The sequence below is a fragment of the Bubalus kerabau genome, chromosome X (assembly GCF_029407905.1).
Source record: "Bubalus kerabau isolate K-KA32 ecotype Philippines breed swamp buffalo chromosome X, PCC_UOA_SB_1v2, whole genome shotgun sequence".
NCBI lineage: Eukaryota > Metazoa > Chordata > Mammalia > Artiodactyla > Bovidae > Bubalus > Bubalus kerabau.
The window spans coordinates 10,525,557-10,669,735 of NC_073647.1; positions in this window are offsets into that span (position 1 = coordinate 10,525,557).

The window sequence follows — 144,179 nt, forward strand, 5'->3', positions numbered from 1 at the left end:
GATTTTGATACCTATACACTATAGTTTTTTATGGCTTCCCTGGAGGCTCAGTGGTACAGAATCTGCCTGCAATGCAGGAGATACAGGAGACATGGGTTCAATCCCTGGGTTGGGAAGATCCCCTTGGAGAAGGGCATGGCAGCCCTCTCTGTTATTTTTGCCTGGAGAATCCCATGAACAGAGGAGCCTGGCGGGCTGTAGTCTATGCAGTGGCAAAGAGTCAGACATGATTGAGGGACTAAGCATACTAGTTTTCTATACTTTTCTATTGAAACATAGTTTTTCTTCTACAATCATGCCCCCCCCACTTTTTTTTTTTTTTTACCAAAGGTAATCAGACTATTTTTTTTGCAAAATAGGTCCAATATCATCAAACTTGGCCTGATTATTTAAACAACTACAGCAAGAATACTAATTGACCATGTGGGTCATTTGTAAATCCACTTTGCTAGGACGTTTAATAAGAAATATCTGACTGAGCTTTTAAAAATCTCTCATTTCTAGAATGTTAAGCCAAGGACTTATCATCAAACTTCACCTGCACCACCTGTGGATTTGCGTGATTTCTTCCCTTCTCAAGGTCCCCCATATATCCTCAGGTTCCTGGGACCATTAGGAATTGTTCTTCCACAGCACACTGTAAAGCTGTGAAGTTTGTAAGACAGGTAACAGCCCCCCCCTTTTTTTTCCTTCTCAAATGACTTTATTGGCTATGTGAAATAAACCTTAGTTCCTTAAAGCAATATGGTTATATCTGACTCAATGCACATTCTCAAATTTGACATTCCAGTCAAAGTCTTAATAAAATGGAAAACATTTCCAACTGTGTTTCTGTTGTAAGGAGAGCAGCTTCTTATTAAATTTATGCAAATAATGACATTTCTATTGAAATAAGAGTATTCAATATGAGTGTGCATTATAAAGGGATCAGGTGGGAAGAAATAATTCAGTTCTATTTACACAGTTACAATTTACCAAATATCTATAAGGTATAGATAGCTTAAGAAAGGGATTCTTTACATTTAGAAATCAAACTGCTAATAATGTTTTAAACAAGAGGTCATAAAATTACAATTATCCTCACTGATTCTTTGAATCCAACTTAATTTTTGTTTTGCTTGATCCTGGGTTAGCTGTTTCTGAATCAATTTCTCCATTAGGGTACTGGAAGTTCTTTACTAGTTCAGTGAGATGATGTTAATGCTATCCAAATCCTATGCTTGTCAAAGCTCTTCCCATTTTTCTTTTTGAGGATGAGTCCTTTTGTCTGTAGCAATAATTTCCAGGAAAGCATCAGAATAAAACAATAACTGTGAATAACAAAAGAGTTTAAAATGGCCATGGATGAAGATCTGGTGAGGATAAATTATAATGTAATTAACAAGGAAATTTGGCTATTTCTGTGATATACAACATTTAAGATAATATTTGAAACTATGATTACATGAATAGTAAGGACAAATTTATACAAATTTTCTACAATTCCTGGAGCACATGGTTAATATACTTATAATCATATATAACCTAAAGAAAGTTTAGCATCATTTCTTATTTGAAAACATTCCTGTACATTTAACATATAAAATAAGCTTCAAATAGTTTAATAACTCTCTTTTTATAAGGAGAGAGAACAAATTCTTTTGCGATTATCCAGGGACATCTGGAAAATCACAAAGTTAGTTCAAGATCAAAATGACTTCATTTAGAATTTGGTTTTAGGATGTTATCTAAAATGTCACAAGGTTTAAAGCCCTTGATTAAACATAACCACATGTTACTGTGAAAAAATATTAAGTTATCCATTTAATCAAAGTGACGATTAAGCAAATACAAAGTTATAGTTGTAAGAGGAACTGTAGTTTTTTTGTTTTTAAACAGAGAAGATTTAGTTTCTTAAGTAATTAAAGATCTGATAAAGACAACATGAAACATAGAAAATTATTTTGGTAAGAACCAAATCTTTGTTTCCTAAGTGAGTTACTTAACAAATAAACATTTCATACAGTAATTAAAGAAAAGTGTTAAAAAACAAAGAGAAGACAACATTCTATCCATTGGCCTAAGTAGTCAGAAAAATGTCAGTTTGAATGAAGCTCTGCAACTAACTGTGTTGTTGTTGCTGCTGCTGCTGCTGTTGCTGTTGTTCACTCACCAAGTCATGTCTGACTCTCTGGGATCGCATGAACTGCAGCAAGCCCAGGCTTCCCTGTCCTGCATTATCTCGCTGAGTTTGCTCAAATCTCATGCCCATTAAGTCAGTGATGCCATCCAACCATCTCATCCTCTGTCATCCCTTTCTCATCCTGCCCTCAATCTTTGCCAGCATCAGGGTATTTTCCAGTGAATTGGCTCTTTGCATGAGGTAGCCAAGTATTGTAGCTGAGCATCAGTCCTTCCAATGAATATTCAGAATAAATTTCCTTTAGGATTGACTGGTTTGATCTCCTTGCAGTCAAATGGACTCTCAAGAGTCTTCTCCAGTACCACAGTTTGAAAGCAACAATTCTTTGGAGCTCATTCTTCTTTATTCCAACTCTCATATCCGTACATGACCACTGGAAAAACCATAGCTTTGATAGATGGACCTTTGTTGGCAAAGTGATGTCTCTGCTTTTTAATACACTGACTAGGTTTGTCCTACCTTTTCTTCCAAGGAGCAAGTGTCTTTTAATTTCATGGCTGCAGTCACCATCTACAGGTGATTTTTGTTGCCTAAGGAAATAAAATCTGTCACTTTCTACTTTTTCCCCATCTATTTGCCATGAAGTGATGGGATCTGATGCCATGATCTTCATTTTTTGAATGTTGAGCCTTAAGCCAGCTTTTTCAGTTTCCTCTTTCACTTTCATCAACAGGTTCTTTAGTTCCTTTTGTTTTCTGTCATTAAAATGGTATCATCTGCATATCTGATATTGTTGATATTTCTCCCAGCAATCTTGATTCCAGCTTGTGCTTCATCCAGTCATCCAGCCCAGAATTTCACATGATGTAATCTGTATATAAGTTAAATAAGCAGGGTGACAATATACAGCCTTGATGTACTCCTCTCCCAATTTGGAACCAGTCCATTTTTTCATATTCAGTACTAACTGTTGCTTCTTGTCCTGTATACACGTTTCTCAGGAGGCAGGTAAGATGGTCGACTATTCCCATCTCTTTTAAGAATTTTCTATGGTTTGTTGCGATCCACACAGTCAAAGTCTTTAGCATAGTCAATGAAGCAGCAGTAGATGTTTTTCTAGAATTCCTTACTTTTTCTATGATCCAGCAGATGTTGGCAATTTGATCTCTGGTTCCTCTGCCTTTTCTAACTGCAGCTTGTACATCTGGAAGTTCTCAATTTACGTAATGCTCAAGCCTAACTTGAAGTGTTTTGAGGATAATCTTGCTAGCATGTGAAATGAGTGCAATTCTATGGCAATGAACATTCTTTGGCATAGCCTTCCTTTGGGATTGGAATTAAAACTAATCTTTTCCAATCCTGTGGCCACTGCTGAGTTCTCCAGCCTGTTATATTGAGTGTAGCACTTTCACAGCATAATCTTTTAGGATTTGAAATAGTTCAGCTGGAATTCCATCACATCCACTAGCTTTGTTTGTAGTGATGCTTCCTAAGGGCCACTTGACTCCACACTCCAGAATGTCTGGCTCTAGGTGAGTGATCACACCATCATGATTATCTGGGTCGTGAAGATCTTTTTTGTAGAGTTCTTCTGTGTATTCTTGCCACCGCTTCTTAATCTCTTTTGCTTCCATTAGGTCCTTGCTGTTACTGTCCTTTATTGTGACCATCTTTGCATGAAATATTCCCTTGGAATCTCTAATTTTCTTGACGAGATCTCTAGTCTTTCCCCTTCTATTGTTTTTCTCTATTTCTTTGCCTTGTTCATTTAAGAAGGCTTTTTATATCTCCTTGATATTCTTTGGAACTCTGCCTTTAGTTGGATATATCTTTCCCTTTCTCCTTTCCTTTTTTCTTCTCTTCTTTTCTAAGCTATTTGTAAGGCCTCCTCAGACAACCACTTTGCCTTCTTGCATTTCTTTTTCTTTGGGGTGGTTTTGGTCACCACCTCTTGTACTGTGTTAGGAACCTCCATCCATACTTCTTCAGGCATTCTGTTTACCAGATGTAATCCCTTGAATCTATTCATCACCTCCACTGTATAATCATAAGGGATTTTATTTAGGTCATACCCGAATGATTTAATGGCTTTCACTACTTTCTTTAATTTCAGCCTGAATTTTGCAATAAGGAGCTGATGGTCTGAGCCACATTAGCTCCTGGTCTTGTTTTTGCTGACTGTATAGAGATTCTCTATCTTTGGCTGCCAAGAACATAATCAATCTGATTTCAGTTGACCATCTGGTGAGGTCCATGTGTAGAGTTTTCTCTGTGTTGTTGGGAAATGGTGTTTGCTATGACCAGTTCCTTCTTTTGGCAAAACTCTTGCTTCCTTTTGTACTCCAAGGCAAAATTTGCCTGTTACTCCAGGTTTCTCTTACTTCCTAGTTTTGCATTCCAGTCACCTATGATGAAAAGGACATCTTTTTTTGGTGTTAGTTCTAGAAGGTCTTGTAGGTTACTTGTAGTTACTGTGTAACTTGGGGTAAATCACTAATTCATTGTGTCAAACTCAATATTTTTAAAAGGGACATGATGATTCTTGTCTTGTAGGGTCACTCTAGTGATTAAATGTGATTATGTATGTAGTGCTGCTGATAAGTGCTTCAACATTATAAGCAATAAATGATGATTATTCCTATTGTTGTTATTTGTCCTAGACTTGTAAAGCCTACATTTGCAAACATGTCTATTGTTTTTGAACAATTTCTCCCCTATCATATAATATAGGATTTACATATAATTTGCCAATTAACAGAATTAATCCCATAATCAATGTCCTCACCATGTAACTTTTGGTTGAGCATTTCTTTAATATATTGAGGACATTTAAAATGCAGCCATGGTCTCTAATTCACAAATAACAGTTAACAAATGAAGGTCTCCATGACTCTAGCATTTACCTCCAGGATTTGCCTCTTTCCAGCAATATTGTAGCTAATAGTTCCAGGGGAACACAAAGGATTTACTTCTGTGAATTTGAGTTACTGTGAAAAAAACATTAATTGCAAGTGAATGTGGTCCCACCAAAATGAGGAGGAAAAGTTATACTTCATCTTTATTTTGTTAATTGAAGTATAATGGATTTACAATGTTGTATTAATACTTTTTTTTCTGTACTGAGGTATAGCTGATTAACAAACAGTGTTGTGATAGTTTCAGGCTTACAGCGAAGGGACTCAGTCATACTTATACATGTATCCATTGTTCCCCAAATGCCCCTCCCATCCAGCCTGCCACATAACATTGAGCAGAGTTCCCTGTTCTATACAGTAGATCCTTGTTGGTTATGCATTTTAAATGTAGCAGTGTACATGTCCATCCAAAACTCCCTGACTATCCCTTCCCCCAACCCTTCCCTCTGGCAACTATAATTAACGCTTCCTCTTTTAGATAATAGTCCTTTCTATGCTTCAGCCATAGATACTGAAGTAATTTTCAGTAATTTTCACTTTGAAGAAGGAAAGTTATGGAGCATATCCATGCTTTCACTGTCAGCAGATGACCAGAGCACGTTCTGTGATTCCTGAGGCTGGCAGTTGACAGTTTCCTACCCTGTCAGAGAGTAACTATGCAGTGATGAATATTAAGCCATCAAAGGCATTAGTTAGTTTCTGTTTATGAAACTCAATAGCTGCCAAGATTCCTCTGTTAATGCCTCTGAGTCATTTTCATCTTTCCTATCATCTGACCACACCTGAGCTTTTAAGCCCACTTGGCACAAAATGAATGTTACCTACTCGACAAAGTTTTACTCTGGCTTTGTTTCTAGGGCCCTTTAGGCTGTGAAGTACTCTTTAAAGCCTGGATCTGTTTGCCACAGATGTAGACACTTGACTTGTTTACAAAAAACGAATCTGTGTAAGCTTGCCAAGGAGCACATGAACTTGTTTCTGAATGTATGAGCAGTGTCATCTTTGTCCTTGAGTAGAACACCTGCTGTGAGGCCATCACCAATTAGCTCTTCTCTTTCTCTCCATCTCTCTCCAGGAGGCTTACTTTTCAGTTCCTTGTGTTCTGAAGTTTCACAGGAATATTTTCTATGGAGAATAAGAATACTCTGTGGCCTTTCTAAAATGTCTGTGGCTCCTTGGTCACATAGGGTATGTGCTTTTCTCTGGCACACTCAATTCGAACAAAATGATGTGGTTTTTAAAAGAAGTTTGACTCAAGTTTGTACAAGTCACTTGTTAAAATAGTAAAACAATGTGACTAATTAGATTAGTTTTATCATTGAACATTGAAATACATCATCCCCATCTTTAATCTACTGAAGGAAAGAATTGATTACAAAGTGGTGGTAGACTAGTTTGTTTCATGAGGCCTAATATGGAGATTGTAGACTAGCCATAGTATAATCAAACATAGCAGCTGGTTACATATGTTCATCCATACTGTGCTAGTCTATACAAAGTTTTAATTTGTTATTTACTTGTTGAGTTGTTAAGTCGTGTCTGATTCTTTTGCAACCCCATGGGCTATATAGACTGCCAGTTCCTCTATCCATGGGATTTCCCAGGCAGGAATACTGAACTGGGTTGCCAGTTTGTTCTCCAGGGGATCTTCCTGACCCAGGGATCAAACCCATGTCTCCTGCATTGGCAGGTGGGTTCTTTATCACCAAACCACCTGGGAAACCCATATTTACTTATACACATTTAAAAACAGGAAATTTCATGTAACAGTCCACAAAAAAATTTTTTTAAACAAAAAAACTATAAGATCTGGTACATTGGGCCTGCATTGGTGCATAACAATATTTGGCTGGAACTGAGTAATAGCCTTTAAGATGCATGCACTCTTCACTCTTTCGTCATCTACATGACTTTTTGCTGTCTTACCAACTCTAAAGCTTGGTAGTGATTGCCATTTATAATATTAAATATGGCCTTTAAGTATGCAACTCTTGGTGTGTCTTGAGGTGCCCTTTTGTGTATCCTGTATCTGAATTTCAAACAATGAATTGATAGATATGTGGGACTTTGAATGAAGAAAATATATGGCATTTGTGTAGCTTTATGTATTGGCACTGTAAGAAATTAGTACAAACCTAATAATTTTAAACAACACACACTTATTCTCTTATAGTTTGGAGGTCAGATATTGTAAACAAAATGAATCTTGTAAGTAAAAACAAAGGTATGGATAAGAGATATTCATTCTCCGAACCAAGCTCATAACCTTTAAGGCTTTGAAGGGAGAATCTATTTCCTTGCTTCTTGCATCATCTATAGGATGATGGTTCCTTGGCTTATGGTACATCAGTCATGTCACTCCAGTCTCTAGATTCTGTTGTCACATCTTCCATTCTGACTTTATAAAGACCCTTCTGATTACATTGAGACCATCGGCATAATCTAGGATAACCTCCCCATGTCAAGATACTTAATTACATCTATAAAGTTGTTGTTTTTTTTTTTTAACCTTTCAACTGAAAGTAAGCCCTTAATGAAGAAATAGTACAGAATTCAGGAAGAGATAGGCAGCTCTCTGTAGACATATAACCAAAAATTGTTATTGTGTTCAGAGAATTTACAACTTGGAATTTATTCAAAATAATAAATTTCTTAGACTCTTCACCTTATCAATCATGAGAAAATTATAAGCTTTGTCAATAATATGGGTACACGCATGTCTGTTTAGTAGTTTTCATTCAGTAAGATATTTTCAGGTCAATCTTAGACTCTCCCATCTGTAAATGCAGCAATGGTGTCTTAAAGATGGTGTCTTAAAATATCTTTAAAATGATACTGAAAAACAAGCCAATGGTTCCTGTGGATCAGAAATTGAAAATAAATACATAGTTGTAAGCTAAGGATAAAAGCATGGTCTAATGAGCTTTGCAATTGAAAGCAAGTAGAAGTGGCCCAGAGATCAATTACCATGGAGGACAAAAATATTGCTGGTAGGGCTACAGAAATGTTCATTAAGTGAAACTAGGAGCCTGAAGTGATATTCTCCCTATGATGAAAAGAACCCCACCCTCCAAATCCTGTTACTGTTTTTCTGGACAGTAGCTTCTATAAAGTTTAACAACTGGAGTGGTGGGTGTAAGTAGGAAAAGTCACAGAAAAAAAGGACCTTAACTAGCCAACTACAAGCTTAGTGACTGTGTTTTACCCAGGATTCCACAGAAAACATTGTGAGGCAGAGTGCTATTTTTTTTTAACTAGGGAGTGCAATCGTAGGAGGAAAAATAAAAGAAAAAGAAGACTAGAAGGTAGAAAAAAATAAAATTAACTACAGGCATAATTGGCGATATTGAAGGTTGGGTTCCATACCACTGCAAGAAAGAAAATATTACAGTACGGTGAGTCACTTGAATGTTTTTGCTTCCCAGTGCATGTGAAAGTTACGTTTACACTACATTGTAGTCTATCAAATGTGTAATAGCATTATTTCTAAAAAACAGTGTACATACATTAATTTTAAAAAATATTTTATTGCTAAAGACTGTAACCATTATCTGACCCTTCAGCAAGTTATAGTAGTAACATTAAAGATCACTGATAACAGATTACCATAAAAATACAATAATAATGAAAAAGTTTGTAATATTGTGAGATTTCTGAAATGTGATGCAGAGACACCACAGAGTGAGCAGATACTGTAGGAAAAATGGTGCCAGTAGACTTGCTTGAAACAGGTTAGCCACGAACCTATAATTTTTTTTTCTAATGCAGTATCTCCAAAGCACAATTAAGTAAAGCACAATAAAAAGAGGTATATCTATGTCAGGGTGAGATACCAAGTCTGCTACCATTTGATACTAAATACAACTAGTTTTTCAATCATACAGAACTTTCTTGGAGAAGACCAAATATTTGCTTCTTAGGAAAACCCATCTTGGAGAGAAAGTGAAAAGAATTATATGCCAGCTCCTATCTCCTGCTGGTTAAAGTTTCACCCTGGAAGTTTTAATTCAAACACTTTGGTGGAGCATGTGCTAATGTAAGTTTCTGTGTCAAGAATCCTTAGCAAAGAAAATAAAGGATCTAGAGTGTAATGAAGTGGGGAACATTCAGACGGTTTTCATTTGAAGTTGGTTACTCAGTGGCAGCTTTGGCTAGAATGAATGACCAAAGACCCTAAAGACAGTTGAGACTAAGAGAATCTGAAAAGTCAGATGAAAACTGTTTGACACATATTGGAATTGTTATATCTTCTATATCACCATAGCTTCATGAGTCCCAAGTCTCTGATACAAGATGTCATTCTGAGCGAAGGAGAAAGAAAAAAATTTCCACTCAAGATGAGCCTTCTAAATAAAATGTCAAAGTATAAGAAAATAGATAACACTAAGAAATACAACGACTCAGAAGGTGAGAAATAAATGAATTTACCCAGAAGAAAGTTCAAATAATTGAGCAAATTCAAATTTCACCAAGTCTTAATAATATGTTTAACATTTGATCCTTGAAAGAAAAGCTATGACAAACCTACACAGCATATTAAAAAGCAGAGACATTACTTAGCGGACAAAAGTCCATCTAGTCAAAGCTATGGTTTTTCCAGTATCATGTACGAATGTGAGACTTGGACCATAAAGAAAGCTGAGCATGGAAGTATTAATGCTTTTGAACTGTGGTGTTCAAGACTCTTGAGAGTCCCTTGGACTACAAGGAGATCAAGTCAGTCAGTCCTAAAGGAAATCAACCCTGAATATTCATTGGAAGGACTGATATTGAAGCTGAAGCTCAAAGCCTTTGGCCACCTGATGCAAAGAACTGACTCATTAGAAAATACCCCTGGATGCTGAGAAAGACTGAAGGGAGGAGGAGAAGGGGATGACAAAGGATGAGATGGTTGGAATGCATCACCGACTGGATAGACATGAATTTGAGCAAGCCCCAGGAGTTGGTAATGGATAGGGAAGCCTGACATGCTGCAGTCCCAAGAGTCAGACACAACTGAGCAACTGAACTGAACTGAACTGAAAATAAGTTTAACTATAACTTACTGTATGTTTAATACAGCCAACAAACTGAAGACAATTTATACATTTTTAAATGTTTGAAAAGCCTCTTTTGTGGGAGCAGCCCTATGTAGACAGTACATGCTCAGTGCCTTTGATAGGAGAGCTGAATTTGATGTGGACTCAAGTCATATCTTTCTTCAGGGTGTGTTGGCAGCTTTCACCTTGGGAGGGGCTTGGGCTTGAGATGCCAATACCAGAGGCAACGGTGGTACTGGTATGAGGCCAGACTTCCTGTCTGCTAGCAGCCATCACTGCCCAGTCAAGGGCTGAGTCTGATCCCATACTCCTAGAGCAGAAGCCCAGAGGGTTGAACTTGAGCTGGCTCTGTTCCTTTCAAGTGTGTGATTTTCTTTCTCTTTGTACCAGTACCTTTGCCCCAGAAGAGGGCAGTGCTGAAGGAAGTAGGGACATGTTCCAACAGAGGTTCAATGTACTACCTGTATAGGTTTCCATGGCTGTACTCAGACAAAGATTCAGATGCAATTCTCCTTTGTCCCTCACTAACAAGTGATTTCCCCTGCTTCTGCTGTTTTGTGATACCACTCTGCAGGGCTGGCAGGGCCCACGTGTGCTCTTGGCATATATCAGGAAGTTTGCTGTGGTGGAGTGGCTGCTTATGAGTAATCTGGGTGGCTTCTGAGGCCCCCTCTTGAGTAAGCACCAACAGTGGCCACCACGACCCCACCAGGCTCTGCTCCAGGCCACGTTGCCACTGTGTCCCATGGTTGAGCAGTTTCCCTGGTCATGGATTGAGTGAGGTTGGAACGTTTCCTCAGCTCGGGCTATGGAGTGCAGTGGGGCAGAAAATCTGGCCGCTATTGGGGCAGCTCTCTTTCCACCCTCCCTCAGCGGGAACTCCCCTTTGTCTCTTACAACTGATCACTGTCCTCAGCCTCTGTTGCTTCTGCCCTGTTATGGATTCACTCCCAAGATAGGTGGGTCCCTTGTTTCTCTCCATACATCTAGAGTGACCCGTGGTGAACTGGCTACTGACAGAGATCTGAGCAGCTTCTGAGGTCCCGCTTGATTATGTACTGACACTGGCCAATGCTGCCCCACTTGGACTCTGCTTTGGAACTGATCACCTTTGCATTCCCTGGCCAAGTCTTTTTCCAGGTTGTGGCTGCTCCAGATCCAGTGCTGCACTATTGCTCAGCTCAGGCTAGAGCATGTGGCAAGATGCTTATAAGGGACCTGACAGCTGCTGTCTCCACCTTGCAACATGGCTAGACAGGGTGTATGGGATCCTCATGAGTGGAATCTGAGCTTCTCTAGCCCTTCTCTTTGTCCCAGCAGTTTTCCAACCACTCACTGGGCTTGTATTCCCCATGTAGGAGCCCAGGACTGGGATGCTGAGTCTGTAGCTTGATCTGCTTACTTCCCAGGGTGGATGCCCACCCATGTAGTCTGTCTCCCTTTTCTTCTGAGTCCCCTCCCAGGAGCACAGGTCCCAACATGATTGCTTTTCTTCCCTTCTTACACAATTACATATGGATTTTTCCTACAGTCTTGATTGTATAGCAGTCTTCCTGCCAGTTTCCAGATATTTTTCAGTAAGATATGTTCCACCTGCAGATGTATTTTTGATGTGTTTGTAAGGAGAGGTGAGCTCCATGTTTTCTTACTCTGCCGTCTTGATTCTCCTGCCTTCTATAGGCAGGAGAAAAAAAAAAAAAAGACAGTAAATGGAACTAGTTCTATACTTGACAAAGGTGATAAAATAATTTATGAATTGGGAACTAATACTTGGAAATTTGTCATAACACATGGCAGAGGAAAAAATGAAAATATGAAAGAAGATCACTTTGGAAAAATCATGATCTTGTAGAAAATTCAAAAGAATCAACAAAAAAAATTCCTAGAATTAATTAGCAATTATAGCAAGGATGCCATGTCAGTAATTCAAAGTCAGTAGCTTTTCTACATTCTAGCAATTAAAAATGGAATTTGAAATTAAAAACATAAAATAATTTATGTTTTATTTACCCCCCATTTTTGAAATTTATTTTTTAATTTACCCCCAAATTATCCCGAATAATTTACACCCAAAATGAAATACTTAAGTATAAATGTAACAAAAATATATAGTATATAATACCTATATGAAGAAAACTATGATGAACAGAATCAAAGAACTAAAATAATGGGGAGGAACTACAATTTAATGAATAGGAAGACTCAATAAGGTAAAGATGTCAGTTCTTTGCAACTTGATCTATGTATCCAAAATAATCCTGGTCAGAGTCAAGTTATTTTGTGGCTACATACAAACGGATTCTAATGCTTATTTGGAAAAGCAAAAGACAATAGTCAACACAATATTGAAGGAGAATAGCAAAGGTGGAAGACTGATACTACGTGACCTGAAGTCTTATTATCTACAGTAATCAAGACAGTGTGATATAGTTGAAATAATTGAAAAGTAGTTCAGTGGAGTCCAGACATAGACACACATATATATCCTCAATTGGTCTTTGACAAAGTAGCAAAAGCAATGCACTGGGGCAAAGATATCCTTTCAACACATGGTGCTCGAACAGCTGTATGGCCACATGCAATAAAAGGGATGCAGTCAGAGGCCTTACACCCTGCATGAACCTTAGATCAAAATGGAGCAGATACTCAAATTTAAAACAAAAGTATCAAACTCCTGAAAAAATAGGGTAAAATTTGTATGTGTATGTTGGTGAGTTTCCTAGGTATAACACCAAAAGCATGGAAAGAAATGATCAATAAGCTGGACATCTTCTGCTCTGTGAAAACTTCTGCTCTGTGAAAGATAGGTCAAAAGAATGAGAAAAAAGCCACAGCTAGAAGAAAATAATTGCAAATGACACATCTGATAAAGGACTATTATTAAAAATATAGAAAGAAACTCTAAGTTTCAACAATAAGAAAATAAACAACCTGTTTAAAAATAGGCCAAATATCTTACCAGACACCTCACCATACAAGATATATAGATTGCAAATAAGCGTATGTGGAGATGCTCCATATCATAGTTCATCATGGAAATACAAATTAAAATAACCAGCACACACCTATGAGAATGGCCAAAATCCAGAACACTGACAACACCAAATGTTGGCAAGGATGTGGACTGACAGGAACTCTCATTCATTGCTGCTGGGAATGCAAAATGATAGAGTCACTTTGAAGACAGTTTGGTAGTTTTTTACAAGACTAAACTGCCTGCAATGCAGGAGACCCTGGTTGGATCCTTGGATTGGGAGATCTCCTGGAGAAGGGAATAGCTACCCACTCCATTATTCTTGCCTGGAGAATCCCATGGACAGTCTGGTGGACTACAGTCCATGAGATTGTAAACAGTCAGACATGACTGAGCAACAAACACTTTCACTTTTCAAACACACTTTAATCATAAAATCCAGTAATCATGTTCATTGGTATTTACCCAAAGGAGTTGAAAACATATGTCTACACGAAAACCTTCACATGGATGTTTGCAGCAGTTTTATTGATGATTGTCAAAACATGGTCAACCAAAATGTCCTCCAGTAGGTGAATGAATAAATAAATTCTCACATATCTGGACAATGGAATATTATTCAGCACTGAAAAGAAACGAGTTATTAAGCCATGAAAAGACATAGGGGAACTTTATTGTTTATTTATTACTATGTGAAAGAAGCATCTGAGACGTGTACATACTGTATGATTCCACATATATGCCATTCAGAAAAAGACAAAATTATGGAGACAGTTAAAAGATATATTGTTGCCATGGCATAGAGGGTTGTGATGGATAAACAGGTGAAGCACAGAAGGTTCTTAGGGCAGTGAAATACCCTGTGTAATATGATAATGGTGGATACATACCATCATACATTTGTCTAAACCCATAGAATGTACAACACCGGGAGTGGTCCCTAAAGTAAACTATGGACTTCGGGTGATTATCAGGTTTCAATGTAGGTTCATCAGTTATAACAAATGTACCACTCTGTGAGACCTGTGGGACACCATCAAACTTACTAATATTCAAATTATGAGAGTTTAAGGAGGAGAGGAGAGAGACTAAGGGGCAGGAATACATTTTTTTTAAAGTCTTTAAAAATTTGATAAATTTGATGAAATATGCAAATCTACAAATTTGGCAAAATCCATAAACTTATACATACTAAATCTTGCCTGGAAAATTCCATGGACAGAGGAGCCTGGCAGGCTACAGTCCAAAGATTTGGATATGACCGAGTGACTAACACTTTCATATACATCCTAAACCTCACACTTATCCTGGTTTCTCTTCCTTTTCTTATAAAGACATCATTCAGATTTAGTTTAGTTGCTAAGTCAAGCCTGACTCTTTGCGACCCTATGGACTGTCGCCAGCCAGGCTCCTCTGTCCATGGGATTTTGCAGTCAAGAATACTGGAGTGGTTTGCCACTTCCTTCTCCATGGGATCTTCCCAACCCAGGGGTTGAACCAAGGTCTCTTAATTACTCCTTTAAAGGTCCTTTGCCCAAATAGAGACACATGGGACCAGAGTTAGGGCTTGAATATATGAGTTTTGAAAGAACACAATTCAATCCATAGTAATTGTGTAGCCCAAGAACACAATTACACAGTTATAGATGGTCATATCCAATCTATTATTTTATTGCATTTATGTCACTCATTTCTTCTCTTAATAATTATCCAAAGTTTCAGGAAACATTTAAATATAATTGGCCCTCTGCATCTGTGTATTCAAAGAACCATGGATCAAAAATATAAAAAGAAAAATTCCAGAAAGTGTCAAGAAGAAAAATTTGAATTTGCCCCATACTGGCATCTATTTACATAGGATTTACATTGTATTTACATACCATTCACATTGCATTAGGCATTATAAGAAATCTAGAGATGATTTAATGCACACAAGAGGATGTGTTTAGATTATATGCAAATACAATGTAATTTATATAAGGACTTGAGCATCCATGGGTTTTGGTATCTGCAGGGGTCCTGGAGTTAATCCCTCCTGGGTAAGGAGTGATGAGTGTAATAATAATGTTAATCGTCCTCCTGCCTAATTCTCATCTTTAATACAAAGCAATTCTAGTCCTTTTCCATTAAGCTTGAAATGATAGACATATTTTATAATTATGCATTTTTATGCCTGCATATGTATATTTTATGTAAGTACATTATATAATAAAAAAACATATCAATTACTATTTTAATATTTACTACAGCTACTCTTCCTTTTATCTGCTTTCCTGCCTCCTCCTTTCCTGCCTTCCTTCCTTCTCTTTTTTTTTTTTTTTAAATTTTATTTTATTTTTAAACTTTACATAACTGTATTAGTTTTGCCAAATATCAAAATGAATCCGCCACAGGTATACATGTGTTCCCCATCCTGAACCCTCCTCCCTCCTCCCTCCCCATTCCATCCGTCTGGGTCGTCCCAGTGCACCAGCCCCAAGCATCCAGTATCGTGCTTTGAACCTGGACTGGCAACTCGTTTCATACATGGTATTTTTCATTCTACTCATGAATGAAGTTTAGTTCTTACTGAATGACTCTTTAGAATTTATTGAAATAAGTATGCATTTCCTTTCTTTATGCTTAATATGGTGAATTATATTAATCTATTTTCCAATATTGAGCCATATGTATATCTCTGTAGTGCAAAGAAAATCATTTCGTTTCAGTCAATTATTATTTTACTACAGTTTTTGAATTATATTTGCTTTTATTCATGATTTCTGCATCAATATTCATATTGCAAATTAGTTTATCCTTTAAATTCTATATTTTATAGATATGGATAAAAATGAAAATATAATTTGAACGCTTTTCCTATTTTTCTCTGTTCTCTTAAAGTGTAATTGCATTAGGATTTTCTGCCTCTTGAAAGTTTGATAGAATTCACTTATGGAATCAATTGGCACTTAAAATGTGAGGGCAGTGTGTTAGGTCTTAGAAAACCAGAGCAGACTGGTTAATATAGATACAATTCAGAAGTTGTATAAACTTTCTTCAGTTTGTTCAATCTCCTTGAGTGGCAAGAGATTAAACAAACAATACATCAAAATTTAAAAACAAAAAAAGAAAGGAGACAAACAAAAAGAAGAAAAACAACCTCTTCCAATCTTCGTAGATTGGTTCTGTGCTGGTGCACTCAATTTTTCTTGTTTGTAAATATCTATTTATTTGGCTGTACCAGGTCTTAGTCGCGGCACCCAGGATCTTTGATCTTTGTTAGGTGTTGGTTGCAGCATGCAGGATCCAGCTCCCTGACTAGGGATCGAACCTGGGCCCCCTGCACTGGGAGTGTAGTCTTAGCCACTGTACACCAGGGATGTCTTTCTTTTGGTGCACTCTTTCAGCTAAGCTTGCTCTGGGCTTATGGATCTGCCCTAGGTGAAAGCTTAAGGCCTTGTCAGATCCTTTCTCAGGATGCATAGTATCTGAGCATATATGTGGCTTCTCTTCCCTGCCTTGAATGATCTGTATTATGTATTTACAATAATCCCTTGTTCCCAGCATCTGGGGGCCTATAGTTTACCTTACAGCTTTTGTGGACAGTGCTCACGGCTTTTCTTGTCTGAGTTCTGATGTAGGCAAAACAGAGTCTAGCACCACACATCAGCCTTTCAGGTGTGCCTCAGATAGGTTAGAATAGATATACAGAACAATGTGTAGGTTAGGTCTGCTTTTCCAGCTCAGTTCTAGGGAGGGAATGGAGAACCAGGCTGGTAGAGCTTGAAAACCAAAATCACTGTCATGCCAGGGACAGGGTGGGGCAAAGGCTAGTGAAAATGTCACAAAATTTCTTGCCATTTTAAAGATGGTTTTTTCTTGATTGGACATATACAAGATGGCAATAAAACTTGATTTTCCAGAATCCTGGCAAAGTTGTTTCAGATAGTTTATATTTTACTCCATATGGTCCACCTTTACCTTGTAAAAGATATTGGTTGTCAGTTTTTGTATCTTTATATATTTTATGACCATCTTGATGAGAACTTAGTAAAAAGTCTAGCAAAAATGTATTACTAGTTTATCAAGTTGAATTGGAATTTGAAATATCTCATTTTTGATATATACAGTGATAAATTCATTATTTTTTCCTCTAACTGGTGGCTTTACCTCATTTTCTTGGTTGCACAGGGAAAATAAATTATAATCCACTCATCTCAGTTGGAAAGCTTCTTGTCAATGTTGATTCTGCTTTTTCTTTTTTTTTCTTTTGCCTTATATATGTTATTTTTCTGGGGCTTGCCCAGTGGCTCAGTAGTAAAAAATTCACCTGCAATGCAGGAGAAATGGATTTGATCCCTGGTTGGGAAGATCCCCTGGAGAAGGAAATGGCAACCCACTCCAGTATTTTTGCCTGGAAAATCCCATAGACAGAGGAGCCTGGTGGGCTATGGTCCATGGGGTCGCAGCGATATGACTGAGTGGCTGAGCACTCATGCATGCTATTTTTCTAGGAACTGATTTCATTTTATCTACCAAAATGCTAAAGTATTTGGCATTTTTCTTTCTAGTCTTCCATTTCCTTACCCATATCTCCCCTAGTTTACTACTTTTTATACCCCCAAAAAGAATACTCTTCCTTCCCTAACAATTCTCATCTTCCATGTCCTACAAGGTCCAGTACCATAACTTTTATTCAGTAATATTTTCCCAAGCTTCTACTGTATTGACAGCACCAGGAAAACTATCTATACATTTTGAATATTTAAAACTGTTTCTTGGATTAGATGCTTCATTGAATGATTACTCTGTCCCTTAGAGTTTTCTTACCTCTAAATTTCTATGACACTTACTATTAAAAACATAGATAATAATAGTAATACTCTATTTCTTGTGTTATTATCTCTGGAATGAAAAGATAAAGGTTAGGGAAGGGAGACGGAAATTGATGTTTTTTGAAAATCTCCTATATACCCAGTATATTGCAGGTGTTTTATAAAAAATTAAAGATGAAATATACATAATCATCTCCATGTTAAATGTATGAGATTTTGGATAACTAGGACAAAGTTATATAACTGACAGGTAGCAGAACAAAACTGGGTGTGCCAAGCTTCAGAATCCATTATGTTTTTTCATCATACAGGCTATATTAGAATAGGTAATATCTTAAAAGAGCTTTAATATCTTTACCATTCTTCCACATCTAATCTTACCTTCCATTTTTGCTACTATTTGCTCCAGGTTCACATCACTTTATCTGTGCAATAGCCTCATAAATTTCCTATTTTTTCTACCCACTTCCAGCCTTATACACTCAGTCAAACTGATATATAAAGTCAAACAAAAGCAAGCTAAACTAAATACCAAACTCAATGTTTAACTTTTTCTCAAATCTCTTCAATCATTCTGCATTGGCCTCAGGATACAATTTACATTCTTTAGTTTAAAATTCAAGGCCCTCTAAGATTTTGAGCCCTTTCCTAATGATTCCATCTTTAAATCACATATGTCGTACAAACTAAAATGTTCACTATTATAATACTTATACTGCAGAAAGGGAGAATAAGATTAGAGTAAAAGGTAGAAAATGATAATTCCTAAGTTATCTTACCTGATAAATGGTATGCTCTGTAAAAATTTGTATTCTCAAACCCCACCCCACCCCGAAACTGGTACAGAGTAGGGTCCCAAAGTTGTTTATTGAATGGATTAACAAATGCCTCAGTTTTCACCACTGAAGTGTAATTTAGAGTGAAACCACCTCTTTCTCCTTTTCCTCATATTGTGCTAAAAAATGAGAGACTCACTCTTTTTTATTGTTTTATTTATTTATTTATTAATATAAATTTATCTATTTTAATTGGAGGCTAATTACTTTACAATATTGTATTGGTTTTGCCATACATCAACATGAATCCACCACGGGCGTACACGTGTTCCGCATCCTGAACCCCTCTCCTTCCTCCCTCCCCATACCATCCCTCTAGGTTAAATGCTGGTGTAAATATAAAATTGCTCCCTGGCATTTTATGCAGTGTGGTATAGTGTTTAAAAACACAGACTTGGAAATCAAACAACCTTATTATAACAGTTACTAAATGTAAGACCCTGGATTTCACCTCTCTTTTCATTTTGGTTTTCTCATCTATGAAACTGGGATAGAGATATTCCCCATGTCATAGGGTAGTTACGAGGCCTGACAAAATGTTGAAATGTATCAACTTTATTTCTAGAGTTTATTTCTAGAGCCCCATTCTAGAGCTTCAGATACAAAGACTATCCAGACTGGAATGGACCTTTGAAGGGACAGAGATTTTTTTGTGGTATTCCAATAGAAACCATGGCAGCCTTCCTATCAAACCTGTGAGTTCCATTTCTCTCCCAGATTAAAGTTGATTTCTCTGCTTTGTGCTAACTATCCTTCTACAAACCTACAAACTGAATCTCCCCCAAGGCTGCTGTTCACAATTTTTCCTACACTGAACATTTTCACTGTTTATTTTAGAAATGCACTAATTAATGAGCACTACTAATTTAAGCTTATAATCATGACTTGTCCTTTAGTGATACAAAGAGGCCCCATAAGTTTTCACTGAGCAGTGAGCAATGCATATGTTTTTTGTCATATGTTAATCCAAGATGCTGATGTACACTTAGTACTAGGAAATACTCTGTTTTTTGAAAAATTTACCTGAAACTGCATCAGTAGTAGTAATGTATCTTTACTAGGGAAGGAGCTAAGATTATTAAATATATTTTATTTCCTTTGCCATATACACTTCTTCATGCTTCCCTCCATTATGCTTCCTTTAGAGATGTAATTATTCCAACAATAAAACAGGAAATTGAGTGCTAATAGGAAGGATGGTGAAAGGGCCCTTTTCTAACAAATTATTAACATATCCTATTGATCCCAAATTTCCTAAATATATATGGAGATGGGAAGGGGGGACCCTTGATCATCAAATCTCAAAATATTGGGAAAATCAATCCTCATGAAAGCTAAAGTAGATTCCAGACAAAAAAAAACCCGTCCAAATAAGCAGAGATCAATATAATACATAAAAATGGAAGAATTGTAGTGTCCAACATCAAAAAGGGAAACTATATCAATTTACCTGAACTTATTTATGAATGCTTTTTAATTGGTCAATAAAGGAAGATGAATGTTAACATCGACATTTATCATTACCCCCAACTCTGCCCTCTTCAAAGAAATAATCTTGGATTAGATGTGTTATCGGACTAGCTCAGAAAAAAGTTTCTGAAGTCCACCTTTCAGAAACTAAGAAGCCGCTCTTAAATTCTGTGCATCCACTTAATCGAAATCCTTGAATCCTGCCTCCTAAATATCCTTATTTTATTTTTCTCCCTATGTATACATTCCCAGCACCGTTTCCTTAGACTGTGTCAATACCAACTCTTTTCTGAAGCTTTGCAATACCCTTTCCTGCCTATAGTATAACCCTCACCAATTCATACCCCATAGTGATAATGGAGTGATCTTCCTAAAACATGGATATGATCATTTTCTTCTACATCAGTTCAGTTCAGTCACTCAGACGTGTCTGACTCTTTGAGACCCCATAGAATGCAGCACGCCAGGCTTCCCTATCACCAACTCCCAGAGCTTGCTCAAACTCATGTCCATTGAGTCGGTGATGCCAGCCAACCATCTCATCCTCTGTTGTTGCTTCCTCCTCCTGCCTTCAATATTTCCCAGCATCCAGGTCTTTTCCAATGAGTCAGTTCTTCACATCAGGTGGCCAAATATTAGAGTTTCAACTTCAGCACCAGTCCTTCCAATGAATATTCAGGGTTGATTTCCTTTAAGATTGACTGGTTGGATCTCCTTGCAGTCCAAGGGACTCTCAAGAGTCTTCTCCAACACCACAGTTCTTCTACATAAAATTCCTCATTATATCCCTATTGCCTCATCTAGAAAACCTCTGCTTCTTTCTCATGACAGCACCTACTATCCCAAAAGCATGGTATGTTTGACCCTAGTATTGTTCTTAGAAAAGTGAAAGGGAGATTATAATATGCTGATTTCTTTGAATGGGCAAATTATATCATTATTTCATCCCCAGTGACCAGTACATTTTGTAGCACATACAAGACATTAAGAACATTTCTTTTGCATGCTTAAATGAAGTCTTTCTAAGATTTGGAATGGAGAGAGGATAAATAAAGGTTTGGGACTTATACAGATAGCTACTGTAAATCTCTTAAACCTCACTTTATTCATAACAATAGCTATAATTTGTTGATTATATACCATATACTAGACTCTGGTGTTCAAAAACAAAACCCTTCCACTGAGGCTGTGTCTTTACAATGTCAATACATTGAATGAAACGGCTAAAAATCTTTGATCTTTGCTTGCTCATTCTGTTTGATCTTTGGCCCACAAAGTTCCATATAACTATTTGTAATTATGTGATTTGGGGAACAAATTGATCAACTCTGGTCTGCCTTTTTATCCAGCTTACTTTACAGTAAAGATCACATTCATTACTTAGCTTGTTTTCAAAACCATGTTAAGTGATTGAGGCAAGGAGGAGGGTGTGAGTGAAGTATCACAGAGGATATGCAAAGTCTTGCTGAGATAATTAAATATTTTCCCTCTTGGTATGTCTTGAATTAGGTGTGGAAGAGATTGTTGGCTTTCTTTGTAACCCTTTAGATGAGAGTATTTGGAAGGCAACATGATATCAGTTCTTGTAATACAATAGAGGAGTAATGGCCTGCAAGAAGCCGATTCAATTCTACCAGCATATTTCTCCTGGAAATCATTTTATTTTGCTAGTTGACACAGTGTGGAAATTATAGCTAGTTCATATTTACTGGCCTTTAAGAAATGTTCCAATCTCTATTGTAGTGCTAAAGCATTTATTTTTGTCACAAGCAGAAACCTTGTCCCTCTTTCCATTGCATTATGTTCTCTAGCTTTGCTGTTTGGGGTGATACTGGACCATAATTTGCAGTGGATTATTATGAATATTGGGATGAAGAGTAATTTACAGAATATTTTCTTACAAAGTTTTGGGTTCAAAAGCAGATTCCTTTCTTATGTGTATATAAATTTAATAGCTAATTGAAAAAAATTGTCTTTGACATTTCAGAGAAGCAAATTGACTACATGTGAGTTGTTAAATTTAATATAATATAATATAAATGCTATGACTATATTCTGAATTACCGTTAAGTTTAACATATCCAATTGAATTCTACGGTCACTTTCTCTAATCAGATATTATGAGCAGTTCAATTGGTAGTATTTATTATCACCATCATAACCAGTATCATTATGTATTGAAATGTCTACTAGATTCTTTGAATGTGATATCAAATTTAGATAACTTGTTTAGTGATATGCAGAAAGCTAGAAAGATTTTTTATATCACAATAATTTATGTTAAGAGGTTTCCCCTAAGAGGTGGCCAAGTATCTCCTTGAAAATATGGCTTTTTTTAAAGCCAATTTCTGTTACCCAACACTTTTGCAGGTATGAAAGATAGCCACAATAAATTCATATGGCAGAATTATGGCAGGAGTCATCTTAAACTGTAGGTAGGATTTGAAGTCAAAGTTCTAATTGCTTAATGGCTGCTATTGAGTGAACTGCTTTCTAAAACCAACTGGCATAAAATGGATGCCAGGATGAGGTCTGCTTGAGAAAATTTTTTAAAAATTTGTCACAATTACTCTCAGAAAACTCAATTTAGTGAGGGGATGGATACACAAATAACTATAAGACAAACAACAATCCATGACAACATACTCAAATTGAAGTTCTGGCTAGCTTCGTTCACTGCTTTTGCCCTTCTCCATTTTTATCTTGGTCATGACAGGAAGTAAATGATGTAAGAAAAGGAAAACTTAAGCAAACAATAGCATGTGAAAAATACGCTTCAGAAATAGTTACTCCAGGAATTCATATATTTGGCAGAAGACTCAGATCAAAAAGAACCTTTATAAGTCAGTAAGGTGACAAGCAGTCCAAGTGAAAATTGGCAAACAGTTTAAATAGACCCTTCACAAAGGAGTCATATGATTAATGAATAAGCTCATTAAAAATTATCACCATCATTTATAAAGAGGGAAATTCAAATTCATGTCACAATATGATACCAATGCAGTTTCACTCAAATGGCTAACATTTAAAAGACTGCAAATAATAAGTGTTGGCAAAGATCTGGAACTCTCATTCATTACTGATAGCAGTGTAAACAGGTAAAACAATTTTTGAAAGTCACCTGGCAGTTTCTTTAGACTTAAACACATACTTACTATATGATGTAGAATTCTACTCCTAGGTATTTACCTATGAGAAATGAAAGTATATGTCTACACTGACTCATCTACAGAGTTCATAGCAGACTTATTCATAATAGCCCAAAACTGGAAACAAAATAAATGATCAACAGATGTGATAAATTGTAAAAAATCTTTACAATGGATTAGTACTCAGAAATTAAAAGGGAATGGGAGGAATTAAGGAAAGGAACATAGTAAACAAGAGTATGTAAAGAATATACTTCAAAAAATAATTTCATAAGAAAACTTATCATATAATATTTATATAAAAATACTTTGTCATTAAACAGAACATGGACACTAATAGGTTTTATATATATGTATATGTGTGTGTGTGTATATATATATATATATCAGAGTAGTGATGTAAAAAACAGAAATACACAAAAACTTTGTGATCATCCATTTCTCATGGAAAACATGAAGAAAACAATTAACTATCAAAAATAAAATCTATATTTGATACATCAAGAATTACAGTATAGTTTTTTTGATTTTTGCTATGGTCTCCTTTGCTTCTTTTTCATTTATTTCTGCCCTAATTTTTATGATTTCTTTCCTTCTACTAACCCCTGGATTCTTCATTTCTTCTTTTTCTAGTTGCTTTAGGTGTAAAGTTAGGTTACTTATTTGATTTTCCTCTTGTTTCTTGAGGTAAACTTGTACTGCTCTGAACCTTCCCCTTAGCACTGATTTTACTGAATCCCATAGGTTTTGGGTTGTTGTGTTTTCATTTTCATTTGTTTCTATGCATATTTTGATTTCTTTTGTTATTTCTTCTGTGATTTGTTGGTTATTTGGGCATGTTGTTTAGCCTCCATGTGTTTGTATTTTTAATAGATTTTTTTCCTGTAGTTGACATCTAATCTTACCGCATTGTGATCAGAAAGGATACTTGAAACAATTTCAGTTTTTTTAAATTTACCAAGGCTAGATTTATGGCCCAGGATGTGGTCTGTCCTGGAGAATGTTCCATATGCGCTTGAGAAAAAGGTGAAAATCATTGTTTTGGGATGAAATGTCCCATAGATATCAATTAGGTCTAACTGGTACATTGTATCATTTAAAGTTTGTGTTTCCTTGATAATTTTCTGTTTGGTTGATCTATCCATAGGTGAAAGTGGGGTATTAAAGTCTTCCACTATTATTGTGTTACTGTCAATTTCCCCTTTCATACTTGTTAGCATTTGCCTAACATATTGCTGGGCATACACACCAAGGAAACCAGAATTGAAAAAGACACGTGTACCCCAATGTTCATCGCAGCACTGTTTACAATAGCTAGGACGTGGAAGCAACCTAGATGTCCATCAGCAGACGAATGGATAAGAAAGCTGTGGTACATATACACAATGGAATATTACTCAGCTATTAAAAAGAACTAATTTGAATCAGTTCTAATGAGGTGGGTGAAACTGGAGCCTATTATACAGAGTGAAGTAAATAAGAAAGAAAACACCAATACAGTATAGTAGCGCATCTATAAGGAATTTGGAAAGATGGTAACAATGACCCTATATTCGAGACAGTAAAAGAGACATAGATATAAAGAGCAGACTTTTGGACTCTGTGGGAGAAGGCGAGGGTGGGATGATTTGGGAGAATAGCATTGAAACATGTATATTACCATATGTGAAATAGATCACCAGTCCAAGTTCGATGCATGAAACAGGGCATTCAAAGTTGTGCACTGAGACAACCCTGAGGGATGGGATGGGGAGGGAGGTGGGAGGGGGGGTTCTGGATGGGGGACACATGTACACCCATGGCTGATTCACGTCAATGTATAGCAAAAACCACTACAATATTGTAAAGTTGCTGCTGCTAAGTCACTTCAGTAGTGTCCAACTCTGTGCGACCCCATAGAGGGCAGCCCACCAGGCTCCCCCATCCCTGGGATTCTCCAGGCAAGAACACTGGAGTGGGTTGCTATTTCCTTCTCCAATGCATGAAAGTGAAAAGTGAAAGTGAAGTCGCTCAGTCGTGTCTGACTCTTAGCAACCCCATGGACTTCCAGGCTCCTCCGTCCATGGGATTTTCCAGGCAAGAGTACTGGAGTGGGGTGCCATTGCCTTCTCCAATTGTAAAGTTATTAGCCTCCAATTAAAGTAAATAAACTAATTGAAAAAAAAATAATGGCAACATATTCTGCTACAAAAAGATTCAGTTCTACAGTTAAAAGACCTGAGAGAATCAGGCATATTTGAGAAAAAGATGAGATCAAATTAATTTGAGATGTCCAAAGTACACATAAGATATATACCTGACAAAACTAGATATAAAAACATTCATAAAAGTGGTAGAAGAAAAATTAAGACTTCACTTTCCAAATCAAGTGGTATGGCTTTTTAGTAAAAAAAAAAAAAAAAAAAAAAAATGATGGTCATTTTCAGCTAATAAATCTTTAATTCTTACAGCAAAAAAAGAAAAAGTTGAACAAACCTAAAATCAACTACTTTTCTTGGACCCTCAGATAACTGAAATCACAGGAAAAACTGCCATTCAAAACTCTGATAAACAGGCAAATATAGAAATCAGTCTACCTAGAAAAGAGGCTACTGGAGTCACAATTTGGTGGGAAAACTAAAATGGTAATTTTGGGAAATAACTGAAGGCCAAGTGTGGGCTAACTTGAGAGTGAGAAACTTTTCAATGTGCAGTCCTAAGAGTATTCCTACATTTTGTGGGTTTTATTTCCAGGTATTCCTCTGGGTTCTCACAATGGAAGTACCGAAGAAAAATCCCCTCACATTTCAGTCAGGGACAGGGGAAAACTAACGATTTTGAAACATACCATGAGTGTTCTCCATAAAAAAGGCCAACTCTCCAAGGAAAAAAGTCTTTACCAGAGCCTTATCTAACCCATGGGAAGGGCAATTAATTATAGCCCCCTGGGGGCTTCATGTCTTGCATAAGTATAGGGGAAAAACGGCTAAGAAGTGCTTCAAAAGATGAAACACTGTTATTTGATAATAAGATTGTAGAATGATTCCCATCCCTCACACATTATCAACATTTACAGAGCTCTAGTATAGTAATAGTGGGTTACAGTGAATAGAACTGAAAGCCAGAGATCCTATTTAAAGAGGGATTCATACAGAGACCCAAAGACTAGAGAGAGAAAAACAAGGACTCTGGAGGAATTTAAGACCTCTAGTACTTACAACCTGAGAAATCATTAAACATAGCCAGACTCCTAGCCAGATTAACATAGAACTTCACACAGAAGATCCTTTACCTTAGTTCTTATTACTCAATGCATCACATCTGGCTTTCACCCAAGATATAAGGCATATGAAAGGCAAGGGAATAAAACCCCACCAGTTTACAAAGAAAGCATAAGTCCCAGACTCTTAAACAATTTAAAATAATTATGATTAACATGTTAGGGGCTCTGTTGTTGTTCAGTCTCTCAGTCATGTAACCCTTTATGATGTCATGGACTGTAGCATGCCAGGCTTTGCTGTCCTTCACTCTTTCCCAGAGTATGCTCAAACTTATGTCTACTGAGTCAGTGATGCCATCCAACTATCTCATCCTCTTTTGCTCCCTTCTCCTCCTGCCCTCAATCTTTCCCAGCATCAAGGTCTTTTCCAATGAATCGGCTCTTCACATCAGGTGGCCACAGTATTGGAGTTTCAGCTTCCCCCAATGAATATTTAGGGTTGATTTCCTTTAGGATTGACTGGTTTAATCTCCTTGCAGTCCAAGGGACTCTCAAGAGTCTTCTCCAAAACCACAGTTCAAAAGCATCAATTCTTCGGCACTCACTCTTCTTTATGGTCCAGCTCTCACATCCATACATGCCTACTGGAAAAACCATAGCTTTGACTATATGGAACTTTGTAAGCAATGTGATGTCTCTGCTTTTCAATATGCTGTTTAGGATTACCATAGCTTTTCTTCCAAGGAGCAAGTGTCTTAATTTCATGGCTGCAGTTACCATCCAGTGATTTTGGAGCCCAAGAAAATAAAATATACCACTATTTCTATTTTTTCCCCATCTATTTGCAATGATTGGACTACAAGGAGATCCTACCAGTCCATCCTAAAGGAGATCAGTCCTGAGTGTTCCTTGGAAGGACTGATGTCAAAGCTGAAATTCCGATACTTTGGCCACCTGATGCAAAGAACTGACTCATTTGAAAAGACCCTGATGCTGGGAAAGATTGAAGATGGGAGAAGAAGGGGATGACAGAGGATGAGATGGTTGCATGGCATCACCGACTCAATGGACATGAGTTTGTGTAGACTCCGGGAGTTGGTGATGGACAGGGAGGCCTGGCAATGGACATGAGTTTGTGTAGACTCCAGGAGTTGGTGATGGACAGGGAGGCCTGGCATGCTGCAGTCCATGGTGTTGCAAAGAGTCAGACACGACTGAGCAACTGAACTGAACTAAATTTGTGATGAAGTGATGGGACTGGATATCATGGTCTTAGCTTTCTGAAAGTTGAGTTTTAAGTCAGCTTTTTCATTCCCCTCTTTTACCTTAATCAATAGGCTCTTTAGTTTTTCTTCGCTTTCTGTCATTAGAGTGGTATAATTTGCATATCTGAGGTTATTGATATTTCTTCCAGTAATCTTGATTCCAACTTGTGCTTCATCCAGCCCAGCATTCCGCATGATGTACTCTTCATATAAGTTAAATAAGCAGTGTGAAAATATACAGCCTTGATGTACTCCTTTCCCAATTTTGAACCAGTTCATTGTTCCATGTCCAGTTCTAACTGTTACTTCTTAACCTGCATACAGGTTTTCCAGGAGGCAGGTAAGGTGGTCTGGTATTCCCATCTCTTTAAGGATTTTCCACAGTTTGTTGTGATCCACACAGTCAAAGGCTTTAACATAGTCAACAAAGCAGAAATAGATGTTTTTCTGGAATTCTCTTGCTTTTTCTATGATCCAATGGATGTTAGCAATTTGTCCTCTGGTTCCTCCGCCTTTTCTAAATCCCACTTGTAATCCAAAATTTCTCAGTTCACATACTGCTGAAGCCTGGATTGAAGGATTTAGGGCATAATCTTGCTAGCATGTGAAATGATTGAAATTTTATTGTAGTTTGAAAATGAGTAGAGTATGAAAGAAAAAGCAAATGAAATTCACTCCACTGTAGTGGGTGAATTTTTTTCTCAGAGGGGTACAGGTACTGCTTTATAATATGTATCCCTGAATAATTTAATACATGAATTACATGTGCTGTGAGCCATTTTTTTCACTGTTAGAGTGGGAATTTTCATATGGTATGAGCAGGAAGCTGGAATGATCCATGTGCTAATGGATTAGAGTTGGAGATATCAATGTGAACTCATATTCAGCTTAATATAGACACAGAAGGCTACATAGATAAACATTTATAGATATATGTAGATGCACAGGTTAATACATATATTTTCTTGCTCTGTTACTTGAAAGTTCCTAGCATAAATGGTACCTAAGTAAGATCAAATACATCTAGTGCCCAGGTGTTGATTTATCATACCATTCTTCAATAAAAGCAATGAAGACTTTTAGGAGAAACAGCTGAGTCTAGGACTATTAGAAGAAATACAGAAAATGAATCTAGAACATCATATAGTTTCTTAAAGTACATAGATTCTCCAAAAGGAAGTGCCTACTTTAATGACAGTATGCCAAAGGGACACAGGAGCCAATTTAAATTGCTCCCAAGGGCCAAAGATGGAAAATATTTGAGCAACAAAATAAAGTAGTTAATACTCTCCACTCTCTAAGTGTATGGTCTGTATAGTGAGTCCCTTCCAAAAGTACAATATGGAAGGATTTTAAAAAGTACCTGTACAGTGGAGGAATCAGGAAAAATACCTCTGCCAAGTTATCAAGGTCACATTAACAGTGACAAATTATGTTAATAGTATGTACCCTTGATATGATGCAATGAAAATGGCACTGTACCTCTGTAGTCTTCCTTGCAACAAGACATTACCACAGTCTAAACATGAGAAAGGCATCACATTAATTATAATTAAGAGACATTCTACAAAATACCTGACCAATACTCTTCAAAACTATCAAGGCCTTCAAACACAAGGAAATTCGGAAATTTGACATAGCAAAGAGAAGCCAAATGAGACATATAACTAAATTTAATGTGGCCTCTTGAATAAGGTCCTGAAGCAGAAAAAAGACATTAGGTAAATGCTAAAGAAGTCTGGAAGCAACAGTTAGAACTGGACATGGAACAACAGACTGGTTCCAAATAGGAAAAAGAGTACATCAAGGCTGTATATTGTCACTCTGCTTATTTAACTTATATACAGAGTACATCATGAGAAACGCTGGGCTGGAAGAAGCACAAGCTGGAACCAAGATTGCCCTGAGAAATACCAATAACCTCAGATATGCAGATGACACCACCCTTATGGCAGAAAGTGAAGAGGAACTAAAAAGCCTCTTGATGAAAGTGAAAGTGGAGAGTGAAAAAGTTGGCTTAAAGCTCAACATTCAGAAAACGAAGATCATGGCATCCGGTCCCATCACTTCATGGGAAATAGATGGGGAAACAGTGGAAACAGTGTCAGACTTTATTTTTCTGGGCTCCAAAATCACTGCAGATGGTGATTACAGCCATGAAATTGAAAGACGCTTACTCCTTGAAAGGAAAGTTATGACCAACTTAGATAGCATATTCAAAAGCAGAGACATTATTTTGCCAACAAAGGTCCGTCTAGTCAAGGCTATGGTTTTTCTAGTAGTCATGTATGGATGTGAGAGTTGGACTGTGAAGAAAGCTGAGCGCTGAAGAATGGATGCTTTTGAACTGTGGTGTTGGAGAAGACTCTTGAGAGTCCCTTGGACTGCAAGGAGATCCAACCAGTCCATTCTGAAGGAGATCAGCCCTGGGATTTCTTTGGAAGGACTGATGCTAAAGCTGAAACTCCAATACTTTGGCCAGCTGATGCAAAGAGTTGACTCATTGGAAAAGACCCTGATACTGGGAGTAATTGGGGGCAGGAAGAGAAGGGGACGACAGAGGATGTGATGGCTGAATGGCATCACTGACTCAGTGGACATGGGTTTGAGTTAATTCTGAGAGTTGGTGACGTACAGGGAGCCCTGGAGTGCTGCAATTCATGGTATCACAAAGAGTCGGACATGACTGAGTGACTGAACTGACTGAAAGAAGTCTGAATGAAGAATGGAGTTTAATTAGTAAATATATATATATATATATATATATATTTACTAATTAAACTCCATTCTTGTACTTACTTATATATATATATATATATATATATATATATATATATATATATATAAAGTAAGTACAAGTAATGGACCACAATGGGGCAAGTTGTTAATAATAGGGAAATTGTGTGTGGCATACATGGTAACTCCTTATACAATCTCCTCAGTTTTTCTATAATCTTAAACTGTTATAAATATAAAGTCTATTTGAAAATATGAAGGCTGATTAACCTTAGATGTATTCTTCATAATTTGCTGAAGCTTAAATACAAAGCATGTATCCTCTTAAATATCCAGGCAATAAAAGTCACCTGAACTCCAGTACTTTGGCCACCTCATGCGAAGAGTTGACTCATTGAAAAAGACTCTGATGCTGGGAGGGATTGGGGGCAGGAGGAGAAGGGGATGACAGAGGATGAGATGGCTGGATGGCATCACCGACTCGATGGACGTGAGTCTGGGTGAACTCCGGGAGTTGGTGATGGACAGGCAGGCCTAGCGTGCTGTGATTCATGGGGTCGTGAAGAGTCGGACATGACTGAGCGACTGAACTGAACTGAACTGAACTTGAGACTGGCTTCAGAACTTTACAGAAAAAACCCATTGACAAAATAAAACTACAGTGGAATGGGAAGGTAGATAGAGCCAAGATATATGACTCAAGAATCCTGTACCTAATCAAGCTACTGTTGTATTAATATTATGAAAATTTTAACAAAAGATATTGTCAACATAAAAAAATTATACTGAGAAGTAACAGTACACACAAGCATGTTTTGAAATATTTTCTACAATTAGTCAGTGGATCAAAATTTAAAAGTCAACTCTTGTAATCGCGACTTGGGTATGAAAGAACCTAGAAGAATCCTTAGAGAAAATACATATTTAAGGTCAAGTAATTTATGGGATTTGTTATCACAGAGGAAAGATAAATTATAGTAATTGGCAATGTACATGGATAATATGTCTAACAAAAATTAAAAGGTCAAAGGAAGAAATTATGGAAGATATTTGGAATTGTAATTTCTGTTACCCTTTTAAACTGAAGAAAAACATTTATTTCTGCTTTATTGACTATGTCAAAAACTTTGACTATGTGGATCACAGTAAACTGTGGAAAATTCTGAAAGAGATGGGAATATCAGACCACCTGACCTGCCTCTTGAAAAACCTGTATGCAGGTCAGGAAGCAACAGTTAGAACTGGACGTGGAACAACAGACTGGTTCTAAATAGGACAAGGAGTACATCAAGGCTGTATATTGTCACCCTGCTTAGAGTACATCGTGAGAAACGCTGGGCTGGAAGAAGCACAAACTGGAATCAAGATTGCCGTGAGAAATACCAATAACCTCAGATATGCAGATGACACCACCCTTATGGCAGAAAGTGAAGAGGAACTAAAAAGCCTCTTGATGAAAGTGAAAGAGGAGAGTGAAAAAGTTGGCTTAAAGCCCAACATTCAGAAAACTAAGATCATGGCATCTGGTCCCATCACTTCATAGCAAATAGATGGGGAAACGGTGGAAACAGTGGCTGACTTTATTTTTTGGGCTCCAAAATCACTGCAGATAGTGTTGCAGCCATGAAACTAAAAGACGCTTACTCCTTGGAAGGAAAGTTATGACCAACCTACACAGCATATTAAAAAGCAGAGACATTACTTTGTCAACAAAGGTCTGTCTAGTCAAGGATATAGTTTTTCCAGTAGTCATGTATGGATGTGAGAGTTGGAGTATAAAGAAAGCTGAGTGCAAAAGAATTGATGCTTTCAAACTGTGGTGTTGGAGAAGACTCTTGAGAGTCCCTTGGACTGCAAGGAGATCCAATTAGTCCATCCTAAAGGAGATCAGTCCTGGGTGTTCATTGGAAGGACTGAGGCTGAAGCTGAAACTCCTATACTTTGGCCACCTAATGTGAAGAGCTGACTCATTTGAGAAGACCCTGATGCTGGGAAAGATTGAGGGCAGGAGGAGAAGGGGACGACAGAGGATGAGATGGTTGGATGGTATCACTGACTCAATGTACATGAGTTTGGGTAAACTCCGGGAGTTGGTGATGGACAGGGAGGCCTGGCATGTTGCTGTTCATGGGGTCACAAAGAGTCAGACACAACCAAGTGACTGAACTGAACTGATACTTGATTTACAATTTTGGTGAATTTCATGTATCAACTTGAATGGACCAAGGGATACCCAGAATATCTGGTTAAACATTTCTGTGTGTGTCTGTGAGATCTCCTCACACCCAGTAGAAGTAGTCTCCCCACCATAGCAAAGGTAGCCTCACAACCGCCACAGAAACAGCCTCTCTACCCACAGTGGCAGCAGCATCCACCACCACCCCTGTGCTGACACCCCACCCCACCCCGCCAAACCATGGTATCAGCCTCTCTACCCACAGTCTTACTGGCCTTTCCACGCCTGCCTGAGGGAATGAACTCTGAACTGCCTGAAGAAAGTATAATGTCTTTCCCTGAGGCAGTTGTTATGTAAAACAATGCTGATTCTCTTCAAAACCCACCCCCACCATCCTTATTTGCTTCTATACCTACAAGACTAATATCTCAGCGGACCTGCTAAAAGTTAGGTACTCAGTGTCACCCATGAGGAGGTACAATACACTCCAGAAGAATTACTTCAGTTTTCTGATTTATACAAACAAAAATCCAGGGAAATGTGTGGGAATGGATTCAGAGACTGTGAGATAATAGAGGAAGGAAGATAAACTTGGATCAGGTTGAATTTATTCACATGAGCTCATTAAGCAGAAAATTTGCATTTAATGTTCCAGATTGGGAAATTAGAAAAAGCTCTAAAGGTTTGGATGGTTGGCTGATGGATGAAGAGGTGAATTTGGTGGATATATAGGACTTATCTTGTTTTAAAGTAGAGAAAGGGTTTCAAAGGCTTAGGGAGACTGAGATGTTTAAATGGATTAATTATTTAAGATCTACTAAATCACACTGGGGGCTTCCCTGGTTGCTCAGATGGTAAAGAATCTGCCTGCAATGCTAGAGACCTGGGTTTGATCCCTGGGTTGGGAAGATCCCCTGGAGGAGGGCTTGGCAACCCACTTCAGTATTCTTGCCTGGAGAATCCCCATGGACAGAGGAGCTTGATGAGCTACAATCCATGAGGTCACAAAGAGTCGGACACAACTGAGTGACTAAGCACAGCACAGCACAACCCACACTGGGAGGGACCAGCAGACATAGCTTTAACCAATGCTGTGAGAAATAAATTTATGAGGTTATGAGGGAAGCCTGATCATCCTTGAAGAGCTCCATGATTGTTCTTCTCTATAGGCCCAATCCTACAGTGGGAATGGCAGACACTGAATTGAGAAACCTAAATGCAATGGAAATAATTGGATACCAGTTGGCAGGGGTAAAGTGGTGGCATGGTTACCATAATGGACAGCATTGTCAAAGCAGCAATCAGAATAGTCTGTCATATAGACCTATGAAATTAGCTAGTCATGCTATTCCTAGAAGTGAAAGAAATAAGAAGCCTAGTAAAGTCTTACTTCATCTGTATAAGCAGAAAAGTTCCAGATCAAGTGGTAAAAGTCTAAACTGAATCATAAAAACAGAGAGTCACACCCCTCAATCAATTCCTAAAGAGAGCTTATAGGCACAGAAACCCCCATGAATGAAGGGAGGCTGGGTCCCACTGCAGGAGAACTCTGATACACTACCAAAAATGTATAACTGTTAATTTTCCCCAGTTCAGTTCCATTCAGTTCAGTCGCTCAGATGTGTCCGACTCTTTGCAACCCATGAATCGCAGCACGCCAGGCCTCCCTGTCCATCACCAGCTCCCGGAGTTCACTCAGACTCACGTCCATCAAGTCAGTGATGCCATCCAGCCATCTCATCCTCTGTCATCCCCTTCTCCTCCTGTCCCCCAATCCCTCCCAGCATCAGAGTCTTTTCCAATGAGTCAACTCTTCGCATCAGCTGGCCAAAGTATTGGAGTTTCAGCTTTAGCATCAGTCCTTCCAAAGAAATTCCAGGACTGATCTCCTCTAGGATGGACTGGTTGGATCTCCTTGCAGTCCAAGGGACTCTCAAGAGTCTTCTCCAACACCACAGTTCAAAAGCATCAATTCTTTGGTGCTCAGCTTTCTTCACAGTCCAACTCTCACATCCATACATGACCACTGGAAAAACCATAGCCTTGACTAGACAGACCTTTGTTGGCAAAGTAATGTCTCTGCTTTTCAATATGCTATCTAGGTTGGTCATAACTTTTCTTCCAAGGAGTAAGGGTCTTTTAATTTCATGGCTGCAGTCACTATCTGCAGTGATTTTGGAGCCCCAAAAAATAAAGTCTGACACTGTTTCCACTGTTTCCCCATCTATTTCCCATGAAGTGATGGGACCAGATGTCATGATCTTCATTTTCTGAATGTCCCCAGCCTTCCCCAAAGGACCTATGCCCTTTTAGCAGGGTAACTGAGAATTGGGGAAAAGGAAATAATCAGCCCTTTCAGGGACTACTGGACACTGACTCTGAACTGACACTAATTTAAGAAGACATAAAATGCCACTATGTTCCACCAGAGTAGGGATTTATGGAAATCAGGTTATCAATGGAGCTTTAGCTCAGATACATCTCACAGTGGGCCCAGTGGGTCCCTGAACCCCTCTTGTGGTTGTCTCCCCAGTTCTAGAATATATAATTGGAATATATATATATATATATGTATATATACTTAGAATCTGACAGAATCCCCCCACAATGGTCTCTTGAACTGTGGAGTGAGTGCTATTATGGTAGTAAAAGTCAAGTGGAAGCCACTAGGACTGTCAAAACCAAGAAAAATAGAAAAAAAAATTCCTGGAGGGATCTAAAAAATTAGTGTCCCCAGAGGACTTTTACATAGGGTGAGTAACATGTACTTTCACTCACCAAGGATAACCTGGCAATGGCCACCAGTGAGTGTCCAGTTTGCCTGCAGCAGAGAACAACACTGAGTTCCCTATATGGCACCATTTTCCAGGGTGATTAGCCAGCTATCGGCAATAGGCTGAGTATACTGCACTGCTTCTATCATGGAAGGGGCTGCATTTTGTTCTTACTGACAGATATACTCTGAATATGGAGATTTTCCTTCCTTGCCTGTAATACTTCTGCCAAAACTACCTCCATGGATTTACCGATTGCCTTACCCACTGTCATGGTATTCTACACAGCATTGCTTCTGATCAAGGAACTCACTTCACAGCAATAGAAGTGAGGCAACATGCCCATATTCATTGAATTCACTGGGCTTATCATGTTCCCCATGATCCAAAGCAGCTGCCTAGACTCAATCATGTAATGGCCTTTTGAAGACTCAGTTACAGTGCCAGCTAGGTGGCAACACCTTCTAGAGCTGGGCCAAGGTTCTCCAGAAGACTGTATATGCTCTGAATGAGTGGTCAGTATGTTGTGCTGTTTCTATGATAGGATCAGTGGGTCCAGGAATCAAGGGGGTAGAAATGGGAATGATGCCACTCACTATTACCCCTACTGACCCTTCAGCAATATTTTTGCTTCCTGTTTTTGGGACACTATGCTCTGCTAAACTAGGAGTCTTAGTTCTAAAGGGAAAATTTCTTCCACTTGGAGACACAACAATGACTCTACTAAACTGAAAGTTAAGGCTTCCATGCAGCCACTTTGGGTTCCTCATGCCCTAAATCAACAGTAAAAGAAGGGAGTTACTGTGCTGGCTGGGGTGATGGATCTCAACTACCAAGGGGAAATTGGATTACTACTCCACAATGGTGGTAAAGAAGAGTATGTGGAATACAGAAAATCCCTTAGGATGTCTCTTAATATCACCATGCCTTGTGACTAAGGTCAGTGGAAAACTACAATTCAATCCAGGGAAGATGACTAACATCCCAGAATTTTCAGGAATAAGGGTTTAGGTCACCACCTCAGATAAAGAACCATAATCAGCTGAGGTTCTTTTTGAAGGAAAAGGCAATGCAGAAAGAGTACTGGAAAAAGGTAGTTATAAATACCAGCTATGACTATGAGACTAGTTACAGAAACTGTAATTCTTCCTTACATTTTTATGGATATATTTGTGTGTGTGTGTCAAATATCTTTGTTTTCTTTCCCTTTTCACTCCTTTATCATGTAACATAAGCAGAATCATGAACTTTATATCACACAATTTAAACATTGTTAATTTTACATCAAGGTATTTAAGTTATGGGATATCAAAAAGAAGAGTAAACCACTCAAGGACTTTACTTTCTATTCTGGGGAAGTGGTTCCCGCATTTTTTATTGTATGCAGGGTAGTTGTATTGCATTAGAATTAGAATTGCTTCATTTGGAGATTAAGCACGGTTTAAGGAGATGGGCATGAATGCTCAGCCAAGTTGACAAAAAAAAGTTAGCCATAAGAGTTCTATCCCTTGTCATCTTGGCAAAGAGATACTTACATATCTGGTTAAACGTTATTTCTAGGTATGTCTGTAGGGTGTTTTGAGAAGAGATTAGCATTTGACTTAGGGGACAGAAAAGCACATTGCTCTCCCCAAGGTGGGTGGGCATTATCTAATCCATTGAGGGCCTGAATAGTACAAAAATGCAGAGGAAGGAAGAATTCTCTCTTCCTGTCTGACTGTGTAAGTTGAGATCTTAGTCTTCTCCTGCTCTGGGACTGGGATTTATATCATTGGCACTCCTGGTTTTCAGTTCTTAGGACTGGGACTGGAATTTATAGCACTCGCTTTCCTGGGTCTCTGGCTTGCAGACAGCAGATTTTGAGACTTTTCTCAGCCTCCACAATCTCATTAACCAATTCCTTATAATAAATCTCATTATATATATTTGGGTTTTATATCACAAATATATACAAATATTTATATACCTAAAATATATAAATATGAAATTGATATGTTAAATATATGATATAAAATATTATATATAATAAACACATCTATATATATATTATTGGTTCTATTTTTCTGGAGAACCCTGACCAATATAATGGCTGCTTTTGTGTTTTTCTTATATTTGAGCAAACCAAAGAGCAGAGTGAGAGAAGCCAACACAGTGTCAAGCTGCAAAATCATATAGAGATGATTCAGATTATCCTGTACATTTGATAGATGGGAAAACTAAACTCTATACAGGTAAACGGACTGGTCCAAAGAAGACAAGATCAGAGGTATAACCCAGACATTTTGATGAACAACTCAATAGTCTTTTACTTTACATCCTTTGACAATAAAAATACTAATACTAATGATGATGTTATATGTTAGCATAAATCTATTGTGTATTACATAGTTTATCTTTTTCTTTTGCTTCTATTACCTCCTTTAAAGAAAAAGGAGAAATTTGATGCAAATTGTAGATTTTGCTAATTATCTCTAAGGTGCCTAACTTTACAGGTGCTGAATAGTGTGTTACATAATGAAGGTGATTAATTGAACTTAAGAATGTATGATTTCCACTCATGTTGAAGCCATGTGATCTGAATAAGTTTTAAATGGAGTTGGATGAGTTTTTTATTTCCAAATTTATTGGTGAGAAAATTGGATTAAAACTTCAGTCAATTTAATTTGTTGCTTTGTACTACATGGCTACATGAATGACAGGAAAGATCAGTGCCTTGGGGTTTCAATAAATTGGATTGCTTTGAGGAGAAAAGCCTCTTATTTAGTGAACGAGTATGTTCTTCAAAGTAAATGTAATTTAAAGCATATATAAGACTTCAAACTATACTAATAATGTCACACCTACAACCTCTAACCTAATTGTTTTAAAGATGCATGTTAATATATTCAACTTTTTTCTGGACTACTTTCTTTATCCATCACTATTTTTTCCTTGATTGGGACCTGGTTCTCCTTCATTGACAATGATTCCCCTATAATATTATCAACTTATCAACTGATATTTCCTCATTCACCCATTGTGGACATATATTATATCCAGGGAGATGGGTTGGAATACACTTGATTCTCCTTTACTATTTTTCAGACCTTTGTTCAATATGTCATACTCTTTTGAAGCCTACAAAACTACCCTCTTCCTGTGCAATTTCAATTTCAAGTCACTCTCCCACAATCTTTGCACATGTTGGCATCATTTTTACAGCTACATATTTTTTCATTACCACAGAAACCCTATGGCATTGCAACTAAAAAACAGATGGCACAGTCAAGGAAGTCCATGACTCCCTTAAATTTTTTTGACCATCTTCCACATTCTATTTCTGCAATTTACTAACAATGAAAATCACTAGAAATTGTCACCACCCATACAATTCTACCGATACCTCTATAATGTTTAACAATGAAATTTCTCTCTCAACACATTCTTTTACCCTTTAGCCTCTCCTACTCTTGCACCTTCAATAGACTAGTTTTCTTTTCCATCAAAACTTTCAATCTACTCTTACCCCTCCTTTCAATAACTTCCTTTATTACCTAAACACTTATGATCAGCTTCTTAAAGAGCACTCTCACTAGCAACTTGAATTTCTTTTTCCTCCTATAGTATATGCCTACTCAATTAGTCTATGGCAACCCACTCCAGTACTCTTGCCTGGCAAATCCCATGGATGGAGGAGCCTGGTAGGCTGCATTCCATGGGGTCACTAGGAGTTGGACACAACTGAGTGACTTCATTTTCACTTTTCACTTTCATGAATTGGAGAAGGAAATGGCAACCCACTCTAGTGTTCTTGCCTGGAGAATCCCAGGGACAGGGGAGCCTGGTGGGCTGCCATCTCTGGGGTCGCACAGAGTCAGACACGACTGAAGTGACTTAGCAGCAGCGGCAGTCAATTAGTCTAAAACCCCTTTTAGTCAACATGTCTGTTTTCTCTTCGACTTCTTTTGGGCTTCTGCAAAGTGCCTCAGAATGTCACACAACACATGGTGATTGACTCCATTGAAAATATATCATTTCCAATATTTCAGGTAGAACCTCTATGTGTGCATGCTTAGTCACTTCAGTCATGCCCAACTCTTTGTGACCCTATGGACTGTAGCCTGCCAGGCTCTTCTGTCCATGGGATTATCTAGGCAAGAATACTTGAGTGGGTTGCCATGCCCTCCTCCAGGGGATCTCCTTGACCCAGGGATCGAACCCGTGTCTCATGTCTCCTGCACTGGCAGGCAGGTTCTTTACTGCTAGTGTCACCTGGGAAACCCAACCATTAAGTAATTATTTCACTCATTTCTGGTGTTTAATTTTCAAAAAAAATAGCTTGGTTTTAAAAAGTCCAAGTTAAGTTGAAGGAACTAGGGATGCATAAAGTATTGAAAAATTACAGAGACCCCATGGAAATTAATATATTCAGACTCAAAGTGGCTCAAAGTTGGTAACTGGATGCTATCATGAACTATGGCAGTGACTTTCTCTGTCTCTTTCATTCTCTCTGTCTCTGGCTACCTCTAAGCCTACTTGATCTTCTTTCTCTGCTTCTCTTTGTTCAGTATACTATTATCCCCTCAGATTCTCACAGCTACCTGGAATAGTCTCTCAGTGTCTCAAATCTAAATTTCTAGTGAAGAGACGGCATATTTGATTGGCTTGAGTAGCTAATCAGCAAATAATATTACAAACATGCTCATCTAAGCTAACTGCTTCAGTAGAAGATTTGGGTAGTATCAGTTATGAGAAAAGGGAGCTGCAGACAGAAAGCATCATAAAACTGTTTTCCTACAGTAGTTCTAAATTCACTGTCATCCTCAAGTCCCCCAGTTGTACAATTTTCAACATTTTTAGCCTGCCTTTTTAAGGAAAATAGAAGACAATGTTTCTGCAATCAGTATGACCTTGATTTATGTTTTTCTTCTTTACCTAAAGACTTACAGCTCCACTTTTTCCTAACACTTCTTTATACCTGTTTCAAGTAATGAATACTCTATTTTCCCCCAAAACTAAACTACATAGAATATGTATGTGGACTAGTAGATTAAGATCCTAGAAAGGAGAAAATGAGAGAGTCCAACAGTAATTTCTTTTTCCTTTCATGTCTTCGGTCTCTTCTTTAGCATTGATATTGTCTTTCTCTGCTAGCCATAATGATTATCTTGTGTGTGTGTGTGTGTGTGAGGGGAGTGTTTAGTCACTAAGTCATGTCCGACTCCGTGACGCCATTGACTGTAGCCTGCCAGGCACCTCTGTCCATGGGATTTCCCAGGCAAGAATACTAAGATGGGTTGCCATTCCTTTCTCCAGGGGATCTTTCGAACCCAGGGATCAAACCTGCATCTCCTGCATTAGCAGGTGGATTCTTTAGAACTTAACCTCCAGGGAAGCCCTAGTGAATCTTCCCCAGTCTAAACGAACATTGCTTTGGTTGTGCTGCCCTCAATATACTCTGATATCTTTTTCATTCTTGCATAACCAAATAAGGAGAAAGTCGTCTACAATACGTGAACTTATTTCTCAACAAACTGCTATCCTTTAAGACATTATTCTTTTCTACTTGCCTTATCTGTATGCATTTTCTTTACTACTTAAACAAATAAGACCAAAACACACTAACAATTTGCTTTTGCATTGTAAAATATATTTTGGATTTGGAATTGGGAGAAAATGCTTCTTCCTCATTTCTAATGTTTCCTTTTATGTGAAGAGACATTTATTAGCATAACATTCTTGGTTTCTTTCCATTTCTTTACTCATTTTGCCTTAGGGGATGAGTAATAATTTAACATGATTAGTGATTTTTGGAGGGAGAAAATTTTTATCTCTAGCAGAGTACTCTCCTGCTACTTTAGGGGCAGCCTATCACAACTCGCATATCAGTATTAGGAAATCAGAAACCACTCCAGTTCTATAATCTTTAACACTGAAATTCCCCTCCTTGATCAGAATCATTTGCCCTTGCATTCTAGTGGAATATACATTAGGAATCCCACTTATTCATAAATATTCACCTTCTCCAACATCAGTTTTCAGTAATAAAGGTTATATTTTGAGCCCCATCTTCTTTCTTATTTGTCTTATTTCCCACTTGGTTCAGTCAGAAATACTGAGTAGTAGACTTCTAGGGGAAAGGTAATTCCTGGAGATTACGGCTTCTCACATGCTCTTTATGGATAACTTTAACTTTGGGGAGCATTATATAAGTGCAGCACACATGGGTTTTTGACCTTGAAGTTTGAAGTGAAGTGAAGTGAAAGTCACTCAGTTGTGTCCAACACTTTGCAACCCCATGGTCTATACAGTCCATGGAATTATCCAGGCCAGAATACTGGAGTGGGTAGTCTTTCCCTGCTCCAGGGGATCTTCCCAACCCAGGGATTGAACCCAGGTCTCCTGCATTGCAGGTGGATTCTTTACCAGCTGAGCCGCAAGGGAAGCCCAAGAATACTGGAGTGGGTAGCCTATCCCTTCTCCAGCAGATCTTCCCGACCCAGGAATCAAACCGGGGTCTCCTGCATTGCAGGTGGATTCTTTACCAACTGAGCTGTTAGGGAAGCCCTTGATTGAAGTTTACAGTGGCCTATATTGTGAAGGTAGATTTTTAACTGCTGTGACCTTAGGCTATACTGCATTTTGACCTTGGCAGGTGAATATAGCTTATGTAGCCTTTTCATAAACAAATGTTTCTTTAGAGGTGCTGCAGGCACCAAGCTTTGAGTAAACACACAAATCTAAAGTTTTACATTTCATCAAAGGCATAGGTAGAAAATTTTAGAGCTTTTGGACCTCAGCAAAGAAAGGATACAGGGGCCACCAGCCATGGACTGGCCTGAGTAAATAAGGGTCACATGGGGTTTAGCAAACAAATGCTAGCTAAACTGGCTTTAGCAAAGATATGGGTCTCAGAAAAGTCTCATACTTAGTGAACCACCTTAACAAAATGATGGGTAATTTAGGGTGCCGACTAGAATGTGATTTGAACTGTCTTATTTGACTTCCCTGGTGGCTCAGACGGTAAAGCATCTGCCTACAATGCAGGAGACCCAGGTTCAATCCCTGTGTTGGGAAGATCTCCTGGAGAAGGAAATGGCAACCCACTCCAGTATTCTTGCCTGGAATATCCCATGGATGGAGAAGCCTGGTGGGCTACAGTCCATGGGGTCGCAAAGAGTCGGACACTTCACTAGTAGTACATGTATGCGAAGCTGAAGAAACCTCGGCAGCCATTACTGTGTACTAAGGCCTTGGTGAGTGGGGTCAACTGAGGCAAAGATTCAAATTTGAAAGAGTGAGAGTCTTTCCATATATAGGCTTTTTAGCCATTGATAGAACAAGATTTGTCGCTTTTAAACTGAAAACACCGCTGAATTCCCCAGACCTTATGAAGTTCTAGAGTTTTCATATGAAAAAATTTTATGGCCTTATAAAGGCAGGCCGATAGCTGTTGTATTCAGCACCCAAGATGCAATAGTGAAGGAGACACATCTGGATTGCTGGAGCTAGTCCACAGGCTCAAGAGTCATTCCCAAACTTGTAGTCTCAGCATGAATCTGGATTAAGTATAGAGGGGGAAAAGTCTTCTCTGTAAGACAGATTTTAGATAATTAAGCTTTTCTTTATCAAGTAGCAATAGAAGTTACAACTGTGATCTAGCACTGAAAATTCCTGCTTACAAAACAACGTTCACACTGCTTTGTAAGAAAGACTCCAATTAATGAAGAAACACAGATTCAAAATATAAATGTGAATAAAGATGTTTTGAACAAGCAGTAACATAATCTCTAGTGAGATCTGGTGAATAGGATTCACAACTCTGTAAATTTATAAACTTCTTAAAAAGGTTATACAGTATAAGCATAGGAAGGCTGGAGGAGCTATATGGATAATAGGTAAAAGTTCAAGATAGAGATAAAGAGATATAAAGTGAGACTGTATAACAATAGAAAGATCAATTCATCAGAAAGATAAAAATCATGAATGCACATGTGTCTGATTAAAAGAAAAGCTTCAAAATACATAAAGCATGATTTGCCCAAATTATAGGGGAAAATGGGCTTCCCTTGTGGCTCAGCCAGTAAAGAATCCACCATTCAGGAGACCTGGTTTCGATCCCTGATTTGGAAAGGTCCCCTGGAGAAGGGAAAGTCTACCCACTCCAGTATTCTGGCCTGGAGAATTCCATGGACTGCATAGTTCATGAGACTGCAAAGAGTCGGACACAACTGAGCGACTTTCACTCACTCACTCATGGGGAAAATAGTGCATTCCATGAATATAGTTGGGGATTCTAACACATTTATCTCCCAGCAAACAGTAGACCAAGATAAAGAAAATCAATAAAAACACAGATGATCTGAATAATACTGTTGATTAACACTACCTAATTGTTATAAACACTATACCCTAACACTGCAGAATATGATTATTTTCAAGTGAATATGGCCCACCTACAAAGATGTGATGATAGATCCTATGTTAAGCCATGAAACAAATCTCAATAAATTTAAAAGGACTGAAATGTAGAGTATGTTCTCTTGCAACAATTACATTAAATTAGAACCTGTGGAGGATGCATGTTGATGTATGGCAAAACCAATACAATATTGTAAAGTAAAAAAAAGATAATAATAATAAAAATAAAAAAAATACTCACACACAAAAAAATAAAAAACAAAAAATTACAAACCACAAGGAAAAAAAAAGAAGTAAATAAAAATAAGATGTATAGCAAACACCAAATCTATTTATATAGAAACACCTATGAATAATCCACAGGTCAAAGAAGAAATCATGAAAAATTAGAAAACATTTCAAAATGAATTATTAATGTAATGAAAATGAAACATCAAACTTTATGAGATACTCCTAAGGCAGTGCTTAGACAAACATTTATACCATTAAAGGTTTATATGGGAAAAAAGACAAATCTAAAAATGAACTTAGATTTTTGATAGGAAAAGAAGAGAAAGTGGAAAGAAAATGATAAACATATGAGAAAAAAATCAGTAAAATTGAAAACAAACAACAGAAAAAAATAACAAAGCCAAAAGCTGATTCTTGGAAATGATATACAAAATTGATAGAGGGGTTCAGATCAAGGTCAGATCAAGAGCAGAGTAAGAGGATATGGAGCTCAGTTTCCTCCACCAACACATCAAAATTGCATCTACATGTGGAACAATTCTCACTGAAAACTAACTGGAAACTGGCAGAAGGACTCATGGACAATCAGACTGTAAGAAAGGTACACATGTCATGACGTGAGAAGGAAAGAAAAGCACTCAAATCAGAACCCATGCCCTTGGGATGGGACACAGAGGTAAAGGGAGTTCACACAGGTGGATATCCATCCAGGGAAGTAAATGGGTTTGAACCGCTGATTGGATGCCCCAGTCCAGGTGTCCTACACTGGGGAGCCAAGCACCTCTGGCTGGTTGGAGGCCCACTGGGAGTAATAGAAGGGCAATGGGAAGACTGGAGTCCACTTGTGAGGAGCACAGTGCGGGCTCATTCCCAAGGCAGGCCAGGAAGAAGTCTGCTCTAGTGGCCACAGGATTTTCTGGGCCCACCTGATATATTATACTTTGACAGAAATTTGGGCTATATAGATGAATGTACTTGTCAAAACTTAATGATCGCACTCTTAAAACGTGCTTTTTGCAAATACATTTTACATCAAAAGAAAAATTACTGTAAAAAAACACTGAATTCTTGTTAATTATTGCATATACTGTGCCCTGGTAAGTCGCTTCAGTTGTATCTGACTCTTTGCAACCCTGTGGACTATAACCCACCAGACTCCTCTGTCCATGGAATTCTTCAGGCAAGAGTACTTGTGTGGGTTGCCATGCCCTCCTCCAAGAGATGGGATTGAACTTGTGTTCCTTATGTCTCCTGCATTGGCAGGCAGCTTCTTTACCACTAGCTCCACCTGGGAAGCTACCAGCGTATACTATAGTGATGTCTTCAACTTACTTTGAAATTCAAAAAAAATAAATAGATTGATGGATGGACACAGGAATGAATAAATGGATCAGTTCAGTTCAGTTCAGTGAGTTGTGTCCGACTCTGCGACCCCATGAATCACAGCACGCCAGGCCTCCCTGTCCATCACCAACTCCTGGAGTTCACTCAGACTCACGCCCATCGAGTCAGTGATACCATCCAGCCATCTCATCCTCTGTCGTCCCCTTCTCCTCATGCCCCCAATCCCTCCCAGCATCAGGGTCTTTTCCAATGAGTCAACTCTTCACATGAAGTGGCCAAAATATTGGAGTTTCAGCTTCAGTATCAGTCTCTCCAATGAACACCCAGGACTGATCTCCTTCAAAATGGACTGGTTGGATCTCCTTGCAGTCCAAGGGACTCTCAAGAGTCTTCTCCAACACCACAGTTCAAAAGCATCAATTCTTCGGCGCTCAGCTTTCTTCACAGTCCAACTCTCACATCCATACATGAATAAATGGATAGATATGTTATAAATCAAGTATAGTAAAGTGTTAATGGTAGAATCTAGACAGTGGTTATCTGAATGTTCAGTATAAATTTTTTTCAACTTGGCTGTATGAACATTTTCATTTAAATAAAACCTTAGAATAAAGGGCTAAGAAATCTTCAATGTTTCTCTCTGAGGGAGATGCCAACTTGTATAAGTGAATTTTCCCCCAAGAGAAGCTATCTATTTGGATAGTGCTAAAATTTGCTTTTTGTAAGAATATTTCTTCCTGTTAAGTTTATGGGTTGTACAATAGAATTGGTACAACTGGCCTCCAATGTATTGGTAAGACAAAAATTAGGAAAGTCTTTTTCTACCCTTCATTCTTCAGACACCACTGAGACTTTGTTGTGATATTTGATGCCATTAAGTACATACTACACTCAGGGAGCATGGTTTTGCTTGGCATAACTACTATAGGACGGACTTTGAAAAAATTTGGCCTGTCTATGGTTGGCACTCTGCTAATCGTGTGTCCTCTGAGCTCTTGGAATTATTTAAAAGTGAAGGCTCATGAAAGACTTGGAAATGAAGTGAGGATCTAAAGAAACTATGTTCATTCCACTGAGGGGCCAGGTTGAAGATGCCGAAGGAATGTTAATAATTCTACTCAGATATTGACATGCTCTCTGTCTGAGATTTAGAGGCTAAAAAACAAAAAAGAAAACTGGAGAAAAATTTGATTTGAACTTTTTGCAAGAGCAAAATAATTTAATTTGCAGTATGTATTTTGGACCTTAATATCTTTGGACACTTCCTTTCTAGGAAAATTAATTTTTGGACTTTTATTTTTCCTTCAGAATTTTATAATGGGACAATGTATTCAAATGTGGGTGATCTTATGGTTGGTATTTTATTGGAGTGTTTTACTAATGCCCTATATTCTCACTGCAGAGTCACTGAGAGGAAATGTTGATCATAGTAGCTGGAAATAGCTTTAGCTGGGAGATAAAATAAGGAATAATTCTGGCCTAGGCTTCTGATTTATTTCTGAGTTTTATGCACATAAAATCTCTACTGACCAACTGTGGTCCCAGAAGGATATCAAATGAATTACTGGTTGGTATAGAAGAGTCACAGAGAAGGCAATGGCACCCCACTCCAGTACTCTTGCCTGGAAAATCCCATGGGTGAAGGAGCCTGGTAGGCTGCAGTCCACGGGGTCGCGAAGAGTCAGACACGACTGAGAGACTTGACTTTCACTTTTCACTTTCATGCATTGGAGAAGGAAATGGCAACCCACTCCAGTGTTCTTGCCTGGAGAATCCCAGGAACGGGGGAGCCTGGTGGGCTGCCGTCTATGCACAGAGTCGGATATGACTGAAGTGACTTAGCAGCAGCAGCAGCAGCAGCAACATAGAAGAGTCAGCCTCATGAAGGTGGGTGCAGGATTGTCCTGGAAGATTGCTGACCTCTTGCATTGAGGTAAATAGACAAACCAGCAATTTAACATAGATTTAATGGATAAGGTTAATGGGTTAAAATTTTAAGTCAGGATATTCATTCACTTTTATTTCCCAGCTGAAGTTATTTCCATGTAACATATTTATCTTTTATGTACTTATGGTTTCCATGTCTTATTTTGAAATGCTTTTCTTCAACTCAGATCAAAGAAATCATTTTTGGAATCATATTTTTAGAACTGTTTTTTTTCTGAATTATAATTTTTCTCAGCTTAAGCTTTGAAAAAGAAATCCAAGTTTATTGATTTTACCCAAATGGCTAGTCATTCAATTGTCCCAACAAAATGTATTGAATAATCCATGTTTTCTTACTTATTTAGAATACACTGAATCTCCATGTATCTGTTTCTTGTTTCTCTATTCTTTTCTATTGTTTGATCTATTCTTGGAATATAACCAAACTGATATATAATAGAGTTAGTCTTGCCTCATTACTCCTCTTTTTTAATCCTCAGTATTCTCGCATTTATTTTTCAAGATAATTTTAGACTTATGTTGCCAAGACTAAAACACAATGAAAAATGAAAAACCTTACTAATATGTTAATAGGATCATATTAGATTTAAAAATTAAAGAGACTAAATATTTGGAATAGACCATCATCTTAGACAAGAACAAAGTAGCTTTTTCATATAATGTAGTAGGGTTTTACAGTTTTTCTTATCAGCCATGAACATTCCAAGTTAAATATATATATAAACTTTGTTGATGTTGTGCTACTGTGAGATGCTTCCTTCCATAATCTTTTCAAACTACTTTTTTATTTGTAGAAGAGATAATTTACTTTAGTGTGTTAATTTTATGGCCAGTCACCTTTTTATTGGATTTTCTTGTTTCTAAGAACTTTTCAGTTGATTCTCTTGTATTTTCAAAAGAGTATAATTTATAAACCATGATAATTTTGTTTCCATTGTTCATTTGCCAATATGATTTATTTTAGTCTGATTACCTGGCTAGTATTTATAAAACCTATTCAATTGACACAGTGCTAGTAAGTAGATTTCTCGTTTCTTATTTTAATGGAAAAGCTTATAATTTATCACTGATGATAAGTAAATAAAGTTGGACATTGAACAATGTGTGTTTTAACTGCACAGGCCCATTTATACACCAATATTTTTCATTAGCAAATACTACAGTAGTACATGGTCCGTAGTTGGTTGAATCCATGGATGTGAAGGAGTCACAGATACAGAGTCAACTATAAGTTATACATGGCTTAACTCTGGTGTTATTCAAGGAGGGTCAACTGTGTTTCCATAAGGTTTGCTTTTAAAATCATAATAGATATTAAATCACATTAAATACACTTTGTAATTCATTGGGATAACTAAGTTTTTCCTCCTTTGGTTTCCTGATATGGTAAATTAAAACAGTGATTTCTTAATATGTAATTAGCCTTATAGTTTTTATAAATACTCCACTGGACCAAGGTTTAGTTTATGTTTAATTAACTGCCTGATTCCATCTTCTCATGTTATCTTTAAGATATTTGAATCATAGTTAGAAAGAGAATCATATTTAAAGACATTAGTTTCTATGTTTTAGGGGTATTCTTTTTTAAAACTTTTTGTTTTGTATCAGAGTATAGCTAATTAACAATGTTGTGATAGTTTCAAGTGAACAGTGAAGGGGTTCAGCCATACATATACATGTATCCATTCTCCCCAAACTCCCCTCCCATCCAGGCTCCCATATAACTTTGAGCAGAGTTCCCTGTGCTACTCAGTAGGTCCGTGTCAGTTTTAAATATAGTAGTGTATGCATGTCCATCCCAAACGCCTTACTATACCTTCCCCTACTCTTCCCCTTGGCGACCATTAAGTTTCTACTCTAAGTCTGTGACTTTCTGCTTGTAAGTTCATTTATATCATTTCATTTTATATTCCACATATAAACGATGATGTATGATATTGCTCCTTCTCTGTCTGGCTTACTTCACTCAATATGACAATCTCTAGGTCCATCCATGCTGCTGCAAATGGCATTATTTCATTCTTTTTAATGGCTGAGTAACATTCCATTGTATATATGTAAGGAATACCCTTTTGTAAGGGTTTGTAGTCAATATTATGATGGTTTTGTAAATTGTATTTTGAATTTTTCCATGTTTTGATCTTGAAAACGTTTTATATATTAATAGTATTCACATTATATGTTTCTTAGAGGTGCACAAGAATTCACCTCTTTGATCATTTTGACTGTATGCATTAAGGGGATGACATGAAAAGATGCTCAACATCACTAAACATCAGGGAAATGCAAATGAAAACCACAATGAGTTATCACCTCACACTTGTTAGAAAGGCTAGCATCAAGAAGATGAGAGATAACAAGTGTTGCTTAGGATGTAGAGAAAAAGGAACTTTTGTGTACTGCTGTTAAGAATGTATATTGGTACAGCCATGATGGAAAACAGAATTGAGGTTCTTCATAGAATTTTAAAAAGACCTACCATATGATGAAGTAATCTCACATCAGAGTATATATTCAAAGAAAATGGAAACAGGGTATCAAAGAGATTTCTACACCATGCTTTTTGCAGCATTATTTATAATAACCAAGATATGGAAATAACCTATATGTCTCTCAATAATAAATAGATAAAGAAGTTGTGATATATGTGTAAATTCAGCCATGAGAAAGAAGGAAATCGTACCTTATGGGACAACATGAATGGTCATTGAAGGCATTTTAAGTGAAATAAAATAGAAAGACAAATATTGTGTAATATTCCTTTTAAGTGAAATCTATAAAAGCCAAATAGATAGTTAAATGGTGGTTGCCAGGGGCTGGGGGTGAATGAAATGGGGAAGTGTTGGTCAAAGAGTATAAACTTCTAGTTCAGTTCAATTCAGTCGCTCAGTCGTGTCCAACTCTTTGTGACCCCATGAATCACAGCACGCCAGGCCTCCCTGTCCATCACCAACTCCTGGAGTTCACGCAAACTCACGTCCATTGAGTCGGTGATGCCATCCAGCCATCTCATCCGCTGTCATCCCCTTCTCCTCCTGCCCCCAATCCCTCCCAGCATCAGAGTCTTTTCCAATGACTCAACTCTTCACATGAGGTGACCAAAGTATTGGAGTTTCAGCTTTAGCATCATTCCTTCCAAAGAACACCCAAGGCTGATCTCCTTTAGAATGGACTGGTTGGATCTCCTTGCAGTTAAAGGGACTCTCAAGAGTCTTCTCCAACAAGATGAATAAGTCCAAGGGATCTAATGTACAACATTGTGATTAGAAATAATAATGCTGTATTATATACTTGAAAGTTACTAAGAGAATATATCTTAAATCTTCTAGCTATGAAAAAGAAATGGTAATTATGTGATATGATAGAAACGTTAGCTAACACTATGGTGGTAATCATATTGTCATCTGTAAATTTATCAAGTCAACTCATTGTACACCTTAGTTATATATCAATTATATCTCAATAAAGCTGAGGGGAGCAGGAAAAGGGGATGGCTTGGGAATGGACAGCAGTGAGCATCAGTGGCTATTTCTTTCTGTTTCAAATTTTTCTTTATGTCTTTTAATGCCAAATTATTTTATTGCATAAAGACACACGCTAGAACTTTACTGTATAATGTACTGTGTACATCACTGAAATGCTATTCAATCATCTTAGCTAGTAATCTCACACTTAATGTACTTGCATATGCATAAGGTTTGTGTTTGATTTTTTCCCACTGATAATTTGAGAATTTAAATTTCTTGAATATTGAATGTTTCTTTAAATATTCTTGAAAATTTAAATAACACCTGTCAACCTCTATTTATTGATTTTCTAGCTTTAGATGATATTTATTGACTCTCTGTTATTCATTCAATAAATATTTATTGAGTGCCTACTATGAAATGTATCATTTTAGGTACTGTTTTAGGCATAGATGAACAAAACAAACTCATCATCCTAATAAAACTAACCTCTAGCTATAAAAGGTAAGGGATATATGGGGAAAATGAAAACTTTAATTTGAAAAGATACATGCACCCCAATGTTCATAACAGTACTATTTCCAATTGCAAAGATATGGAAACAGTCCAAGTGCTCATCAACAGATAATTGGCTAAAGATGTGCCACAAACATACACATACCCATACACAATGAAATATTACTCAGCCACAAGACAAAATGAAATATTGCTGTCTGCAGCTAAACCTAAAAAATGTTATACTTAGTGAAGTCAGACAAATACTATGCTATCACGTATGTCATATCTAAAAATAATACAAATGTATCTATATGCAAAACAAAAATATTCACAGAAAACAAATTATGATTAGCAAAGGGTGGAGGGAGGGAGGGAGAGAATATAAGATTAGGAATATAAGATTAGGAATTAGAAAATAAAATTAGGAATATAAGATTAACAGATACAAACTACTATACACAGAATAGATAAAAAACAAGCATCTACTATATAGCACAGGAAATTATATTCAACATCTTGTAATAATCTCTAATGGAATATAATCTGAATAGTTTAACTGAATGATTTTGCAGGCTACAGTCCATGGGGTCGTAAAGAGTTGAACACCATGGAAGCGACTTAGCATGCATGCATCAGTTTCAAAGGCACTTAGATTTTGAATATGTGAAGCCAAATCTATAGATAAAATGAAATTTGTGATTTGAATTGTGTTGTTTTTTCTTCATGTGTGATATCACATAGCTATGGTCTTTATCATTTTTCTGGAAATGCAATTCATGCTCAGGAGTCTCATAATAAAATACATTTTTTATACAACCAAAATATAGGAAACCTCTTTCAGGGTATTGTAGCATTAAAATAATCATGCTTGGTATTTAAGCTCTGCTAGGAATGAGAGCAGTGGCAACCCACTCCAGTACTCTTGCCTGGAAAAGCCCATGGACGGAGGAGCCTAGTGGGCTGCAGTCCATGGGGTTGCTAAGAGTCTGGCACGACTGAGCGACTTCACTTTCACTTTTCACTTTCATACATTGGAGAAGGAAATGGCAACCCACTCCAGTATTCTTGCCTGGAGAATCCCAGGGACAGAGGAGCCTAGTGGGCCTCCATCTATGGGGTCGCACAGAGTTGGACACGACTGAAGCGACTTGGTAGTAGTAGGAATGAGAAGGCCTTCTGAATCCTCAAACAAATGTGGAATGGTATTAGGTCTATATTTACTGTTTCTCATATCTTCCATATTTCTCATCCTTAAAATTAATGAGTTATAGTGGTTTATTCGCTAAGTCGTGTCCAACCCTTGTGACCCCATGGACCGTAGCCCTCCAGGCTCCTCTGTCCATGGGATTCTCCAAGCAAGAATACTGGAGTGGATTGCCATTTTCTTCTCCAGGGGATCTTCCCAACCCAGGAATTGCACCCAGGTCTCCTGCATTGCAGGCAGATTTTTTACCGACTGAGCTACAAGGGAAGCCCAGTGAGTTATAGAGCAGATTTTAAAACTGTTTCACAGACTGCTAGTGATTCTTCCTAGGTGCCTCATTCACTTAATTATTTACTCATTCAAAAATATTACTTAAATGTCTGCTATGTACCAGACACAATGTTAAATGATACGTGTCAAAAGAGCATGAGGAGAGAAAGATCGTGATGACAGAATGCTTTGTCTACCATTGCTTCAACCAGATCAGGTCTGCTTTAGTGCTTTGATATTTTGGATTTCTGAAAATATTTCCATGGCCAAAAATCCATGAAAATCACTAGTGTGGATGCCAATAAAATACTAGAATATCCATTCCCTTATCGTGTCAGTTCGCTAAAATTTTACTGGATTGAGATACAACCTTAGTCTCTGGTGAACTTACATTGCTTTGGATTCTTCATGTCTTTCACATTGTAAAATTCTTAGTGTCTTCCAAAGTGTCCAAATTTCTATGGTTACCAAATTGAGGAATGATTTAAAATAAGCCAATGTGTTCTGTCTCTGCTATTCAGGAAGAGTCACAGACCTGTGAACAGTTTTCTGTTCATTATCATGAACCTCATGTTTCTTTCTAAATATCATAAATGGTAAAAGAGAGAGAGAACAGCTCCCAACAGCCTGTGAGTAGGACTAATTCTAATTAAATTTTCAGTCGAATTTTTGGTTTCCTATAAGGCTCTGCTTTTATATTTGAGCGCATGACTGACTGCCCTGACTGGGTCTTAACAATATTGTTGCTGTTTCTATTATTATATCATTATAATATTTCCTTTTATGGTAGGTTGACTAACAGTACTTAAAATGAAAGTGAAAGTGAAAGTGAAGTTGTGTCTGACTCTTTGCGACTCCATAGACTATAGTCTACCAGGCTCCTCCGTCCATGTTCCAGGCAAGAGTACTGGAGTGGGTTGCCATTTCCTTCTCCAGGGGATCTTCCCAACCCAGGAATCAAAACCGGGTCTCCCACATTACAGACAGGTGGTTTACCATCTGAGCCATCAGGGAAACAGTACTTAGGTGGTACTTAAATATAAATATTATCTTTCTTGACTTTTCTAAATTTTCTAGTCATTGGTGTATACATTTGTGGCAACTTTGATAAAGAAGGATGCTTGAATTTATCTTTGCTATAAGGATAAGATTTTCATAGATAAGGAGAAAGAATTCTGAACTAACAAGGGAGACAAAAAGATATTCAAAATATCCAAATCCATGAATGACCTTCAAATGCTATAAATGGTGAAACACACAAACACACACACACACAACACTGTTGTATTCACCAGAGGCAAAATACTTAAAATGATGAGAATTCATAAGTCTGTAGAACTGAGATAGAGTAATCCTTTTTTCACATCTAAATAAACCCAAGTGACCATGAACTTTTAGAAATATTTTTTGAAATGTACCTTTATGCAACCCATAGTCTGTGTCTTCAAGGTCATCAAAATTGAAAGAGACCTTGTCAGTGTGAGGGTTCAAAAATTATGGCATAGTCTTTCTGGAAAGACTGAAGTGGAGTTGGCTTTCTGAAAAGAATACATTCAGTGGCTTCATCAGCAGAAGGCTCACCAGTGTCTGAATCACCACCAAAAACAATTTAGCAACCCACTCCAGTATTCTTGACTGGAGAATTTCATGGACAGAGGAGCCTGGTGGTCTATAGTCCATGGGGTCATGAAGAGTTGGCCGTGTCTGAGCGACTAACACTTAACACACTTGCAGACTATTTACTATGGTTAGACTGCTACGTGACTTAAAAGGGTTTATGACACACCACTGCTTCCCCTCTCTCAGAGCATGAGGATTGCGTGTTCCTTGTTTCTAGTCTGTGAACTCCCTAAAGTAGAGACTATGGGCCTGTTGCTGGAACTCAACCTCCCCTGACTGGAGAAATGAACTATTTTTCTAATTTTCTTTTCTTGAATGAGATTTTTTTTTTTCTTAAAGCACCAAATAGTAAATCTTTTAGGCTACATATATGATGTAATGGGCTCTAAGACCACTGTCAACTTTACCAGTTTTGGTGGTAGCAATAAAACAGCCATAGACAATATGTAAACCATTGATTGTTGTTTGTTTTAATAAAATATTCAGTCAGTGATCTTGACATAATGCTTGCCCTTAATTTTTTTTTCTAATTGAATGCTCATGGTTTTCAGTCTGTCTATCCTTCTCTGCTGCACTCTTGATCTCTCCCTGACCCCTCCCTCTTTTCCTTTCTCTATATCTTCCTCTCTCTGTCTCGCTTTGTTCCTCCTCCTTTCCTCATCTTCTACCTGTCTTGCTCTCAGCTCTCATGCCCAAACTTTCTCCTATGCTAAGACATATTATTTATTCACTTGTACTAGCTCATTTTCTGTCAAAGGTTCTGTCTCCCACCATTTCCTCTTCTTTTTTGCCCTGCATTCTCCATCAAGCATAGTTCAGTACTTTAGTCATTGAATCAGGGGAGCAGTCATCTCACTCCAACCATAGTTGAGTATCTCACAATCAGAAACGTCATTCACTTTAAATTATGCAGAGACCCTGGCTCTTTGATTCTTCCTGAGACTGTGATTGGAAGAAGTAAGGAGCAGTATGAGGGTGGGTTGGGGGCAAGGACACTTGATTTCTAGAGAGATGCGTGTGTACCATCTATATATCTTAGTTTGAGGGTGTTATCATTTGTTCCAGGGTGAGAATGAGAGTTGAAGTGTCTATGTTGACCACTGCAAGGCCTGGTATAGAATATTATTCTAGTCTGTTCATTTCTTATCACCAGCTTTATAACAGGGGCTGGACATATGCCTTCCTTAATTCTGAATCTTAAAAAATGTCTTCCTCCCACAAGTTAATTAAAATGTGCTTTTATAAGGATTTTGAGTCAGTAGCAACTTAGCAGAAAGCAAGGCTCTAAGGAATTAAGACCAAGGATAGGAAAAAAACATGATAGGGGAGGAAAATCCAGAGTATAAAGCAATGTCTAGGATGACCTGGTAAAATTGTGGGAGGCCTCATGTGGTCAAAGCTCAGAATGAGGACTCTGAGTGCCTAAAGGAATAGAATAAGTCAATAGATCATTCTCTATCACAAAATTGCCTGGGGTAGATTATGCAGTGATGTTTTAAATATGAGAAATAAGGAAAAAGAGTTGGTATGTATGATTTCAGTTTGAAAACTGATAATCAAGATTGGCTCATCTATAGCCGAGTTGTAGCTAGAATATCTGCTGAATGGCAGAAGGGCAGCTGCAAACCCTCCTATGAAAAGTCCTATTATATACAAGCCTCTATGTCAAGTCTCAAGGCACACAGATAAAAAAAGACTTTCTCAAAAAATCGAATACATAAATAAAGAATTTTTCTCCATAAGGCTTTTGCTGTTTACCTATTTCTCTCCCAACAGATTATTAAACAATATAAGTGCTAAAATATGAATAAGTACACTATGTTCCATGAGCACACTAGAGGAGCCCCTAACTCTCATGTCTAGTCAAATAATGCTTCCTCCAGTAAGTTATACTTGACATGAGATTTGAACAAAATATGTTCAGATGGAGGAAGTAGCAAGGTGACAAGGCCTAAGGTTTTGGTCTACATTTACTGAGAGGGAGGGATAGCACCTTCGTGGGATTGGAAAGTTCAGTTCAGCTGGAGAAAGACAGCACTGGCCACATTCAGCAGTTAGATATGAGTGTGTTGCAGTCATTGTGTGAGTGGGGAGACCAGAAATGTCAGCAGTTGTGGAATAAACATTGGCCCTGATATGCCAAAAAAAGAGAAAAAAAATTGAGTCCCATTGCCATCCCAGAAACCTCAAGAAATCCTCCCTGAGACGGACCGTATAGTCAAGTAGCAGCAATGAGTCAGCCTAATTTGGGAATTGATGTCAGTGTGACTTCATTACACCCTTATACTTATAAGGCCTGGGGACATTCAGTTTACACAAGATTGACTCCCAACCCAGGCATTAGGACATTTGTGGGTTACAAAAAAAAAAAAATCCCTCACTACTCCTCTTTCCCTATTTATGATTGAGGGTTAAAAATATAATTAACCACTGAGAAAGAGGAACACCAAGATTGTGCTTCGCTACCAGTTGGGGGAGAAGATCTATCAAGCCCTCCAGCAAGGACAGTCCAGTAGAGAATCTGTATTGATATACAACATGTTCCAGCCTTTGTGATTCCTGGAGCTCGTGGCTGATAGCTGATAATAGCTTCCTCTTGTAGCTTAGCTCCATGTACATATGGAATAAACTGCCATCCATAATTTCAGACAGTCTGATTTTTTTTGACAGTCTGATTATTATAGAATTGGTCATCTCACTGCATTCTTCAAGTAATAAAGTATACTTAATATTAAAGCTGGATTGAATTTCTTGGTCTTTCTACCTAGTCGAGTTTTTTTTTTTTTTTTCATATAGTTGTCCCCATGTGGACTCTACAGACCACTTGTTTCATTTGAATTGGCTTGAGAAACCCAGTTAAGCAACAGATTTTATCATTGTTGTTGCTGTTAGCTTGTTTCTTATTGTAGAACTTCTCAGAGGCTTAAATAGGTCAATATGAATTCTGTATCTACACAAGACGTCCGTATTATGTATTATCTGTTCCCCCACATGACCGTGGATCTTCTGTAAGAGTAGAGATTATGTCTGATGTTCATTGCTACATCTCCATATCCAGTGCTTTGCCTGGCACCTATTAGGCCCTTTAAATATTTGTAAAATGAACAACCATATTGAAGGGCTGATGTTCTATGGAACATATTTCTCAGATATATTAAGCAAATATTTCTGTCAAATGCCAGCTAACTAGTTATCATGTTTATATTTTGTATTGACTCTGTAACTCAGAACTGCCATTTTGGTAAAATTTATATTGGTAGCATCTACACAGATGTGAGAAATTGTTAAGATGCAACAATAAGCATGGAGACAACAGCAAAATTTCAGAGACAAGTTAGATAGAATCTTACGTAAATGGACTACTTCAGCTAAATACTGACTCTGTAATTCTTCTGCTTATGAAACATTTTTCAGTTGTCATGTGGACATAGCTATATAGTCAAAAATACTGTATGATGATTAAAGAATGATTGTTCTCCAAAGTACCCTTGGGATATTGGTTGCTTTAGGTTTTAGGAGCTTCTCAAAAATAAAGAAGAATCTCCTGGAAATAAAGATGTTTTACAAATAAATCATATATGCATTCTGGGTGACAGATGCTGAGTTCAGTAACCTTTTGTCACTTTTTATTGGGAGCACCATCTTACAATGCACAATATGTCCTCATATGATTACAAGAATCACTGCCAGTTACTGATGTGAACAGACAGTAACTGCTAATCCCAAAGCCCAGTTGTTTAGATGATGAAATGAAAACCCTTAATTAAACCCCATAGCCAATTTATAATCACCCATGCACAGGGCATTCCTAATTTTTTTTTTCTATAAGCATGCAATAAGTCCTTGGCATCTGGCCTTCTGTGATTATTCAGTTTAGAAACTCTACCACCATGAGTGAAGTGAGTGAACCCTATTCCTTTTGGCAGATGTGGGTAGAAGAAATGATCCGAATTTTTTTTTTTTTTTCTCCGTTAATCTTGAGCAGGCCTTAGCACCATATAAAACGTTCTGTATGTTCTGCTGGGAAATTAATGATATTTTTTTCGTTTCTGTAAGTATTCAGATGTTCAAATATTTGTATTTGTTTGTTTGTTTAAGTAATGCAGGCTTAAAAAAAAAGAGTAAAATAACAGCAGTAAGAATTGAAAAGACAAGGTTGACATTTGTGCAGAGCTAAGACATTATAGCTGCTTGTGACCTGAATGGTTTCCTGGTCCACAAAGAATACATGGATTTCAGCTGGGCTGCCAATTCTGATTTTCTGTAGCTGCCCCCACCCCCCCAAAAAAAACTGTGTTTAGCAAGATCCTGGGGCAGTCTTGAAGTAAATGAGAAAGGTTGCCTTGGTTGGTTAACATGCCTGTTGTGGGAAGATAGTGTTGTCTACTAATTCCAAATCTATGATCTTCTAGACATTGCAAGTACTTCGTATGGGATGAGGGTGTATACACACTGAACCACATATAAATGTGAAACTCTTGTCAGAATTATGGAGCAGTTTATGTCTGCAAAACAACATCAGCCTACTGATTAAGTAAGTGTTATCTCTTTTCCACTGCTAGACTTACTGCAGGTAAATGTTCTGTGACAAGACTAATATGTTTATGTGCGTGTGGATAATAAATTATGAGTTATAACTGTGTCTATATGTGGTGTTTGACTCCCAGCAACCACAGGCCTCCTTGAATAGTAGGTTTCAAACATTCTTACCTATGTATTCAAGTAGTTCTGTGGAACCCTGAGATTCTGTGAAGGTGTCTCAAGGGCTACCTCAGGGGCTGATAGGTATGGTTCCAGGCTCCCCACCCATGCCTGTGCATGTGCTTTGAAACTTAAAAGATAAAGAAGGGAAAAGTTGCCAAGCACATTGTTGTTGTTTTTTTAGCAACAGAAAAATATTTTTTAAAGTATTTAAGCCACTGATTTACACTCCAGTTTCTTTTCTTAATATGTTTTGTGAATTATACTTCAAAATAGACCTTGGGATTTCTTCAACCTTTTGCGGTATTAATATTCTAGATGTTAATCTCTAAGAAAAGATTGAGCTACCAACTCCCAGATGGTGTGTCAAAACAGATTTCCTATTTGGATAGTCTAATTCATATTTTATATTTTCCTCTGAAGCTCTCCTTCCAAAATTGAGGATGAGCTACCCAATATTGAGAATTAAGGAAATGGTCTTGCTCAGGAAGTTTACTTATTCCCTCAAATATAATAACTGTGTTTTTAAGACTTCACTACCCCTGTTCCACTTACTGTAACCAGTACTTTGCTAAAGCTCTCTTGTATGGGTATGGCAGAGCCTATTATTAAATTTTCAATAATTGTACAAGCCAAGTATAAAACACAGTTATTATTTTAAAATATAAATTATGTAAGTTTACAATTTAATAAATTATATTAAAAACAAAGAAAATGAATACTCAAAATTTATAACTTTACAATTATCCTGCAGTATCTATAGTCTTGAGGCCATGTATATCTCTTCCATCTGTGTGGTGGAAATACTCTATAAGGGTACGCTGTCATGCATCTCTTCCCAACAGTGACATCATCTTGATAGCTTGAAAATGGAAATCACTAATGCTGTACAATGCAGTTATTTCTTTCCTTGATTTGAAATGTTTCTACTTTCCTTTTATACAGACTTATTTTCTTTCTCTCCCATTTCTACTGTGTATTTTTCCTCTTTGATCAGATAAATGTTTCTTTGCTAAGGAGTTAAGAGAAAAAAAAATCTTTATGTGTTATTTTTTCTTGGAGAGTTTTCTCATAGTAAAAACCATTGTTGAGGGTATGTCTCTCTCCTGACCTTATGGGTATTTTTCATGTGAGTCATTGGTTGCACTGACCCCTCTAGAATAGTTCAGACTATGAAATGAGTTACACAAATAAATGATTCATACCATAGTGCTAACCAAACTAATCAAATTTCACCTTGGAGCTAAAATCTCACAGTACTTAACCAGCTCACTCCTGATACTTAACCCCGTTTATTCATTTAGGCATTCATCCTAAGGTAATTCATTTCTCATTGGTGAAAAATTATCTTAAGTTATCAAGACAGCTTCTTGAGAATGTCTACTTATTCACAGAATAGTTTGGGGTAACCAGACTGTTTTTAAGAGGATCTATGCTAATGTGTGGCTTCCCTGGTGTCTCAGATGGTAAAGAATCTGCCTGCAATGCAGGAGACCCAGGTTCAATCCCTAGGTTGGGAAGATACCCTGGAGAAGGGAATGGCTATCCACTCCAGTATGCTTGCCTGGACAATTCCATGGACAAAGGAGCCTGGCAAGCTACTGTCCATGGGGTCACAAAGGGTGAGAAACTACTGAGCAACTAACACTTTCACTTTCCATGGTAATATAGTCATCTTTAGTATTTCTCCATTACTACACTAGATGTCAGTTGCTTCTAGAAGATATAAGATAAGAAACCAGGGTGAATAGTGCTATTTAGGCATGGACACCATACAGTTCCTAGATTAAAGTTGAGTCTAGTAGTCAGGTTTGTTGAAAGAAATAGTACTAAGAGAATGTGTAGGGCCATGATTGTTCCAATATCACCAAATTAATCATGGTTCACAAGGACTGTCTAAGACCTCCTTCAGATCTGGATACATCAAAAATAAATACAGCAAAATATGTTTTGCTTTAGTAGAATGTTATCAGTTTCTTTCAGATAGCTTTCTAGCTTGGTAAATACTTATAAAACTATTATTTAAAAGGTGGCATTTCCATACATATTCAATGGAAATAATGTCATTGTACCTTTAGAAAATCATTTCTTTTTTTCTGTTTACAATCAACATTTTCTGCATCCTACGAGTCTTTGTTTAGAGGGGATATAGTGTTCATAGTTGTTGCTATGATAACTTGCCAAGTAACCTTTTATAATTTAGTGGAAACATTAATAAATCATGATGTGAGAAGAATAATACTGAAAGGTCTCCAGAATGATATGAAGTCATTATTTTGGTAAGTGGCTGATAACTCATTTTTCAGCTTTTTCTGTTTTATTGTTGTTGAGACAGCCATCAGTTGTTTTTCCATTGTTTTGGAGTTTTCTAATGCCACACTAAATAGTGTAGATCTGCAAAGAGACCAATGAACAGCTGATTTCCTAACAAGTTTCATTCAAATTTGAATTGGAAATATTGCTTCTGAAACTTCCTGTCATAAATATAGCCACATCAGTCCTTAAAAACTTATTCCATGTGTATCTAGGGTCCTCCTTCTCCTTGGGTTAGTCACAATTAACATTCTGTGACTGCATTTTATGGACTTGAGCAAGATATGTGCACAGCAAAGCAATTAATTAGCTAAATTAGTGAGTATCATACAAAACCAATATAAAGACATGTGCAACTTCTCTAACGCTTGATAGTGGGAGAAATGCACTATTAAAAAGCCTTACTACATGCAGCTTATAACCTCACACAGAGTCCATAGGAAACAAAAATTGTCCTCAAGATTTTGATTGTACCATTCAACTCATAATGAGTTTCTAGGTGTAGGAGAGTTCAAGGAGTGTTTTCTAAAGTCACTTCTAAACACTGATCAAATTTCCATGATATTCTCCATGAGTATTAACTTAATTCAGCTGCCTCCCCCGAAACAATCCCTGTGACTGAAATAATTGCTTTTGGCCAATTAGGTCTCACCCATGAAATCCTCCTAAATTAAATGCTACCTAGAGTACCTGGCTGCTATGCAATTGGGCAAGGAGTTAAAAGGGGTTGGAGAGGCAACGAAGTATGTGCAATAAACTATACCACAACACAGCCTTAGCCTTAGCACTTAATAAGTGTTAAATAGAAAATGTAATGCCTGACAAGTTGGGCATCCTCATTTTTCATGAGATTGATTACACTATTTATTATTTATTTTTAACATTCTTCATTCCCCAAAGGAATTCATATATGCCATATAGTATTATCAAAAAAGAAAACATGTACTTTTTAAAATGATATGGTAAAGAATGTTCTGGGGGAAGCCTGCTGCCATGTTATGAGGAGTTTCAAAAAACCTATGGGAGACCTACAAGGTGAGGAATTGAGGCCTTCTGACAACTTTGTTTATGAACTTGGAAACCAAGCCTCCTTCTCCAGATGACTGCATGCCCAGTTGCAGCTTAATTACAGCCTCATGAGTAACTCTGATGAAAGAAATCAAAGAAGACACAGATGAAAAGGAATCCCGTGTTTATGGGTTACAAGAATTAATATTGTTAAAATATCCATACTACCCAAAGCCATATATAAATCTGAAGCAATCTCTATAAAATTCCAAAGGCATTACTTCACAGAGATAGAAAAAACAGTTCTAAAATTTGTATGGAACCACACAAGACCCCAAACAGCCAAAGCAGTCCTGAAAAAGAACAATGCTAAAGATATCACACTTCCTGATTTCAAACTAAACTATAAAACAATAGTAATATAAACAGTATGAAAGTGAAACTGTAAGTCTTAGTCACTCAATCATGTCTGACTCTTTGTGACCCCGTGGACTGTAATACACCAGGCCCCTTTGTCCATGGAATTCTCCAGGCAGGAATACTGGAGTGGACTGCCATTTCCTTCTCCAGAGGATCTTCCCAACCCAGGAATTGAATCCAGAACTCCTGCATTGCAGGCAGAATCTTTACCAACAGAGCCAGGGAAGACAAACAGTATGGTAGTGGCATAAAAAAAGACGTATAGATCACTAAAACAGAAGCAAGAACCGAAAAATAACCCTCCCACTCCACATATGTAAGATCAACTAATATTTGACAGGGAAGCCAAGAGCACTCAATTGGGAAAGGATAGTTTCTTCAATAAATACTGTTGGAAAAACTAGATAACCACATGCAGAAAAATGAAACTGGATCCCTATCTTACACCACTCACAAAACCTAAATCAAAATGAATTAATCTTACAATAAGCCCTGAAATCATAAAAGCCCAGAAGAAAATATGGGGGAAAAGCTCCTTGACTTTGGTCTTGGTAATGCCTTTTTTTTTTTTTTTTTTGCAAGGGGGTGGGGGGTTGGGTTAGCATTCCCTGGAGGCTCAGACAGTAAAGAGCCTGCCTGCAATGTAGGAGACCCTCGGTTGATCCCTTGGTTGGGAAGATCCTCTGGAAAAGGAAATGGCAACCCACTCCAGTATTCTTGCCTGGAAAATCCCATGGATGGAGGAGTCTGGCAGGCTACAGTTCATGGGTTGCAAAGAGTCGGACACGATTGAGCGACTAACAACAGCAAAGCATTTTTAGATATGATTCCCAAAACTGTAAGCAACAAAGGCAAAAATAAGTGGAACTACATCAAACTTATAAACCTTCTGCATGGAAAAATGGAAAACAAAATGAGAAGGTATTCTACACAGTGGAAGAAAATAACTGCAAACCATTATATATCTGATAGATCAGATCAGATCAGATCAGTTGCTCAGTTGTGTCCGACTCTTTGCGACCCCATGAATCGCAGCACGCCAGGCCTCCTTGTCCATCACCAACTCCCAGAGTTCACTGAGACTCACGTCCATTGAGTCAGTGATGCCATCCAGCCATCTCATCCTCTGTCATCCCCTTCTCCTCTTGCCCCCAATCCCTCCCAGCATGAGTCTTTTCCAATGAGTCAACTCTTCTCATGAGGTGGCCAAAGTACTGGAGTTTCAGCTTTAGCATCATTCCTTCCAAAGAAATTCCAGGGCTGATCTCCTTCAGAATGGACTGGTTGGATCTCCTTGCAGTCCAAGGGACTCTCAAGAGTCTTCTCCAACACCACAGTTCAAAAGCATCAATTCTTCGGTGCTCAGCCTTCTTCACAGTCCAACTCTCACATCCATACATGACCACAGGAAAAACCATAGCCTTGACTAGATGAACCTTTGTTGGCAAAGTAATGTCTCTGCTTTTCAATATGCTATCCAGGTTGGTCATAACTTTCCTTCCAAGGAGTAAGCGTCTTTTAATTTCATGGTTGCAATCACCATCTGCACTTAGGTCATGTCCAACTCTGTGCAACCCCATAGATGGCAGCCCACCAGGCTCCGCCATCCCTGGGATTCTCCAGGCAAGAACACTGGAGTGGGTTGCCATTTCCTTCTCCAATGCGTGAAAGTGAAGTCGCTCAGTCGTGTCTGACTCTTAGCGATCCCATGGACTGCAGCCTACCAGGCTCTTCTGTCCATGGGATTTTCCAGGCAAGAGTATTGGAGTGGGTTGCCATTGCCTTCTCTGGAGACTGAAGCCTACTCAGGAGGAAAAGAATGACAAGAAGTAGGGTTAAATAAAGAGGTGAAACTGGGCAGATTAGTAAACATCATCAGGAAGACAATTGTATTTATTCATGTTTGACAATCAGCCAGTTCAGTGCTTTGAAAAGAGAAGAGGCATGATCTGATTTATACTGTAAGAGAGGTTCTTGTGCTATTCTGTTGAGAATAGGTTTTAGGTATAAGGACAAGGATGAGAGCAAGGAGACCAATTAGAAGACTACTGTGTTAATTCCAGCAAGAGATGATAGTGGTTTGGTATAATGGACTGAATGTTTGTGCCCATCCAAAACTCATACGGTGAAACCTCACCTCCCAATATGATGGTAATAGGAAATGAGGCCGTTGGGAATTAATTAGGATTGGATCAGGTCATGAGCAGAGAAGGCAATGGCACCCCACTCCAGTACTCCTGCCTGGAAAATCCCATAGACTGAGGAGCCTGGAAGGCTGCAGTCCATGGGGTCACTAAGGGTCGGTCACGACTGAGCAACTTCACTTTCACTTTTCACTTTCATGCATTGGAGAAGGAAATGGCAACCCACTCCAGTGTTCTTACCTGGAGAATCCCAGGGATGGCGGAGCCTGGTGGGCTGCCTTCTATGGGGTCACACAGAGTTGGACACGACTGAAGTGACTTAGCAACAGCAGAGGTCACGAGGTGGCTTGTGGGAGCCATGAATGGGATAGTTCAGTTCATTTCAGTCACTCAGTCTTGTCCGACTTTTTGCGACCCCATGAACGGCAGCATGCCAGGCCTCCCTGTCCATCACCAACTCCCGGAGTCTACCCAAACTCATGTCCATTGAGTCAGTGATGCCATCCAACCATCTCATCTCTGTTGTCCCTTTCTCCTCCTGTCCTCAACCTTTCCCGGCATCAGGGTCTTTTCAAATGAGTCAGCTCTTTGCATCAGGTGGCCAAAGTACTGGAGTTTCAGCCTCAACATCAGTTCTTCCAATGAACACCCAGGACTGATCTTCCTTAGGATGGACTGGTTGGATCTCCTTGCAGTCCAAGGGAGTCTCAAGAGAATGGGATAAATGCCCTTTTAAAAATCATAAGAGACTACTATCAGCAACTATATGCCAATAAAAAATGGACAACTTAGAAGAAATGGACAAATTCTTAGAAAAGTACAACTTTCCAAAACTGAACCAGGAAGAAATAGAAAATCTTAACAGACCCATCATAAGCACAGAAATTGAAACTGTAATCAGGAATCTTCCAATAAACAAAAGCCCAGGACCAGATGGCTTCACAACTGAATTCTACCAAAAATTTGGAGAAGAGCTAGCACCTATCCTACTCAAACTCTTCCAGAAAATTGCAGAGGAAGATGAATTTCCAAACTAATTCTATGAGGCCACCATCACCCTAATACCAAAATCTGACAAAGATGCCACAAAAAAGAAAACTACAGGCCAATATCACTGATGAACATAGATGCAAAAATTCTTAACAAAATTCTAGCAATCAGAATCCAATAACGTATTAAAAAGATCATACATCATGACCAAGTGGGTTTTATCCCAGGGATGTAAGGATTCTTCAATGTCCACAAATAAATCAATGTAATATACCACATTAACAAATTGAAAAATAAAAACCATATGATTATCTCAATAGGTGCAGAGAAAGCCTTTGACAAAATTCAACATCCATTTATGATAAAAACCCTCCAGAAAGCAGGAATAGAAGGAACATAATGAAAGCTATATATGAGAAACCCTCAGCAAACATTATCCTCAATGGTGAAAAATTGAAAGCATTTCCCCTAAAGTCAGGAACAAGACAAGGGTGCCCACTTTCACCACTATTATTCAATACAGTTTTGGAAGTTTTGGCCACAGCAATCAGAGCAGAAAAAGAAATAAAAGGAATCCAAATTGGAAAAGAAGAAGTACAACGCTCACTGCAGATGACATGATCCTCTACATAGAAAACCCTAAAGACTCCACCAGAAAATTACTAGAGCTAATTAATGAATATAGTACAGTTGCAGGATATAAAATTAACACACAGAAATCCCTTGTATTCCTATACACTAACAATGAGAAAACAGAAAGAGAAATTAAGGAAACAATTCCATTCACCATTGCAACGAAAAGAATAAAATACTTAGGAATATATATACCTAAAGAAACAAAAGACCTATATATATAAAACTATAAGACACTGTGAAAGAAATCAAAGAGGACACAAATAGATTGGGAAATATACTGTGTTCATGGATCTGAAGAATCAATATAGTGAAAATGAGTGTACTACCCAAAGCAATCTATAGATTCAATGCAATCCTTATCAAGCTACAAACAGTATTTTTCAGAGAACTAGAACAAATAATTTTACAATTTGTATGGAAATACAAAAAACCTTGAATAGCCAAAGCAATCTTGAGAAAGAAAATGGAACTGGAGAAATCAACCTTCTTGACTTCAGGCTCTACTACAAAGCCACAGTCATCAAGACAGTATGGTACTGGCACAAAGACAGAAATATTGATCAATGGAACAAAATAGAAAGCCCAGAGATAAATCCACGCACCTGTGGACACCTTATCTTTGACAAAGGTGGCAAGAATATACAATGGAAAAAGACAATCTCTTTAACAAGTGGTGCTGTGAAAACTGGTCAACCACTTGTAAAAGAATTGAACTAGAAAACTTACTAACACCATACACAAAAATAAACTCAAAATGGATTAAAGATCTGAAGGTAAAACCAGAAACTATAAAGCTCCTAGAGGAAAACATAGGCAAAACACTCTCCGACATAAACCATAGCAGGATCCTCTATGAACCCACCGCCCAGAATATTGGAAATAAAAGCAAAAATAAACAAATGGGACCTAATTAAAATTAAAAGCTTCTGAACAACAAAGGAAACTATAAGCAAGGTGAAAAGACAGCCTTCAGAATGGGAGAAAATAATAGCAAACGAAGCAATGGACAAAGAATTAATCTCAAAACTATACAAGCAACTCCTGAAGCTCAATTCCAGAAAAATAAATGAACCAATCAAAAAGTGGGCCAAAGAACGAAACAGACATTTCTCCAAAGAAGACATACAGATGGCTAACAAATATATGAAAAGATGCTCAACATCACTCTTTATCAGAGAAAAGCAAATCAAAACCACAATGAGGTACCATCTCACGCCAGTCAGAATGGCTGCTATCCAAAAGTCTACAAGCAATAAATGCTGGAGAGGGTGTGGAGAAAAGGGAACACTTTTACACTGTTGGTGGGAATGCAAACTAGTACAGCCACTATGGAGAACAGTGTGGAGATTCCTTAAAAAACTGGAAATAGAACTGCCATACAACCAGCAATCCTACTGCTGGGCATACACACTGAGGAAACCAGAAGGGAAAGAGACACGTGTACCCCAATGTTCATCGCAGCACTGTTTATAATAGCCAGGGCAAGGAAGCAACCTAGATGTCCATCAGCAGACGAATGGATAAGAAAGCTTTGGTACATATACACAATGGAATATTACTCAGCCATTAAAAAGAATGCATTTGTATCAGTTCTAATAAGGTGGATGAAACTGGAGCCTATTATACAGAGTGAAGTAAGCCAGAAAGAAAAACACCAATATAGTATACTAACGCATATATATGGAATTTAGAAAGATGGTAACAATAACCCTATGTACGAGACAGCAAAAGAGACCCAGATGTATAGAACAGTCTTTTGGACTCTGTGGGAGAGGGCAAGGGCGGGATGATATGGGAAAATGACATTGAAACATGTAAATTATCACATGTGAAACGAATCGCCAGTCTGGGTTCAATGTGTGATACAGGGTGCACAGGGCTGGTGCAAGGGGATGACCCAGGGGGATGGGATGGGGAGGGATGTGGGAGGGGGGTTCAGTGTAGGGAACACATGTATACCCATGGCGGATTCATGTCAATGTATGGCAAAACGAATACAATATTGTAAAGTAAAATAAATAAATAAAACTGAGATTTTTTAAAAAAAGAAATAAAAATTTCAAGAGTGCTCACTCCCCTTCTCTGCTCTCAGCCATATGAGGATACAATGAGAAGTCGGCTGACTGTAATGTAGCAGAGTCCTACCAGAATTTCAGAGTTTAAGCCTCTAGTACTGTGAGAAATTAATTTGTTGTTTATATGAAGTGCATGCTAGAATAAGCCAACATAGCCATGAAGGGAATTTAAAAGGCGATTCTGTGGAGAGTTCAGAAAGAAACGGAGGAGAATAATAGGGAAAGCTTCCATCTCCTTAGAGAATATGTAATTATGAACAGAATGTTGGTAGAAATATGGATGATAAAAGCTATTATGATGAGTTCTCAGATGGAAATGAGAAACATGTTATTGGAAACTAGAGAAAAGCTGATCCTTGTTATAAAGTGACAAAGAACTTGGCTGCATTGTCTTCATGTTTTAGGGTTTTATGGAAGGTAGAACTTGTGAGCAATGAAATTGGATATTTAATTGATAAGACTTCTGAGCAAAGTGTTAAAGATATGGCTTTCTCCTTTTGAATGCTTATAGTAAAATGTGAAAAGAGAAAAATGACTTAAAGATGGGATTGTTAAGCATAAAGCATCTAGAACATAAAGGTTTCAGAAATTATCTGTCTACCCCTGTTGCAAAAAAAATAGGGAAACATTTTTGTATGAGAACACTAAGAAGGGGACCAAATGACCCTTTGACAATATTAGTAGGGATGTTAGCCATGGTCTTATCATCCCAGTAAGAAAACTGCCCGTTTGAAGTTAAGTGGGAGAAGATGGGAAGAAGTGAAGTAGGAGAAGAAGGAAGAAAGTCTGTTGGACTTGCTGAATTTTCTATGGATTGGCCAAAAAGTTCATTCAGGTTTTTCGTAAGATGTTATAGAAAAACCAGAATGAACTTCTTGGTCAACCCAGTATAAGACAGGAGCATTTGGCTACAAAAGTAGGTTATTCTTTAAGACAAGGAAAGAATGAGTCTGAAGGTAATTCGGAGATCACCAGGGCTGCCATCTCAGTTTGAAAAGGTGGGACTATTGCCTTGCTTTTAATAGACTAGGGGATTTCTGCCTAAAGCCTTGAGAGTGAGGTAATCCTACAGAGCCCTGGAGGGTAACCCCTGCCTGGCAAAGTTTGCGGGCAGGACTGCCATCCCTGTGGCCTGGGGGTCATCTCAATGGTCATCCCAGTGGCCTGGAGGAGTCCACATAGGTGAACTACTGCTCCAGTGGCCTGGAGGGCAGAGTATGGAGCCAAAGAGTATTGTCTTTGTACCTTAAGATTTCATGAAGTTTGACTAGTGAGGTTTTGAACTTCCTAGAGGCTAGTCAACTTTCTTCTTTCCTGTTTCTCCCTTTGAAATGGGAATGTTTAGTCAATGCCTGTCTCACTATCATACTTTGGTTTCAGTTCAGTTCAGTCACTCAGTCATGTCCAGCTCTTTGTGACCACATTGACAGAAGCACTCCAGGCTTCCCTGTCCATCCCCAACTCCCAGAGCCTACTCAAACTCATGTCCATCAAATTGGTGATGCCATACAACCATCTCATCCTCTGTCGTCCCCTTCTCCACCTAGCTTCAATCTTTCCCAGCATCAGGATCTTTTCCAATGTCAGTACTTCGCATCAGGTGACCAAAGTATTAGAGTTTCAGCTTCAGCATCAGTCCTTCAAATCAATATTCAGGACTGATTTCCTTTAGGATGGAATGGTTGGATCTCCTTGCAGTCCAAGGGACTCTCAAGAGGTTTCTACAACACCACAATTCAAAAGCATCAATTCTTCACCACTTAGCTTTCTTTATAGTCCAACTCTCACATCCATACATGACTACTGGAAAAACTATAGGCTTGACTAGATGGACCTTTGTTGGCAAAGTAATGTCTCTGCTTTTTAATATGCTGTCTAGGCTGGTCATAGCTTTTCTTCCAAGGAGCCAGCATCTTTTAATTTCATGGCTGCAGTCATCATCTGCAGTGATTTTGGAGCCCCCCAAAAATAAAGTGTCACTATTTCCACTGTTTCCCCATCTATTTGCCATGAAGTGATGGGACCAGATGCTATGATCTTAGTTTTCTGAATGTTGGATTTTAAACCAAAATTTTCATTCTCCTCTTTCACTTTCATCAAGAGGCTCTTTAATTCTTTGCTTTCTGCCAAGAGTGGTATCACCTGTGTATCTAAGGTTATTGATATTTCTCCCTGCAATCTTGATTCCACCTTCTGCTTCTTCCAGCCCAGCCTTTCGCATGATGTACTCTGCATATAAATTAAATAAGCAGAGTGACAATATACAGCTTTGACATACTCCTTTTCCTATTTGGAACCAGTCTGTTGTTCCATGTCCAGTTCTAACTGTTGCTTCCTGACCTTCATACAGATTTCTCAGGAAGCAGGTCAGATGGTCTGGTATTCCCATCTCTTTAAGAATTTTCCACAGTTTGTTGTGATCCACACAGTCAAGGCTTTGGCACAGTCAGTAAAGCAAAAGTAGATGTTTTTCTGGAACTCTCTTGCCTTTTCGATGATACAGCAGATGTTGGCAATTTGATCTCTGGTTCCTCTGTCTTTTCTAAATCCAGGTTGAACATCTGGAAGTTCACGGTTCATGTACTGTTGAAGCCTGGCTTGTAGAATTTTGAGCATTGCTTTGCTAGTGTGTGAGATGAGTGCAATTGTGCAGTAGTTTGAACATTCTTTGTCATTGCCTTTCTTTGGGATTGGAATGAAAACTGACCTTTTCAAGTCTTGTGGTCACTGCTGAGTTTTCCAGATTTATGGGCATATTGAGTGCAGCACTTTCACAGCTTCAGTTTTAGGATTTGAAATAACTCAACTGGAATTCCATCACCTCCACTAGCTTTGTTCATAGTGATGCCTCCTGAGGCCCACTGGACTTCACATTCCAGGATGTCTGGCTCAAGGTGAGTAATCACACCATGATGGTTATCTGGGTCTTGAAGATCTCTTTTGTATAGTTCTTCTGTGTATTCTTGCCACCTCTTAATATCTTCTGCTTCTGTTCGGTCCATACAATTTCTGTCCTTTATTGTGCTCATCTTTGTGAGAAATGTTCCCTTGGTATCTCTAATTTTCTTGAAGAGATCTCTAGACTTTCCCATTCTATTGTTTTCCTCTATTTCTTTGCACTGATCACTGAGGAAGGCTTCCTTATCTCTCCTTGCTATTCTTTGGAACTGTGCATTCAAATGGTATATCTTTCCTTTTCTCCTTTGCCTTTAGCATCTCTTCTTTCACAGCTATTTGTAAGGCCTCATCAGACAACCATTTTGCCTTTTCTCATTTCTTTTTCTTGGGGATGGTCTTGATTGCTGCCTCCTATATAATGTCATGAACCTCCTTCCATAGTTCTTCAGGTACTCTGTCTATCAAATCTAATGCCTTGAATCTATTTGTCACTTCCACTGTATAACCATAAGGGATTTGATTTAGGTCATACCTGAATGGTCTAGTGGTTTTCCATACCTTCTTCATTTTAAGTTTGAATTGGACATTACGTAGTTCATGATCTGAGCCACAGTCAGCTCCCGGTCTTGTTTTTTTCTGACTGTATAGAGCTTCTCCATCTTTGGCTACAAAAATATAATCAATCTGATTTCACTATTGACCATCTAGTGATGTCCATGTGTAGAGTCTTCTCTTGTGTTGTTGGGAGAGGGTGTTTGCTGTGACCAGTACGTTCTCTTGGCAAAACTCTATTAGCCTTTGCCCTGCTTCATTCTGTACTCCAAGGTCAAATTTGCCTGTTACTCCAGGTATCTCTTGACTTCCTACTTTTGCATTCAAGTCCCCTATAATGAAGAGGACATCTTTTATGGATTTTAGTTCTAGAGTGTCTTGTAGGTCTTCATAGAACTGTTCAACTTCAGCTTCTTCAGCATTACTGGTTGGGGCATAGACTTGGATTACTGTGATATTGAATGTGTATAGAGCTTTGGAAATAAACAGAGATCATTCTGTCATTTTTGAGATTTCATCCAAGTACTGCATTTTGAACTCTTTTGTTGACTATGATGGCTACTCCATTTCTTCTAAGGGATTCTTGCCCACAGTAGTAGATGTAATTGTTATCTGAGTTAAATTCACCCATTCCAGTCCATTTTAGTTCACTGATTCCTAAAATGGCACTGTTCACTCTTTCCATCTCCTGTTTGACCACTTCCAAGTTGCCTTGCTTCCTGGACCTAACATTGCAGGTTCCTATGCCATATTGCTCTTTACAGCATTGGACTTTACTTCCATCACCTGTCACATCCACAACTGGGTGTTGTTTTTGCTTTGACTCTGTCTCTTCATTATTTCTGAAGTTATTTCTCCACTCTTCTCTAGTAGCATATTGGGCACCTACCAATCTGAGGAGTTCATCTTTCAGTATCATACCTTTTTGCCTTTTCATACTGTTCATTTTGGTTTGGCTTTGTATAATTTGTTGGTTTCACTTGTTCACATCTGGGGAAGATTTTTGTCTCAGGATGGATTTTACCCAAGGCCCATTTTTATCTGATTTATATGTTATTTTTAGATGAGACTTCAGACTTTAGAGTTGATGCTGGATCAAGTTATCTTTGGGGACTAAGGGATGGGATATTTTGTTTGTGAGAAAGACATGAATTTGGTGGGGGGGCTTGTGGTAGTGTTGTGGACTGAATATTTGTATCCCACCCCCCAGAATTCATATGATGAAACTCTGTCCCCCAGTTTGATGGTCTTAGGTGGTGGAGCCTTTGGGAGGTAATTAGGATTAGATACAAACATAAGGTTGGAAGCCTCATGACTGAATCTGTGCCCTTGTGAAAGTCAGAAGAGGGTTTCCTCCCCCATTCTCCTCTCTGCCATGTGAGGTTACAAGAAGTAGTCAGCAGTCTGCAGCTGGGAAGAGGGCCTTCATCAGAACTCAACCATGTTGGCACCCAGATTCAGATTTTTAGTCTCTAAAACTCGGAGAAGTAAATGTTGTTTATAAGCCGCCCAATCTTTAGTACCTTGTTAAAGTAGCCTGAATAGACTAAGACACTTGGTTTGAGGGTTTCTAATTTCAACAATTTTCCCATGATCTCTAAGTATTTCTGTCATTTGGCCTGAAAGAAGAAGCAGGTATCTATAGTATTGGGACTGAATTCACTGGGTAAGTGTGTAGAGAGAGCCATCTAATTACCTTTCTAGTTTTTCTTAAGTCCTTGCAAGCTCCTAGTTTCTTATGTTTCCAGATGTGGAGCACTGTTAGTACTGATCCTCTCTTTCAGGTAGCACAATGTTCTCACCCTTAACCTTGACCAAAGCTTCCTTCCAAGACTCTGTCTTCCCTCGGAGGCTTAATGTCTACTTTCCAGTTTTCAATGATCCCTCATAGATTCTGGTCCACTGAGAATATTTCTTATGATTTTCAATATCTGTCTGTCTCGCTCCACCTTTCCACATGTGTGTGTGTTCATGTGTATGGTGTATATGTGTGTTTGCACCTGTTTACTACACTTCCACTTGTACCTCTAGTTTTGTGAATTTGGTGCCAGAAGGAAATGTATTTATCTCTTTATCTGGAAGGTAGATTTTAATATAAAATTTTAAAAGCTAGTTCCTTGGGTAAAATAATCTATGAATGAAATTCCAGGTTTCCTGTCGATTACACTGTGCATATATTATTGATGATAAGTGCACACTGTTTTATTCTTGACATTTGATGCTTCAGAAGAAATTTAGTAATCTGATGGTTGATTACTAAAGCCTGAGGCATTATCACTGTACTGTAGGCATGTAATAGAAAGATTATTTCAGAGTTTCTGTTTCAGATATTGATAAGATCCATTGTCCCCTACTTTGCCTGGTTATTTCTGTGGATAAGAGAATTAAATAAGTGAGACTCATATTCACTAAGCATTGTTGTTGCTGTTCAGCCACTAGTCATGTCTGACTTTTTGTAACCCCATGGACTGCAGCCTGCCAGGTTTCCCTGTCCTTCACCAGCTCTCAGACTTTGCTCAAACTCATGCCCATTGAGCCAGTGATGCCATCCAACCATCTCATCCTCTCTTGCCACTTAAGCATAGTTTTGTGTTATAGGGCCCTAGGCTAAAGCTCTAACTCTGATGAGCCACCTTTAGGGAGGAGCTTTGGGTGACTAGATGCCAGTTATTTTCTGGCATATCATCTGATGGTGTATCCCTTCTAGAGCTGGAACACTGCAGAACACATACTTTCAGGATGGACCAGACTTGGATTTTCTCTCCTAGCTTAAAACTGCACAGAAGGTGTTTTTAGAGTATGTGTGTGCTTAGTCACTCAATCATGTCCAACTCTTTGCAACCCCATGGATGGTAGCCTGCCCATGGAATTCTCCAGGCAAGAATACTGGAATGTGTTGCCATTCCATTCTCCGGGGTAACTTCCCTACCCAGGGACTGACCTCCAGTCTCCTGCATTGGCAAGCAGGTTCTTTACCATCTGAGCCACCAGGGAAGCCCATTATTAGAGTAGAGAGATGCAAAGGCTGTATCCTTTTGAATTGTTTCCTGTACTTTTGCATAATATTCTTCTTATTATAATTAAAATAATGACTGCTCACCTGAAGACCTCTCAGGAGTCCTTCTCCTTGGGAGATGGATCTAAAGGAAAGATCCCCAGAACCTTGCTGGGACACTTCACAGTTGTACATAATGAATAAATGAAGGCATTTATTTGAAGCTTAAGTCTGGGAGAAAAGAGACAATAATATAGAAATTTCTGTAATGAGACCTAGGATTTTCCTTTGATAAAAAGAGAGACATGGTAGCAGTGAACACTGTTCTCTATAGCTTCTCAATACTGAGATACTACAGGGGCACAGAAAAGTATAGAGAAATTGGGTCTGCTTGTTTGGAAAATAGCATCTGGGGGGAAAAAAGGCAAATGTATATTTCAGTAAATGTATGGTCTCCAACAACAATTTTCAAATATTTTAGACAGAAAGATACCTTCATTGTTTCATAGAAAGATCACTCAGGTACCAATCCTCCCTTACTGTTTAAAAGCTCATGGTCATAATGAATGGGGAGAAACTGCTGTTTTCGCTAGCCACCCCCTTAATAAAGATGATCAATTTATTGCTAATTAAGCCCTGAAACCCACCAGTATGATGTTACATCATTATTACCAGAAGCCTGTCTACACACCCCTCACATCACTTACAAAGTATTGCCTGACTAAACAAAACCATTATTTCAGGAGTGGGAAACACCAGGGTGACTCCTGAAAAATACAGGGAGTAAATACTGAATGGATATGCCTAAGCATAATTCTTAGGACTGATGTAATAATAATGATGATGATGATGATTCCCTTTAATCTCCAAAACAGTGAAACCCTGGTATGGCCACAACTGACAAAGAATATACTACACAGAAACACCTTTGTCCTTTGAATCCAACAAGAATGACTCATTTTTATACAGATCCAAATCCAACAATCACATGGTGCTCCCTGAACATTAGTCTTCCCCCATCCTTCCTTTTTTTGTTTTGTTGTTTGTTTTTTTTTTTTGCTTCTTGCCTCCCTTCCTTCATCAAATACAAGTTAACAGGCTTATGGATGACATATCCTAGTGGGAGGACATTTCCACTTAAATGACACTTAAATGATCCTATCCCCTAAGAAATACCCTAACCCACTTTAAGTCTCACCATTCCTTTCTTAGCATTAGGCCTCTTACTCCAAATTTTAGGAAGTAACTAGAAAATAGTTAAGAAGAGAAGAGAGTTTATTGGAATTTTCCCCATCGTTTGAATCTCACTTACAAGGATTAATGAGCAAGAGATGGAAGCTTTTGTTGCAGGAATAGAGTAAGACTTAGAGCCTTTATAACAACTATTTGTTGATTTAGTAGAAATTGTGTTTCACTAGCAGGGTCATTCATCAGCATGAGACACTAGCAGCAACGTGCCCAGGAAAAACAATTTTCCAGAAGACGCAAAGCTTACCAGAAGTCTTATGGTATGAAGGCAGGAGATTCAGTTTGGTTGCTGACGAATAGAAAGGAAAAATAAAAATGAGCATTTTAAACCACAGCACGCATCATCATTGTGCTGTGTCAAGTTTTATCAGTCAAAGCTGTTTAAGAAAATTTTATGGATTTTGTAACCTTTTTATAATGGAAATAAGTCATTTGGGTTTCAGCAAACCTGATACACCCAGTACTTGAGATCAGATGGCCTTTCTTCCATCATAATTACCATCATCATCATCATCATCATCATCTAGCACTTTGGTTAATTATTGACCATAAAAATGAGAATATTTTATTGCTCTTAAGACAATAATAAAGATACATACTATTTTTTTATTCATTAGCACCTTTATATCTATTTTCTACTCCCCCATGTAGGATTAGGGACAGGACATATTGCAAGTAACTTTTGCATCCAGAGTAGAGTCCTCACTTCCACCAGCTAATTTATTCATATTCACCTTTTGAGGAAATGGCAGCTTAAGTAATCTTTGAGTAGAGCTATGTAGCTCTGAAATGAGTAGGCCAGTCCAGTGGCTACTTTGAAAGGCTTTGGATTTGGGGGAACTACATATATAGGGCCTGATCATTTCCAAAGTACACATATAGCCCTGATCAGAAAGTACACATGATACTTCCTGGGTGACATTAATGGTAAAGAACGCATCTGCCAATGCGGAAGACATAAGAGATGTGGGTTTGATCCCTGGGTTGGGAAGATCCTCTGCAGAAGGAAATGGCAACCTACTCCAATATTCTTGCCTGGAAAATCCCATGGACAGAGGAGCCTTTCAGCCTATAGTCCATAGGGTCACAAAGAGTGGACATGACCAAAGTGACTTAGCACACACACAACACAGAAATACACGTATAAGCCCTCATAGAAATTACCTACCTCACAGACTTACTGAGAGCTGACACTATAACAATCTGACCTGCATATTGACTGTGTAACACTGTGGAAGGGAAAGCTTGGAACTAATTCTGCTTAAAAAGGTATAATTAGGCTGCCAGTTATTTTTCAATGGCAGGCTTAGTAAGTCACACTCATACAATACCATTTTGTCTTCTAACTTCAGATGATAAAACAGCCTTAGAGAAGGTAGACATTAACCCAACATCTCCTCGTCAGGGAGTGGAGAGACAAGACTAGCATCCAGGTCCTAGGAATCCTATCCATAAGCATCTTCCTAACATCACTGATGCATTCTGCAACTGGCAGAATATAAGATCAAGTGTCAAAAGTCTAATACTATCCTTATAAGATGTGTTATTTTTTCCAGAGTTCTAGGCCTTCCTATGGTGACTAGAAATTACATTTACCACTATTCACCTCTGAAACGCTCAGTCTTCGACATGCAGTAAACACTTCCTTCTAATGTTTGATACTGCTGATGGTAGTATTTGTTGGGTAACTGCTTTGGTTTCTTATTGATTATCTTTAAAAACAATTATTTATTTTGGCTGTGCTGGGTCTTCAGTGCTATGCAAGGGCTTTGTCTAGCTGTGGTAAGAGGGGCTACTCTTCATTGTGGTTTGCTGGCTTCTCATTGTCATGATTTCTCTTTTTGTGGTAGTAGGAAATGGCAACCCACTCCAGTATTCTTGCCTGGAAAATTCTATGGACAGAGGAGCTTGGCGAGCTAGAGTCTATGGGGGCGCAGAGAGTTAGACACGACTGAGCACACACACAAATACTCTTGTGGAGCACAGGCTCTAGGCACACGAGCTTCAGTAGTTGCAGTTCCTGGGCTCTAGAGTATGGGCTCAGTAGTTGTGGTGCACAAGCTTAGTTGCTTCGCAGAATGTGGTATCTTCCTGGGCCAGGGATCTAACCCATGTCCCCTGCATTGGCAGGGCACTGTACCACCAAGGAAGTCCAGCTTATTAATAATCTTAATGGATTCAAAGGACGCAGAGTACATCTTTGTCTCTGAGACATCCAGCTTAACTTTTTCTGGTAGTTTTATTATTGTTGTTGCTGTTATTCCCATTTCACAAATAGATACATAAAGCCCTAAAGGGTGATATCTTCTTCAAGGACATATAACTATGAAACTGTGGAATAGAGAACAAACTACTCCTACTCCTGCACTGCTTTTTATTTGTCTACCCTTGACTGTGAGTAACTCTTTGAGATATGCTGGTTGGAGACTGAGATTAGCTCCTCTGAAAATAAAATGAATTAAAACCTCTATGAGTTATGTATGTGTTTTATAATTAGAGTATGTGTGGTAGACAGTGATAGGAGCTGAGCTATTACCTCAAAGAACCAGGGTGGGAAAGAAACTAACAAAAAGTTCTATGCTTAGGAACAGAATTATTTCCTGAAATAGGAAATGCTGGCTACAAAGGGGAAGCAGAAGGAAATGAAGGTCGATGGCTATTTTCCACAAATCCTTTTGAAAACTCAACCCGCTAGGGAAGTAACTATTCATTTTATGGAATTATGAGATATTTACACTTCATGATTTACTCAGAACCAAATAATGAGATGCAATAAGCAATGTGCACACATTTATGAAAAGGGTTTTTCAGGGAACAATTGGATATTAAACTTAATTCTCCCTATATATGTGTATTCTGTAACAGGACCACTTTGTTCATTAAAAGAAATTGACTTTTTTTTTTCAATTTCAAACAGAAGATGTATGAAATATTTCTTATTCATCATATTTTGGAGTGAGTTACATGTCTATCAATAAAATAAGTTCTTTTTAATGAGGTTCTAATTTTTATTATTTTTGGTGGGTTTTATTTTATTATTTGTGACCACACAAGGACTTGAGAGCCATAAGAACTTGAGTTTCTGAACCTTCTCCCAAAAAGCAGCTTTAGAGAAGAAAATTATTCACTGTGCAAATATACTAAGGCTTTTTTCTGCTATTAAGGTACAAAATAGCTGTGTGTAGGGTCCTGAGCATTTAGCTGTGTTCCCTGGGTTCTAGAAGATTGCTTGAATTTGTACCTAAAATCCTATGCATGGATGTGGTAACAACACAGAGAAATTTCCCTTATCTCACTCCATTCCCTCCAACCCATGGAGCAATCTTCATGGAACAATGCTTTCACCATGTTACCAACAAAATCAAGGATCTATAATAGCTCTCAACAACTGGAAACTAATTATTCTCCAGAACAATGCCTCACATGGAAGAAATAACATAGGATTTGGAGTTAGAGCTGGGCTCTAATCTGTGCTTTGTTAATGTGTAACGTTTGCAAGTCATTCAAATTTTCTGAACTTCATTTTCTGCCTCCATGATTATTTTGAATACTGGAGAAAATGTTGATACAGATTGATTAAAAAGGGCTTCAATAATTCTTCCCACTTCCACATGCATGGAGAAGGCAATGGCACCCCACTCCAGTACTCTTGCCTGGAAAATCCCATGGACGGAGGAGCCTGGTAGGCTGCAGTCCATGTGGTCACTAAGAGTCGGACACGACTGAGTGACTTCACTTTACTTTTCACTTTCATGCATTGGAGAAGGAAATGGCAACCCACTCCAGTGTTCTTGCCTGGAGAATCTCAGGGACGGGGGAGCCTGGTGGGCTGCCATCTATGAGGTCGCACAGAGTCAGACACGACTGAAGTGACTTAGCAGCAGCCACATGCATGCCATTTTTTCAACCCAAATTTTCAGCCCCTTCCATCAAAAGTAGAGTCTAAATGTCTACTTCTTGGTCTGAAATTGGCCATGTGATAAACTCATCAATTAAACATTAGCAAACATGGTGCAAACAGAGGGTCTTCCCTCTCAAGCAGAGGCTTTAAAAGTGCTTGCACATTGCATATTGCCCTCTCCTTCCCCTTTGCAACCTAGCCATAAAGTGTTAACAGCCTAAGCTAGCCTGCTGAATGATGAGAAACATGATAAAATTCACCTACATAACTGCAGTTGACAAGAAGCTAACTTCCAGAAGCTAGCTGCAGATACATGAATGAGCCCAGCCAAGATCATCAGAACTGTCCAGATGAGCCTAGCCCAAATTCCCAACTTGCAAAGTCATGAACTAAATATATTTTTTATATCACCAGGTTTTGAGATAGATTCTTATATATCAAAAATGAAGTTATACAAATGTAAGTAAAAAGTCTGTTACAATCTATGGGGTATAATAGATGCCTAAAAATGATATTTCCCCATCCTCCCTAATATAGCTTGACCTGAACATTTCAGGTTTTTACTTATCTATGTAAACTCTACCAAAGCATTAATGTAGCTACCATGTTTCTCACTGTATCTATGAAAATCTGTTTTTCCACAACATGTCATGATTTAAACATGTATTTCAAATCCCAACATTTCTGCGAGGGCTTCTTTATTATAGCCTACCATTATCACTTTTATTTTTCTGATGCTATGTTACTTACAGTCTAAAGTACATAATATACCACTTTAGGTATTAATTCACTAACCTTTAATAATTGATTCATGTGTGTGTATCTTCTTTCAGTGAATAAATATTTACTGAATTGTTACTAGATGCAAGACCATGTGATAGATTCTGGAGACAGAGATAAATAGGCTATAATTCAACCCTCAAGTTATTCACAGTGGCAATAAATACAGACTAATAATAGTGATGAAGTGTGATTTGTACTATAAGAGAGGTAAGCAGAATAGTGGAACAAAGGCAGTTTTGAGGGTTGGAAAAATCTTTACAGAGGAATTAATTTGTAGTTTAGAAGTCCACCCTCACCACCCCCCTTCCAGCCCCCATCATTCTGGTGAACTCAGTCTTCCAATATTCAGAGGGAATATTGTATACAAAGTTATTAAAAATGCTGTTTAATCATTGGTGTATAACAACACTTTCAGTTTCTCTTGAGTGCTTAAAGTGTAACTATTTTTTATTATTACCCTTTATTTTTATGATATATCTTTATCTTATTTTTTTCTCTTCCTCAAATGAGTAAACGGAGGTTAAAAGTATTCAAACTAGACTGTATGCATCTTGAGGACAAAAACCACATTGCTAATCTCTATTTTCAATAACACATATAGGACCTAAACAATTTTTAGTGAACACCTATAGAATGAAAGAAAGAAAGGAGCTGGATATCATCATTTTCTCTTATGCATTAAGAAGGAATTCAGTGGCCTCCTCTTTGTCTTAGCATAAAATATATAACTTAGCCTCAGTTCAGTTCAGTTCAGTCACTCAGTCGAGTCCGACTCTTTGCGACCCCATGAACTGCAGCACGCCAGGCCTCCCTGTCCATCACCAACTCCCAGAGTTCACTCAGACTCACGTCCATCGAGTCAGTGATGCCATCCAGCCATCTCTGGACATCCTCTGTCGTCCCCTTCTCCTCCTGCCCCCAATCCCTCCCAGCATCAGAGTCTTTTCCAATGAGTCAACTCTTCGCATGAGGTGGCCAAAGCACTGGAGTTGCAGCTTTAGCATCATTCCTTCCAAAGAACACCCAGGACGGATCTCCTTTAGAACGGACTGGTTGGATCTCCTTGCAGTCCAAGGGACTCTCAAGAGTCTTCTCCAACACCACAGTTCAAAAGCATCAATTCTTCGGCACTCAGCCTTCTTCACAGTCCAACTCTCACATCCATACATGACCACAGGTAAAACCATAGCCTTGACTAGACGAACCTTTGTTGGCAAAGTAATGTCTCTGCTTTTCAATATACTATCTAGGTTGGTCATAACTTTCCTTCCAAGGAGTAAGTGTCTTTTAATTTCATGGCTGCAGTCACCATCTGCAGTGATTTTGGAGCCCAGAAAAATAAAGTCTGACACTATTTCCACTGTTTCCCCATCTATTTCCCATGAAGTCATGGGACCAGATGCCATGATCTTCGTTTTCTGAATGTTGAGCTTTAAGCCAACTTTTTCACTCGCCTCTTTCACTTTCATCAAGAGGCTTTTTAGTTCCTCTTCACTTTCTGCCATAAGGTTGGTGTCATCTGCATATCTGAGGTTATTGATATTTCTCCTGGCAATCTTGATTCCAGCTTGTGCTTCTTCCAGTCCAGCGTTTCTCATGATGTACTCTGCATATAAGTTAAATAAGCAGGGTAACAATATACAGCCTTGACGTACTCCAAATAGGAAAACTATTTGGAACCAGTCTGTTGTTCCATGTCCAGTTCTAACTGTTGCTTCCTGACCTGCATACAGATTTCTCAAGAGGCAGGTCAAGTGGTCTGGTATTCCCATCTCTTTCAGAATTTTCCACAGTTCATTGTGATCCACACAGTCAAAGGCTTTTTGGCATAGTCAATAAAGCAGAAATAGATGTTTTTTTCTGGAATTCTCTTGCTTTTTCCATGATCCAGCGGATGTTGGCAATTTGATCTCTGGTTCCTCTGCCTTTTCTAAAACCAGCTTGAGTATTTGGAAGTTCACTTAGCCTACAGGTCTCTAAAGGAACTATCACAAATATATATTTACAAGTTCCACTCATGTTTGACTCAAACGTACTATTCTGTTCTAGCCATCCTAGGCTTTGCTCCATTCTTAGAAAGTGCCAAACCCTCCCCTGGCCTTTGAACATCTGCTGTTTCCTCTGTCTGAAATATTCCTGTTCTCTGTGAGTCCCTTTCATCCCTGACCAACTCTTACTCATCCTTCAGGTTTCAGCTCAAGCATGGCTTCTTAAAAAAGGAATCCAGGAATCCCCAAACTACATCAGGTCCTCCTATTAGAGACACCTACACAATTGTGTAATTTTAATTACATGAGTTAATTTTAATCTCAGTCATTTTAATCACATGTTTACACTGTGTCTTTTCCTCTATACTGATAGCTCTCTAATTGCGATCTTTTGTTCACTACTTTGTCCTCAATGGTGAGAGTATATAGTAGGCATTCATAACATTCATCTATTAATTTAAGTAAGTGTACTATTGGGTGAGGAGTCTGTGCCTAGCCTGTGTAGAAATGGTTATTGTGTTGTGGTACAAAATATTTCACTTGGTGTTATAGAATGACTTTAAATGCCATCATGCTTGAAAGAGATCTATGCATATTGTAGCCACTTGGCACGTGTGTCCATGTTGTACATTCAGTATCTTGACTGAGAATGAGAGATGTATGAGTCCCAAGCAGTCAGTGCTAATGCAGACATTTCACTTCTATCTACTTGATGTTGTCTAAAATTAAATGATATCAATAGATCATGGGAATTATAATTTTTTTAAACAATCTGGCAAACGTTTGCTGCTTAGAAGCTGTAAGAAGGTCTGAGAAGCTATTTCCATCAACTTACAGCGATATTCTATTTTTAAAAGATGCCCATTTGGCTGTGAAATGCCTGTTGAATAAATTTTGTTTGTGGTGGATGTTTCCCTTTAGATATGTTTTGTCCATAGAATTAATATCTAATATTTTCCAATTCTTAAAAAATAATAAAGTCACTGAATCATCATCAGTGGAAATGGTTGTCTGGAACCTTCACTATCTTTAAATTAATCACATTATGAAAACAAAATTGTTTTGAGAATTCTGACTCCAGAAAGCATAATACAAGTGTTGAAACTTAGTTCGTATAGCAGGATAAAACTCAGTTCGAATTCAAGCTCTTCCGTTATGTAATATATAGAGCTGGGACTTTGACCAAGTTACTTAGTCTTTATAGTGGCATGTTTCATATCTGTGAAAACAGGGATCCTAATAATATCTGCCTCATTGGGTTGTTGCAAGAATTAAAGGAGATAATCCATGATAAGTATATAACTAAAACCAATTATGTGCTTACCATTTGCTCAATGCAATTATTCAATATCAAAATTCTTGATAATGTTTATTACAAGGAGAAAGGATTAGGGAGACCATTTTAAGCAAATTGAATGAACAAATATGTGGAACACAGGCTATGAAAAGAATGTGAACTGTGTTTAGGTGTCAATGAGGAGAATCCTCTACTTTGATAACAGTGTTTATGAAGTTGACTAATAAGAGATCAGACTGGGGATATGTGTATTGAGCATAAGAAATTGGAACTCTATATGATAAACAACAGGGAGTCATTGAAGTAGCTTCCTTTTAAACAGCACCAGGTTTGTGTTAATAGTATATGTTCTGCTACAATTTCAAAGTATCAAGGGACACTTGAGTTGTTACTAACTACTGTGGACTGAGTTGTGCCCCTGCCCCCAATCCATATGCTGAAACCTTACCCCTTCCCCATGATGGTATTTGGAGAGGGTGGCTTTGGGAAGTAATCAGGTTTAGATGAGGCCATGAAAATAGGACCCTCATAATGGGATTACTTTGTTGGCAAAATAATGTCTCTACTTTTTAATATGCTGTCTAGGTGGTCATAGCTTTTCTTCCAAAGAACAAGCGTCTTTTAATTTCATGGCTACAGTGATTTCAGAACCCAAGAAAATAAATTTTCTGTTTCCAGTGTTTGCCCATCTATTTGCCCTGAACTGGTGGGACCAGATGCCACGATCTTATTTTTTTATACTTATAAGACATATATAAGTATATACTTATAAGTTTATACTTATTTTGTAAGTTTGTTTGTTTTTTATATTTAGTTCCCTAGTTCCCAATTCCTCCTACCCCCTTGGTACCCATACCTTTGTTCTGTATGTCTGTCTCTTTCTGCTTTGCAAATAAGATCATCTATACCATTTTTCTAGATTCCATTAACACATATAACACATTAATATATGTGTTAATATACGATATCTGTTTTCCTCTTTCTGACTTACTTTACTCTGTATGACACTCTCTAGGTTCATCCACATCTCTACAAATGACCCAATTTCATTCCTTTTTATGGCTGAGTAATATTCCATTGTATGTTTATACCATATCTTCTTTATCCATTCCTCTGCTGATGGACGTTTAGGTTGCTTCCATATCCTGGCTATTGTCAATAGTGTAAAACTAGCTAAAAATTGGTTCTTTGAGAAGATAAACAAAATTGATAAACCTTTAGCCAGATTCATGAAGAAAAAAAAGAAAAAGGAGAAGACTTGATAAAGTTAGAAATGAAAAAGGAGAAGTTACATCTGATAGCTATAGGTAAATATTTATATTTGTAGGAGGAATACTCTGGAAACAGTAGTTCATCACCAAGTCACTATGATAGAATATGGACAATTCTGGACAGAGAAGAACAATTGTATAACACTGTGTCATATGCTACATGTAATCAGTAGGAAGAGTGTTTGAAACATCAGCTCTAGGAGATTAAACAGGATTCCCCTTAGATTCTGGGTGTGCCAAATAATTGGCATGAGGATCTGGATCTGTTCAGAGACTAAATGGAAACTGATAAAGATGAGAAGTCATGTAGATCAGCTTTGTCCAATAGAAATATAACATAAGCCATATATATAATGTTAGATTTGTGAATAGGCATACTTTAAAACTGACTATAAACAATTAAATGAATTCAGTAATATATTTTATTTAACCCAATATGTTTCAACATGTAATAATTTTAATATGGGGGCTTCCCATGTGGCTCAGTGGTAATCTTCCCACCAATGCAGGAGAGTCAAATTTGATCCCTGGGTCGGGAAGATCCCCAGGTAGGGAAGATACCCTGGAGAAGGAGATGACAACCCACTCCAGTATTTTTGCCTGGGAAATCTCATAGACAGAGGAGCCTGGCAGGCTACAGTCCATGGGGTTGCAAAACAGCCAGACACATCTTAGTGATTAAATGACAATTTTAACACTCTGCTGCTGCTGCTGCTAAGTCGCTTCAGTAGTGTCCGACTCTGTGTGACCCCATAAACGGCAGCCCACCAGGCTCCCCTGTCCCTGGGATTCTCAAGGCAAGAACACTGGAGTGGGTTGCCATTTCCTTCTCCAATGCATGAAAGTGAAAAGTGAAAGTGAAGTTGCTCAGTCGTGTCTGACTCCTAGTGACCCCATGGACTGCAGCCTACCAGACTCCTCCATCCATGGGATTTTCCAGGCAAGAGTACTGGATTGGGGTGCCATTACCTTCTCCTTATGATATATTTTAAGTTTTTAATAGTAAATTTTTGAAATCTGGTGAATACTTTGCACTTATTACATTTTAGATCAACCATATTTCAACTGTTAAATAGCCATAGTTGTTCAGTATCTGTTATATTGGACAGAATATCTGGAACTTTTAATAAAGAGTGTTTTATATATGGTCATGGAAATACTGAACTGCTAGTATTACATGGAAAAGGATGAAGGTACAATTTTGTGCTTTTGGATATGAATGTTCATATACATTGAGGACAAAAACAGACTAAAGTCAGGTTTCTCTACCTTAGCACTGTTGACATTTTTGGCCAGATGAGTCTTTGTTGTGGGGGGTCTGTCCTGTCCCTGGCCTCTATCCACTAGATGTCAGTAGGATTCTGTCCAGAGATAATAATTACACATGCCTCCAGAATATGTCAAATATCCCCTGGGAGACTGGGGGTATGTCAACCGTGATTAAGAACAAGTGTTCTAAATACTGCTTCTAATCAAAGACTTTTAGACTCAGATTGGATAATACACAAAGCAAAGATCCTTGAACTCTGAACCTTAAACATTAATCATCTATTTCACTGTCAATGTGTGCATCTTAGATGGTTGGATAAGAGAAGCAACATGATTTGGTCATTTTTTTCAGCATTGTCCTGCATTAATGCTGTTTCTTCACGTAGTAGTATGTTCTCCCAATCTCTTTTACTAATTGGATTTAATGTATCTTTAAGATCCTGTTCAAGCCCTAGTACATTCTTGAAGCTGTCTCTTAACTAATTTAGACTGAGAAATCTCTCTCTCTCTCTCTCTCTCTCTCTCTCTCTCTCTCTCTTTAATGCTGAGACTAACTATTTAGAAGTGCTATTTTGTGTGGACTTGTCTTATAACCATAGTGAGAGTCTAAGTTCCTAGAAGGCAGGGGCTTTTCTTTTTTTGGTCCAAACACAAAAATACATAGACCCTCCAGAGAGTACCTGGCAAATTCATGTACATTTAAGGTTAAATTCTCTGAAAAGCAGATGTTTAGTTGGAGTTTAATGGGGTGGATGTTTGCTAGGAAGTGGCCTTGGGATCTAAACCTGCAGAAGGGAGGAAAAAGAAGTAGAACTGATTAGAGGAAAAGATTGAGCTACATTGCAGATCTCAGAGCCTCAGCCAACCACACAGGGAACTCTAGAACTATAATGGCCCTCAATTAGCCAAATTATTAGAATATTATAACTCCCACCCTTATTTGGGCTTCCCCTAAAAGAGTATGACCTTAGACAGTCCTTGAAGGGGTTGAGTACCCTTCTAGCAGCTTGGTCAACAAATAAGTCCTTCCTTGAAGGAGGGTTTGGACATGTTTTCATGTCTATCACAAAATGATAGCTGGGTAGAAGAAATTCAGTAGATGTTTATTGATAGCTAGAAGATTTTGCAGTGGTGCTAATATGCAGGAGAATGGATCAGGGGAAGTTTTTGTCTGTCAGTCGGATTGGGTGGACCTATTTGATAGCCAGTCAGATAGCTTTTCTAAGGAACATTCCTTCCAAGAAAAGAGGAGTGACTCGGTGTTTGTGATATACCCCAAATTACTTCATCAACAGTTATAATGGTTTGGGAATATCTCCAATGAATGTTACATTATCAAACTGAGGTAGCATAAATACTTTGTTGGACATGTTAAGTATCAACTTTCCTTGTGGCTTAGCTGGTAAAGAATCCGCCTGCAATGCAGGAGACCTGGGTTTGATCCCTGAGTTGGGAAGATCCCCTGGAGAAGGGAAAGATACCCACACCAGTATTCTGGCCCAGAGAATTCCACAGACTGTATAGCCCATGGGGTTGCAAAGAGTCAGACATGACTGAACAACTTTCACTTAACCTAGTATAGGTACTGAAAGACCATGTATATGCTTATAGACTCAATGACATTAAAAGAAACACAAACAATCCAGGCTCTCAATTTCTGAATCTGCCATACACACTTTTCCATAGACAAAGGAAAGAATAACTGGGGTAGGGTGGTGGGAACACATTTATTTAGTTGATACTTTATACTAAATCCTTTATACCTTTATCTGTTAAGCCCTGCAGTAATTCTGGGAAATAGGGAGTACTGTCTCAAGTTTTCCAGATAAGAAAACTGTAGCTCTACATTGTAAATTATCCCTGGCTCCACCATAATCATCATAGTCATCATCATCATTGTCAAAACATCCACAGTGTTTACTTGTTACTAGACATTCTTCTAAGCGTTTTACATACAGAAGCCCGTTTACTTCGAATAACTACCTTATAAAGTAGGAGCTGTTATTATTTACACTTTACAGATACAGTGACTGAGTTACAAAGAGGTTTAGCAACTTGCTCAAGGTTTGCCGAGAGTGGCAAAGCTGAAATTTGAGATCAGGCTGCTTTGTCTCTAGTTTCTGCCCTCTTGCTGCTACTGGTGGTGCTGCTGCTGCTAAGTCGCTTCAGTCATGTCCAACTCTGTGTGACCCCATAGACGGCAACCTACCAGGCTCCCCCATCTCTGGGATTCTCCAGGCAAGAACACTGGAGTGGGTTGCCATTTCCTTCTCCAATGCATGAAAGTGAAAAGTGAAAGTGAAGTCGCTCAGTCGTGTCCGACTCTTCGAGACCCCATGGACTGCAGACTCCTTCGTCCATAGGATTTTCCAGGCAAGAATACTAGAGTGGGGTGCCATTGCCTTCTCTGTTCTGTCCTCTTAATCACTATTTAAACTCACCTAAGTAGTAAGAAGCATAAAAAAGTGAAAGTTTTAGTCACTCAGTCATGTCCGACTCTTTTGTGACCCCATGGACTGTAGCCTGCCAGGCTTCTCTATCCATGGGATTCTCCAGGCAAGTATACTGGAGTGGGTTGCTATTTCTTCTCCAGGGGATCTCCCCAACCCAGGGATTGAATCTGCATCTCTTATGTCTTCTGCATTGGTGAGTGGGTTCTTTACCACTTAGCGCCTCCTGGTCTGAGCAAAAATGAGGCACAAAAACAAGACGGTCTTACTCTAAAGGCAGACATTTTTTCCTGCACAAGGATAACTTCAGAGGCACTGTACTTATACATTTTGAATAATGATTCTCTTTTGATAGCAGGCAGGGCCTACATGGAAAACTGATGAAATGATTATGAGATGACCTTTAGGAAAGATGTATGTTTTAGTAGGTCATTGAAGGTGGCTCTTTTTAAGAAATTATGGGGTTTTTGCAAAGGTGGCTGGTAGTCAGATTTAATATTTGATGACTTCGAGAAAATAATATTTTTCTCATTCTAATTAGTGTAACCATTGAAAATTTCTGAGGCTTATTTGGCCTTGTCTAGAATCTAATGCCATGTTCAACTGCCTCAAGTGACAGGAGAATGCCAAAAACAAGTCCCAGCAACAGTAGTTGTAGCAGGATTCCACTTCCCAGAACCAATCATGACAGAAACTTAGCCAGCTTCCACAGAGCTACCCTTCAATTATATCCTCTATGCTTAGCCTGTCTCTCCAAGTAAACTCCAAACCTATCCAAAGCAGAGTTTCTATATTATTTGTATCCCACCTTCTTCTACAACAGAGGGTAAATGAAGTCTTGAAACCATCCATGCCTATTGAAACTGAACAGTAACTGAATCACAGGGCTCATGTTTCCCTGGCCATGTTGAAAATACTTTTTTTTTTTTTTTTTTAACAACCCAGATTAACATATTAAAATGAAATGCTTGTGATCTCAGTGTTTATGCAGAGGCAGACAGGCTGAGAACAGTCCAATAGGTGCCAAGTATCTCCACATCCTAAAGCAAGGGGTTATATTAACAATCTGGACCACAATACCATGCATATGGTAGTTCTGCCTATCCAAGTGTGATGCGTTCCAAGACCCTCAGTGGATGCCTAAAACCAAGGATAATACCAAACCCTATTTAGACTATGCTTTTTCCTATACATGGGCTTCCCTGGTAGCTCAGAAGGTAAAGAATCTGCCTGCAGTGCAAGAAACCCAGCTTTAATCACTGGGTCGGGAACATCCCTGGAGAAGGGAATGGCTACTCACTCCAGTATTCTTGCCTGGAGAATCCCAGGGACAGAGGAGACTGGTAGGCTACAGTCCATAAAGTCACAAAGAGTCAGACATGACCAAATGACTAACACTTTCACTTTCCTTTTTCATATATATATATACACACACACACACACACCTATGATAAAGTTTAATTTATAAATTAGGCACAGAGAGTAACAACTAATAATAAAATAGAACAATTATAACAATATACTATAATAAAAATTATGTAAATGTGGTCTCTCCTGCAAAATATTATTATCTCATTGTACTATAACTCACCTTTCTTCTTGTGATGATATGAGATGATAAAATGCATATGTGATGGGATGAAGTGAGTTGAACAATGTAGGCATTATTCTATGACAGATAAGTCAAAAGAAGGATCATCTGCCTCTCATGATCCTGGATCATCAAGCCTTTGATGATGTCAACTGTTGGCTATTCGGACCGTATAGTGTTGACGGTTGGGGATCCCATGGGAGGGAGTATTATAGTGAGTGCTTTTATTATGCCTTTCAGAATGGCTCATAATTTAAAACCTATGCATTGTTTATTTCTGAAATTTGCTAGTTAATACTTTCTGACTGAGGTTGACCATAGGCAATGGAAAATATAGAAAGTGAAACTATGGATAAGGAAGGGGGTCAGCTGTACATTGTGAAACAGGATTTGTTACCATTACCATGATTCCATGTAAAGTTGCTCCAACTTCAATCACTTTCCATTAAATTCCACCTCATTCCATAAACTCAATGACATGCAATTTCCCAGAAGTACCAAGATGGTCTTTCCTGTGAGTAGTTCAGCCCCTGAAGTCTATCATTCTTGAAATTTCATTTATCCAGGAGAATTACAATTATCCTCTGCCCGATTCAGACTCTGATAGTAAATATTGTTTACAATAAAAATTGATTCTTTGGGGGCAAATTCCAACTAGACACCAGGCTTTATATCAACTCAACATACACAGAAACCAATACTATATTCAGATTTTGCAAGAAATCGAAATGTTGAGTCATCACGAACATGTGCTAGGACTGGTACTTAGAGACTATGAATCTTCTATAAGCAGGTTAAACATATTGAAATGTGGGCCAGTCTACAGTAAAGAATCAGAAAGCCCTAAGCCACCTATCTTCCTTTTTCTGAAAAAGCAACAACAAAATGTTAAGGTAGTTTGCAAAGCAACAAGAAGAAAAGATGGGATTCAGACTAGCCTTAATTTCCAAAGTTCATATTCACTAGTCAATTCTAACCCAAAATAAAACATTTATTTTACATATCAGATTAGGAAAATGTAAAGGAATGATAATACCTAGAGCAGAGGAGGATGAAGACGTAAGATACCTGATAGAGTAGCTATGAGATTTTATGTTGGTGCAGTATTTTTGGAGGTTAATTCAGCAATAATTATCAAATGTTTGTATTAATAAAAATGGGCATATCTTTTAAGATAGATAGTCGACACCTAGGGAATTTTTCTATTGGAATTATAAATATAGGTTTAAATATAGAAATTCAGTATACTATTTTCTATAATTTTGAAAAAAAAAACAAACAACCATATGCTTATCATTAGGGAGTTAGTTAAATCATAGTGCATCCATTTAATGTCATGGATCATGAAAAACTATGATGTCTATTTTACACATTTATATAGAAAGATGCCTAAAATACATGTGAAAAGTTGAGTTTATATAACAATGTATAGAGTATAATCCCATTGTTTTGGTTAAAAGTATCCAAAATATATAAATATAAATATGCATGAATGTATATACACTAAATTGTATACATCGGAAAGTTTTTGAGAAAGATACTTTTATCACCCATGGTCTCCCTAGAGGCCCATGCACCTTAAATTAAGAACTCTGCCATACCAACTTTCCCGCTGTTTGGCACTGTACATTATATGCAGGTTAAAACTATTTTCCTCTGTCTTCATTTCATGCACACCCTAGAATTTTCTAAAGTAAAAGTTCTATTCTTTTTTCTTTCCAAATTTTAATAAATATTAGCACAAATATATATTTTCATCCATAAAGTTTCTACTGCATGCTAAGGCAAATACAGTAATTATTGTTTTACTACCCAAATATATTATATACAGTGACATGAAGTTTATATACATGTAAGTTAGATAATTCTTACTCTGAGGAAAATATAACATATTCTTAGATATCTATTGAGTCAGCCCATATTGGAAAAGACAATTGAAACTGACAAACAAATTTCTTTGACTATGCCTTGCTGGATATTTGGGTGTTTTTCAGTCACAAGTCCTGCCCAACTCTTTGCAACCCAGAACTGCAGCATGCCAGGCTTCTCTGTCCTTCACTATCTCCTGGAGTTTACTCAAACTCATGTCCATTGAGTCAGTGATGGCATCTAACCATCTCATGCTCTGTCACTCCCTTTTCCTCTTGCCCTCAATCTTTCCTAGTATCAGGGTTTCTTCCAATGAGTCGGATTGTTGCATCAAGTAACCAAAGTATAGGTGCTTCAGCTTCAGCATCAGTCTTTCCAATGAATATTCAGGGTTGATTTGCTGTAGGATTGACTCATTTTATCTCCTTGCTATCCAGGGGACTCTTGTGAGTCTTCTCCAGCACCACAATTTGAATGCATCAATTCTTCAGTGCTCAGCTTTCTCTGTTGTCCATCTCTAACATCCGTACATAACTACTGGAAAAACCACACCTTTGACTATATGGAACTTTGTCAGCAAAATGATGTCTCTGATGTCTATTTAATATGTGGCCTAAGTTTTTCATAGCTTTTCTTCCAAGAGCAAACGTCTTTTAATTTCATGGCTGCAGTTACCGTCTACAGTGATTTTAGAGCACAAGAAAATAAAATCTGCCACTATTTCCACAACTGTAGTTTTTTGAATGTTGAGTTTTAAGCCAGTTTTTTTCACTCTCCTCTTTCACCTTCATCAAGAGGCTCTTTAGTTCCTCTGCTTTCTGCCATAAGGGTGGTATCATCTACATATCTGAGGTTATTGATATTTCTCCTGGAAATCTTGATTCCAGCTTGTGAGTCATCCAGCCTGGCATTTTACATGATGTACACTGCATATAAATTAAATAAGCAGGGTGACAATATACAGCCTTCACACACTCAGAACATAAATGCTGCCAGTATCATCTTAGCATAGATTATTTTTTATAACACATTTGCAACTCACAAAAAAAAATCACTTTCAATTAAATGGGACTGTCAATACCTGCATTCTCAGACTTTACTTCATTGGCAGTTTAAATGATTTTTTTTTTAATGTTGAAATTGACTTTAGTGTTTAAGAAGGAGTAATTTCACAAGCCTTTTCAGGTAGATCCAACATCATGGGTTAAACTAAAATATATGAGCTCAATAGAAATAGCCCTGGATTCCTTAGCACAAATATGTTTCCAAATGTACCCTCATAAAAATTTAACCTCATCAGTTCAGTTCAGTTGCTCAGTCATGTCCCACTCTTTGCGACCCCATGAACCGCAGCACGAAGGCCTCTTTGTCCATCACCAACTCCTGGAGTTCACCCAAACCCATGTCCATTGAATTGGTGATACCATCCAACCATCTCATCTTCTATCGTCCCCTTCTCCTCTTGCCCTCAATCTTTCCTAGCATCAGGGTTTTCTCAAATGAGTCAGCTCTTCACATCAGGTGGCCAAGTATTGGAGTTTCAGCTTCAACGTCAGTCCCACCAATGAACACCTAGGACTGATCTCCTTTAGGATGGACTGGTTGGATCTCCTTGCAGTCCAAGGGACTCTCAAGAGTCTTCTCCAACACCACAGTTCAAAAGCATCAATTCTTTGGTGCTCAGCTTTCTTCACAGTCCAACTCTCACATCCATACATGACTACTAGAAAAACCATAGCCTTGACTAGACAGACCTTTGTTAGCAAAGTAATGTCTCTGCTTTTCAATATGCTATCTAGGTTGGTCATAACTTTCTTTCCAAGGAGTAAGCATCTTTTAATTTCATGGCTACAGTCACCATCTGCAGTGATTTTGGAGCCCAGAAAAATAAAGTCTGACACTGTTTCCACTGTTTCCCTATCTATTTGCCATGAAGTGATGGGACCAGATGCCATGATCTTAGTTTTCTGAATGTTGAGCTTTAAGCCAACTTTTTCACTCTCCACTTTCACTTTCACCAAGAGGCTTTTCAGTTCCTCTTCACTTTCTACCATAAGGGTGGTGTAATCTGCATATCTGAGGTTATTGATATTTCTCCTGACAATCTTGATTCCAGCTTGTGCTTCTTCCAGCCCAGCATTTCTCATGATGTACTCTGCATATAAGTTAAATAAGTGAAGTGAAGTCACTCAGTCATGTCTGATTCTTTGCGACCCCATGGACTGTAGCCTACCATACTCCTCCGTCCATGGGATTCTCCAGGTGAGAATACTAGAGTGGGTTGCCATTTCCTTCTCTAAGTTAAATAAACAGGGTGACAATATACAGCCTTGACATTCTCCTTTTCCTATTTGGAACCAGTCTGTTGTTCCATGTCCAGTTCTAACTGTTGCTTCCTGACCTGCATACAGATTTCTCAAGAGGCAGGTCAGGTGATCTGGTATTCCCATCTCTTTCAGAATTTTCCACAATTTATTGTGATCCACACAGTCAAAGGCTTTCATAAATCTCAGTAATTCCTTTGCAGTTTGTGAGCAGATCCACATTTAATCAATGATATTTTCAGTTAGGTTTATTTTTAAGGTACTCTGAATGGTACTATTAAATACTTTATATGCTCAGTCTATTATTCATTTATACATTGTTAAACATTCTGGATTCATTTTGTTTATAGTTATAATCACAAACAGCCTGTTCTAATGTTTTTTGGTAGGGTGTTTAGACAGATCTTTTTTCTGAAGTAGAACAATATCCTTAAAATGTTATAAGATGTAGCTTAGAACATCCATATGGCAAAGCTCATTTCAAGGGGAAAGTCAACTTTTTCATTCAAATTGAATAGATTTTGGTTCAACTTGGGAAAACAAACAAACAGATCTTAGAAGGCTTTCACATGCATTTCCAGTACATTTCCCAAAGATGGTTTTAAGATATTTTTTTGAAAGAAGTGTATTTCATGCCTGAAGTTAACTTTTCAATAAGGATTATTGCTAGCTTGGAATTTCATTATCTCCTTGTGGTAGGAACATATTTTAGTAAGCTCAAGAATGGTTTACTAATTCATGTTAATTGCTGGAAATTCATGATGTAAGAAAACAAGCAAGGTAGCCAAGAAAGTGGTCCAGTCTCCCTTATTGTTGACAAAAAGGCAGCAGCAGAATTCCTGTTGCATATGTGAAAGTAAAAATTACCTGTCATTACCTGCCATTAAATCTGTGTATAGCAAAGCAGGACTAGCATTGCCTTACAAAAAACTTAACGGTGACTTAAAGGTTACAAAATGGGCAATAGAACTAAGCCATTGTCTGCAGCTTCATTATGCTTTTTGTTAAAATATAGCAACTCTACATGAAAATGGCTTATCTACCTGTTCTATCATTGCTAGGTCTCCAGGACACATTTTTTTATAAAGCATTTCAATTTTTTTAATATTTAACAGCCTGATTGAGATATAATTAACCTATAGTAAACTGCATATGTTTAAGGTGTAAATTTTGCTAAGTTTGATATATGGATATACTATAAAACTATCACTACCAGGCAGTGAACATACCTATTACCCCCAAAGTTTCTTCATGACCTTCACATTCTCTCACTCTTCCTCCCTTGTCCCCACTCCACCATCCCCAGGCAGCCACTGGTCTGCTTTCTGTTACCATCAATTAACTGACATTTTCTAGAAACTTCAGTAAATGAAATCATACAAAATATCCTACTTGTTGTCTGGATTCTGTTTCTCAGAATAGTTATTTTGAGATTTGTTCATGTTTTAGTTTGTATCACTAGTTCTTCCCCCCACCCCCATTTTTTTTTTTTTTGCCTTGCATAAGGTTCCAATTTTTTTGTTTGTTTGTTTGTATAATTCAGGGAATATACAGAGGTAGAGGTCTAGGATCAAATTTTTTATTATAGTTATAATTAACAAACAATATTAGTTTCAGATATACAATATGGTGATTCAATATCTTTTATGGCAGTGGTCCCCAACCTTTTTGGCACTAGGGACCAGTTTTATTTAAGACAATTTTTCCACAGATGGGAGTGAGGGGTAATGTGAATGATGGTTCAGGTGGTAATGCAAGTGATGCGGAGCAATGGGGAGTGGCAGGTGAAGCTTTGCTGGCTCACCGCCCACTGCTCACCTCCTGCTGTGAAGCCCAGTTGGGCACCCCTGTGTTATGGTATGAAATGATTAACACATTAAGGTCAGTTACCACCTGTCACCATGCAAATTTGTTACTGTTACAAATTTTTTTTTTTAATTTTATTTTATTTTTAAACTTTACATAACTGTATTAGATTTGCCAAATATCAAAATGAATCCGCCACAGGTATACATGTGTTCCCCATCCTGAACCCTCCTCCCTCCTCCCTCCCCATTCCATCCCTCTGGGTCGTCCCAGTGTACCAGCCCCAAGCATCCAGTATCGTGCATCGAACCTGGACTGGCAACTCGTTTCATACATGATATTTTACATGTTTCAATGCCATTCTCCCAAATCTTCCCACCCTCTCTCTCTCCCACAGAGTCCATAAGACTGTTCTATACATCAGTGTCTCTTTTGCTGTCTCGTATACAGGGTTATTGTTATCATCTTTCTAAATTCCATATATATGCGTTAGTATACTGTATTGGTGTTTTTCTTTCTGGCTTACTTCACTCTGTATAATAGGCTCCAGTTTCATCCACCTCATTAGAACAGATTCAAATGTATTCTTTTTAATGGCTGAGTAATACTCCATTGTGTATATGTACCACAGCTTTCTTATCCATTCATCTGCTGATGGACATCTAGGTTGCTTCCATGTCCTGGCTATTATAAACAGTGCTGCGATGAACATTGGGGTACTCGTGTCTCTTTCCCTTCTGGTTTCCTCAGTGTGTATGCCCAGCAGTGGGATTGCTGGATCATAAGGCATGTCTATTTCCAGTTTTTTAAGGAATCTCCACACTGTTCTCCATAGTGGCTGTACTAGTTTGCATTCCCACCAACAGTGTAAGAGGGTTCCCTTTTCTCCACACCCTCTCCAGCATTTATTACTTGTAGACTTTTGGATTGCAGCCATTCTGACTGGTGTGAAATGGTACCTCATTGTGGTTTTGATTTGCATTTCTCTGATAATGAGTGATGTTGAGCATCTTTTCATGTGTTTGTTAGCCATCTGTAGGTCTTCTTTGGAGAAATGTCTATTTAGTTCTTTGGCCCATTTTTTGATTGGGTCATTTATTTTTCTGGAGTTGAGCTGTAGGAGTTCTTGTATATTCTCGAGATTAGTTGTTTGTCAGTTGCTTCATTTGCTATTATCTTCTCCCATTCTGAAGGCTGTCTTTTCACCTTACTAATAGTTTCCTTTGATGTGCAGAAGCTTTTAAGGTTAATTAGGTCCCATTTGTTTATTTTTGCTTTTATTTCCAATATTCTGGGAGGTGGGTCATAGAGGATCCTGCTGTGATGTATGTCAGAGAGTGTTTTGCCTATGTTCTCCTCTAGGAGTTTTATAGTTTCTGGTCTTATGTTTAGATCTTTAATCCATTTTGAGTTTATTTTTGTGTATGGTGTTAGAAAGTGTTCTAGTTTCATTCTTTTACAAGTGGTTGACCAGAGTTCCCAGCACCACTTGTTAAAGAGATTGTCTTTAATCCATTGTATACTCTTGCCTCCTTTGTCGAAGATAAGGTGTCCATATGTGCGTGGATTTATCTCTGGGCTTTCTATTTTGTTCCATTGATCTATATTTCTGTCTTTGTGCCAGTACCATACTGTCTTGATAACTGTGGCTTTGTAGTAGAGCCTGAAGTCAGGTAGGTTGATTCCTCCAGTTCCATTCTTCTTTCTCAAGATCGCTTTGGCTATTCGAGGTTTTTTGTTTTTCCATACAAATTGTGAAATTATTTGTTCTAGCTCTGTGAAGAATGCTGTTGGTAGCTTGATAGGGATTGCATTGAATCTATAGATTGCTTCGGGTAGTATACTCATTTTCACTACATTGATTCTTCCAATCCATGAACATGGTATATTTCTCCATCTGTTAGTGTCCTCTTTGATTTCTTTCATCAGTGTTTTATAGTTTTCTATATATAGGTCTTTAGATTCTTTAGGTAGATATATTCCTAAGTATTTTATTCTTTCCGTTGCAATGGTGAATGGAATTGTTTCCTTAATTTCTCTTTCTGTTTTCTCATTATTAGTGTATAGGAATGCAAGGGATTTCTGTGTGTTGATTTTATATCCTGCAACTTTACTATAGTCATTGAGTAGTTCTAGTAATTTTCTGGTGGAGTCTTTAGGGTTTTCTATGTAGAGGATCATGTCCTCTGCAAACAGTGAGAGCTTTACTTCTTCTTTTCCAATTTGGATTCCTTTTATTTCTTTTTCTGTTCTGATTGCTGTGGCCAAAACTTCCAAAACTATGTTGAATAGTAATGGTGAAAGTGGGCACCTTTGTCTTGTTCCTGACTTTAGAGGAAATGCTTTCAATGTTTCACCATTGAGGATAATGTTTGCTGTGGGTTTGTCATATATAGCTTTGATTATGTTGAGGTATGTTCCTTCTATTCCTGCTTTCTGGAGAGTTTTTATCATAAATGGATGTTGAATTTTGTCAAAGGCTTTCTCTGCATCTATTGAGATAATCATATGGTTTTTATTTTTCAATTTGTTAATGTGGTGTATTACATTGATTGATTTGCGGATATTGAAGAATCCTTGCATCCCTGGGATAAAGCCCACTTGGTCATGGTGTATGATCTTTTTAATGTGTTGTTGGATTCTGATTGCTAGAATTTTGTTAAGGATTTTTGCATCTATGTTCATCAGTGATATTGGCCTGTAGTTTTCTTTTTTTGTGGGATCTTTGTCAGGTTTTGGTATTAGGGTGATGGTGGCCTCATAGAATGAGTTTGGAAGTTTACCATCCTCTGCCATTTTCTGGAAGAGTTTGAGCAGGATAGGCGTTAGCTCTTCTCTAAATTTTTGGTAGAATTCAGCTGTGAAGCCGTCTGGACCTGGGCTTTTGTTTGCTGGAAGATTTTTGATTACAGTTTCAATTTCCGTGCTTGTGATGGGTCTGTTAAGATTTTCTATTTCTTCCTGATCGAGTTTTGGAAAGTTGTACTTTTCTAAGAATTTGTCCATTTCTTCCTCGTTGTCCATTTTATTGGCATATAATTGTTGATAGTAGTCTCTTATGATCCTTTGTATTTCTGTGTTGTCTGTTGTGATCTCTCCATTTTCATTTCTAATTTTATTGATTTGATTTTTCTCCCTTTGTTTCTTGATGAGTCTGGCTAATGGTTTGTCAATTTTATTTATCCTTTCAAAGAACCAGCTTTTGGTTTTGTTGATTTTTGCTATGGTCTCTTTTGTTTCTTTTGCATTTATTTCTGCTCTAATTTTTAAGATTTCTTTCCTTCTACTTACCCTGGGGTTCTTCATTTCTTCCTTTTCTAGTTGCTTTAGGTGTAGAGTTAGGTTATTTATTTGACTTTTTTCTTGTTTCTTGAGGTGTGCCTGTATTGCTATGAACTTTCCCCTCAGGACTGCTTTTACCGTGTCCCACAGGTTTTGGATTGTTGTGTTTTCATTTTCATTCGTTTCTATGCAAATTTTGATTTCTTTTTTGATTTCTTCTGTGATTTGTTGGTTATTCAGCAGCGTGTTGTTCAGCCTCCATATGTTGGATTTTTTAATAGTTTTTCTCCTGTAATTGAGATCTAATCTTACTGCATTGTGGTCAGAAAAGATGCTTGGAATGATTTCTATTTTTTTGAATTTACCAAGGCTAGCTTTATGGCCCAGGATGTGATCTATCCTGGAGAAGGTTCCATGTGCGCTTGAGAAGAAGGTGAAATTCATTGTTTTGGGATGAAATGTCCTATAGATATCAATTAGGTCTAACTGGTCTATTGTATCGTTTAAAGTTTGTGTTTCCTTGTTAATTTTCTGTTTAGTTGATCTATCCATAGGTGTGAGTGGGGTATTAAAGTCTCCCACTATTATTGTGTTATTGTTAATTTCTTCTTTCATACTTGTTAGCATTTGTCTTACATACTGCGGTGCTCCCATGTTGGGTGCATATATATTTATAATTGTTATATCTTCTTCTTGGATTGATCCTTTGATCATTATGTAGTGATCATCTTTGTCTCTTTTCACAGTCTTTGTTTTAAAGTCTATTTTATCTGATATGAGTATTGCTACTCCTGCTTTCTTTTGGTCCCTATTCACATGGAAAATCTTTTTCCAGCCCTTCACTTTCAGTCTGTATGTGTCCCCTGTTTTGAGGTAGGTCTCTTGTAGACAACATATGCAGGGGTCTTGTTTTTGTATCCATTCAGCCAGTCTTTGTCTTTTGGTTGGGGCATTCAACCCATTTACGTTTAAGGTAATTACTGATAAGTATGATCCCATTGCCATTTACTTTATTGTTTTGGGTTCGAATTTATACACAATTTTTGTGTTTCCTGTCTAGAGAATATCCTTTAGTATTTGTTGGAGAGCTGGTTTGGTGGTGCAGAATTCTCTCAGCTTTTGCTTGTCTGAAAAGCTTTTGATTTCTCCTTCATACTTGAATGAGATCCTTGCTGGGTACAATAATCTGGGCTGTAGGTTATTTTCTTTCATCACTTTAAGTATGTCTTGCCATTCCCTCCTGGCCTGAAGAGTTTCTATTGAAAGATCAGCTGTTATCCTTATGGGAATTCCCTTGTGTGTTATTTGTTGTTTTTCCCTTGCTGCTTTTAATATTTGTTCTTTGTGTTTGATCTTTGTTAATTTGATTACTATGTGTCTTGGGATGTTTCGCCTTGGGTTTATCCTGTTTGGGACTCTCTGGGTTTCTTGGACTTGGGTGATTATTTCCTTCCCCATTTTAGGGAAGTTTTCAACTATTATCTCCTCAAGTATTTTCTCATGGTCTTTCTTTTGGTCTTCTTCTTCTGGGACCCCTATGATTCGAATGTTGTAGCATTTAATATTGTCCTGGAGGTCTCTGAGATTGTCCTCATTTCTTTTAATTCGTTTTTCTTTTATCCTCTCTGATTCATTTATTTCTACCATTCTATCTTCTAATTCACTAATCCTATCTTCTGCCTCTGTTATTCTACTATTTGTTGCCTCCAGAGTGTTTTTAATTTCACTTATTGCATTATTCATTATATATTGACTCTTTTTTATTTCTTCTAAGTCCTTGTTAAACCTTTCTTGCATCTTCTCAATCCTTGCCTCCAGGCTATTTATCTGTGATTCCATTTTAATTTCAAGATTTTGGATCAATTTCACTATCATTATTCGGAATTCTTTATCAGGTAGATTCCCTATCTCTTCCTCTTTTGTTTGGTTTGGTGGGCATTTATCCTGTTCCTTTATCTGCTGGGTATTCCTCTGTCTCTTCATCTTGTTTAAATTGCTGAGTTTGGGGTGTTCTTTCTGTATTCTGGCAGTTTGTGGAGTTCTCTTTATTGTGGCATTTCCTCGCTGTGTGTGGGTTTGTACAGGTGGCTTGTCAAGGTTTCCTGGTTAGGGAAGCTTGTGTCGATGTTCTGGTGGATGGAGCTGTATTTCTTCTCTCTGGAGTGTAATGAAATGTCCAGTAATGAGTTATGAGATGTCTATGGTTTTGGGGTGACTTTGGGCAGCCTGTATCTTGAAGCTCAGGGCTGTGTTCCTTTGTTGCTGGAGAATTTGCTTGTTATGTCTTTCCCTGGAACTTGTTGGCCCTTGTGTGGTGCTTGGTTTCAGTGTCGGTATGGAGGCGTTTGATGAGCTCCTGTCAATTAATGTTCCTTGGAGTCAGGAGTTCCCTGGAGTCAGGGTTTGGACTTAAGCCTCCTATTTCCAGTTATCGGTCTTAATTTTACAGTAGTTTCAAAACTTCTCCTTCTATACAGCACCACTGATAAAACATCTACGTTAAAGATGAAAAGTTTCTCTACTGTGAGGGTCACTCAGAGAGGTTCACAGTGTTACATGGAGAAGAGAAGAGGGAGGAGGGAGTTAGAGGTGACCCAAATGAGATGAGGTGGAATCAATAGTGGAGAGAGTGGGCTAGCCAGTAGTCACTTCCTTATGTGCACTCCACAACTGGACCGCTCAGAGATGTTCACGGAGTTATACAGGGAAGAGAAGAAGGAGGCAGGAGACAGAGGTGGCCAGAAGGATAAAAGGGGGAAATGAAAAGGAGGGAGACAGATCCAGCCAGTAATCAGTTCCTTAAGTGTTCTCCACCGTCTGGAACACACAGAAATTCACAGAGTTGGGTAGAGTAGAGAGGGGTTAGGGAGGAGATACAGGTGACCTGGTGGAGAAAATGGAGAGTCCAAAGGGAGAGAGAGCAGTCAAGCCAGTAATCTCGTACACTAGTGAAAAATGGGTCCTGAAGATTGGGTTCTTAAAGGTACAAAATTGGTAACAAATACATAAAAACAAAAATTAGAAATCTAGAGTAGAGTTTGGAATTTCAAAAATGCGATGTTAATGAAAAGAAGAAGGAAAAGAAAGAGAGAAAAAACGAACAAAGAAAAACAAACAAGGTTGTGAAAGTAATAAAGAAACTACAGGTACAAAATTGATAACTAATACCAAAAAGCAAAAATTAAAAATCTAGAGTAGAGTTTGGAATTTCAAAGATACAACGTTAAAAAAAAAAAAAAGAAGAAGAAGAAAAATAAAGAGAGAAAACAAACAAACCAACAAAAACAATGTCGCAAAAATTATAAAGAAAATACAGGTACAAAATTGATATCAAATACCAAAAAGCATAAATTAAAAATCTTGAGTAGAGTTTGGAATTGCAGATATACGATGTTATATAAAAGAAGAAGAGAAAGAAACAGAGGGAAAAAAAAGTCACAGAAATTATGAAAAAAACTATAGGTACAAAATTGATAACATATATCAAAAGGCTAAAATTAAAAATCTAGAGTAGAGTTTGGAATTTCAAAAATACAATGTTAAAGAAAAGAAGAAAAAGAAAAAAGAAAAAAAAAACCATGGTCAAAAAATTATAAAATATATATATGAAGTTTGCTGAAGAAGAAAAAAAAATAGGGTCTTTTTTTTTTTTTTTTGCAAAGTAATAGTTATAAAAGTGAAAATTAAAGGACAATAGAGGACTTAAAAAAATTTTTTTTAATTAAAAAAAAAAGAAAGAAAGATTGATCGTAAAAATAGTCAAAATATATCTAGGTCTTTCTCTGGTTTTGTTGTGAGTATTGTGGGTTCAGTTCATTTTTGGCAGTTCCTTAGTCCGACTTATATTTCTCAAGATCTATAGGCCCCTTCCTATGTAATCCGTAGTAACCACAGGGTTTTAATCTATGGCCTGTAGCTTCCAAGGCGTTTCCCTCTGTTATAGCTTCTTCTGTTTGCTGGTCTCTTCAATGTCTGGTTCCCGCCCTGACACAAAGGGGATGGTGGAGGACACTATTTTTTTTTATTTTATTTAGGCTCACTTGTTCAGCCGCGCTGTGGGGAGGGAGGGAGGGATGCTGCAAACAGATAACACTGGCTTGCGCTCGCAGTGCCTCAGCCACACTGGGTCTGCCCCCGCTCACGGCGCGTGTAGCCTCCCTGCCCACACTGCTCGGGCTCTAGGTTGTTCCGCCGGGAACAATCAGAGGCCGGCCCTGGGCTGAGCTCCCAGGTCCAAGCCGCTCAGGTTCAGGCACTCGGGTAGTCCTCAGAGGCGCAGACTCGGTTGGGCCTGCGTTTTGTGTTCTTCCCAGATCCGAGCAGCTCAGGTGATGAGGTGTTTGGCGAGCGCCAATGCTGCGACTTATCGCCTCCCCGCCACTCGGTTATCTGGGTGTAAAACCGGCGCACCTTCTCAGGCAGATGTTGACCATCCAGACCCCCAAGAAGTTTTAGTTAGCAAAGAAGCCTGCTTACAGTTTTATAGATAGTGTCTCTCTGGGGCTGCGATTGCCCCCTTCCGGCTCTGGCTGCCTGTCACCGGAGGGGGAAGGTCTGCAGCCGGCTATCTCTGTTCAGTCCTTTGTTCTGTGCGCAGGCCTGGCGGTGTCTTAGGTTAGGGCTGGCTTTTCGCGTGGTAGATATCCCACAGTCTGGTTTGCTAGCCCAAATTATTTCGCTCAGATAGTGCTCAGGACATTCGGCCCGATTCTTACTCTAAGGGACACAGCCCGCGCCGCACTTCCCTGCCCAGCCCCCGCTTGCTAATGCCGTGTGCAGGCGTCTGCGCTGCTTCTCCGCTGGGGGAGTTACCGTAGGGCTCACAATCCGCGATTTTTAATTGTTTATTTTTTTCCCCTCCCTTTTATGTTGCCCTCTGTGCTTCCAAAGCTCGGCACAGATTCGGCAGTGAGAGGGTTTCCTGGTGTTTGGAAACTTCTCTCTTTTTAAGACTCCCTTCCTGGGACGGAACTCCGTCCCTCCCTCTTTTGTCTCTTTTTTTGTCTTTTATATTTTTTCCTACCTCCTTTCGAAGAGTTGGGCTGCTTTTCTGGGTGCCTGATGTCCTCTGCCGGCATTCAGAAGTTGTTTTGTGGAATTTACTCGACGTTTAAATGCTCTTTTGATGAATTTGTGGGGGAGAAAGTGTTCTCCCCATCCTACTCCTCCGCCATCTTGGCTCCTCCTCCTACTGTTACAAATTTGTAATGACTATATTCCCTGTGCTGTACATTACATCCCCATGGTCTATATATTTTATTGCTAGAAGTTTATATCTGTGCTTTTGGTGTCTAGCTTTAATCATCATCACAAGGATGTATGTTTTGCATCTCCACCTGGATATCGTTGCTTGAATATTCCAATGTCATTCACTGGATCTAAAAGAAAGTGCCTATCCTTTGGAAGGCCAGGATATAAGGGCAAGGGCAAGGATGGGGTCATGCAGTTTCTAGCTTTAGCCACAGGAAAAAAAAAAAAAACAGGTTTGGTTCAGTTCAGTCACTCAGTCATGTCAACTCTTTGCGACCCCATGGACTACAGCACACCAGGCTTCCCTGCCCATCACCAACTCCCAGAGCTTGCTTAAACTCATATCCATCAAGTTGGTGATGCCATCCAACCATTTCATCCTCTGTCATTACCTCCTCCTGCTGTCTTCAATCTTTACGAGCAACAGGGTCTTCTCCAATGAGTCAGTTCTTCACATCAGGTGGCCAAGTATTGAAGTTTCAGTTTCAACATCAGTCCTTCAAATCAATATTCAGGACTGATTTCCTTTAGGATTGACTGGTTTGATTTTCTCGCAGTACAAAGGACTCTCAAGAGTCTTCTCCAACACCACAGTTCAAAAAGCATCAATTCTTTGATGCTTAGCTTTCTTTATGGTCCAACTCTCACATCCATACATAACTACTGGAAAAACCATAAGTTTGACTAGACAGGCCTTTGTCGCAAAGTAATGTTTCTGCTTTTTAATATGCTGTCTAGGTTTGTCATAGCTTTTCTTCCAAAGAGCAAGCATCTTTTAATTCATGGCTGTAGTCACCATCTGCAGTGATTTTGAAGCCCAAGAAAATAAAGTCTGTCACTGTTTCCCTCCATGAAGTGATGGGACTGGATGCCATGATCTTAGTTTTTTGAACATTGAGTTTTAAGCCAGGTTTTTCACTCTCCTCTTTCACTTTCATCAAGAGGCTCTAGTTCTTCACTTTCTGCCATAAGCGTGGTGTCATCTGCGTATCTGAGGATATTTCTCCCAGCAATCTTGATTCCAGCTTGTGCTCCATCCAGCCTGGGATTTCACATGATGTAGTCCTCATGTAAGTTAAATAAGCAAGGTGACAATATACAGCTTTGACATACTCCTTTCCTGATTTGGAACCAGTCTGTTGTTCCATGTCTGGTCCTAACTGTTGTCTTTTAACCTGCATACAGATTTCTCAGGAGGCAGGTAAGGTGTCATCTGTACTTTGCTATTCATGATATATTTACTACACTGAAAATGATACTCTTAGAAATATATATCAAATTGCAAACCATCTAAAGCTTGACAGTTTTATAGGGTATAACATTTGAGTGTGTTTATCCAAGATAGTGTCAATAAAAAGAGATAATGACTGCCTAAAAAAGAAAGTCTTCATTTGGACTACCTCTTCCTCCAGATAATCATGGATCTTGGCATAATCAGCTTGCTTTACAAAACTGTCCTTATCATTACTGACTCATTTTAAAAACTAAAGAGTAAAAGCAAACTTAAAATATCTTAATTTAGCATGGCCTTTCAATTCAATAAATCTTTATGACACTAGAACTTTATCTGTGATATTCAGCCTATAAGGTTAGAATAATTTTCCTATTCTCCAATTCAGAAATTTTAAAATAAGACTTTAATTCTAGTATATGAACCAATCAAAATTTTTTTAATATCAACAACCTAAGGTTCTTCTCTTACTGTTTGTGCTTGACATGATTTGCATGCTCATTTGTGTCTGACTCTTTGTGACCCCTTGGACTGTAGCCCACCAGGCTCCTCTGTTCATGGGATTTCCCAGGCAAGAATACTGGAGTGGGTTACCATTTCCTTCTACAAGGAATCTTCCAAACCCAGGGATCTGAACCCACGTCTCCTGCATTGGCAGGCGGATTGATTCTTTACCACTGAGCCACCTGGGAAGCCCCTGTTTGTGTTTAGAAGATAGTTTATGAATTTCTAGAAAAAATGCAAGTAATTTTGCTTTAGGTTAATAGTTTATTTGGCTTTAGCCTACAGTGAATCTGTGTGACAGCAAAGAATTATTTTGTTTGAATGCCTTGGCAAGACTAGTTTTGGTGCTTTTAGTTAGGGAGAAAGCTGTATTATTCACATTCTGACCAAACATTTGTTTCATAGTTTTAGTTTGAGTTTATTTCCATGCTAGTAGAATTTATTTTTTTTTTAATTGCAGGATAATTGCTTTACAATGTTGTGCTGGTTTCTGCTCTACAACAACAAACAACCATAAGTATACGTATGTCCCCTCTCCTCCCACCCCACCCTTCCATCCCACCCCTCTAGGTCATCACAGAGCACTGAGCTGAACTCCCTGTGTTATACAGCAGTTTCTTATAGCTGTCTACTTTACACATGGTAGTGTATATATTTCAATGCTACTTTCTCAATTCATCTCACCTTCTCATTCCCAGTCTGTGTCCACAAGTCCATTCTCTACGTCTATGTCTCTATTCATCAGTACCGATAGGTTCATCAGTACCATTTTTTCTAGATGTGTGTTAATATACAATATTTGTTTTTCTCTTTCTGACTTATTTCAGTTTGTATAACAGGCTCTAGTTTTGTTCACCTCAGTTCAAGTGGCTCAAATGTGTTCCTTTTTAGGACTAATATTCCATTGTATATATTTACCACAACTTTATCTATTAATTTGTTGATGGACATCTAGATTGTTTCCATGTCCTGGCCATAGCAAATAGTGCTGCAATGAATGTCTTTTTGAATTATGGTTTTCTCAGGATATATGCCTAGTAGTGGGATTGCTGGGTCCTGTGGATGGAGCTGGAGGAATTTATTATTGTAAGACATTTTGATTGGATGAAAGTTAATGTCTTAGCTATAATGCCCTCTATGACTCATTTGCATGGGGAAGAAAGTACAAAGTAGAAGGTACATTTCAGTCTATCCTGCTGCTGCTAAGTCACTTCAGTCGTGTCCAACTCTGTGCAACCCCATAGATGGCAGCCCATCAGGCTCCTCTGTCCCTGGGACTCTCCAGGCAAGAACACTGGAGTGGGTTGCCATTTCCTTCTCCAGTGCATGAAAGTGATAGTGAAGTTTCTCAGTTGTGCCCGTCTTAGTGACCCCATGGACTGTAGCCTACCAGGATCCTCCATCCATGGGATTTTCCAGGAAAGAGTACTGGAGTGGGGTGCCATTGCCTTCTGCATTCAGTCTGTCCAGTGGTTCTCAAAAGAACTGATACTGACCTAGATATCATTTTGGTAATTTGTCGGGGACAGTCTTGAGTCATGAAAACTGTGGAGAGTGGGCTCAACCGGTATTTCATTGACAGAATGCAATGATCAGGAACCACAGAAAATCATCCTATGTCTTGAACAAATTTTGAATGTCTTATTAGACATTCAAACATGTGATATTTTCTGTGCTAAATGAATATCTGAGCCTGGAAAACTATGTGACTCTAGAACATAACTCCAGGAGACATACAAAGTCATTTTGATTGATTTTTTTTTTTTAATTTTATTTTATTTTTAAACTTTACATAATTGTATTAGTTTTGCTAAATATCAAAATGAATCTGCCACAGGCATACATGTGTTCCCCATCCTGAACCCTCCTCCCTCCTCCCTCCCCATACCATCCCTCTGGGTCGTCCCAGTGCACTAGCCCCAAGCATCCAGTATCGTGCATCGAACCTTGACCGGCAACTCGTAAAACCAGTGGCTTTTATTTATTTATTTTTTTAATTTTATTTTATTTTTAAAATTTACATAACTGTATTAGATTTGCCAAATGATTTTAATAAACATTTTTAATAATGCAGGTAGCGTGTACATTGAGGGAATAATTGAGGGGGAAAATGTACCTTGTACACTTGCTTGTTTAAAACTTTAACGACAGTCCCGTCATTCAGAAAATTACACAGTATTTAAATTGGCAATTCAAAATTCCTGAATTGGTTTGCATTTTTAGCTGCTACATTTGTAGTGATGTTGTATTATAGCTACAACTGCTGAGCTACATCATTGTGTCATCTTTTGTAGTTGAGTCCAAATATCTACATATTGAAACACTTACCACTTTATTATAGTATACTTTTTAAATTAACCTTTAAGTTATATATGATGCATTAAATTGAATTTTTAATTATGATTACACATAGGTTTGATGAACTATAAAGTTAATTTCAGCATATTACAGGAGATGTCATGACACACTTGTTTTTAAAAATAAATTCATTAGATCTAAAAGCTCATTGGAATTGTTTTATAATAAATATTAAAGTATGAGAATACTGTTTTCTATATGAATAATTTTAGTTATCTATAAAATTGAAGTAATAATAGTATCTACTCCATTTTGATGTTGTTGTAAGGATGAAGAAGTGAAGTGAAGTCACTCAGTTGTGTCTGACTCTTTGCAACCCCATGGCCTGTAGCCTACCAGGCTCCTCTGTCCATGGGATTTTCTAGGCAATAGTACTGAAGTGGACTGCCATTTCCTTCTCCAGCAGATCTTCCCAACCCAGGGATCGAACCCAGGTCTCCTGCATTGTAGACAGACGCTTTACCATCTGAGCCACCAGGGAGACATGCATGTAGATTATGCATGTAAAACTAATTATTGCATTTGTTACATAGAAAGTACTCAATAAAAATAGATTGTTATTATTATGATTAGTAGAATAGTATCATGTGTTTATTATCTGTGGTAATTTATGCCATGCTTCTTAGAATATAAATAACATATATAGTATAGAATGTATATTCCATTGGACATGATTGAACACTTATCCTCCCTAAATATTTTCATTTTGTCTGCAGATCACAAAAGCTCTCTCTTGAATTTTCTCTCATCTCATAATATGATCATTTTCAGTCTCTTTTATTCATTTTTCTCATGCTCATAACCTCTTAACTTTGGAGTGTCTCAGGGTTCAGGCCTGGGACATCTTGTCTTCCTTGTGCACAATCACTCTGTTGACGGACTCATCCTGCATCAATGGCTTTAGACAATACTACATACCGACAAATCCTGAATCTATATGTCCAGCTAGGAACACTTTTCTGAACTCTAGCCTCATATATACAATTGCCAAGTTTCTCTCTGGGATTGTTTATCTACCATGTATCTAAACTTAGGATGTCTAAAACCAAATTGCTAATATTTCCTCATCTAAAAACAATAATTTTCTGTCTACTAGTACCTTTCCTGTCTGTTATTGAAACTATACCTTTTAAGTACTTAGGAAAATAAATCCTGGAAACATGCTTAAGTCTACTTTCACTCTAGCTAGTCTATCAGTAAATCCTCCTGTTGGCCCTACTCTCAAAAAATATCTAGATTGTGATCATTTTTACCATCCCCACTGCTGCTACTCTCATCTAAATCACTGTCCATCTCAGACCTCCGATGATTATATCCTCCTAACTGTTCTCCTTTCTTTCACCCTGGCCTTAATTTCCATTCTATTCACACAACATAATAGCCAGATTGATCCTTTTAAAACAAAGACCCCAGTGACAGCCCATGTCGCTCAGAGTAAATACCAAACCTGTACAATATGGCTTTCTGTTACCTTTCCAACCTCATTGTTAGTTATTTTCCCATTTGGTGGCTCAAATGGTAAGGAACCTGCCTGCAATGCAGGAGACCCAAATTTGATACCTGGATTGGGAATATCCCCTGAAGGAGGGAATGGCTACCCACTCCAATATTCTTGCCTGGAGAATTTCATGGACAGAGGAGCCTAGTGGTCAACAGTCTATGGGGTCACAAAGAGATGGACATGACTGAGTGACTAACACTTTCCTCTTATTCAAATTGCCCTGATCTTGGTGCTGATCCTGGGAAATCCTCCTACCCAAAGGTCTTTGTACATTCTGCTTCCTCTACCTAGAAGTGTATTTCCCCAGTTATCTGCATGGCTTACTTCTTCATTTTCTTAAGGTATTTGCTCCAACATCAAATGCTTCAATGAGATCTTTCCAGACCATCCTAACAACCACCTCAGCACTTACCTGTTTAATTTTCTCTGTATAATACTTATAGAATTTGTGAGTTTATTTTGATTATTGCCTGTCCTTCTCTAATAGAATGTGAGGACAACAGGATATGAATTTGTCTTTCTAATTCATTTCTGTATTTCCTGCACTTAGATTAATGCCTGGCACATAGTAGATGCTCATGAAACATTTACCGATGTATGAATATTCTGCTTTTGGTTAACAAATGACTAAAGAGAGCAAGACTGAAATATCACCTCCTTTCCAAAATTTCCAATTTGCCTTGATTCATGGACCTAACATTCCAGGTTCCATTTACAGGAACCTGGAATGTTAGGTCCATGAATCAAGGCAAATTGGAAGTGGTCAAACAAGAGATGGCAAGAGTGAATGTTGACATTCTAGGAATCAGCGAACTCAAATGGACTGAAATGGGTGAATTTAACTCAGATGACCATTATATCTACTACTGTGGGCAGGAATCCTTTAGAAAAAATGGAGTAGCCATCATAGTCAACAAAAGAGTCTGAAATGCAGTACTTGGATGCAATCTCAAAAACAACAAAATGATCTCTGTTCATTTCCAAGGCAAACCATTCAATATCATGGTAATCCAAGTCCATGCCCCAACCAGTAATGCTGAAAAAGCTGAAGTTGAATGGTTCTCTGAAGACCTAAAAGACCTTTTAGAACTAACACCCAAAAAAGATGTCCTTTTCATTATAGAGGACTAGAATGCAAAAGTAGGAAGTCAAGAAACACCTGGAGTAACAGGCAATTTTGGCCTTGGAGTACAGAATGAAGCAGAACAAAGGCTAATAGAGTTTTGCCAAGAGAACACACTGGTCATAGCAAACACCCTCTTCCAATAACATAAGAGAAGACTCTACACATGGACATCACCAGATAGCCAACACTGAAATCAGATTGATTACATTCTTTGCAGCCAAAGATGGAGAAGCTCAATACAGTCAGCAAAAACAAGACCAGGAACTGACTGTGGCTCAGATCATGAACTCTTTATTGCCAAATTCAGATTTAAATTGAAGAAAATGGAGAAAACCACTAGCCATTCAGGTATGACCTAAAGAAGTGAGAAATACATTATGGGACTAGATCTGATAGAGTGCCTGATGAACTATGGATGGAGGTTCATGACATTGTATAGGAGGCAGTGATCAAGACCATCCCCAAGAAAAAGAAATGAGAAAAGGCAAAATGATTGTCTGATGAAGCCTTACAAATAGCTGTGAAAAGAAGAGAAGCTAAAGGCAAAGGAGAAAAGGAAAGATATAAGCATCTGACTGCAAAGTTCCAAAGAAAAGCAAGGAGAGATAAGAAAGCCTTCCTCAGCGATCAATGCAAAGAAATAGAGGAAAAGAATAGAAAGAGAAGGTCTAGCGATCTCTTCAAGAAAATTAGAGATCTCTTCAAGAAAATTAGAGACAGCAAGGGAAAATTTCATGCAAAGATGGGCTCAGTAAAGGACAGAAATGGTTTGGAACTAACAGAAGCAGAAGATATTAAGAAGAGGTGGCAAGAATACACAGAAGAACTGTACAAAAAAGATCTTTATGACCCAAATAATCACAATGGTGTGATCACTCACCTAGAGCCAGACATCCTAGAATGTGAAGTCAAGTGGGCCTTAGGAAGCATTGCTACCAACAAAGCTAGTGGAGATGATGGAATTCCAGTTGAGCTATTTAAAACCCTAAAAGATGATGCTGTGAAAGTGATGCACTCAATATGCTAGCAAATTTGGAAAACTCAGTAGTGGCCACAGGACTGGAAAAGGTCAGTTTTCATTCCAATCGCAAAAACAGACAATGCCAAAGAATGCTAAAACTACCGCACAATTGCACTCATCTCACATGCTAGTAAAGCAATGCTCAAAATTCTCCAAGTCAGGCTTCAGCAATACGTGAACCATGAACTTCTAGATGTTCAAGCTGGTTTTAGAAAAGGCAGAAGAACCAGAGATCAAATTGCCAACATCCACTGAATCGAAAAAGCAAGAGAGTTCCAGAAAAACATCTATTTCCACCTTATTGACTATGGCAAATCCTTTGTGTGGATCACAACAAACTGTGGAAAATTCTTACTAAGATGGGAATACCAGACCACCTGACCTGCCTCTTGAGAAACCTGTATGCAGGTCAGGAAGCCACAGTTAGAACTGGACATGGAACAATGAAACAGACTGGTTCCAAATAGGAAAAGGAGTACGTCAAGGCTGTATATCGTCACCCTGCTTATTTAACGTATATACAGAGTACATCATGAGAAACGCTGGGCTGGAAGAAGCACAAGCTGGAATCAAGATTGCTGGGAGAAATATCAATAACCTCAGATATGCAGATGACACCACCATTATGGCAGAAAGTGAAGAAGAACTAAAGAGCCTCTTGATGAAAGTGAAAGAGGATAGTGAAAAAATTGGCTTGAGCCCCAAAAATAAAGTCAGCCACTTTTTCCAATGTTTCCCCATCTATGTCCCATGAAGTGATGGGACCAGATGCCATGATCTTAGTTTTTTGAATGTTGAGTTTTAAGCCAGCTTTTTCACTCTCCTCTTTCATTTTCAAGAGACTCTTTAGTTCGTCTTCACTTTCTGCTATTAGAGTGGTATCATCTGCATAACTGGGATCATTTGTATTTCTCTTGGCAATCTTGATTCCAGCTTGTGAGTCTTCCAGCCCAGAAATCTGCATGATGTACTCTGCATATAAGTTAAATAAACAAGGTGACAATATGTATCCTTGTCGTACATCTTTCTCAATTTTGAACCAGTCTGTCATTCCATGTCCAGTTCTAACTATTGTTTCTTGATCCACATACAGGTTTCGCAGGAGACAGGACAGATGGTCTGGTATTCTCATCTCTTTAGAGTTTTCCACAGTTTTTTGTGATCCACACAGTCAAAGACTTTAGCGTAGTCAGTTAAGCAGAAGTTTTTCTGGAGTTCCCTTGCTTTCTCCATGATCCAGCGTATGTTGGCTATTTGATGTCTGCTTCCACTGTCTTTTCTAAAGCCAGATTGTACGTCTGGAAGTTCTCAATTCACGTACTGCTGAAGCCTAGCTTGAAGGATTTTGAGTATAACCTTACTAGCATGTAAAATGAGCACAATTGTACAGTAGTTTGAACATTCTGTGGCATTGCCCTTCTTTGGGATTAAATGAAAACTGACATTTTGCAGTCTTGTGGCCACTTCTGAGTTTTCAAAATTTGCTAACATTGAGTGCAGTGCTAGAACAGTATCATCTTTTAGGATTTTAAATATCTCAGCTTGAATTCCACCTACTCTACTAGCTTTGTTTGTATTAATGCTTCCTAAGGCCCACATGCCAAAGAACTGATGCTTTTGAACTGTGGTGTTGGAGAAGACTCTTGAGAGTCCCTTGACTGCAAGGAAATCCAACCAGTCCATTCTAAAGGAGATCAGTCCTGGGTGTTCTTTGGAAGGAATGATGCTAAAGCTGAAACTCCAGTACTTTGGCCACCTCATGAGAAGAGTTGACTCATTGGAAAAGACTCTGATGTTGGGAGGGATTGGGGGCAGGAGGAGAAGGGGATGACAGAGGATGAGATGGCTGGATGGCATCACCAACTTGATGGACGTGAGTTTGAGTGAACTCTGGGAGTTGGTGATGGACAGGGAGGCCTGGCGTGCTGCAATTCATGGGGTCGCAAAGAGTCAGACACGAATGAGCAACTGAACTGACTGAAGGCCCACATGACTTCACACTCTCGGATGTTAGGCTGTTGATGAGTGACCAAAGTATCGTGGTCATCTGGTCATTAAGACCTTTATTGTATACTTCTGTGTATTCTTGCCACCTCTTCTTAATCTCTTCTGCTTCTGTTAGGTCCTTAACATGTCTGTCATTTATTGTGCCCATCCTTGCATGAAATGTTCCTTTAGTATCTCCAATTTTCTTGAAGAGAGTCTAGTATTTCCCATTCTATTGCTTTCCTCTACTTCTTTGCATTGTTCCTTGATGAAGGCCTTCTTATCTCTCTTTGCTATTCTCTGGAACTCTGCAGTTTGCTGGGTATATCTTTCCCTTTATTCCTTGCCTTTTGCTTTTCTTCTTCTCTCAGCTATTTGTAAAGTTTTATCAGACAACCACTTTGCCTTCTTTCATTTGTTTTTCTTCAGGATGGTTTTGGTCACCAGCTCCTATAAAATATTATGAACCTCTGTCCATAGTTCTTAGGCACTCTGTCTACTAGATCTAATCCTTTGAATCTGTTCATCACCTCCGTTGTATAATCCTAAGGGATTTGATTTACAACATACCTGAATTGCCTAATGGTTTTTCCCCGCTTTCTTCAACTTCAGCCTGAATTTTGCTATAAGGAGCTGATGATTTGAGCCATAGTCAGCTCTGGTTTGAGCAACAGTCAGCTCCTGGTCTTGTTTTTGCTGACTGTATAGAGCTTCTCCATCTTTGGCTATAAAGAATGTAATCAATCTGATTTCTGTATTAAACATTTGGTAAGGTCTATGTGTACAGTCGTCTCTTGGTTTGTTGTAAAAGGGTGTTTGCTATGACCAGTGCATTCTTTTAAAAAATTCTGTTGGCCTTTGTCCTCCATTGTTCTGTAGTACAGTACCAAACTTGCCTGTTACTCAAAATATCTCTTGATTTCCTGCTTTTGCATTCCAATCCCCTATGATGAAAAGGACTTTTTTTTTTTTTTTTTTTTTTTTTTTGCTGTTAGTTCTAGAAAGTCTTTCCCTGAAGAAGGAAATGGCAACCCACTCCAGTATTCTTCCCTGGAGAATCCCATGGACAGAGGAGCCTGACAGGCTACCACCATCACTTGGTCTTTTAGGTCTTCACAGAACCTGTCAACTTCAGCTTCTTTGGCATCAGTGGCTGGGGCATAGACTTGGATTACTGTGAGGTTGAGTGGTTTGCCTTGGAAACAAACAGAGATCATTCTGTCATTTTTGAGATTGCACCCAATTACTCCATTTTGGACTGCTTTGTTGACTATGAGGGCTACTCCATTTCTTATTCTTGCCCACAGTAGTACCAGTCATCTGAATTTAATTCACCCATTCTCATCCATTTTAGTTCACTGATTCCTGAAATGCTGATGTTCACCCTTGCCATCTCCTGCTTGACCATGTCCAATTAACTTTGATTCATGGACCTAACATTCTAGGTTCCTATGCAATATTGTTCTTTACAGCATTGGACTTCACAGCCACAGCTGAACATCATTTTGACTTTGCACAGCCTCTTTATATTTTTCTGGAGCTATTAGTAATTGGTCTTCACTCTTCTCCAGTAGCACCATCCAACCTGGGGGGCTCATCTGTGGACTAAAAGAATATGTTTTCAAGATGAGCCAAAAAAAACCCTGAAGTTAGAAGTTATAAGGTCAACTAATATTTAATAACGGAACTGTGAACATCAGTGGGGAAAGGATAGTCTCTAAAGGATAAACTAAGAATTAATAGACATCATTTGGACAGAACCTTTACTCAGACAGATAATATGGACACAGAAAAGACCAATTATTATTGTTTCATCCCTGATTTTTTGTGAGGATAAGGGTAGAGTCAATAACATTTTCTGTTGTTTAAGTTGCCTATGTGCAATTTATCTAATATGGGAAAAGATAACTATTTTACTATATGGTGAATTCTTGAACCACATGTTTATTAATGAGGGAAGAGAAATAATGAAAGGTTGCTTTGTAGATGCTAATAAATTCAGGATGCTCATTGGGGAAAGGGCTTTTTCTGATAAGACATATTGATTTATAAAAGATAAGATGCAAGACAGAGTTAGAATTTAAAACCATTAACCTAAAAGTAAATGAACCTATACTTTGATTATATAACCAGAGATTAATTCTAAATGTAAATGTTAAAATGGTCATTACTAACATTTGACATGCTGATTTCACATTTGAGAAGTCATCATAGACCCATGTTCTATAGTTATACATTAATAATGATTCTAGAGAATTAATTTCTGTTTTGTAGAGAGGCATTGAGTATTCTCTTTAGAGGTGATGTGATTTGATTTCTTGTAATGGTCCATCTACTAAGTAGTGAGACAACTTTTTTTAATAGGGGCTGATAACTGAGTTGGTAAAGAGTCTACCTGCAATGAAGGAGACCCAGGTTTGATCTCTGGGTCAGGAAGATCCACTAGAGGAAATGGCAAACCACTCCAATATTCTTGCCTGGAGAATTCCATGGACAGAAGCCTCGTGGACCATAGGCCATGGGGTCACAAAGAGTCTAACACAACTGAGCGACTAACATGCTACAGTATTAACAGCTAGAGCAGAAAACACTTCATGTGGCTATTTTCAGCATATATATATATTCTTATAGGAATAATTCTACTTGTTATATAATGTATATTCCTTTTAATATGATACTGAATTTGGTTTACTTGTATTTTGTTGAAAATTTTTGCATCAGTATTCATAAAGGATGTTGATTTGTAGTTTTCTTTAGTGTCTTTTTCTGGCTTTGTTATGAGGTTGATGCTGGCCTCATAGATTAAATTTAGAAGTGCTCCCTCCTCAATTTTTTAGAAGAGTTTGAATATTGATATTATATATTCTTTAAATACTTGGTAGGATTCATCAACAAATCCAAATAATCCAATAATTATCTTTGTTGGGAGGTTTTTTTTATTATTGATTAAATTTCTTACTACTTATAGATCCATTCAGAGTATTATTTCTTTATTATTCGTGGTAAGTTGTATATTTCTAGGAATTTGTATATTTTATCTAGATTTTCCAATTTGTTGGCACATAAGTGTATATACTATTCTATTAAAGTTCTTTTGATTTCTTTAAAATGGGTCATAATGTTCCCAATTTCATTTCTGATTTTAGTAAGTTTAATTTTCTCTTTTTTCTTAAAGTAGTTAATGGTTAGCTAATTTAGTTGATCCTTTACAAAGAAATAACTTTTGGTTTCATTGATTTTCCACTATTGCTTTTCTATTCTCTGTGTGTGCCAAGTTGCTTCAGTTGTGTCAGACTATTTGCAACCCTCTGGACTGTAGCCCACCAGGCTCTCTATCCATGGGATTCTTCAGCAAGAATACTTGAGTGGATTGCCACACCATCATCCAGGGGATCTCCTAGGGATTGAAATGTCTCTTATGTCTCCTGCATTGGTAGGTAGGTTCTTTACCACTAGCACCTCCTGGGAAGCCCTATTCTGTATTTCACTCAAATAATTATTTACTTCTTATTATAATCTTCTTTTCTAACTTTGGGTTTGCCACTTCTTTTTTCTAATTCCTTAAGGTGCAAGTTACATTACTTTTTGTTATTGCTCTTTTTTTTTAATATAAGCATTTACAGCTATAAGTTTTCATCTTATTATATAAGATACATTACATGTATTTTACATTTTTATTTTTATTTGTATGAAAATATTTTCTAATTTCCCTTGAGATATCTTCTTTGACCCATTGGTTACTTAAGTGTGGTTGTTTAGTGTGTTTAATTTCCACATATTTGTGAAATTTTGAGTTTTGCCTGATATTGATTTCTGATTTCATTCCATTGTGATTGGAAAGGATATTTGTATGATATCAATCTTTGTAAATTTATTGACTTGTTTTACAGCCTACATATAGTCTATTCTAGAGAATGCTCCATGTGTTGAGAAAAATGTCTATCATGCTATTTTTGTGGAGTATTCTGTGTACATCTGTTTGGTACATTTAGTTTATGGCATTCTCTATTTCTTTATTGATCATCTATTTGGATATTTTATATTTTAATGAAAGTGAGGTATTAAAGTCTGAAACTATTATTGTAGAAATCCCTTTTCTACAATAAAGGGGATTCTTAAAATCCCTTTATGTGTCAGTGTATGTGTCATATATTTTGTAGCGCTGATGTTTGTTGTATCAGTCAGTGTTAGTCACTCAGTCATGTCTGACTCTGCAACCCCATGGACTGCAGCACCATCTGGTATTCTCTTCTCTAAGAGTTTTCTACAATTTGTTATGATCCACAGTCAAAGGCTTTTTAGTGTAGTCAATGAAACAGAGGTAGATGTTTTTCTGGAATTCTCTTGCTTTCTTTGTGATCCAGTGAATATTGGCAATTTGATCTCTGGTTCCTCTGCCTTTTTTAAACCCAGCTTGAACATCTGGAAATTCTCAGTTCACATAATGCTGAAGCCTAGCTTGAAGGATTTTAAGCTTAATCTTACTAGTATGGGAGATGAGTGCAATTGTCTGGTGGTTTGAACATTTTTTAGTATCACCCTTCTTGGGAACTGGGATGAGTTGAACTAGGATTGACCTTTTCCAGTTCTGTGGCCACTATTGGGTTTTCCAAATTTGATGACATATTGAGTGCAGCACTTTAAAAGCATCATCTGTTAGGATTTTAAATAGCTCAGCTGCAATTCCTTCCACCTCCACTAGCTTTATTAGCAGCAGTGCTTTCTGAGGTCCACTCCACAGTTCAGAATGTCTGGCTCTGGATGGGTGACCACACCATTGGGTTATCCAAGTCATTAACATCTATTTTGGACAGTTTTGTGTAATCTTGCCATCTCTTCTTGATCTCTTCTGCTTCTATTTGGTCTTTACCATTTCTGTCCTTTATTGTGTCCTATTTGCACGGATTATCTTTTCCCATCCTTTTACTTTCCACCTCTTTGTGTCTTTATATTTAAAGTGATTACCTTGTAGACCCCATTGATTGGATCATGGTTTTTGTTTTTTATCCATTTTGCAATCTATAGCTTTTGATTGAAGAGTTGGTAATCACCTTATATTTAAAGTAAATGCTGATAAAAAGGACTTACTTTTACCATTCTGTTTTCTACATGTCTTACAGATTTTGTGTTATTGTTGTTCATTTCCTCTATTACTCTGTTTTTGTGTTTATTGATTCTGTATTGAGATATTTTGACTCCCTTATAATTTCCTTTGTGTGCATTCTACAGATATTTTCTTTATGGTTACCATAGGGAATTACATATAACAACTTAAAGTTATAAGAACATAATTTGAGTTGATACCAATTTCAGTTGCATATAAAATTCTACAGCTTTCTCATCACTTTACGCAAAAGTGAAAGTGAAATCGCTCAGTCGTGTCCGACTCTTTGCGACCCCATGGATTGCAGCCTAAGAGGCTCCTCTGTCCAAGGGATTTTCCAGGCGAGAATACTGGAGTGGGTTGCCATTTCCTTCTCCAGGAGATCTTCCCGACCCAGGGATCAAACCCGGGTCTCCTGCATTGTAGGCAGACGCAAAATGATGCCACAAATTGCATCTTTAAACACTGTGTATTCATTATCAAAGGTAATAATTATTTTTATGCCTCTGTCCCTTAAATCCTTTAGAAAATAAAAAGTTACTAACTAAAAAGTACAATAATACTTTTTTGTTTTTATATTTGTCAAGCCTAATGGTAATGGATTTCCTTTACTTTTGTTTATCTGGGAATGTGTTGATTTCTCATTTTTATACAATATTTTTTGTGAGATATAGAATTCTTTGTTTAATTTTTTATTCTTTCAGAATTTTAAATATATTCTCCTACTGCCTGATGGTTTCTGCTGATAAATCAGCTGATAATCTTATTGAGAATTCTTTGTATGTGACATCATTAATCTCTTCTGCTTTCAAGATTCTCTCTTCATCTTTGGCTTTTGACAGTTTCATTATAATATGTCTTGGTGTGATTAATTTTGTATTTATCCTACTTATATTTTATTGAGCTTCTTGGATTTGTTAATTCATATCTTTCCCTAAATTTGGAAACTTTTTGGCCAGCATTTTTTTAAATAATCCCTCTGTTCCTTTCTCTTTCTCTTCTGGGATGTCCTTAGTGTATCCAGTGGTTTTCTTGGTGGTATCCCAGATGTCCTTTAGGATCTGTCATTTTTCTTAACTTTTTATCATTATGTTCCTCAGACATGATAATTTCGATTATCTTGTGTTCACAGTCAGTGATTTTGTTTTCTGTTAGCCAAAATCTACTGTTAAACTCCTCTATTGAATTTTTCAATTCAGTTATTGTATCGTTTCATCTCTAATTTCTGTTTGGCTCCTTTTCATGATTTCTATCACTTCATAGTTATTTTCATTTTTCAAATGTCATTTTCCCAATTTCTTTTCTTTCTCCTTTTTTGAGCTCTTTGAGTATATTTAAAACAGATATTTTAAAGTCTTTGTCTATTAAGTCTGATGTCTTTTCCTCCTCATGTACATTTTTTGCCAATTTACTTTTTCTTTTGAATGGACCATGGTTTCTTATTTATTTGTATGCCTTGTGATTTTGTTGTTGAAAATTGGACATTTGAAGGAAAAAAACAGCCAACAATTACACTTACAACTTACACTTAACTTATAGGTTTTGTGGATGATCAGCATTTGAGTCTGTCTTTGGTGGTGAATAAATGGAAGTTTTTAGAGAAAAAAATGCCTATTCTTCACCAAAGTTCATAGTACTTTTCAATGTTTTCAGGCAAGTTTTCAAAACTGGCTGGCTTGAGAAAGTGGCACACAGAGAAATAATATCAATCTAAATCTGGATATAGAGAAAAGCAGAAAGAATATGCATACACACATATTCATTTTAAAGATAACCCATATCTTTGGTGGGTTCTGTCCATTGCTTCTTATTATACAGCATAATTAAGGCTACTTACATCGCTAGAGAATATATATCTGTACACATAAGCCATGAACATTCTAGGACCTATAACAGAATAAAGTGTTTTCATTTATTTTGTACAATAATAATATGGTACATGCTAAAGATTATATACCCTGATCATGAGATGCTAAGCATGAAGGGCAAGTCTGTCACATGTCCATTAATCTACATCAAATATTTGAAATAAAGACAGCAAATAGCAGACATAAAGGATTGATGCAACAGGGAAGGGCTCTCTGGAGTTTGCTGGAGAAGTCTATACTATAGTTACTCCGATAGTTGTCAGAGGGTTGCTGTAGACATTGAAATCAAAGAAACAGCCTTCTTTCCTCATTTCTATGGTTCCAAGTATAATTAATTTTAATGAATTGATTATCCACTGGGTTGCTATGGGCTATATTTTACTTTTTTTATGAACATGGTTGGAAAGTTCAAAATCATATGAAAATGACTCAAGGGAAATAACCTAGACCAATCATTTCTAACCCATTCCCATGGTATTTACCACAGAAGGAGCATATTATTGCTGAAGTTATTTAATATAGTGGATACAGTTCATGTGTATTTTTTGTAACATCTCATATTATTAGAAGTGCATGCTATTTACTAAATCGGACAGAAATATCATTTATGAAATAACACAGCTGAGTTAGTCCTAAAAGAGTCTCCTCAGTTGGATTTGGAATATGAACAGTTTCCAGAAATTAAAACATTAAATTTTTTAAATGATGTAGAAAGATCACTTCATGTTTAATCTAGAAATTCTGTTCAGAAATTCTGCTGAATGGCAAATTGATTGGTCACTGGGGATTTCCAATAAAATATTAATAACTCAGATTTTCCCCTCCAGGGAATCTGCTCCAAATATGTGTTTCCTCTGATAAGTGTGTTTCTCCTCACATGCAAACCCCATCCCATGGTTATCTGTTAGCATAACATTCACTGTGGTGGTTCTTACAGGATACAGCAGGTAAAATGAGTGGATTTAATCTGACTTTGCAATTTAATTTTTTTTAGCCATCTTTAGCATCGATACATCTCTTTCTATATTATTTCAATTGTTTAACTTCCCCATAGAAAATCTTTCAAATTTACCTTTCAAATAGAATGTATATAGTTCTTGGTTGTCCTGTGTATGAGATGACAGAATCTAGATAATGCCAGAGACATCCATATGGACTTCCCAAATCTGTCATATTACACAGCATAGCACATGGTTCTTGAACACATCTCAGCTACCTTAGAAGATGCCTCTGGTCATGGGGTATAGTGGTTTTCTGTCAGCATAGCTAAACTCAAGTCCTATATAGTTCTAGATTCAAGTTCACTACAGAGTACTTTGGACAAAATTTGTTAAGGTAGGAGTAGGTCATCACCTAATTGGAATGGGGCTACAGCTGGGCCCACAGCTTTCCACTGTCCACTAGATCTCCATCTTGAATGTCTCCAAGTCCTGATTCAAGCCTGTATGTAGTTCCATGGTGAAGACATCAACTCATTCTTCAAGTCACCTGTGTTGTTGAGGACAGAGATGATAGGAATACACATGGATTTATGTTGACATTATAAACTCTAATTTATCCTCATGGACTCCATTTTGTGATCATGGATTCCATCTTGTTGATACTCTCCTTTTTTGAACATTCACCATTTTTCCCCCCACTATTGTCCCTGCCAATTACAGCAACTTTAGACATACCATCAGATACAGAGGGAATGTAATTTTCTAAGTTTACAATTGCATAAGAACTAATTCCTATGGTAAATATCTTATTTTGTAACATTCATAATGATTCTGTATCTCTGATTGAAACTTAACTGACACACTGTGTTACACATAAGATACATTGTCCCTTAATGTAAGAAGATGCTACCACAATCCATATTACCACTGCCTTTGTAGACAATTTTTGAATAATATTGTAACATGTTTAGTACAGAAATTGATGTATAGGAGGTACTTGCAAATACTGATTTTATAAGAAATATAAGCTACTGCTTTTCCATTTATTGGCTAGGATATTTGGCGTTCTTTTAAATGAAGATCTTACCATTTCGTAGCCCAGGGCAATGCTTTGACCTTTTCAATATTCCATAATTAGATTGGCTGCAATTCTACTTTGCCTCCTGTTTACAGCCTAAGCAGCCTCTGGGAAAGGGGCAGAGTAGCCAGCTGTTCACAGTTGAAAATATTTTAAAGGTCAAATAAATAGAGCATTTCAACTGTCAACTCTACTGAAAAGTATTCAATTTTTTCAGGTGAATCTAAAGAAACAGGAAATATACTCTCCATAGAACAAAGCTGAAATCATAAAATTTTGCTACTGTATTTAAGAAATTTATCAACTGACCTGGGTGGATGTCTGTACCCTTAGACAAAGGAAAGTATGCTTCTCAAACTATTTTGGCTTGTGTCTTTCTTGGGTCACTCCTCCTCCCACTCACAGCACACCTCTATTACTGCAAAAATAAGATATATCAACAGATTTTTTAAAAAAGTCTTATGCTTCCTTCTAGTAAGACAAATGAAGTTATGTCTGATTTTTTAAGAGAGAGTTATATTTCAAGAAATGCAAATGTTAACAACTGAATTGTTCTGGTTAACAGAATTTGTGGGTTTAACCATAATTTTTATGCTTTATGATTTGTTTTTGAATTATCTAAACAAATTTTCCTCATAGTAGTAGATTCTAATGAATATCATTTAATGCTGCCTTAATAATTGCAGCAATCTTATTAATATCAAGAGTAAGCTTCTAGTATTAGATTTGGAGAATTCACTTTTGGAGTGAATTTCTGAAAGAAGTACTGACCTGACTATAATCAGAAAATTCTGTTGTTGTTTCTTTGTTTTCCTTGTTTTTAACTCAGCCAAATAATAAGAAAACTAATTTATAACAGGGATATTTCTCTCTCTCTCTAGTGAGTATCTAAAAGCTCTTCACAGATAAATAAATATTCTGATTGTCTTAGAAAGAAAGTAGAAAGTATTAGTTGCTCAGTCATGTCTGACTGTAACACCTCCAGGCTCTTCTGTCCATGGAATTTTGCAGGCAAGAATACTGGAGTGGGTTGCTATTTCCTACTCCAGGGGATCTTCCTGACTCAGGGGTCTCCCACATTGCAGGCAGATTCTTTACCACCTGAGCCACTCAGATAATTGAAGTTTAACATATTAGAGGTAAATATAGTTACTGTTGCTTACACTTGAAAACCAAAAATATACTTTGGTGTATATGAAAAACTCAAGAGATCAGGAAAGAAAAGGGGCTGTTTGATCAGCAGTGCCATTGCTTATTTTACTGAATAGAGCTTTAAATTAAAAGTGTTTGTAAGATTAATATCTTTTCCAGGATTAAAGTTTGCCTTTGCATTAATGTAATACTATGGAAAATAGGGTTATTTCTCAGAAAAATTAGGTACCTTGCTAAGCTACCTGGACAAAAGAACTTCACGGAGAGAGTTGTTATCTGATCTACCTCAGGAGACAATCCTTAGAGAGGCTTGATAGCTGTACCTTGAGAAAAGATATGGGAAGGGAGCGGGGGAAGGTTCACAGTCTCTCCAAGGCCCAGAGTAGTTTAGAGAAGCTAAGGGCATGATGCTGCAGTATTATACAATCATGCTTCCCTAGGGGAGTCTGATTGATGTTATGGCAAGAGCTACAAGGTAATAACTTTCACCAGGGTTACCAGTTTTTCTGGGAGAGTAGAACAGAACAACTTGGAGAAGCACTACACAAAGCCTGCTATTATATAGTTACAGAAGCTCCAGGGAGACATGGACATATAAAATTAGTGCTGGAAAAACATCATCAGAAGTGCTAGGAGTCATGCACACAAAGGAGAACTACTGTGACTTTGTATAGAAGAGGGCCTGCTCTGAGACAAACAAGCATATAAATCTTAGTGATATTGTCCAGAAGTCATCTGACCTGGGCTCTTGGGACCATTCACCAATGGTAAAGATTGTCACTGAGATAGTACAACTCTAAGACCAACATGGTCACAGGAAGATTTGACATGTTTTTCCTAGTAGAAAATAGTAGTAATTTATGACTATTATGTTTCTAGACATAAGAAAGAGCAGATACTCCAAAAAAGAGTCCTTATAAACTTCTCACCCATGGATAAGTAGCATCCTTTTGCCTCCTGGCAATACTACATACCTTTACTATGCCTTTAGGACATGCCAGTGTCAGGTAAGGATTTGCTGGGCATAATCTTTTATTGGGAAGTTTACTAGTAATCTTAATAAGAACATAAATTTCCTTTCAAAAGTGCTAGAAACAGTTGAAATAAAGCTATTCTAGACTATAGCTTAATACCCAAAATGAGGTATTGGGAAGATTTAATGCAACCCTAAAGGGAATAATTAAGAAACATATGGATAATCATGCTAATAATTTAGATGAGAAGTTTTATCACTTCCATCATTTACATATAGAGAGATTTCCTAGGAATTATGTTTAACAATTCAGACTTATACATGGGAAGAAAGGGGAGCCCTTTTTAACTCAATAACTAGATAATCCATACTAGGACATAATAATAAATTATAGTTATATATAAGTATTATATGTATAATGTAAGATAAATGATTTTAAGTATCAACTTGATAATAATGCAGAGCTTATTATAGTCATGGTTCACATACCTCTTAGAGATGTCAGTCATGGTTTATTATTCAATCTATCCTTTGATTTACATACCATGACTTAAAATTTTAAGATTAATATATGTTAACTGGAAATGACACTATATATTTATCTATAAATAGATACACAGTTATATATGTATGGTTTATATATACTATACTATCCTATTAATATTGATACCAAATGTAAATTTATTTCCAGATACTACAATTTAGCTAGGTAGATTCCTATTAGACAAATAAAAACAAAATCAAAGGTTTGAAAACAATTAAAACATTTTGGTATATTGAAAATGGCTATTAAATGGGTAAGTTGGGAAACATGCAAAAATACTACAATTAACTAGAAGGAAAAGAAACTTACATTAAAGACAAAAGGGAAAAAATAGTGCCTTTTGGAGGAAAGCAAAAGTATGGAAATTCACTATCAAACTAAAGGCCATAAATTTAAAAAGCAGTAATTAAAATTTTTGAAAGGGGAAAGGATGATATTCCTGCCCCTATAAAAAGGTAGATCTTCCCAGGTGGCGCTAGTGGTACAGAATCTGCATACCAATGTAGGAGACCCTGGTTCGATGCCTTGGTAGGGGAAGATCCCCTGGAGAAGGAAATAGCAACTTACTCCAGTATTCTTGCCTGGGAGACCCCATGGTCAGAGGAGCCTGGCAGGCTACAGTCCATGGGTTGGCAATGAGTCAGACACGACTGAGCGTGCATATAAATATAGGTTGAAGATTACTAGAGAGGTCTATGATTTCAAAGTTAATTAGATAAAAAGTCTAATGCAGTTTTTCTTGAATAAGTCACCAGAGAAATCTGAAAGAGCATATACAAATTAAGTTAAATTCATTCTACTTAAATAGTAGGAAATAACATAATTACCTAGGGATTTTTAAAAAAAGTAATTATTGAACTCTACCATTATAGATGCTGATTTAGTGGGTCTGTTATAGAATCCAGGTTTATGTTTTTTAACAAAATTCCTGGTTATCATAATGGAAAAGTTCCAACTAGGAAATTTCAGACACATTAGAAGCATCAGAAAGTGTTGTTCTGGATTCACCACAAGATCATATAACTGGAGAAACCCCAAATCAAAGGGTAAATCATTGGCATTCTTATTATGTCCTAGGGGGATAACTCATGAAATAATGAAGGTAGTCTGAGTCCAGTAGTATTGTTTACAACAAATATTTTTCATTTTAATGTAGTTCAATTTACATTTTGTAACATGTAAGAGTAACGTCTGTGCTAAGAAAGATCACAGATGTACTTCACTAAAAGCTATGTAGAACCAATTTGGCTGTGTATATAGAGGGGATGAACTATAGATGGAGGTTCGTGACATTGTACAGGAGACAGGAATCAAGACCATCCCCAAGAAAAAGAAAAGCAAAAAAAGCAAAATTGCTGTCTGAGGAGGCCTTACAAATAGCTGTGAAAAGACGAGAAGCAAAAAGAAAAGATATAAGCATCTGAATACAGAGTTCCAAAGAAAAGCAGAGAGATAAGAAAGCCTTCTGCAGTGATCAATACAAAGAAATAGAGGAAAATAGTAGAAAGGGAAAGTCTAGAGATCTCTTCAAGAATATTGGAGATACCAAGGGAAAATTTCATGCAAAGATGGGCTTAATAAAGGACAGAAATGGTTTGGAACTAAGTGAAGCAGAAGATATTAAGAAGAGGTGGCAAGAATACACAGAAGAAATGTATGAAAAAGATCTTCATGACCCAGATAATCACGATGGTGTGATCACTCACCTAGAGCCAGACATCCTGGAATGTGAAGTCAAGAGGGCCTGAGGAAGCATCACTACGAACAAAGCTAATGGATGTGATGAAATTCCAGTTGAGCTATTCCAAATCCTGAAAGATGATGTTGTGAAAGTGCTGCACTCAATATGCCAGCAAATCTGGAAAACTCAGCAGTGGCCACAGGACTGGAAAAAGTCAGTTTTCATTCCAATTCCTAATAAAGGCAATGCCAAAGAATGCTCAGACTACCGCACAATTGCACTCATCTCACACAGTAGTAAAGAACTGCTTAAAATTCTCCAAGCCAGGCTTTAGCAATACATGAACTGTGAACTTCCAGATGTTCAAGCTGGATTTAGAAAAGGCAGAGGAACCAGAGATCAAATTGCCAACATCCGCTGGATCATGGAAAAAGCAAGAGAGTTCCAGAAAAACATCTATTTCTGCTTTATTGACTATGCCAAAGCCGTTGACTGTGTGGATCACAATAAACTGTGGAAAATTTTGAAAGAGATGGGAATACCAGATCACCTGACCTGCCTCTTGAGAAACCTGTATGCAGGTGAGGAAGCAACAGTTAGAACTGGACATGGAACAACCGACTGGTTCCAATTAGGAAAAGGAGTACGTCAAGGCTGTATATTGTCACCCCGCTTATTTAACTTCTATGCAGAGTACATCATGAGAAATGCTGGGCTGGAAGAAGCACAAGCTGGAATCAAGATTGCCAGGAGAAATATCAATAACCTCAGATATGCAGATGACACCATCCTTATGGCAGAAGGTGAAGAGGAACTAAAAAGCCTCTTGATGAAAGTGAAAGTGGAGAGTGAAAAAGTTGGCTTAAAGCTCAACATTCAGAAAACTAAGATCATGGCATCTGGTCCCATCACTTCATGGGAAATAGATGGGGAAACAGTAGAAACAGTGTCAGACTTTATTTTGTGGGGCTCCAAAATCACTACAGATGGTGATTGAAGACATGAATTTAAAAGACGCTTACTCCTTGGAAGGAAAGTTATGACCAACCTAGACAGCATATTAAAAAGCAAAGGCATTACTTTGCCAACAAAGGCCCATCTAGTTAAGGCTATGGTTTTTCCAGTGGTCATGTATGGATGTGAGAGTTGGACTATAAATAAAGCTGAGCGCCAAAGAATTGATGCTTTTGAACTGTGGTGTTGGAGAAGACTTTTGAGAGTCCCTTGGACTGCAAGGAGATCCAACCAGTCCATCCTAAAGGAGATCAGTCCTGAATATTCATTGGAAGGACTGATGTTGAAGCTGAAACTCCAATACTTTGGCCACCTGATTCAAAGAGCTGACTCATTTGAAAAGAACCTGATGCTGGAAAAGATTGAGGGCAGGAGGAGAAGGGGACGACAGAGGATGAGATGCTTGGATAGTATCACCAACTCGATGGACATGGGTTTGAGTGGACTCCGGGAGTTGGTGATGGACAGGGAGGTGTGTAGTGCTGTGGTTCATGGGGTCACAAAGAGTTGGACATGACTGAGTGACTGAACTTAACTTAACTGAACTGATAGTGGGGATGATAACACAATTATACATTAAATTTTAGCATGAAAGGAAATGTTTAGATTAAATCACAATAGTGATAAGAAAGGAAAACAACAAAATTTTTAGAATTTTATATCCTTGATCTTTTTTTTAAAAATGGAATACATATTAATACCTGTATGTATCATAAAGTTAAATTTCCTATCAAAGCCTGATGTGCATCTTATGACCAAAATTAATGCACTATTTGATCAGTTGTGAACTACTAAAATTATTTCAACTATAGATTGTATTAATGGCTATTTTAAAAAGCAGCTGTATGAATTTATAATCCACAAGCCATAAAATTCACTAATTTAAATTGTACAATTCAATAGCTTTAAATATATATACAGAGTTCTAAAACGCTCATCATATCTAACTTGAGAACTTTTTCATTTCCCCCAAAAGAAACTCCACGCACGTTAACAGATATTCCCCATTCTACCCCCCAGTCCTCTCAGCTTGAGGCAAACAGTAATCTACTCAATATCTCTACAGAATTATCCATTCATTCTACTTTATATAAATGGAATCATACACTATTGGTCTTTTGTGACTCACTTCTTTCACATAGCAAATTGTTTTCAAGGTTGAGCCACATTGTAACATACATCAGCTCTTCATTTGTATTGCCAAATAATCGGCTATATCATATTTTAGGTGTCTTTCACATTTTGGATATTATGAATAATAGTAATACTGTAAATATTTGCATGCAAGGTTTTGTATGTACATGTTTTCATATACCAAGGAGTTAATTTGCTAGATTATACAGCTACACCATTTACAGAGAGTGAGTAATGCATGCTCAGTCACGTCAGGCACTTTGCGATCTCATGAACTAGAGCCTGCCAGGCCCCTCTGTCCATGGAGTTTTCCAGACGAGAATACTGGAATGGGTTGCCATTACTTCATCCAGGGGCTTTTCCCAACCTAGAAATCAAACCTGCATCTCATGCAAATTCTTTACCACTGAGCCACTGGGGAAAGTACCATTTTACAGTCCCACTAACAATTAGTGTGTATTCCAATTTCTTCACATTCCAACCAACCTTTATTAGTGTCTATTTTATTACAGCCATCCTGCATGCATGCTAAGTCACTTCAGTCATGTACAGATCTTTTTGACCCTTTGGATTGTAGCCTGCCAGGCTCCTCTGTCCATGGGATTCTTCAGGCAAGAATACTGAAGAGGGTTGCCATGTCTCCTCCAGAGGATCTTCCCGACTCAGGGATCAAACCTGTGTCTCCTGGGGCTTGTACACTGCAGGCAGATTCTTTACTGCTGAGCCACCAGGGAAGCCCTACCACCATACTAGTGAATGTGAATTGATATCTCATTGTGGTTTTGATTTGCATTTCTATAATAATTAGTGATATTCAGTATCTTTTCATGTTCTTATTGGCCGTTTATTTGTCTTTGGAGAAATGTTTATCAGACAATTTGCCCTTTAAAAAGTAGGCCATTTATCATTTCATTGTTGAGTTCTAAGCATTTTGTATATATTCTGGGTAGAAATCCTTATTGAGATATAGTATTTTTTTCCTATTCTGTGACTCGTGTTTTCATGTTCTTGATAATATTATTTACAGCAAACTTGTTTTTCACTTCTTATAGTCTAATTTATTTGTTTGTGGCCTGTGCTTTTTGTGTCATATCCTATAAATTATTGAAGTGAAGTGAAGTGAAAGTTGCTCAGTTGTGTCCGACTCTTTGGGATACCATGGCCTATATAGTCCATGGAATTCTCTAGGCCAGAATACTGGAATGGGTAGCCTATTCCTTCTCCAGTGGATCTTCCCAACCCAGGAATCAAACTGGGTGGGTCTCCTGCATTGCAGCCGGATTCTTTACCAACTGAACTATGAGGGAAGCCCATAGCTTCCTATTGCCTAACCCCAAATCGTTACAATTTACTCCCATACTTTCTTTTACAAGTTTTATTGTTTTACCACTCATTTCTAATTCTACAGTCCACTTTGAGTTAATCTTTTTGCAGTGCGAGGAAAGCATCTGAGGCTGAGAATGCAGGGCAGTGTTACTGTCTTTGCAGGTCACTCTCTGTTTTGCCTACCAGAAACATTGCTGCACTCTCCTCTGAGGCTCCAAAGCTCCCTTTCTGTTCAGGCTGATCTACCCACTGGTGAGGGGACTTCCCCGAGTTCAAGAACTCTTTTAACGTTCCCTCCTTGTGGCAAATGTTCCATCCCCATTCTGCTCTTTTTCTTTTGTCCTACCCAGTGACATAGAGGTTCTCTTGCTATTTTGGAAGTCTGAAGTTATATGCCAACAATTAGTAAGATGTTCTGTGAAAACTGTTCCACTTTTTGATGTATTTATGGAAGGCGGTGAGCTCCACCTCCTACTCCTCCTCCATCTTCTTGACCCTCTCTCAAAAAGACTCAGTCTTGAAGACTTCCCTGATGGTCCAGTGGTTAAGATTCTGCACTACCAATGCAGGGGGTATAGGTTCAATCTCTAATCTGGGAACTAAGATCCCACATGCCATGTCAAAAGTATGGCCAAAAAGACTCAGAGTCTGAATTTGCTAAGCAACTGTGAATCTCCAAGAGGATGATATGGTATGCATCCTGTCTAAATTTTGTTTGTTCAATTAACCATTATTTTCATTTTAATGGTTTGTGTTTCATTTTCTTTTTTCACTGAACATTTCTCAAGACTTATGTTGCTGAGAATACCCTTTGGAAAACACTAATTTCATGTATTTCTTTTTAAGCAAGAAATTTACCTGGCTCTGTGCAATGCCTGATTTGACAGTTTAATCTGGGAAGTATGGCATTTTCAAAGATTACATGATTGCCTAATTCTATATATCCAGAGTATATATAAACATATGGGGAAGCTCAGGATGTTGATAAAATACTAGCTGCCAAACAGGGTTTATGGAGAAACTTCAAAGCCCCAATTTGGATTTCCAAATGTCAGATATAAGGAAACACCATGATAATGAGCCCCAGACTCTGTTGTTGGGTAAAGGGACCTATAGAAATTTTCAGCTAATGTACAGGCCAGGTCATTCTGAAGACTAACATATTACAGAACTAACATATTACAGAAGAGTTTATCTCCATATGGACACCACAGTAGTATCCTTCCCTAAACTTATTTTAAGAACCCAAGAAACTACATAGTTTCAAATCCTTACTCTGCCCTTTCCAGATGTTGGGACCATTGGCCAATGCTTTATCTTTCTTACTTGAACCTCAATTTGCTCATCTATAAAATGGGGATAATAATAGTTTTTAGGATGTCTTAGATGTTCAAAGATAGTCTAGGAAATTTCAAATACTTGGCACATAGCATAGGTACCACATGTTACCCCAGCATTTCAGCCCCTTTAAATGTATTTAATGATGTTTTATACCAAACATTTTTCTTGGCAATATACATGTAACAAATTCTTAGCAACTAATAAGGTTTAGAACTTATCAAGGATTAATAAGTATTCTTTTAATTGAAGGGAAAGATACAAATGGAAAGAAATTATTGTTTAATATCAACAGTATGCTAGAAGTTCTAAGTAAATTATTTTTCTGGAGTTAAGTCATCACAACATTTCTGTCAGCACTATTATCCCTATTTAATAAATGATAAATAAAAGGTTCAGAAAATTGACTTAATACTTGTTACTCAGCTGCTAGGAAATAAATCCAAGATATAAGTCTGTCTGATACAGTATCTTAACATTCCTTCTCATATTCCAGACTGTTATTTAACAAATTTGGAGACTTTCCCTAAACCCAGATTATACTTTTTTTGGATAGGGTATTATTCATGTTATGCTGTTATTAAAAATGCAAAACTCTAATAGCATGTTGCACATATTGCTGTGGAATCCTTGGATATTCTTCATAAACAATCAATACAATATTTCTAAATATGTTAATACCATGGCAAATAAGATTTCTAAAAATAGAATGGGATAATGCAAATACATGGAATCTTGTGGATATACTAAATGATTTATACTTTAACACAAATTTAGAATATGAAATACCACAGTAAATGGAAAAGTATGAAAAGATACAGCCTGGATTTGCCTTCTTCTAGGTAAAAAAAAAAAAATTGAAAACTTTCCATTGGGAAAAAGATTAAGATGACACAGTAAAGGGCACAGGGCTCACCTCTCCCAACAAACACATCAAAATGCATCTAAATGTGGAACAATTCTCACTGAAAACTACCTGGAAACTGGCAGAAGGACTCCTGTGTATGCAAGAAAATAAGAAAAATACACATGCATTCAGAAACCAAGGTAAGAAAAGTGATGAGGATGGGATGTATGTCCCTGGGAGGGAATTCAGAAAAAGGGAAAATATGTGGGTGGATACCTGTCCTGGGAAGTGAATGCTTACAGCCATGGATTTGATGCCCCAGTGCTGGGCTCCAAGATGGGAGGGACCAGCCACCCCACTCTCGCTGGTAACAGGAGGGTGCCAGGAGGCCTGCACTTGGCTCCAGATGAGGGCACACACATCAGATTGCCCCTGAGGAAACAAGGAGAGAGGTCTACACTAGCAGCCACCAGGTTTTCCTTGACCACTTTGGTGTGTGCTCCAGACTGATCTGAGCAATCATCACAGCCTTGCTCTTGCCTTATTATAGTGCATCACTGGATCAGCTGTGACCATGAGTTGAAAGAAGACTCAGCCTAGGAAGAAGAGGTAACCTGGTCACAGGGCTGAACCTGGCTGGGACGACAACTGCCATCATTGGCACTCACTCAGGCAGTGCATTAGAAGTAGCCCCGAACCCTGATAGCCAATGCTCCATCACAGCTCACCTCCCAATACATGCCAAGCGTCCACACAGGCCTCATCATTTTTACAATATGGCAACACATTAGGGTGGCAGAGCCTGGAGGTCGAGATCGGCTATGAGGGACAAAGGGGACTTGTACCCATGACTGCTTCTGAATGGAAATAATAATAATAGTAGCACCTGCCTATCAGGAGTGCATGTGTGCTCAGTTGCTCCAGTAATGTCCAACTCTTTGTGAGCCCATGGACCATAGCCTGCCAGGGGCCCCTGTCCATGGCATTCTTCAGGCAAGAATAGGGGAGTGGGTTACCATGCCCTCCTCCAGGGGACCTCCCCAACCCGGGGATCGAACCCACATCTCTTATGTCTCCTGCATTGGCAGGTGGGTTCTTTACCACTAGTGCCACTTGGGAAACCCTGCCTCTGAGTGGAGCAAGGGAAAAAACATTCTGGTGTCTGCATAGGCAGCACATAAGAGGCAGCTTGGACCTCTGTTGCTGACATAGCCTGAGAGCCCACACAGGCCCCACTTGTTCAGTACTCCATGCCCTGGGGAAGCCTCCTGGTTCACGGAAACGGGAAAACGCACTTAAAGGGAACAGAGCCTGCTTGTCCCTGACTCTCAGGGTTTCTGGTCCAGCAACTTAAGATCAGGCCCCACCCCTCCTAGGGTTGTGACAGCCACTGGGAAGGGCAGTTCATCTTCTCACAAGGCTCTAGTTCCAGCACCTTCATCTCTACCCTGCCTGCTACCAAGGTAATAGCTGCCAGCACACCATGGGGAAGACATGATTTGCACTTTCATCAAATCCAGTTCACCCGCCCCTATACACACACAGTCTGTACAGGGACACTCGTTCCTAAGAATACCTCTTCAAGACCACAGTAAGTAACAGTTCACCTAAACTCATAGGGGCAGAGAAAGTTAAGCAACACAAAAAGACAGGAAATACTTTCAATTGAAAGAGCAAGAGAAAACTACTGGGAAAAAAAAAAAAAAACAGAAATAAATGATTGACCAGATAAAGAATTCAGAGCATTTGATTTAAGAATGTTAAGTGAATTAGGGAAAAGATTATATGAACACAGTGAGAATTTTTACAAAGAATTGAAAAAGATTCAATCAGAAATGAGCAATAGCTGAAAATTAAAACAAAACATGTTAGAATTTATGAATAGCATACTAAGTTACACGGAAGAATACAAAAGTGGTATGGAAGATAGAATTATGGAAATCACACATTTAGAATAGCAAAAAGAAAAGCACATTTTGAAAAATGAAAGTAGTATAAGATCTCTGGAATAACAGTAAGCATACAAACATTTGCATTATAGGGGGCCTAGAAGGAGAAGAGAGAGAATGGAGGATCAAAAAAAGTATTTGAATAAATTTTTACTGAAAACTTCCCAAATCTGAAGAAGAAAACATGTATCTAGCCACAAGAAGTACATGGAGTCCCAAACAAGATGAACCCAAATATACCCACACTAAGACTTACATACTGTAATTAAAATGGCAAAAGTTAAAGAGAGATTCTAAAGTCAGTAAGAGTCATATACAAGGGAATCATAAGGCTATCAGCTGATTTCTCTGTAGTAACTTTGCAGGCCAGAAGGAAGCAGAATAACATATCCAAAGTCCCAAAAGGGAAAAGGATAGCCTAACACCATGATTACCATTTAGAATAGGAGAAGTAAAGAATTTCTCAGACAAGCAAAAACAGAAAGAATTCATCAGTACTAAACTAATTCTTAAGGAAATGTTAAATACGGTCTTCTCTAAGTGTAAAAGAAGTAAGAAGCTATATTGTTGTTCAGTTGCTGAGTTGTGTCCAACTCTTTGTGACCCCAGGCACTGCAGCACACCAGGCTTCACTATCTCCTGGAGTTTGCTCAGATTCATGTCCACTGAGTTGGTGATGCCACCCAACCATTTCATCCTTTGCCACCCCCTTCTCCTTTTGCCTTAAACAACCTCAGCTATGCAGGTGAAACACCCTAATGGAAGAAAATGAAAAGGAACTAAAGAGCCTTTTGATGAGGGTAAAAGAGAAGGGTGAAAGCTGACTTAAAACTCAACATTCAAAAACAAGATCATGGCATCTGGTCTCATCACTTCATGACAAATAGAAGGGGAAAGAGTGGAAGCAGTAGCAGATTTTCTTTTCTTTTTTTTTTTTTTTTTTGGACTCCAAAATCACTGCAGATGGTAACTGCAGCCTTGAAATTAAAAGATGCTTGCTCCTTGAAAGGAAACCTATGACAGACCTAGACAGCATTTTAAAAAGCAGAGACATCACTTTGCTGACAAAGCTCCATATACTCAAAGCTACGGTTTTTCAAGTAGTCATGTATGAATGTGAGAGTTGGACCATAAAGAAGGCTGAGCACCAAAGAATTGATGCTTTTGAACTGTGGTGCTGGAGAAGACTCTTGAGAGTCCCTTGGACTGCAAGGAGATCCAACCAGTCAGTCCTGAAGGAGGGCAACCCTAAATATTCATTGAAAAGACTGATGCTGAAGCTGAAACTCCAATACTTTGGCCACCTGATGCAAAGAGCCAACTCACTGAAAAAGACCCTGATGGTGGGGAAGACTGAGGGCAGGAGAAGAAGGGGATGACAGAGGATGAGATGATTAGATAGCACCACCAACTCAATAGACATGAATTTGAGCAATCTCTAGAAGATTGTGGAGGACAGAGGAGGCTGGCATGCTGCAGTCCATGGGGTTGCAAAGAGTTGGACACGACTTAGTGACAGAACAACAAAGGTATAAACTTTCTGAATGATAGGCCTATACTGTGAAAATTTTAAAACATTGATGAAGGATATTGAAGATGATGCAAAAAATAAAGACATTATGTGGTCTTGGATTATAAGAATTAGTATTTTTTAAAAAGCCATACTACTGAAAGCAATCTACAGATTTAATGCAATATCTATCAAAAATATCCATGACATTTTTCACAGGAGTTGAACAAATTAGACTAAAATTCATATGTAACCATAAAAGACCCCAAATCTCCAAAGTAATCTTCAGAAAAAAGCACAAAACCGGAGGTATCACTCACCCCAGATTTCAGACTATATATACTACAAAGCTACAGTAATCAAAACAACATGATACTGGTTGGTGAACACATAGAAGTTCGGGGAGAGTGGCATAACTGCAAAGAGCATGGAAGCTTCATGTCCCATCCCACATACTTTTTTCTCTGCATCTCTTCCATCTGACTGTCTCTGAGTTATCCTTGGGCAATAAACCTGTAATCTACTTTGGGAGGTGAGAGAAGATCGTGGAGTAGAAGAACTTGGGTTCACCTCCTCTCATGAAAGCACCAAAATCACAACTAACTGCTCAACAACCATTGACAGAAAAGACTAGAACTTACCAAAAAAGATACCCTGCAATCAAGGACAAAGAAGCCCCAGTGATATGATAGGAAGGGCACATTCATGATACAGTCAAATTTGTCGACCTATGAACTGGAAAATAATTATATTGCAGACGTTTTCCCAGAATAGTGGAAGTTCTGAGCCCCACATCAGGCTCCCCAGTCTGGGGTTTGGCATCAAGAAGAGCCACCAGAGCATATGGTTTTGAGGGCCAGCAGGGCTTGATCACAAATACACCACAGTACTGGGGACACAGAAACTCCACTTGTAGAGTGCTCACACAAGGTCTTGTGTGCACCAGGACCCAGGTGAAAAAGCAATGAATTCATAAGGAGCCTGGGCCAGACCTATCCAATAGTCTTGGTGAGTCTCCTGAGAAGGGGGGCAGCATTACTGGTGAGCACTCATTGACATGAGCTCTCCTCATGGCCATTTTGACAGCAAGTCCTTGCCCCTATCAACAGCCTATAAGCTCCAGTGTAGGGACACCTCAGGCCAATTAACCAACAGGGTGGGAATATAGCCTCACCCATCAGCACATAGGCTTTCAATAGAAACAAACCAGTTCTTCTCCACAACAATGCCCGACTACATGTTGCACAATCAATGCTTCAAAATAAATTGGCCTTTGAAGTTTTGTCTCATATGCTATATTCACCTGACTTCTTGCCAACTCACAACCACTTCTTCAAGCATCTCGATTTTTTGCAGGAAAAATGCTTCCACAACCAGCAGGAGGCAGAAAACGGTTCCCAAGAGTTCACTGAATCCCAGAGCATGGATTTTTAAGCTACAGGAATAAACAAACTTATTTCTTGTTGGCAAAAATGTGTTGATTGTAATGGTTCCTATTTTGATTAATAAAAATGTGTTTGAGCCTAGTTATAATGATTTAAAATTCACAGTCTGAAACTACGGTTACCTATTGCACCTAGAATAAAGACTTTCTAAAAATGTTCTCAAGAAATGACAGTCATTCCAGTTATTTCAAGATACGTGAACTAAATGATAAATATAAAATGCATCAAATCAGCACTAAACCAGTGTTGTGTGCAGTAAACGTGTTCACAATTAAAATGCATAGCAGCCAATCTTTTGAAAATGCTTGCTTTCAGAACATTAATTAATCAGTCACTAAACTTCATGATATTTCCCATGAAAACACTCAATTTAAAAAACAAAATATTCACATTTCTTTCCTATAGATGAAAAGCATGGGTTTTAGTTACGAATTAATTAACCTAGTAGCAAATTTCTTACAACAGAAAATGTCTCTGATGTGGTAACTTTTCTTTCTACAATCTTGGCAGGCACCATGTTATATATTTTCTTTAAAATATGAAATACAATGAGAAGATATTTTATGGACAATCGCTAACTTCTGCATACTGCAGTTTGGTTCCTTTTTCTGATTATGATAGATCATTGCTTTTTAAAATCATGGGAAAGATATACCAAGTCTCTTTCCAAATTAGTACATGGAGTATCTCTGCATTCAGTTTTGCAATGTTTCAAGAATACTCCTTGCTATTTTAAAAAGTAAAATCAGCAGATTTGAGGTAACAGATGTCAGAAATTATCAAGGCCATTACAGGCTAATTATTTACCAAAACATCATCTTAAAGGCAAAGTATTCCGAAATAATTATGGCTTTCTATATTACTCATTGCACCCATTAGAAATTTCTTTGGAGCCCAAGGACTAAAGTTTTTGTGTTTTTTTTTTTCCCTAATCCCTCCTCCTGCCCTACTTAGCACTGAGTCAGACAGTGAGACACCCTGCTTCCAGCAGCATAGATGAACACTTAGAAAATTCTGTTCACTTATTATTCTAATATCCCTTGGAAATATTTTACTGATAACTGTTGAACAATCTATGCAAGTATTGTGATAAAAACCAATATACAACAAAATTTCAATAGTTTCTCCCTCAAAATTTAGAAAACTTCTGTATTTCACATTTTCCCTAAACACAGGTGTATATGATCATTATTACAATTTAAATTTACTGACTTCAAGATTCTAATGGTTAAAAATTAACAGTCTCTATTTTTTAGGCACCTAGAGGCAAAAGGTCAGACCTATATGGAAGAAACAGAAGCTCTTACCTTATGGCCCAAAAGGTATCTCAATTCCAAGAGTTATGGTCTATTTTATGCCATCATACATATATTCCATCTCCAGGGCAGATTCATTTGATTGACCACCTGGAGTTCCATGCTGAAAAATAATATTCAGCTGTGTCACTGTTCATTAGGAAAGGCTATCATGATTAATTTGTATCTGATATGGATACAGGAGGGGGTAGCAAACTTTCTTGTGCAGGTAATTTACCATCCCTGCAATAGTAAACATGTTCCCACTTGACAGTTCCCTTGTCACAGAATGAAGGGAGCCATTAGTGTAAACAAGGGAATAGTCAAGAGGGGAGGGCAAAAAGAAGACAAACATTCAGTTAGGAAAAACAAAAATTATGTTTTGTCATTCAGAGAAAAAAAATGCTTAGCTGTTGAATGCATATTGTACACTTTTCAACCAGTTGATTTTCAGCTAGGGTAACTGTGTATGTGTGTGTATAAATTACACCTATATGTGTGTGTATATATATGTATACATATACATAAACACACACACATATATAAAAGTAACCAATGAGTAACTTCTTTAAAATATTTCATATTACTTATATGCAGTGTCACAGTCTTCATAGACTGGGACCTGGGGACTGGAGTAGACAAGAAGAGGGATGCAGGGGACCCAAGTCTTGAGTGAAACGACGGTACTTTATTTGCAGAAATGCATGCTTATATATCTTCAATAAAATGATTACTCAGCCATTAAAAAGAATGAAATTCCACCAGTTGCAACAAAATGGATAGTCCTTTAAGTAAAAGGTCACTGAAGAGAGTCACTGAAGGGAATCCAAGAGGGTGCTCTTTCCCATGATCTCAGTCCTGAGAACTGCATGCAGCTCTGCTCGTTCCTGTTTTCCAGGAACTGATAAGGAACAGAGAGTCTGTGAGAAATAGCACACAAAGGAAGAAAACATATTGGATCCCTTAAAGTTGAATGTCCCCTGACAATGCAGTATTGCCCATATTAAAAAACATATCTGGTGCTATTTTAAAAATTAGAAATATATACTAGACTGCTGTGAGCTCTGAGCATACTGGTTTATTTCTACAGAAAGCAGAGCTTGGTTTGTGGTGAACAACTTGTCTCCCTAGGGTAAAAATTCACACTAGAGATTATCCAAATTGATTGGCCACAGTTTAGTGAACATATGTCCTCCTGAAAAGCTGCTTTTTCTCCTTCCCTAACATATCCAAAGGAGCACAAAAATAGATGGCAGGAGAAGGGATATACAACAGATTTTATTATCACTGGTCAGACAGTAACAGCTGTCACATGAAGCTAGGCTTGCCAAACAGAAATATATATATACATATTTCCCCCCCTGTGACTACAGATGATACATGATTTCTCTATGAAAACCAAACCTTTGTTTATTTTAGATATAGTTCTATAAAGTCCACATAATCACCTTTTCTTTCTATTCTTCATCTTATTGCTAGTCCTTAGCCAGCAGAATAAGGCAAGAAAAATAAAATAGTAAGGATTGATAAAATAAATAAGTAAAACTATCATTATTTGCAATTGATAATGTCTTATATAGGAACTATAAAAGAATCTAGAGATAAAATACTAGAATTAATGTTTATCAACATTGCTTGATTTAAAATCAATATCTAAAATCAATTGTTTTCTATATCCTAGCAAACCTCACTGGAAAATGATTTTTTTTTGCCTTGCTTATTTTTTATTTTATTTTTTTTACTTTACAATATTGTATTGGTTTTGCCATACATCAATATGAATCTGCCATGGGTGTACACCCAGAGGGATGGTATGAGGAGGTAGGTGGCAGGGGGGTTCAGGATTTGGGAACACGTGTACACTCGTGGTGGAAAATGAAATTTTTAAGAGATATATATTTTGATGCTGTAGTAAATTTCAATACCTATGAGTAAACCTCCTAAGAGCTATATAAAGCTTTTATGGATAAAATCAGAAAAAAAATTATTGAGAAATATTAAGATATGACTAAATAGATCATTATGCTATATTTGTTAAATATATAGCAAAGTTAAATAATAGCAAAATTAATCTCTAGATACAGTGTTGATGCCAATCTCAATCAGAATCCCAAGAGAATATTTTGTGGGCTTCACAAATATTTTTGCAAATTCATGTGGATATTCAGTGTGTTTTAAAAAAATATGTGTTAGTTGAAGAGAAACAACTAGCTTGATAAATTTTTTAAAATTAGAACAGTTAGCTCGGTTTGGTTGTAATAGACTGAGGTGTCCACCACGATCTCTCCATTCATATACTGAAACCTAGTGCCCAATATGATTGTAAAAGACAGTGGGACCTTTGGGAGTTGACTAGATCATGAGAATAGAGCCCTCATAAAAGGAATTATTGCCTTTGTAAGGGACTCCAGAGAGCTCCCTTCCCCCTCCTGTTATATGAGGACACAGAGAGAAGATGGCTGGCTGTCTATGAACAAAGAAGCAAGCTCTCATCAGACAAATTTTCTGGCACCATGTTTCCAGAACTATAAGTAATAAACACTGGTTGTTTATAAGCCATCCAGTCTATGGTATTTTGTTATAGCAGCCCATTGGATTAAGACAGTGTTATTAGCATAAGCAGTAAGTGAAAGAAAAATGAAAGTCACTCAACCATATCAGACTCTTTGGGACCCCATGGACTGTAGCCTGCCAGGCTCCTCTGTCCATGGAATTCTTCAGTCAAGAATACTGGAATGGGAACCTTTCCCTTCTCCAGGGGATCCTCCCAACACAGGGATTGAACCCAGGTCTCCCACATTGGAGTCAGGTTCTTTACCATCTGAGCCACCAGGGCAGCCCAAAAATACTGGAGTAGGTAGCCTATCCCTTCTCCAGGGGATCTTCCTGACCCAGGAATCAAACCAGGGTATCCTGCATTGCGGGCAGATTCTTCACCAGCTCAGCTACCAGGGAAGCCAGCATAAGTAGTAAAGGCATTGCAAGTTAAGAGGGAAAGAATTGGGTGAAATTAGCAAGATGGTGGAAGAGGAGATCCTCTGTCTACATCCTCTCACAGAAAAAAATACTTGACAGTCACCCATGGACAAAAGTGCCTATGTAGGAGCTTTGTGATCCATGTTTGAGGTTACAGAACCAGTAGAATCCAAGACTAAGGAAGGCTGCTTTGAGGAGGCAGACTTGTGCAACAACGGTATGTTCACCAACCATGTTTCCAGCTGCAGATCAAAAGCAACCCCATCCCTTCTGTAGACTCAGATCTAGTATGACTTGTCCAGCGTCCTGCCACCAGCCCCTTCCACCAAGGGATGTAGGAGGAACCAGGCCCTGGTAACAAGCCTGACAACCTTGGATTCAAATATGATCCCAGAAACATTCCCATAGCCTGGCTCCAGCTCTACTCTACTGCTGTCCCTGAGGCAGTCTTTCCCACCAGACTTAGGGACTTGACAGAAGCCATACCCATAGGTACCCCCAGTAACAACACTGCAGAGCTCAAACCGACTGTGGCCCCTACTCCATCCCATGACCTGGTGCCAGCCTTGTTCTACCATGGTTCAGAGGCAGTAATGCCTCTCACCCAAGGACCAAGCAGAAGCCATGCTGAAAACCTAGCTGATAGCTGTCCCTGGTAACAGACCATTTACAACAGGAACAAAAACAACAAAATAGGTATAAATTTAACTTAAGCAGTGAAATATATGTACACTGAAAAGGGTACAACATAGATGAAAGAAAGAAG